This window comes from Odocoileus virginianus, chromosome 4, assembly GCF_023699985.2.
Source record: "Odocoileus virginianus isolate 20LAN1187 ecotype Illinois chromosome 4, Ovbor_1.2, whole genome shotgun sequence".
Lineage (NCBI taxonomy): Eukaryota > Metazoa > Chordata > Mammalia > Artiodactyla > Cervidae > Odocoileus > Odocoileus virginianus.
In genome coordinates, this window is record NC_069677.1 from 56,494,503 (window position 1) to 56,616,398 (window position 121,896).

The 121,896-nt window shown below is 39.8% G+C and overlaps 3 protein-coding genes and 1 non-coding gene across 4 annotated transcripts; 1 reads left to right on the forward strand and 3 right to left on the reverse strand.

The window, feature by feature from the left end:
• Nucleotides 1-6,510: 6,510 nt before the first annotated feature.
• Nucleotides 6,511-33,814, reverse strand: SELENOT (selenoprotein T). Its single transcript, XM_020910345.2, has 6 exons — nt 33,544-33,814; nt 16,432-16,542; nt 14,642-14,768; nt 11,896-11,983; nt 9,656-9,809; nt 6,511-9,098 (listed from the first exon to the last, which is right to left on the reverse strand). The coding sequence occupies exons 1-5, from the start codon at nt 33,678-33,680 to the stop codon at nt 9,685-9,687; spliced, it is 588 nt and encodes a 195-aa protein (XP_020766004.1). The 5' UTR covers nt 33,681-33,814; the 3' UTR covers nt 6,511-9,098; nt 9,656-9,684.
• A 15,246-nt stretch (nt 33,815-49,060) lies between these two features.
• EIF2A (eukaryotic translation initiation factor 2A) lies at nt 49,061-92,936 on the reverse strand. Its single transcript, XM_020910341.2, has 14 exons — nt 92,715-92,936; nt 76,272-76,341; nt 73,331-73,405; nt 70,667-70,785; nt 69,692-69,791; nt 69,358-69,440; nt 66,345-66,418; nt 66,058-66,202; nt 65,738-65,854; nt 62,311-62,882; nt 58,061-58,174; nt 53,744-53,872; nt 52,992-53,057; nt 49,061-49,857 (listed from the first exon to the last, which is right to left on the reverse strand). Exons 1-14 carry the CDS (start codon nt 92,740-92,742, stop codon nt 49,792-49,794), a joined length of 1,758 nt encoding a protein of 585 aa, XP_020766000.1. The 5' UTR covers nt 92,743-92,936; the 3' UTR covers nt 49,061-49,791.
• LOC139034928 (small nucleolar RNA SNORA42/SNORA80 family) lies at nt 79,501-79,631 on the reverse strand. Its single transcript, XR_011487497.1, has one exon. It is a non-coding gene; the product is annotated as a small nucleolar RNA SNORA42/SNORA80 family (small nucleolar RNA).
• Nucleotides 92,937-93,094: 158 nt separating the features above from the next.
• Nucleotides 93,095-97,592, forward strand: SERP1 (stress associated endoplasmic reticulum protein 1). The gene is made up of 3 exons (XM_020910343.2): nt 93,095-93,530; nt 93,808-93,883; nt 95,069-97,592. The coding sequence occupies exons 1-3, from the start codon at nt 93,447-93,449 to the stop codon at nt 95,107-95,109; spliced, it is 201 nt and encodes a 66-aa protein (XP_020766002.1). The 5' UTR covers nt 93,095-93,446; the 3' UTR covers nt 95,110-97,592.
• Nucleotides 97,593-121,896: the final 24,304 nt, after the last annotated feature.

A 121,896-nucleotide genomic window follows, 5' to 3' on the forward strand; every position in this document is an offset into this window, starting at 1 on the left:
ACTGGGGAACTAAGATCTAGCAAGCTGCATGGTGCAGCCAAAAAACCCCACAAGAATAATTACATTAAAACTCCAGACACTTTTAATTACAATAAATTTCATGCACTCTGGGCAAGACAGGCTCCTCAGCCAATGAGCAGAAAATAGATACAAAAAGAAACTTAAATGATACCAAAGGGTTAAAAGTTATGTTGTAAACATGAGACTTTCTATTTAAGGAGGGTAATTCTAAGGGAATGTAAATTTTAGCATGAATCTAAACCCCGAAGTAAAAGAAAACTCCAGAATATAAAGGGACTATGACCACAGAAACTGAGAGTTGTAACTGCATAAATCACTGTGTGTTTGTCTCCGAGGTCAAAGATACCTGAAGAGATGCTATGAGGGTACCAGAATATGTTTAGAGCCTCTGCCTCCCCTCTGCTTCAGCCCCCCATACCCTCGCTAGAGCCAGATCACCTCAAAACCCAGATCTGATCCTACTGCTCACCTGTACAAAGCCCCTCCTTGGCTATTATCCATAGAATGCAGCCCGATTCCTCAGCTCTCAATGCCCTCTACCATCTTCCCCCCAACCTCGTGTTCCAGCCCATTCCCCATCACGTCACTCACCCCTCTTCCTCCCACCCGCTCCCAGACACCTCCCCTCAATGGTCCTTCCCTGCAGGAATGATCAGAGACCCTGCGCCTCTGCACTGTCCCATCTCCAAAATCCTGTTCCTCTTGTCTGCCCAACATGCCTCCCTCATTTATCAAAAACTCTGTATTCAAGGGCTTAGAGCCAATGCCCCACCCTCACTTCTGTTGTCCCCTTTGTTAGGCCTCTTTTACTAGGACTTACTATTTTGTGCTGTGTTTGACTGGACTATAAACTCCCTGAATGCAGCAGCTGCATTATACATCTTCACAATTGTTAGCCTCCACATTTCCTGGCACAAAGAAACCTCAAAACATGCTTTAAGAAGCTAAACAAACATCATTCTCAAATTGGAATATTAAAAGAACACAGTTGCCTTTCAAGTGTGGATTCGCTTGTCCTTCCTACAGACTCCAAAGCTATTCCCCACCACCCTCTCAGCCTAAGAGGTGGAAGCCTGGAGGATTTAAACCCAGGTTATTTTGTTAGAAGACGTTTCTGGACTCTATTAGTCTGAAATATTAATCGTCTTTTACCACCCAACTCATAACTACAAATCTCTCCAGGGGAAAAAAATATTCCTACACAAATGCTAGGCTGTTTTTAAACTTACGTACCTCAAAGCTGCTTCTGGTCATGGTTCACTTGCCCACACAAGTGCTAAGGAAATCGGGACTTCCCCAGGAGACCACGTGAAGCCTCTTTCTGTACCCCGTTCTGTGCTCTGCAGAGGCCCACTACCAGCTTCAAGCCCTCAAAGTCCTTCTCTTCTGTCCTAATCAAAACCAGAAATTATTTACTAACAGCCATTTCTTTGTTGGCTTGACAAGTCTTTTCCCACAGAAATGTCTGTCACCTTCAATTTAGTTCCTTATTTTTGGAATAAGTCTTCCTCTGTCGAAGCAATTTTAAACTTCAACATGTTAAAACTACTCAGGGAAGCAAATGAGACCCTTGAAACTATACCAGGCCTCCTTGATAGGAAATCCTTTCAGTCTGGGCTAGAAGAGAACTTCCGCCTCCCCACTCCACCCCACCACCAACCCCGGGTCCCCGCTAAAGGCTGTGGCTCCCAGGATCCATTCCAGTATCCTCTCTAAGTAAGCACATGCTGGTCCACTGTCTCTGTCTCCCAATCTTCTCCTTCCCCAGCACCCTCCTCCCACATTCCTAACAGCTGCCCTACTAACATTTTGACCCAAGATTATTCTTTGTTGTGGGGATGGGTCATGGCCACTGTAGGATGTTTCATAGCATTTCTGGCTCTACCAGCTATACATCAGGAGTTAACACCACACCCTCCCAGGAGTGACAATCAAAAAAGTCTCATCCCCAGTGTCTCCTGGAGAAAACGCCCAGCTGAGAACCAGTGCCTTAACCAAACCCATTCCTCCATCCAGCCACTCATTCACAGGCAGCATTTATAAAACCAGCGTTTTAGCCTTCCTCAAGACTTTCAGAGGCTTAGGTTTCCAGCATGTTCATCATTACTTCACCCTGGCCAGTATTTAATTGGTTTCTTGGCACTTTACCTCTCTTTAACATTTTGAAACTCACAGCTACGCTTCTCACATTATCTTCCATATGCCTCTTCTGGATGCAGATTTCCTGGAACACATCCTCTTCAGTTACTGTAATAAACCTTAAGTATAATGCTGTAGTGCAGATTATGTATAAACTTCATGTACGTTTAAAGCAAGTGACTATAATGTGTACATGATGTATATTTTAAAGCAAACGACTCCATGTTTCCTAAGATAATGGGTACAAACAGGTGCACCCCCCCTCAAAGAAAAACAAGCCCCGGAATGCAAATTTTAAGATTTAGGGAGTTATTAAGAACAATAAAAAAGTTCTTTTCAAAAGTAACATGAACAATTTGGAGTGCATTTCTTGCACGGATTTTGAAATAGGTCTTTGGCAAAATTGTGTTTTGCAAAGTCACATCAAGCCAATCCCAGGCAGACCTGTGCTTCAGCACAAAGGTTGACAGGCCCTACTGTAATGGGTTGGAGCACCTTCTTTGAATTAGAAGTACAAGAACTCCAAACTCCAACTCAGAGACAGGTGCAGTATTTTCAACCCATCTGACAGACGAGCTTTGCCTTCCCTAGCACTGGTACCCTCCTCCTTTGGCAGTTCTCATTCATGTAAAGGAAGGAGGGAAAGTGGTCAGGAAAACTGTGATTCCTAAATTCCTTCTGGGGGAAGGGCCCTCCCAGGCCTGAGTCCACCTGCAGCCAGACTTCAGTTATGTGAGGACAAGAAAACTGCCATGGAAATCTGCCTTCTCTTCTGGCATATCCTGCCTTTTATTTTCGGTTTGGTTGAAGTAAAAAATTCCACATCATAGCTAAAGCAAATAAACAGTTGTGAAGTGAAACTGAGATTAAATTTCTAACTTGGCTTCGCTAGTGGTGTCTTCTCTTCCCACCGGTAGTTAATTTCTGGTGAAGCTCTCTTTACTTTTCTCCTCCTTCCTCAAGCCTCACCAACCGTATATGGGTTTATTTTCCTTTCGGCTTAGCATTCCCACAAGCTAAACCATCAGGGCAAGATACCTAACTCTTAGTCTTTTCTCTAGAATTCTGAAGCAAATCTCAAAATCTTTCATGTCACCAAATTTCCATATATATGTATATTATAAATTTTATTGGCAGAATCACACTGATAACCAGCCTATTAGTTCAGTTCAGTCACTCAGTCGTGTCCGACTCTTTACAACCCCATTAACTGCAGGCAAGCCAGGCCTCCCTGTCCATCACCAACTCCTGGAGTTTACCCAAACTCATGTCCATTGAGTTGGTGATGCCATCCAACCATCTCATCCCTCTATCGTCCCGTTCTCCTCCTGTCTTCAATCTTTCCCATCAGGGTCTTTTCCAATGAGTCAGCTCTTCGCATCAGGTGGCCAAAATATTGGAGTTTCAGCTTCAATATCAGTCCTTCCAACGAACACCCAGGACTGATTTCCTTTAGGATGGACTGGTTGGCTCTCCTTGCAGTCCAAGGCACTCTCAAGAGTCTTCTCCAACACCACAGTTCAAAAGCATCAATTCTTCGGCACTCAGCCTTCCTTACAGTCCAACTCTCACATCCATACATGGCTATTGGAAATACCATAGCCTTGACTAGACAGACCTTTGTTGACAAAGTAATGTCTCTGCTTTTTAATATGCTGTCTAGGTTGGTCATAAGTTTCCTGCCAAGGAGTAAGCATCTTAAAATTTCATGGCTGCAATCACCATCTGCAGTGATTTTGGTGCACAGTCTGACACTGTTTCCACTGTTCCCCCATCTATTTGCCATGAAGTGATGTGACCGGATGCCATGATCTTAGTTTTCTGAATGTTGAGTTTTAAGCCAACTTTTTCACTCTCCTCTTTCACTTTCATCAAGAGGCTCTTTAGGTCTTCTTCACTTTCTGCCATAAGGGTGGTGTCATCTGCATATCTGAGGTTACTGATATTTCTTCCAGCAATCTTGATTCCAGCTTGTGCTTCCTCCAGTCAAGCATTTCTCATGATGTACTCTGCATATAAGTTAAATAAGTGGGGTGACAATATACAGCCTTGACCTACTCCTTTTCCTATTTGGAACTGGTCTGCTATTCCATGTCCAGTTCTAACTGTTGCTTCCTGATCTGCATACAGGTTTCTCAAGAGGCAGGTCAGGTGGTCTGGTATTCCCATCTCTTTCAGAATTTTCCAGTTTATCGTGATCCACACAGTCAAAGGCTTTGGCAGTCAATAAAGCAGAAATAAATGTTTTTCTGGACCTCTCTTGCTTTTTCGATGATCCAGCAGATGTTGGCAATTTGATCTCTGGTTCCTCTGCCTTTTCTAAAACCAGCTTGAACATCTGGAAGTTCATGGTTCACATATTATTTAAATACACTATATGTTTTAATACCTTAAAAGCAGTGTCTCATCTCAAATTGTCTGGACTATTAAGAGATGAAATGCAGTAGCATTTTCTAATACATTTAAAAAGTATTTAGGGGGAAATGTCATCAGCATACTTTCCTGCAAACAGACCTGTTCTTAGCAACTCAAGAGTAGGGATAAACAAGAGCAGTAATTGTTTTTTTCTCTAGTAAGAGTTGCTAGTACACAGAGTAAATGAGCATAGCCAGTGGCCCCAGGGAATACTGGCAGCAACCTGCCAGCCAGGTTCTAACACTTCACTAGCCAAGCCAAGCGACCCAACACTGGCTCCATCCATTCCAGATAATTCCCAGGTACCTAAGATCTTGATCTCAGCAGCTTATAACCACAAAGCCATAAACTTGTCTTACACAGTTACGATCCTGAATAGGAAGGAGGTTGTGTGCAGGGAATAAAGTCAAAAATTAGAGAAAAGTAGACCTAACATGTCAGAATTATAGAGTGGGTATTGAGAAACAGAATCCAAAGAATATAACTCAAGTTTCAATGAAGTGATTTGAGACTTTATCAACATTTCTTATTCCTCTCCCATTCTCCCAGGCCCCCACAAAATCTTCTCCCCAGTTACAGTGGAGGCTCATAGAAAATGAGACCAACTTTACACTGGATTTTTCTATTACATGAAAGGTAATCTTTTTCTTTTGGGGGGCTTAAGTTTAGAGTGGGTTTCCTTAGTGATTTAAGAATTCTACTGTGGTTACTACAATAAAATGAAAAGTATACATTTTGTCTACTCAGAATGGTAAAAATTTAAATACTCTGCCTTGAGAAAATCTGGCATTTCAAATGAGTTATTTTATACTCAAAGATTTAACATTTCCTTTTAAAATACCCACCCCCCCCAAAAGTCTTAATATATTAACCCAAAGGATAACACACACTGAATTGATAAAACAGATTAATTGGGACAATTAAACCCTCAATTTATTTTCTTTAAAACAATCTCATCTCATTCTGTTTCTTCTTTGAGGTTCTCATTTTACTGACTGTCTTGTTCTTAGTAAGTCATTCTACACATGTGAAGCGACTGTGGAAAACCTTCTTCCGTTCCACAGCGGCATCTGTCCCGAGCTCTCTGCACACTGACCCCGGGCCCTCTGGCCCTGTGTTCCTCAGTGTGGACCTCGGGCTGACAGCGTCCGCATTATCTGGAAGCTGCGCTGCAGCCCAAATTACTGGAACCCTCTCAGAGCAAATCAGTCAGCATCTCTAGGGACAGGGTCCAGGAATTTGCCTTAATTATTCTCTCAAGGTTTAAAACCACTGCTGTTACATGCTTGCCTGGATATCATGTTTCCTTTTATTCTGTTCCTGCTTAACAAAGTCTACAAGCCTTGACAGAGGATGGGTGATTTAACACTCTCCCCACTGGGCCTGAGACCAATTTCTATTTTTCTTCAGTTCAGATCTGGGTCTGCTTCTATTGGTTTTTAAGCCTAGAGGAAAGGAGCCAGGGACTTTGAAGGAAATGGCTCAGCTGGATTTAAGGAAGATAACAACCTTGCTTTCTCTTTTGAGAGAAATGGTTAAATGGTTACATGGTGTGTTATCAGTCAAGAGAGAAACTCTCATTTTATTTCTCTCCAGATTTGGGGATGTTAGCATGACTTTCACCGGGGTTTTGGAGGTCAGGGGTGAAGGACAATAATCTAAACTGCTCCTTTTTGCTCCACCCCAGCAGAGAACATGCCACAGAGCTGATAAAAGGAACACTGAAGTACACACAGCTGGACCAACAGGTTCAGGAAGCAGGTTAAGGCCCAAGAGCAGTCAAGACTGGAGTGCCAAGCTGGGGCTGGGGGTATTGGGTGGGGAACGGGGCGTGTCAGCACTGGTGGGGTAAGGAAGCCATTAGAAAACATTGCTTGATAACAACTTTTACAATGCAAATTTCCTAAATACAGTTATCAAGTGTTCTAGCACAGATTCAGCTTCAGAAAGGAGGGATTCCTTTCACATCAGCTTAAAAGTTTATTCTCACAATGCTATAGAGGGAAGCCCCCGAACTTTACAATTCCTCATGTTTCTCTCAAAAGAGATTTTAAGTCTTAGTATTAAATATCAAATCATGCTTTAAGGTTCTGTAGGGTGTTTTTGAAAATCAAAATTAATTAAAATTATGACAATGATAAAATGCTAACCAACCAAAGTCTCAAACTAATAAAAGTCAAAATAAGAATCATCATTAGGATCCTGTTATATTTTGATAGTCATGTTTGATCAACTGCTATCATTAATCTCAGTGCCATGAGTTAATAATGCACATATATCCCGAAAGCCTATGTTTTTTGTACATTTTGGTGCTGAGGTATAAAGCCAGGTTTTACCAACATTTTTTTTTATTAATCTAATATATAATCTCTTCCACAACAGCAACTACGGAATAACATTAACCAAACTGATGTCACGTTCTATGGTCTTCTAATTAACACAGTACATAAACATTTATAAACTATACAGCCACAGCAATTTATAAGCAACTATGTAATAAATTTTGAAATGTTAGGAATATAATAAAGCCACAGTTTAAATAGCTTTCTCTTTTTTGTGTTTTTTTATATTCACACATTCCACTAATTTTTTCACTCGACTCTATTAAATTTTAAATTTAAATATGGCCAAACATAAATATTGAAATGGGTGCCAACAAAATAGTTGAGTTTTATCAGTGACCAAGTCACTTAAAGGTACTCTCCAAAAGACGAGTCATTCACCCAAGGCAAAGGTGGAAAAAGTTAGAATTAAATCTTAAATTCTTCATGGCTGGCCTGTCAGACACATGGGACTAGATAGATTCAAGTTTGGAAGTTCTAAATGTCAAAAGGCTAACCACCACTAGTGGAATGTCTGATGCTGAAGAAAGACCCTACACACACTCAACAGTGTGTTCAACTTGTAAGAGGGAAGAGGTCTGGGCTGGTACAAATCAAGTTAACAGGCCTTTAAACCCTAGTCAAAGACAGCGAAATGTTATTACACCTGAGTAATAACCTCCAAGTAACCTCCGGCTTAAACTGTATTGACTGTTGCCACAGTGTGATCTTAGGTTAACAGTTCTGCAGCCTTAATTAAAAGGATAAGGCATTTAATCAATTTTCTGTCATGAAGTATCAGGCTAACTTCCGTTCAGCTAGGGACTACAGTGCATTCTACCTTGAGGATGTCACAGTCATGATGATAACCAGACATGCATTTCAACAAATATTCACTGACAAATGAAGTATAATGTGCAAAGTGTTCGGTGGACTCAATATTGAAACATCTCATAACTTTTCCATAAATCCCTTTTCTTCCACTAACAAAATCAGACCTATCACTTCTATTCCTCACGGAAGCTGAAGTATGTTATGACTGTTGATATTTGACTACTTTTCTACTTTATGGTCCTACTTCTGCAAAATTATCATCTTTATCAATTTAATTAAAAAAAAAAAAAACTACCTTTTTAGAACTCTGGAAAGACATTAAATTCACCAAATAAAAAACTTCAATTTTGTTCCTCAAGTATAATAAAATTCTGATATATGATGTCACACAAGTTAAATTATTAGACAAGTGATCTCCATGTACCTCACATTAATGTTGTGAAGAGGTTTAACTAAACTTTCTTAAAAGTGAAGCAAGTTTCAATTCTCCTTAAAATGGTGAGTGACCTATTACCTATGTGTGAATCTAAAGAGTGTCCCCTAGGAAAGTGTCAGTGAGTCTAAGAACACAAACTTAGGTAGACAACTGTCACATACAATGTTAGTAGGTGCGCTGGGCAATAAACTCGAACTTTTTATTTAACTTACATCTGTTTAGTTTTTTATTGAGTTAAGTATAAAGGCCCAGTTAATCAACTCATTAAATTGGTCAAGGCAGGACACTTGAACTACATAACAGGATTTAAAAAGAGGTTGGTCTTTCAGTAGTTCTCTGGTAATCACACACGCGCACACACACATACACATACACAACTGGTAGAGTACTCTGGATATAGGATTTCCCCCCCTTAATCTTATATAATATGCTGTTCACAATCTGCAGTATTTTGAAAACTATATAAATTGGACACAACCAAATTAGAGATGTCTGATAAACTCTTATAAAGTATTTGGGAACTTCAGCTCTAGTCTCCAAAAGATGAATTTTAAACTATAAAAAAGGAAAATTCATATAAAATCACAACAGATTTGACAGACATCTTTGAAAAAAAATAAAATTGTAACTCAATTTTCTACTTTTGAAAATATGACCAAGAAAAAAAAAAGTACAAGGAGCATGTCTGCTTTTTTTAAAACTATTAACTGACTGGATCTGGGGAAGAAAAAAAGCTATACAGTATTATTGCACTCCACGAATGTGCAGAATTCCAAAATGTGCCAGCACTGAAAAACTCCCTTGCATTGAGGTTTTCCAAGAGGTACAACGAGCCTGCCAAGAAAGCATCTGGCCTGCACTAACAGCTTGCTGTCTTCAGTACAGGCCTTCATAATGTCAGTCACGCTGCTCTTGCAAAAATCCCTTAATGTCTGAAAGAGACAAAGAAAAAAAAAAGCATTTTATTTTAAAAATTCACTCATAAAATTAACCTGATCAGCAAATAACTGACAACACCTCTGCTAAACATAATTAACTTTCACCCCTACATGTTCATGCACATTTGCTTATAAATTTCATCATGAGCATGTGAAAAGAAATTGCATAGTTTTAAGAACTAGTTATTTGAAGGTAAAAAGAGGGTTTATATGTACAATACAGGTATAGTATATGAATTCTAGTCATCAGGAGTTCGCAGTCAAAAAAATGCTACTGCAGGCCCAATTATTAAGCCTTACAGGCCCAATTAAGCCTTAAGCATAAAACTAATAGCACAACCTTACTTTATGGTCCAAACTCTCTTGGACACTTATAAATTTTAATGAAAAAGACATTCATTTGTTAAATCTTAAGTTGGAAACTCAACTGACAATAAATGCAACACCTGTTACTATATATGTATACCTAGCATACTAATATATATGTAACATCTTACTGATTCATGAGAATTAACTGATACCTATAGTTACTGCATTTTTAAACTACTTACAAAAGAGTTTTCAGTGCTGATAGTTGGGGCTATGATCGATGGTGTGGGATTGAATCCATATGCACATTGAGCTTCATTTCATTGTCAAGAATTTGAACAAGCTGTTGCATGGATGGAAGGTGACCAGATTCCAACTTAGACCACACAGGTACATCTACAAAAATAAATGGTACCGTCCTCTCCAAATTAAAGATGATTCTATAATAGACATTCATTCTACAAATATGTACTGTACTGTATGCACACAGCTGGACACAGAATTAAGCTTTCTGCTTTTATGGAGTTTACATTCTAGTAGAGGAAGCAGAAAAAGAACTATACAACAGCTACAAAATCACCTTTGTACACTAAAAATTAAAATGAGAAGATGCTACGAGAGGGCATATGAGGCTGGGGAGGAGCCTTTGTACTTACTATTATTAAAACAGATATTATTAAAATTGAGAGATATTATTGTTAAACATAAAAGCTAAATTACAGAAGAATGGTACAAAGTAGGCTGAAGAGGTAAACAGGGATCAGATCAGGGATCAAAAAACTATAAAGAGTCAGAGAAAAAGCATGTTTAGTTCAAGAAGATATACAGTCTGTCCCAGCTACTTAAGATCCATTATAGTCCAAAAGCAGTAACAGGCAACAGATAAATGAATGGGCATGGCTGTGTTCTAATAAAACTTTATTTACAAAGCAGGAAGCAGAAGATATGGTACACAGGGCCATGGTTTGTCCATGCCTACACTACATCATGCAGGGCCTTCTGTCCAGGTTAAATGTTCTGGTCTTTATCTTGAGAACAAAATAAAGCCATTTAATAAATTTGAGGCAGTGAAGCAATAAGATGAAAGGTGCATTTAAAAAAATCTTTTAAATAACTGTTTGGAGCAGGTGTCAGCAAATTTTTTCTGTATAAAGCCAGACAGTAAATATTTTAGACTTTACAAACCAAGAGGCAAAATCAAGGATATTATATAGGTACTTACACAAATTTTCCATTGATGAAACACAAAACTCTAGGTATGAGTACTAAAATTTGAATTTCATATAATGTCCATGTCACAAAATATTCTTTTGATTGTTTATCCATTAAAAAATGTAAAAAGGAATTCTCTAGTGGTACAGTGGTTAGGACTTAGCATTTTCACTGCAAGGGCCTGGGTTCAATCCTGGGTTGGGGAACTAAGACCCTGCAAATCACACTGTGCAGCCAAAAAAAAAAACCCAACAAAACCTAAGTGCCACCTAGCAACAGTGGATGGACCCAGAGATTATCACATTCAGCGAAGCAGGCCAGACAGAGAAAGACAAGTACCATATGGCATCACTGATACGTTTGATCTTAAAGAAAAAGACACAAAGGAGCTTATTCACAAAACAGAAAGACTCACAGACACGGAAAACAAACTTATGGCCACCAAAGAGGTAAGGGGTTAGGCAGAAGGATAAACTAGGAGGCTGGGATTAACATATATATATTGCTTCCCATAAAATAAAAAAATAAGGATTTACTATATAGCACAGGAAAATGTACTCAATATTAATAACTCAGAAGGGAAAATAATCCAAAAAAGTATATATATAGGAATCACTGTGCTGTATATTTGAAAAACTACGTGACATTATAAATCAATGTCAATAAAAAAATTTTCAATAAAAATAAATAAGTAAATAAATTTTAAAACTGTCAAAGCCACTGTTAGCTCATAGGCCATACTATACTTGCCAACCTCTGGTTCAGACAATATGTTAAAGGGCAACAAGATAATTGTGGCTTGGATTAGGGTGGTTAGCAACGAAGATAAACAGAAGCTGATCTTTGAAAATTGTAAAAAGTAGAATCGAGAAAAATTGGTAATCCATTAGATATGGAGAGTAAGTGATGTTATCCTAGGTTTCTGACGTGAGCAACTGGGTAGAATGATAATGGTGCCATTAAATAAGTGAGAAATGCCAGGAAAGAAGCAGATGGAGTGTAACAGAACTGCAGGAAGCAGAGGTAACCAACCGTTTGGGGGCAGGCAATGTTCAGGGTTCCTGGCTACACACAGAACATAGGAGAGAGGTCTAGAACTCTCCAGACTACACATTCAAGGGTACACATTCACAGACGCTATTCTAAAGCCATGGGAGTGGCTGAGACCATACAAGGGTATAATTTAGCATATTATGAAAGACAGAAAAGCCTGATGCTCAGCATAAATCATTTAAAATTTACTACAAAATGCAAACTATTCAGAACCTACCATTCAAAGTTATCTCAAATGCACCTGTTGACATACACTGGTTCTCAATCATGTTGCTCAAGAAGAATACCATCATACATGCATAGACCTAAAGGAAAATACAATAAAATACAACAGGTTAAGTCAGTCTCAAATCAAAACAACATGACAAGTAATCTTTTAAATACAGTCTCATTTTTATTTGGTAACTGTTCTTTTTAAATCTACCTGAAGATTATATACAATTACTCGCTTTCCATATATTCATATATGCAGTACACGGAAAACTGCAACACTAATTCGCAGCTCTATACATTCTGAAGAATTTATATGTTATTCATAATGTAAAGATAAAATTTTGAGGGACTTCCTTGGTGGTCCAGTGGTTAAGACTCCACACTCCCACTTCAGGGGGCATAGGTTTGATCCCTGGCTGGGGAACTAAGATTCCACATGTGGCCAAAAAATTGGAAAAAAAAAAAAAAAAGATAAAATTTCTAAAAATCTCATAAAGCCTTAGTAAGTTAAACAAGATAGTACAGCCACTATGTAGAACAGTGTGGAAATTCCTTAAAAAACTGGAAATAGAACTGCCAAATGACCCAGAAATCCCACTTCTGGGCATACACACTGAGGAAACCAGATCTGAAAGAGACACGTGCACCCCAATGTTCATCGCAGCACTGTTTATAATAGCCAGGACATGGAAGCAACCCAGATGCCCATCAGCAGACGAATGGATAAGGAAGCTGTGGTACATATACACTATGGAATATCACTCAGCCATTAAAAAGAATTCATTTGAATCAGTTCTAATGAGATGGATGAAACTGGAGCCCATTATACAGAGTGAAGTAAGCCAGAAAGATAAAGACCAATACAGTATACTAACGCATATATATGGAATTTATAAAGATGGTAACGATAACCCTACATGCAAAACAGAAAAAGAGACACAGATGTATAGAACAGACTTTTGGACTCTGTGGGAGAAGGCGAGAGTGGGATGATCTGAGAGAATAGCACTGAAACATGTATATTATCAAGTGTGAAACAGATTGCCAGCCCAGGTTGGGTGCATGAGACAAGTGCTCGGGGCTGGTGCACTGGGAAGACCCAGAGGGATGGGATGAAGAGGGAGGTGGGAGGGGGGATCAGGATGGGGAACACATGTAAATCCATGGCTGATTCATGTCAGTGTATGGCAAAAACCACTATAATATTGTAAAGTAATTAGCCTCCAACTAATAAAAATAAATGAAAAAAAAAAAAGAATACCAGCTTAAGATGGATTCATTTTAGCTTTGATCTAATGTATGAATTCCCAAGGGACTAGTGATGCAATCATCAGCAATCCCATGTATTCAATACAACCTATCCATGTTCCAAACAAGTCATGTAAAGTCAAACTGGAAAAAAGTAGGTTAGAAAGCACTGGCATATTAAGTTACATTCATTCACTTTCTGAAGGCAAATCCATACCCTCCCAAGAAATTAAAAGCTCCTGCTGGACAGAGAGGTTTTAATTTTAACAAAATCACCCAATTGAAAGCAGGATGTAGTAAGGATGAAGTCAAGGATGCTTCAGAAAAATAAATTAAAATGCCTACAGCAGATGAGAAGATGCTTTCCCCTAGTCCCACTTGAGCTAGGTGGGCTCTGATTTCAGAGAAGTTATCCCAGCATTTAGGGACAAAGTCTGCTTTCAGGAGAACAATACCCAAGGAAGTGTCATGAAAGCTACAGCTTTCAGGTATCCTCTTCCACAGTAGATCAATGATGTTTTAAGTCTATACAAGTAAACTGCACTAAAGATAATGTGGAATCAACAGAATTAACAAATATAGCACAAAACATTGTCATAAGTACTCTTAATCCAATGTAAATCAACATTTTGTTAATAAGAGTAGATACACATCTCAATTAGAAGTAGCACCTGAGGATGTTTATGTTAAGAAGTCTTGCCTGCTACTGGAAATTAACTGATTCTGTAAGAAAAAGAACAGCTTTGTTATGAGCTGGCTAAAGGCTGTCTCAGCATAGAACTAACAGATAAGACAGAGGACTCCAAAAGACAGTAATGCTTAGAAGGAAATCTAAGCAATATCATTCAAGAGAGAAAGAAAAATTAGTCTTATTTCTCACAGAAGAAAGGTAGACCCTGCAGAAAAAATGATTTTAAGTAAAACAGATGAGAGCTCCAGAAAACAGTATGCTCCACCAAGACCCTACAAAGAAAAAAAATAGCACAAGATCCTTACGTATATTTATACTGATTTTTTCCAGTTAATTTGCTTTAGATACCTCATGGACAGAAATGTCAAAGAACAAATAATAAAAACAGAGAGTTGGATAAGAGTAAATTGGTGGAAATCTCATTTTTAATGTGTATAAACCTATGAATACTCAATACTTCGTATAAAAGGCTTACATTATGTATCCATTGTTCTGCTGTATGACTTGGCCCAAGTTACACAATCAAAATCAAGTATGAAATTATTCTGTGCCCAGGTTCTACTCAAGTAACCCTTCTCTATCTTTCAAACAATAAAACATAAGACCTAATCATTCTTAATATATAAATATGTAGACTAAGGCCAAAGGAAGTTAAGTGCTTTGCCAAGAGGGAAAAAAAGAAAAAAAAAACTGCTTTACGTTGAAATAGCACATGTAAATGGCAAAAAGTACTTAAAAAAAGAAAAACCCACTAGACTACTTCACTGACAACCAAAAAACCTACAGGTATCAAACCCATTATATTACATACCTTATTTTCTTGGCCCCACTGCCAGATGCTAGGAGCTTGCATGCCAAAGAAAGCAAAAGGATCCTTGCCAACAATTATTAAGCCTATTAATATGAGCTTGAAGACTGACAGGAAAGATGCTATGTGTCTATCAAAAGAAAAGAAATAAATTAATCAGAAGCTGCCAATTTCTCATCAATTTCAAAATTTCATAACTCAAGTCTATGTGTATAGACATCTTTTAAACACTAGATCTAAAAATTGCTAACTATACCAGGAAAAAGCTAGTAACAAATTTTTTCTTCAGTAAGTCCTTGTTGTTTATCCATTTTAAATATAGCAGTGTGTACCTGTCCATCCGAAACGCCCATAACTAAATTTTATTGTGCAGCATAAAACAAAAAAGTTTAAGATCTTTGAATCAATCAAAAATTAATTTCTAAAATTATAGCACTGGTCTCTAAAGATACTATTATTTTAACAGTACACAATTTTGTACCATTGACTTGATTTATTGCCACAATATAAATTAAGAAAACACATCTTTAGAAGGATTGCCATCTCTGAAATTATTTTCCTCTTTTCCTTCTTACAAAAATTCTTTGGTATTTGGCTCAAATAAACTTGCTATTTACAAAACTGTTCTCTGTAAAGTATAACCAACTAAGAAATTACAATAACCAAGGAAAGTTAAAATTCAACCAATTCACAAAAGTTTATTGACAAATGAGAAAACAGTTCACTTAAGAATCCCTTAAGAAGCCCACACTTACTTACCTGTACATTGGCTGGGGGAGGTAGCTCTCCCCCTCTATGCGGATGTCAGGGAAGCCCACACTCACTCACCTGTACGCTGGCTGGGGGAGGTAGCCCTCCCCCTCTATGCGGATGTCAGGGAAGCCCACACTCACTCACCTGTACACTGGCTGGGGAGGTAGCCCTCCCCTTCTATGCGGATGTCAGGGAAGCCCACACTCACTCACCTGTACACTGGCTGGGGGAGGTAGCCCTCCTCCTCTATGCGGACGTCAGGGAAGCCCACACTCACTCACCTGTACACTGGCTGGGGGAGGTAGCTCTCCCCCTCTATGCGGATGTCAGGGAAGCCCACACTCACTCACCTGTACACTGGCTGGGGGAGGTAGCCCTCCTCCTCTATGCGGACGTCAGGGAAGCCCACACTCACTCACCTGTACACTGGCTGGGGGAGGTAGCCCTCCCCTTCTATGCGGACGTCAGGGAAGTCCACACTCACTCACCTGTACACTGGCTGGGGGAGGTAGCTCTCCCCCTCTATGCGGACGTCAGGGAAGCCCACACTCACTCACCTGTACACTGGCTGGGGGAGGTAGCTCTCCCCCTCTATGCAGATGTCAGGGAAGCCCACACTCACTCACCTGTACACTGGCTGGGGGAGGTAGCTCTCCCCCTCTATGCGGATGTCAGGGAAGCCCACACTCACTCACCTGTACACTGGCTGGGGGAGGTAGCCCTCCTCCTCTATGCTGATGTCAGGGAAGCCCACACTCACTCACCTGTACACTGGCTGGGGGAGGTAGCCCTCCCCCTCTATGCGGATGTCAGGGAAGCCCACACTCACTCACCTGTACACTGGCTGGGGGAGGTAGCCCTCCCCCTCTATGCGGACGTCAGGGAAGCCCACACTCACTCACCTGTACACTGGCTGGGGGAGGTAGCCCTCCCCCTCTATGCGGACGTCAGGGAAGCCCGCACTCACTCACCTGTACACTGGCTGGGGGAGGTAGCCCTCCCCCTCTATGCGGATGTCAGGGAAGCCCGCACTCACTCACCTGTACACTGGCTGGGGGAGGTAGCTCTCCCCTTCTATGCGGATGTCAGGGTACCGCTGGCTGATAACCCGCATGTACTCCTCAAACACCCGCCTGTAGCCTCAGGAGACACTGCGGAAAAATAGAAGGGTCTTCGTTAAGTGGTTAGAATATGGCTAGATTTATTTTGTAGTTATGGGACTTCCTTGGTGACTCAGTGGTAAAAATAAAAAATCTGCCTGCTAATGCAGGAGAGATTCGATCCCTGAGTCAGGAAGATCCCCTGGAGAAGGAAACGGCAACCCACTCCAGTATTCTTGCCTGGAAAACCCCATGGACAGAGGAGCCTGGCAGGCTATATAGTCCATGGGATCACAAAAGAGTCAGATGTGACTTACCAACTAAACAGCATTTTATAGTTATACAAAACCTAAAAATTATTACCAAGATTAAAAATCTTTCTCAAAACAGTCATATATTAGTAATGACTGATGGTGTATAAATGGACTTTTCTCACAAATGAGTTATCTTACCTTCAAGTAAGTCCTCCTATTAGAACACTAAACTTTATAGATGTGGGTTATTATTGGAAGAAGCAAATGCCTATTTACAGAAGTTACCATATTCTCAACTTGCAAATACCGTTTTTTTGTTTATCAACAACTGTATAAACAATGAAATGAAAAAACTCATTTATCTGAATTAGAGACATTCAAAATCTGGACACAGGGGACTTTCCCGGTGGTCCAGTGGTTAAGAATCCGCCTGCCAATGCCGGGGACGTGGGTCATCCTTAGTCCAGGAAGGTTCCACGGACCACAGAGCAAATAAGTCCCTGCGCCACAACCATGGAAGCCTCGCTCTAGGGCCCACGCCCTGCAACAAGAAGCTACCACAATGAGAAGAAAGGAAGATATGCCACCAGAATGTATATACAGGGGGAAAAAAGTACATTGAAAACTTACTAGTAAGACACTGATTAAAGAAACTGAAGACACGAATAAATGAAAACATTTCATGTCCATGGATCAGAAAAATTTATATTGTTAAAATGTCCATACTTTCTACAAAGCAGTTTATAGATTTAATGCAATGCCTAACAAAACGGCAATGACATTTTTCACAGAAAGAGAACAAACAATTCTAGTATTTGTATAAAACCAGAAAAGACCCCAAGTAGCCAAGAAATCTTTAGAAAGAATAAAGCTGAAGGCTGAAGGCACCATGCTTCCTTACTTCAAACTATGTTACAAAGCTACAGTATGTATAGCAGGTGTATCAAGGCATAGATCAATGAGACAGAATCCAGAAATAAAACCCACACATATATGCTCAAGTAATTTATAACAGAGGAGTCAAGAATATACAATGGGAAAAGGATAGTCTCTTTAATAAATGGTGTTGGGAAAAGTGGACATGCAAAGAATGAAATGAGACCACTGTCTTACATCATACACAGAAATCAGCTCAAAACGGGAGTTGAACAGAAGATCTGAAACCATTAAAACTCCTAGAAGAAAACACAGGGCTAAGCTCCTTGACATTGTTCGTCACAAATGAATTTTTTGAACTTGACATCAAAAGCAAAAATCAGTAAGTGGAGCTACAGCAAACTAAAAAGCTTTTGCACCATCAACAAACCACCAACAAACAAAATGAAAGGGCAATCTACAGAATGAGACAAAATACTTGCATATATACCTTCCAATAAGGGGTTAATATCCAAAATATATAAGAAATTCATACAATCCAATAGCCAAAAAAAAAAAAAAAAAAATCAATAGTCTACTTCAAAAATGGGCAACAAGGGAATTCTCTAGTACTTCAGTGGTTAGAACTCAGTGCTTTCACTGTGGGAGACTGGGTTCAATCCCTGGTCCAGGAACTAAGATCCTGCAAGCTGCGGTGTGGCCAAAACAAAGAAGAAAACATGGGCAAAGGAACCTGAATAGACATTTTTCCAAAAGAGACATAAATATGGCCCACAAACACTTGAAAAAATGCTTGACATCATTAATCAACAGGGAAATGCAAATCAAAACCACAATGAGTTATCACCTCATACATGTTAGGATGTCTATCATCAAATACACAACATAAAGCAATGAAGGTACCATGTGGTAGGAGGAAACAGGATCAGTCATTGATAGCAGGACGAAACCTGAGGTGCCAGCTTTGTCAATCATGCAATCATCCAGGAAAAGAAATATCAAGCACCACCATCACCAGCCCAAAGTAACAGCATCAAATTTACATCTGACAGGGAGAATAAGTCCCAATATTAGTAGATTACAATGTAAGAAAACTCATTTTAAAAAAAAGAAACTCACCACTCTTTCTTTACAAGTAATTTTTCTACACTGAGAATGAAAATCTCACAAAAGATAAGTATGAAATTTTTGCAAAAGGAGACAAGTCTCTATTAACTAAACAAAAGAACTTAAGAATCTCCAGGCACTCTTTACTAATAAGCATTTACTTTATCCAACATTTTATTATTACTATGGTTAGATTCATCAAGTATTGGTCTTTTTGCCACAACTGCTTTCTATATAAGAGAATTTTAATACTGCTTTTGTTTTCAAGATATTACAAAAATAATGTAAAGCACTTATGTACCTTTTTATACTGAGCATGTAGTTCAAACCAGTCAATGGGGGAATCAAACCAGACAATCCTAAAGGAAATCAACCCTGAGTATTCATTGGAAGGACTGATGCTGAAGCTGAAACTCCAATACTTTGGCCTCCTGATGCGAAGAGCCAACTCATTGGAAAAGACCCTGATGCTGGGAAAGATTGAAGGCAAAAGGCAAAGAGGGCAGCAGAAGATGAGATGGTTAGATAGCATCACCAACTCAAAGGACATGAATTCAAATTTCCTGAAGCAAACTCCAGGAAACAGTGAAGGACAGAGAAGCCTGATCACAAAGAATCAGACAGGACTGAGCGACTGAATAGCAACAACTTACACACCTAACTGCCTTGAAACCAAGAAATGCCGCGTGATTTCAATGCCTAAGTTTGCATCAGTATTTACAATGGAGTTGAAGATTTAAAATGATAACATCTAACTTTTAATGCAGTATTTGAGAGCTGGAGACTTATTTGAGTTGAAATTTCCTTTTTTACAGATGAAGAGGAAAAAACTGAATCCCAGAGAGATTAAGTGACTTCAGGTATGGTCCGCCTTAGTCAGGGCTGAGACTGGAACACAGACTTTGTGATTTCAGATCCTAGGCCCTTTCCATTAAACCTCAACAAAAACAGTTAGATGGTGTAAGAGCTAACTTTCCCTGTGTCCACAAATCTCTGCTACTTCAAGGCTACAATCAAGTACCCATAAAGTAGCAGAGATCTCTTGAGGTTCTTCTGATGAAGATACAGATTCTTCCTCTGGGAGAACTAAGCCTGTGGGCCCCAACAACCCTCATGTTTGCTCTAGGAGTTCCAACCCTTCTTCAAGGGAAGCCCCAAGAGGCCCAGATAGAGAGGAATGTCTAAGTACAGGCAACACACAGGTTAGACTCCTCCCAGTCACCCAGTTTTCCGGCTACTGTTAGCTTTCTGTACTAACCTAAGTCTATCCTTGGGTCTCCTGGTCCCAACTTCTCAGTTAAGTCTCAGATCTGTGTATCGAACTCCACACCATAATCTTGAATCAACCCATAGTCTTGACATCTAAAAAGGACTTTAAATCTATAACTTTCTTCAAATTTCCAGTTATAAAATGGATAAGTCATGGGGATGTATAATGTACAACATGGTGACTATAAACTAATAATACTGTATTTCATATATGAATGTAGCTGGGAGAGCAGCTCTTGAAATCAAGTTTTCAGCACAGAAAAAAAAAAAACAACAATGTAACTATGTCTATAATGACAGATGTTAACTGGACTTATTGTGTGATTATTTTGCAATATATGCAAATATCAAGTCAATACACTGTACAGCTGAAACTGTTATATCTCAAAACAAAACCCTGAACATTTATTTCTGAAAAATGAAGCAATTTATAAGATGGATGACATGTTCTTAGACAAGTTTACTCATCCATAAATAAACACTCCTCCCTATATTTGCCTTCAGATCTGTGCAGAAAACACAAGTAACTTTTTTCCTATATAATGACTTCCCCAAATGTTCAAATTGCTTTGAAATAGTAATCATTATTGCTGACAGATGTTTTCCAAAATAAAACATATCTAGTGTTTATCGAGGTGCGAGAGGTGTTAAATTAAAAGCACACATGGTAAGGAGTCAGTAATTACTTCACATCTACCACCACACCCAGCTCTTTCAACTTTTTCACTATTTCTGGGTCAGTGAGTAAAACTATGTAACTCATAGAATACCTTCAACAAAATAAGTATGTGAACATATTCAAAACATGTTGTAGCTGCTGCCTCTTCCTTCCGCCCCTGAACCAAAGTCGTTAAGAAGTACGTTAAACCACGGGAATAGAGACCGGGGTTCAGTCCCTGGGTCGGGAAGATCCCCTGGAGAGGGAAATGACAACCCACTCCAGTATTCTGGCCTGGGAAATCCCATGGAGAGGAGCCTGGCAGGCTACAGTCCATGGGGTCGAAAGAGTCGGACACGACTTAGCAACTAAACATATAATCGCTTTGCAAATCTCTTCCTTGTAATACAAAAATACCTTACAATAAGAAGCAACTTTTGCAGTGGCTAAATTTAAAATATTTCACATAGTACTTCTCAAAGATCAATTTTCTAAAAGACGGAACCTGCATACAAACTAGATGGTCCTTCTGTGATGAATAGAAAGGAAATTTAGGAATGGTCATGCTGTTTCAAATACATTCTGTGCTTGTTTCAGGCCATCATGTTTCAGTCTAACTCATGGTACCAACTTTTCCTTTCCTTTCCTTTCCTTCACGCACATCTGCCCATAACTGTAGTCAGTGCCTGCTTACATCAAGCCCACCCGTCCTATCTCCTTACCGAAGGAAAACAGGGCGAAATCTCAGCTGTTTTGTTACCAAATAAAACCTTGTGAGCTGTTTCTATTTCTGCATCTCTTGAACTTACCACCCCACCCCCTTTTATTTAGAATAATCTCCCCTCCAATCATCCAACACATAGGATTGGCTCCTGTTTATACAATAAAACCCAACTGCCAGTACCTGATGTTCTAGGAATGCAAACCTGCCACAGGAAGACCTGAGTGCCTTGTCTAAAAAGGAAGAACCAGGATTTTAAAAAGTAACTATCACGATTTCCCTAGTGGTTCAGTGGCTGAGAATCTGTGCTCCCAATGCAGGGGGCCCAGGTTTGACCCCTGCTCAGGGAACTAAAGGCCAATAACTAGGAGTCCACATGCTGCGATAAAGACTGAAGACCCAGCACGGCCAAATAAATAAATAAGTCTTTGTTTAAAAGGTAACTCTCTTCAGACAGGTGAACATTTAATCAGAGCTATTGTGGGTAGTGGAGAAGGCAATGGCACCCCACTCCAGTACTCTTGCCTGGGAAATCCCATGGACGGAGGAGCCTGGTAGGCTGCAGTCCATGGGGTCGCGAAGAGTCGGACACGACTGAGCGACTTCACTTTCACTTTTCACTTTCATGCATTGGAGAAGGAACTGGCAACCCACTCCAGTGTTCTTGCCTGGAGAATCCCAGGGACGGGGGAGCCTGGTGGGCTGCCGTCTCTTGGGTCGCACAGAGTCGGACACGACTGAAGTGACTTAGCAGCAGCAGCAGCATTGTGGGTAGAGAGGGGTAATCTTTTAAAAGGACTAGGGAGAGGAGATAAATCAACCTTCAAAGAGAAAACAATTAAATTTTTTACTGAGAAAAGTACGTCCTCTCAGACAGTTCAGTCTTATGTGTCAGCCCATCCTCAGGCACAGGTGCATTCCTGCCTTTGAATTCTGTACTATTCTTTTAGCAATTTTAAACGGATTTCCAAATATGTTGTTTAAACCAGTTTAAATTGGGTTTCTCTACTTGCATTCTAAGAATTCCAACTAATATTTACCCTCAGCTGAACCCAGAAAATCAGAAAGGTATTTGGTAAATAGCATGTCTTCTAACTATCAACAGCACTGACCAATCCAATAGTTCACTGATCATTGAAAACTGCATTTTTAGATGTAATCTTTACTTCTCCTTGTTCTGTTCAGGAGACAAACTAGTAATAGGTATTTGTCTAGTGCACGGAGCTCTTGCTACGCTAAGTACTTTAAGCATTGAAATCTGAACAAGGGCGTCTATAAACCATGTAAGAAACAAGATATTTGGGGTGAATAGACAAACCTGATAAATGCTTTTTAAGAAAAACTACAAACAAGAATGCTTACACAGTGTTCATAGCAGCACTATTTATAATAGCAAAGATATAAAAGCAAAATATAAAGATATAAAGATATAAAAGATATATAAAGATATATATATATAAAAAAGATATATAAAAGATATAAAAGCAAAAATATAAAAGCAACCTAAATGTCCACTGACAGATGAATGGATAAAGAAAATTTAGTATCTATATACAATGGAATATTACTCAACCAGGAAAAAGAATAAAACAATGCCATTTGTAGCAATATGAGTGGACCGGGTAATTATCATACTAAGTGAAGTCAAGTCAGACAAAGACAAATATATGATATCACTTATAGGTGGAATCTCAAAAAAGATGCAAATGAATTTATGCAAAAAACAAAAATAAGACTCACAGACATAGAAAACAAACCTATGATTACCAAACGCAAAATGTAGGAGAGAGATAAATTAGCAAATTGCAATTAACAGATAAACACTACTATATATAAAACAGATAAACAACAAGGACTTACTATATAGTACAGGGAACTATATTCATTATGTTGTAATACCTCTAATAGAAAAAAAAATCTAAAAAAATAATTGAACCACTATGCTGTACACCCAAAATACTGCAAATCAACTGCACTATATTTCAATTAAAAAAAAAAAAAAGAGTGCATACACACTCTGACTGAAGATCAAAACGGAGACCAGAATTCGCTCAGGATTTTTAAAAGCCGCAAAACTTTTAAACAGGTATGAGCTTACCAGATTTAAGAACGGTATTAAATATGAAATCAAATTATATCTCTTCCACTTCCTAACTCTCGGAACACTGCAGTGGCCACCATAATAAAAACACCTCGGATTACAAAATACACCTAACAAAGCTTCTAAGATTCCAGGTTTCTAGAGTTTATTCCAAAGATTTCACAAACCTAAAATTCAGTAAATGATGTTTTTATTCTCTTTATTTTTTGTGTCTTATTCTTGAGGTCACTAGTTTCTAGTTTCCCTATACCTTTGGCATAACATTTCAGGAAATCTTTTGCTGCAGACTAGTCCATAAAGATGGAGAAGATCCCCTGGAGAAGGAAAGGGCAATCCACTCCAGTACTCTTGCCTGGAGAATCCCACGGACAGAGGAGCCTGGCGGGGGACAGTCCAGTGGGTCACAGAGAGTCGGACATGACTAAGTGACTAACACAAAAAGAGTACCTATCTTATGGAATACTATGCCTGTTGATACAGAACAGTATTTACTGATATGAATGGGTAAGTGATGGAGGGGAAGGAAAATTTCATAAAACCATACAACTATGAACTATGAACTCATTAATATAAAATATAGCATGTGTCTGTGTGAAGAGTCAGCTTGAAGGAAGATTCTTCAAAATGTTATCAAAGATATTTAAAAAAAAAAATGTTATCAAAGAGCTACAAGGGTTTTTCATTTTCTTCTATATACTTCCTCTTTTTATTATTTTTACAACAAACAAGTTATTTTCAGAGTGAAACCGAGAAGGAACTTGTGGGGCTCCTGGGCACAGAAGCCTTTTTGTCCTCTGTCTCTCGTAGCCAAGCCTCTAACCTCCAGGACACTCCCTGAGTTCCAAAGAGCAGATGGAACAGTTGCTTACAAGGAAGGGAGCAGCCAAGAAACCAGCTGAGGTGAGATCTAAGAGACCAGAGAAGCTCCACAAGACCACCTGGGGCCCTGCTGCCACCGTAATCCTGTCAGCAAGCCCATCCTGAACTACTGTGTAAAACTCAGCAAATCCCCCTGGGTTGGGACACAAAGCTCCGTGTTCCTTTGCCTGGCAAACCGGTAAGACTATTCTTTTCCGCTGCTGCTGTGTTCAGTTGCCAAGCTGTGTCTGGCTCCTTTTCGGCCCCATGGACTCTAGCCCATCAGGCTCCTCTTCCATGGGATTTCCCAGGCCAAGAATACTGGAGAGGGTTGCCATTTCCTTCTCCGGGGGGTCTTCCTGACCCAGGGATCGAACCCACATCTCCTATTTGGTAGGCAGATCCTTTTCTACTTCACCCAAAGCTCTGTCTTTGAGATTCAATTCAGCACCAGTGTACAAAGAAGCTAAGCTTTCAGCATCTGCTGCTGCTGCTGCTGAGTCGCTTCAGTCGTGTCCGACTCTGTGCGACCCCACAGACGGCAGCCCACCAGGCTCCCCCGTCCCTGGGATTCTCCAGGCAAGAACACTGCAGTGGGGTGCCATTTCCTTCTTCAATGCATGAGAGTGAGAAGTGAAAGTGAAGCTGCTCAGTCGTGTCCGACTCTTCGCGACCCCATGGACTGAAGCCTACCAGGCTCCTCTGTCCATGGGATTTTCCAGGCAAGGGTACTGGAGTGGGTGCCATTGCCTTCTCCACCCTTTCAGCATCAAGTCAATAATCTATCTTAATTTTTTTTAAGCTGAAAGCCCATAAGTAAAGCTTTCAAAGGTTTATTTACTGAAGTTACCATTGTAACATTAAAGACAATACAAACAATAAATTACTAAGTGGCAGTAGCAGACACACTGTGCTGGGCGTTCCTAACAGATTATCTGAGTCCAGCTCTCCCTACTTCCGGGCTGTCTGCCTCTCTGCTGAGTCAGGCTTCATTTGCATGTGTCCTTCCGGTAGCTAGGAAAGCTCATCCTCTGTATCTCCTGGTGGAGCTCCCCATACCCTTTAAGATTTCATCTCCTTCTCTGCAAAGGCTTCCAGCCTTCTGAACAGGTCATCTTTCCTCCCTCTGGGTTTCTAAGACTTCTTTTAGAACACTCAGAACACAATGTTTCACTGTAACATTGTTTACATGTCTGTCTCTCCTACCACACAACTGGTTTTTAAACGTTACAGTTTCAAAAAAAAAAAAAGTCTTCCTAAAAACTGAACAGAAAGGGAAAACAAGTGGTATGAAAACGGGGGCATTAAAAACCAAGGGTTTGTTGAGGTTTGACAGAAAACAAAATTCTGTAAAGCAATTGTCCTTCAATCAAAAAGCAAAGGAAAAAAAAAAAAACTAAGGGCTTGATGATCAGTTCTTGCTAAAATCTATGTGGCCACGATTTCTCATCAATTTCAGGCTGCATCTCAATCAAAATAAAGTATTTGAAAACATGATTTTCCTTTTTGAAAATGAGAGTCATTTCCTAGGCAGGTTGATAAGAAGTCTAGAGGTCCCCAAGGAGAGAGGGGTCTGGAATTCTCAAGGAGGAAGAAAGGTCAAAATTTTTTTTTTCCTCTCTACATTCCTTAGGATTATATAACAATAATGAATCCTGCCTGAGGACAGTCTCTGGATTAAACCTTCTGGCTAATCCTGTTATCTTGTAAATTATGGGAGTAAGTCCAGTAAGGTCTTTACAACCTCCAGACATTCTTTGGATTCACTGGCGAGTATATACCTGCATTGCTAACACTAGCAAGTGGGTACTGGGTACTCTTTCTGGCCCTTCTGATGTCTATGTCAGAAGCTTTCTCTATCTCCTTTATATGCAGGGAATATCAATCAGATGAACTAGAGGACTCCAACTACCCTCTTCAGTGACAAAGATGTAAATGAGACATACATACATGCTTTCACCTTTCTCCTTTAAGTTTCTTAACAGTACTTAATAGAACATTAGAAGTAGCAGTTGTACAGATTCCTTAAAAAACTGGAAATAGACCTGCCATACAATCCAGCAACCCCACTGCTGGGCATATACACTGAGGAAACCAGAATTGAAAGAGACACGTGTACCCCAATGTTCATCGCAGCACTGTTTATAATAGCCAGGACATGGAAGCAACCTAGATGTCCACTGGCAGAGGAATGGATAAGGAAGTTGTGGTACATATACACTATGGAATATTACTCAGCTATTAAAAAGAATGCATTTGAGTCCATTCTAATGAGGTGGATAAAACTGTAGCCTATTATACAGAGTGAAGTAAGTCAAAGAAAAACACCAATGCAGTATATTAATGCACATATATGGAATTTAGAAAGATGGTAGCGATGACCCTATATGCGAGACAGCAAAAGAGACACAGATGTAAAGAACAGACTTTTGGACTCTGTGGGAGAAGGCGAGGGTGGGATGATTTAAAAGAATAGCACTGAAACATGTATATTACCATATGTGAAATAGATCGCCAGCCCAGGTTCGATGCACGAGACAGGTGCTCAGGGCCAGTGCACTGGGATGACCCAGAGGGATGGGATGGGGAGGGAGGTGAAGGGGGATTCAGGATGGGGACACGTGTACACCCATGGCTGATTGATGTCAATGTGTGGCGAAAACCACTACAATATTGTAAAGTAATTAGCCTCCAATTAAAATAAATTAATTTTTAAAAATAAAAATAAATAAATAAAAAAGAAGTGACTGGAATACAACCAACACCCTTATTGTGCAGAAGAGCAAGCTGAGAGCTAAAGAGATATGTAGTTTCCCCTAAGTCATTCAGAAGATGCAAAGGCAGACCTTTTTAGACCTCCAAACTGCTGGTCCAGTAAATGCTCAGCTCCCCAGTAACTATACCATTCAAAATTTACGAGGTTTCTAATGATATATCAAATTTGATTTTGGCTACCACTTACCTTAATGGCAAACTGTAAGGAAACAATGTTCCAATTTTCTGCAAGAGGAGATAAAACCTTAAAACCATTCATATTTTACTTACATCTAAATGCTTTGAACTGAAGTACTTCATTCATTATTAAGAAGAAACAACTATTATATGCACGGCACTCAGTTAGCTATTGCTATTTATTTTCAAAATGGTCAAAACTAAATGATGACTGAATTTTATGTAATTCAGTGCCAGGTGCGACAGCTCCCGTTTTATTTCTCTCTATAGCGCCCTACCACTACCCTACTATCTGGATCAACTTCCTACTACTCCTTTATTTCACTGTTCCCAAGTAGTACATTCTTCTCTTTGAACATCTTTCTAAAAACCAAAATTTATCTCATAACCATTTGTGTGTCACAGTTTTAAATGGCCATATTTTTTCCCTTCTGAGTGCTACATAAAATAATGGTGTATCTTACAATCTATTGTATCTTAGGTTTTGAGAAATATAATACCTGTTATCTTACAATCTATCATATTTTAGGTTTGGAGAAATATAATCCCTGCAATTTAAGTTTTCAGTTTCAGTTACTGTTGACTATTTGGGAGAGATGAAAATTTCTTTGTAGGATTTTGCCCTGGCTGCTCTGTTTTTAGTTTTAAAACTGAACAGACAAAAGAAACTTACGGTTACCAAAGGGGATGGGGAGGTGGTCAATTAAGAGTTTAGGATTAACACATGTGTGCTACTGAAAGTAAAACAGGTCAACAGGGGCCTTCCGTAGAGCACAGGAAACTACACTCAGCATCTGATAACAACCTATCACGGGGAAGAACCTGAAAAAGAAAATATATATAATATATATATCACTTTACTGTACATCTTAAACACAACATCATAACCTACACTTTAGTAAAAAAAAAAAAAATTCAGAATTCCTCCCCTTTCATTCCCCCCACCACACACACACAAATCTGTAAAAAACTATTCTCTCCTTTAACCACTTAGCATTAGACATCGCTCCAGAACCGAGAGGCCACCTCTGACACCTCTCATTCCAGGCCACCTCTCCGGGCCTCAGACATGTCATCACTGGGAACTACCGGAATCTCAGAAAGACCTCAGACCTGCGCCTGTACTTCTAGCAGCACCCTTCTGTTCCGAGCGCCACCGTCTCCTGCCTGGGCAACTTCAAGAGTCCCCGCAATGGTCTCCCCGTAGCTATCTTTTGTCCCCTGCAAGGGGCTTCCCTAGCTCAGACGGTGAAGCGTCCGCCTGCAGTGCAGGAGACCCAGGTTCGATCCCCGGGTCGGGAAGATCCCCTGAAGGAGGGGCATGGCAACCCACTCCAGTGCTCTCACCTGGAGAACCCCTGGACAGAGCAGCCTGGCGGGGTCGCAGAGTCGGACACGACCGAGCGACTAACACATACACAGTGTCTTTCCCACGCTGATACCTACTGATTTCGCCTTAACGTGGCCCTCTAGACCTTCCAGGGTCTGTGCCACCTTCTGTCTGGTCCTTGAGGTCAGGAGCCTTGGCCTCAAGAAATTATGTTCTCTCCTACTATAAGGCCACCGAACGTGTTATTTCCATTGCTCAAAAGTGCTCTCTAAATATACTGTAACCTTCAAATCTCTGTTCAAAGTTCATTTTCTCACGGAAACCTTCCCTGATCCTGTGACTAGGTATCTCTCATACTATATTACTTTCCTATTGCAATTAACACAACAGTAATTTTATGTGTTGTCATGGATTAATGACTGCCTTCTAGTCTTGCCTTTAATATCTATGAGAGCACTGAACTGAACTCCCAGCACCAAAAAAGCATAGACTTGGGGCTCAACTATTTGTTAAACATACAAATATTTGTCTAAAAAACTAAAACTCACAATTTCTCAGATTTCTTCCATTCAGCATTTTACTAATCTTGATCAATATTAACATCCAAATCAGTCTTTGGTCTTTATTTTCTTACCTCCATACCATGAAAGTAAAGGCTAAACTGGCATAACTTTAAATTAAAATGTCTTCTCGTAATTGTTTCATTTACCTCTTAAAACTCCATTGAGAAATTGGTTGTCCTAAAATTATAGCAGTGGGTTCGTTAACAAAAATTGGCAAATTCTGATGCATTCTGCTTATGTTTTGAAATCTTAACTTTAATCTACTATTCTGAGTAAATCAATTATCAAATGTTGACTAAGTATTAACTATGAAGAGCTGCAGATAGTAATCTCTTTAAACTGAAACAACTGATACTATGTTGTATGATTACATGTTAATTCACATATATGGGAGGAAAAAAGCATGCATACAAACACTCCAAACAGTATCTGTCAGAATACATTTACACAAAAATCACAGGAAAAAAAATGTGATAAAGGAATTTTAAGTTCTGATCAGAAAACTTCCTTTTTTATGCTTAATGGCTAAACGTCCAAGTAAACAGTATACATTTTCCTCCAAACATGCAACATCCTTAAAGGCATCTAATTCAATGGCTTGATCGACTGATGTAATAAACCAAACATTCAGTTATATTGTGCTTCTCAGGAGGCTTTGAGAGGAGCCACCTCTGCCCTGTTCACCAAGTTGTGTTTAGCCTTTGGCACAAGCGGGTCTTGAATGAGGATTTACTGAAGAAGTACATGAAAACAAAACAGGAAGTTTGTTGAAGCTACTCTGCGTGCTTGGTCTCTCTCTTTTCAATTCCATTATGCATTATTTTGTTCTGTTAGCAATTACAAAAGTGCCACAATTAACAGATGATATACTGAGTTAACGAAAGAGTACTCATAAGAAATATAAAATAATAAAAGGCAAAAGAAATGGAAAGGAAGGGAAAAATAGCTCATGTACACACTGCTGTGTTTAAAATGGATAACCAACAAGGACCTACTGTATAGCCATGGAACTCTGCTCAATGTTCTGTGCCAGCCTGGGGGGCTTGGGGGAGAATGGATACATGTATGTGTACGGCTGAGTCCCTTTGCCGTTCACCTGAAACTACCACGACATTGTTAATCAGCTACACACCAATACAACACAAAAGGGTTAAAGTTTGGAAAAACAAAAGTTTAAAGTCTGGGAAAAAAGAGTTCTCTGTTAACACTGGTAATTAATGAAAAGTTGCACTTTATAGCACTTCGATTTTAAATGGAATTAAAAGAATTTTCAAAGATTTATCCTCATCTTAGCTTCCTTCTTTTCCCAAACAAACCTGCAAATAAATGCCCAAGAGATTCTACCAAAATCAGAAACCAAATATTAACTTTATACAGATGAGTTTCAGGGGGAAAAAGCAACAAACAGGCTAAATTTACCTGTATTTGGTAGGGCATAGGGCATATTTTTTTTAATTTATTTATTTAATTGGCAGATAATCACTTTACAATATCGTGGTGGTTTTTGCCATACACCGACACGAATCAGCCAGGAGTGATCGTAACCCCCATCCTGAACAGCCCCTCCCCCTCCCCTCCTCCCCCTCCCCCTCCCCTTCCCACCCCGTCCCCCGGGGTTGTCCCCGCCTCAGGCACTGAACTTGCGCTGGTCCTCTAATTTACATATGGTAATATACACATTTCAGTGCTATTCTCTCAAATCATCCCGCCCTCCCCTTCTCCCAGAGTCCAAAAGTCTGCTCTTTACATCTGTGTCTTCTGCTGTCCTGCAAACAGGGTCGTCATTACTGTCTTTCTAGATTCCACATATATGCATTAATATACTATTGGTGCTTCTCTTTCTGGCTTACTTCACTCTGTATAACAGGCTCCAGTTTCATCCACCTCATTAGAACTGACTCAAACGCGTTCTTTTCTTTTATAGCTGAGTAATTCCATTGTGTATATGTACCACAACTTCCTTATCCCTTCGTCTGCCGATGGACATCTAGATGGCTTCCACGTCCTGGCTATTATAAACAGGGCTGCACTGTTTATATGAACATTGGGGTGCACGTGTCTCTTTCAATTCTGGTTTCCTCGGTGTGTATGCCCAGCAGTGGGATTGCTGGGTCACAAAAGGGCACAGGGCATATTAACAGGTTTGGTGGTTTTTTGCCCTATAAAAATCTTTTTTTTTTTTAGAGCAAAGAAAGCATTTTTGTATGTAACATGCTTAGGAGGACTGCAAAAGAAGTTATTAGGTCAAGTCTGTACTTCTCTACTTAAAGAATAAAAGGCAACAAAGACTAGGTAACAGAAGTTTAACTGAGGGCGTTCCTGGAGGCCTAGTGGGAAAGAATCCGCTTCCCCCATCAGGAGACACCGGTTCCATCCCCGACCCAGGAAGATCCCACAGGCCAGAGAAAACTAAGCCCCCCACAACCGCCGAGCCTGTGCCCCAGAGCCCGAGGCTGCAACGACTGAAGCGCCGGGCCCTCCTCCTCCGTGCTCTGCCACAAGGAAAGCCGCCGCGAGGAGACACCCGTACCCGCAACCAGACGGCGGCCGCTGCTCATCACAACGAAGGAAAAGCCCGTGCGGCCATTGAGACCCAGCACAGCCAAACATAACTAAACAATTTTTAAAAAATAAGTTCAACTGAAGTACTTATGACTTTTTTGAAGTTTAATTTTAAGAACCGAATGACTTTCCCTACATTTATTTAGACATTTTCAAAACTTTGCTGTGTACCTAAGAGGAAGGTACATTTGTTAAATTATTGTGACAAGTAAACCAATATAAGCAACTGTAAAAGAGTCTTTTTGAAAAGCACAAATGAAACCCAGCGATAAGAAATAGAAAAATTACATAACTTGGAAAATGCAGTCTTTTTTAACTACTTAAATCCAAAAGTATCACACTTAATCCTTAATAATATTTATAAGTTAGTAAGAAAACTGCCACTTTCAAATAAAAAAAAAAAAAGGACGGGGTGGGGGGAGTCAGAACGGTCAAGCCAAGATTCCCATTTACAGTATCACATATGAAAGATGATATACAATGATATATGCCAGGCACACAGTAAACACTACAGGAAGCTTTTTTCAATCAGAAGGAAGCAGCAAGGTTTTAGTTTTCACTTCAAAAATCTTATTTTCTGACTTTCTTTAAATGTCACTTAAACGGATTTAATTTTGAAGATTTGCTTAGTCTTTAAGATTGAGCAAAAACCTAATTGGATAAGCAGAAAATCTAAATTTTAGTACACTTATATTAATACATGAAGCTTGAAAAAACTGATCTTAAATGCATTAAGGCCAACACCAATATTCAAAAATAACAGGATTCTTCAGATTTACTAATCTGACTACCCTCTTCTGGGGGAGGGGGGGAATCTTTTGAGATACAGGATTCTAATTTCTACAATATTACAATTTTGGTTTTTGTTTTTCATCGGAGCCTTTCAAACGTTCCCCAACACCACTTACCTTATCGCATGCATTGCTATTCTGCTTCTAATACTTAACTAGGTAACAACAAACTTACAGAAAACTGTCAAAAACTGCCGGGTTTGGGGGGATGAGGGATTGCTTTTGCTATTTCTCTTAAAGCCCAAGAGATCTGAAAGGTGGAGCGAAATGCCAGGGCAAGGAACTCCCGGGAGGAAGGGGATTGGAGAAGAAGATGCAGTTGTCTGGGAGTGAACGTTTGTCAGAAGAGCAACGTGCTCCTTTTCAAAAACAGTTTGGAAATTGCAAACGGAGAATCAGCTTCCCCATCCAAGCCCACCAGCTATCAGAATCCCTACTCCCTCATCCAACAGTCACTTCGGCGGACCCGGGAGAAAAAGACGTCCGTCCCTCGCGGGATCGCTCCAATGACCCAAGTTAACCTTCGTCTAGCCGCGCAGCGAGGCCGCCAGGCGCAACCCGCGAAAGGCGAGAGGCGAAGTGAACCCAGTGGTAAACGCTGGAGCTCCTGCGCTGACACTGCGCCGACTCACACATAACCCACCTCCGCAAGGCAGCCGGATGGCCGTGGCGTGACGCCGCCGACCGGTTCTCCGTACGGACAAGTGTCCCCACGCCTTCGCCTCTCAGTATTTATCATTCCCCTGCCCCCACCCCCCATTCCATTCATTCGAGGAACCAAAAAAAGAAAAAAAAAAAAAAAAAAACCAAAGTGAGCGGCTGCGCTTGGAGGCAAGGAGGGCGGCCAGGCCTTCCCCGGGAAGAGACCCGGAGGAGGCAGGCGGCGGAAGGCTGCTGGCGCCGTTCTTCCGGGCCGGGGAAGGGTCAGCCCTCTAGGCCGCGGATCCGGGGCCTCGCGTAGTCGGAGGAGCGGAGCAGAGGCGCGGCCGGGAGCCGGCGAACCCACTCACCAAATCTGGAACTTGAGCAGCGGCCCCGTGGCGTACTGCATCTTCAGCCTCTTGCCAGGCACGCCGCCCAAGTTGGCCGAGGCATCGCTGCGGACCACCGCCGACGCCGCCACCAGCAGAAGCAGCAGAAGCCTCATCTTAAAGCAGCCAGCCAGCTCGGCCGCCCTCACGCTGAGACCTCGGCCAGCCCAGAGCCGAGCGGGTGCTGGGAACTGATCGCCACTGCGCAAACGCGATCCGCCAAGGTCGACCGGGGGAGCCGCAGTGCGCATGCGCACCCCGGCGCGGCGCAGGCCTTGCGAGGGAGCGAGCGCTGACCCGTCTCTCTGTCCGGACCCTCCGTGCTGGCGGACGCGGGCGGCTCCGGGCCGGTGAGAGGGGCGGGGAGGGACCTGCTGCCGGGGCGACGTCAGAGGAGCTGCTAACGAAAGCTCGCGACACAGCCGGAGTCTGCGTACAGTTTAATGCGGACATTTACCTCCCCGAGACGTGTAAGAACACGTGTTTAAGGTGTGGGAGCTAAAAGAGAAAGCCCCTGCCTTCCGAGCGGAGAAGGAAAAGGCAGCCCACTCCAGTACTCTTGCCTAGAATCCTGTGCACGTAGGAGCCTGGCGGGCTGCTGTCCATGGCGTCGCACAGAGTCGGACTCGACTGAAGCGACTTAGCATGCATGCATGCATTGGAGAAAGGGCAGCCCACGCCAGTGTTCTTGCCTGGAGAATCCCAGGGACGGGGGAGCCTGGTGGGCTGCCGTCTATGGGGTCGCACAGAGTCGGACACGACTGAAGCGACTTAGCAGAAGCAGCCGCTGCCTTCCGAACAGGAATGCTTCACTCTTTCTGGCCGCGTGCTATGGCCTTTTGTTTGAATTTCCTTGCAATACTGCTCTCTCCTAAAGGAATCTTAAAAAAAAAAAAAAACACACCTTTGGAAAACTTAAATCATGTGGCGGTTTTAATCGCTAAGTCGTGTCCCACTCTTGTGATCCCGTGGACTGGAGCCCGCCAGGCTCCTCTGTCCGTGGGATTTCCCAGGCAAGAGTACTGGAGTGGGTTGCCATTTACTTCAGGGGGTCTTCCCAACCCAGGGATTGAACCCTGGTCTCCTGAAGTACAGGCAGATTCTTTAGCAAGTGAGCTACCAGGGAATTCCCAAAATCATACAGAAGAACAGAATAATCACCTTACTCAGCAGCCGCTGACAATTATCGGCATTTTGACAAAATCTTAATTGTCTGCAGCACAGCTCTAACTGCTTTTCCCAAAGGGAAGGGAGGAGGAGACAAATAACTTCATCTATAGATTTTTAAGGGTGTATATCTAAAAAAATAACCAGTTGGGGGGAGAGGAGCGGGAACTGATCACAATAGCATCATCCCAACATAAAAAATGAATTATTGCTTAATACCAAAATATCCAGTGTTCAAATTTATCCTGTCTTAGTACTTATTTTTATTGTTAAGTTTTCAGATTGTTGCTGAACCAAATGGGTCTCCTCAATCCAAGCTACTGACATTGGGCAGTAGGGAAGGAAAACGCAGCATTTACTATAAATGCGCCAATACATGGGGGATGAGTGCTGTGTGCCTAAAATCCTGAAACCTTTGATAGTTGGGGGGATAGTTTTACAGGTAAAATTTGGGGTGAGGCCTCAGGGTGGGTGGCTTTCTTTTGATTGGTTGGTGGTGAGGTAACAGGGTGGTGTACCGGGAATCTTGAGCTCAGCCTTACGTTACCATCCTCCACCTGAGTAGGAGCCTTGTAGTCTCTGCCTGTTTCCCAAGACCACGCTGTTGTGGCTGCACAATTCTTTTCTTTTTTTCCCTTGGCTGCATCAGGTCTTAGTGCTGGCACTTGGGATCTTCACTGCGTCGTGTAGGACCTTTCAATGCAGCTCAAGGACTCTCTGGTTGTCACAGGACGGCTCAGCAGTCGTGGCGTTCCAGTATAGTTGCCCTAAGCCATGTGGGATCATAGTTCTCTGCGTTGCAGGGTGGAGTCTTAACCACTGGACCACCACCCTGCGCCCGTTTCTGGACTGCACTTTTCTGGTTTCTGCATCTCTAACTTCCCGGATAGCAACCTTTTGAATCTGCCCTTTGGAGCTTAGGGAATGTCAAAGAGGCTAAATGAAGCCAAGTTTTTGCAACCAAGAAATTGGGGACACAAAAAGGACTAAAATCAGAACCAAAGTAAAAAGGAATCCATTGCCATTGGTTGATATTTGTTTTAGGTCCCGTCAGAGAAAACCTTAAGGTTAAGATTACACCAGGAACTTTTAAAGTTCCGTTTGTTGTTCAGTGCAGCACACACCACAGGAAATCAAAGAGGGTCTCAGTAAGAGGGTTTTAGGAAAATTGTTATAGTATCTGGGCTTCAGAGGATTTGGGGAAGAGTATTGGGAATGCCAATGGAAAATTTGGCCATATTTTTGAAAAATAAAGCCTCAGAATTAATACATTTTAGTCATTTTGGATCATTTAGCCCAGATATCATAATTAATGAAATGCATCAGGTATGAGTTCTAGTTCTCAATAAATGTGCATGCCCATGAGTCAGATGTCCAAGCTGGATTTAGAAAAGGCAGAGGAACCAGAGATCAAATTGCCAACATCTATTGGATTGTAGAAAAAGCAAGGGAATTAAAAAAAAAAATCTACTTCTGCTTCATTAACTATGCTAAAGTCTTTGACTGTGTGGATCACAATAGACTACGGAAAATTCTTAAAGAGATGGGAATACCAGACCATCTTACATGTCTCCTGAGAAGCCAGTATGCATGAAAGGAAGCAACAGTTAGAACCAGACATGGAACAATGGACTGATTCAAAATCGGGAAAGGAGTATTTCAAGGCTATATATTGTCACCCTGCTTATTTGACTTCTATGCAGAGTGCATCATGCAAAATGCTGGGCTGGATGACTCACAGGCTGGAATCAAGATTGCCAATCAACAATCTCAGATATGCAAATTATACCACTTTAATGGCAGAAAGCAAAGAGGAACCTAAAGAACCTCTTCATAAGGGTGAGAGTGAAAAAGTGGGCTTAAAACTCAACATTCAAAGAACTAACATCATGGCATCTGGTCCCATCACTTCATGGCAAATAAATGGGGAAAAGCGGAAACAATGATTTCCTTTTCTTGGGCTCCAAAATCACCATGGATGGTGACTGCAGTCATGAAATTAAAAGACTCCTGCTGCTTGGAAAGAAAGCTATGAAAAACCTAGACAACGTATTAAAGAGCAGAGACATCACTTTGCCTAAAAAGGTCCATATAGTCCAAACTATGGTTTTCCCAGTAGTCATGTACGGATGTGAGAGTTGGACCATAAAGAAGGCTGAGTGCTGAAGAATTGAAGCTTTTGAACTGTAGTGTTGGAGAAGATTCTTGAGAGTCTCTTGGACTGCAAGGAGATCCAACCAGTCCATCCTGAAGGAGATAAGTCCTGAATGTTCATTGGAAGAACTGATGCTGAAGTTGAAGCTTCAATACTTTGGCCACCTGATGCGAAGAGCCAACTCATAGGAAGAGATCCTGATGCTAGGAAAGATTGAGGGCAAAAGGAGAAGGAGGTGACAGAGGATGAGATGGTTGGATGGCATCACTGATTCAATGAACACGAGTTTGAACAAACTCTGGGAGATAGTGAAGGACAAGGAGGCCTGGTGTGCCTCAGTTCAGGGGTTGCAGTTAGATACGACTTAGTGACTGAACAACAAAAACAGTTTCTCATATCCAACAGTTTGAATGAAACCCATGATCAAAAATTGTTTCCTAATTTAAGAATGTAGTGAAAGTCTGAAAACATTTCTGAATAGTTATTTCAGCTCACTCTGACTAAAACAAGTCATATATCTTTGTGAGACAGGAAGAGGGCAGGGCACAATTTTTCATCAAGAATTTTAAAATGTAATTAAAAAAAAAAACACACTTCCCTGGTGGCTCAGTGGTAAGGATCCACCTGCCAATGCAGGAGATGTGAATTCAATCTTGGGTCAAGAAGACCCCTTGGAGAAGGAAATAGCAACACACTCCAGCACTCTTCCCTGGGAAATCACATAGACAGGGGATGCTGGTGGGCTACCGTCCATGGGGGTCACAAAGCGTCCCAACTTAGCGACTAAACAGCAACAAAGTTTTTTAAAAAGGTCTTTTACAAATACTTCCTAGAACAATCTAAAATGAAATGTGTAAAACTTTTACAAAGAAAAAAAAGTTTCTATTTACTCTTCAAGGCCAATTCACTGTTCAGTGAAGTTTACCCTTAACCCTTCCTGCACTATACCCCGAGGCACTCAGCTCTGACCACCTAGCTAGTCATTATGCATCACTGTAATCAGTTATTACTACGTCAGACTCTTCTGTTTTTAGCCGAGATTGGCAGGGGCAAGCACAGTCATTAGTCCTTGTAGTCCAGGTAACTATGGACTTCTTGAAATAGTAACAGTGAGAATAAGATGAGAACAAATAATATCAACTACTATCTATTGAGTGCCTGGGGCTTTACCTTCATTATTTTTTATTTATTAATTCATTACTGACACAGCAAATAATGTTTAAATGTGTGCATGTCATAGATGGTAACAATTTTAAATAGTGAAGGAGAAAAGAGAATGTAAATAAAAGCCAGGAGAGGGGTGGTTGCATGACTCCCGTGCTGGAGCGGGTTTCATTAGGGGATGAAGGGGAAACCAGAATGGAAATGTAGGTGGCGCAGACTGTGCACGTTCTTGAATGCCAGGCTAAGCAGTTTAAATTTTCTTCCTATAAAAAAATGGGAGCTATTGAAGATTGGCAGCATTATCAAAGCACTAAGGAAGCCTGATGTAGTAACCGTGAGCATGACTGAAGAAAGAAGTGTCTAAAGGTAGGAGGTCACATACAACATGAAGATGCAGAAAATCCTTATAAACCACTTTGACACAGCACAGGAACAGGGCGCAAGGGGGACTTCCCTGGTGGTTCAGTGGTTGAGAATCCCCCTTGCAACATTGTTAAGTCATGTCCAACTCTTTGTGACCCCATGGACTGCAGCATGCCAGGCCTTCCTGTCCCTCACGGTCTCCCAGAGTCTGCCCAAGTTCATGTCCATGGAATCACTGATGCTATCCAACCATCTCATCTTCATCCTTGCAATGTAGGAGACACAGACTCGATTCCTGTTCAGAGAACGAAGATCCCATGTGCCACAGGGCAGCTAAGTCCAAGCGCTGCAACAGAAGATCGCACGTGCAGCAACTAAGACCCAATGCCACCAAATAGATAAAATAAATATTTTTAAAAAGAACAGGGCACAAGGAATAGCTAGACTTATGGGTTCTTAAGGAAAGACTTCTTAAAACAGGATCACTATAGGATAAGAAAATATTTCAAGTGGAAACAAGGAGATGTGCAAAAGTAGGCTAATGGAAAATCTCATTTTTCACTGCTGGGGCTCAGACATGTGGGGTGTGGTTGGCAAGTAAACACATGTGGATTGTAGGTGGGGGGCGGGGGGGGGGGCGGACATGGAGTGAATCCTTCCAGGAAATAACGCATTTCAAGAGAATGCACCAGGGCTTCCCTGGTGGCTCAGTGGAAGAACCTGCCTGCCAATGCAGAAGCACAGGTTTGATCCCTGATCCAGAAAGATCCCCACATGTGCCCATGTGCCACAACTACTGAGCCTCTGCTCTAGAGCTGGGGAGCGCTAGAGAGATGGTACAACAAGAGATGGTACTGCAATGAGAAGCCGAAGCACAACGAGATTAGCTCCCGCTCTCTGCAACTAGAGAAAAACTAATGCAGGAAGGAAGACCCAGCACAGCCAAAAATAAATAAATTAAAAATTAAAAAAAAGAAAAAGAGAACAAACCAAACAACATAGAGTCCAGGCAGCAACAAAGCACAGGTCTCTGGGGGAAAGATGATTCCAGCTCGAGCATAAGAACTGTCACTCAGATTGCATCCCCAAGCCAGCCCAACTCGATTCAAAATAAGTTAACAGGTCTAAAACTCTTAAGAATGCAGCACGACATTGGACCCCCAGAAGCACCGGTGGCTCAGAGTTTTTAACAACTCTCTCCCAAAAAGAATACAATGCAAAAAGGAGATATATTGTCTATCTCACCCAGGGTTACTATGTATGGTATGATGAAGCTCCAGCATCTCAGGATTGTGATATGCTAAATATGCACAAATGCTGAAAGCAACCTCAGGGCCTGGTGGAGCAGCCTCAGGTACCAGCAGGCGGTGGGGTCTTCAGCAAAGGTAGCACTCATCAGAAGACTTAAGGGGCAAGTGGAGGCAGTGGCAACACTTGACAAGAGTGGATTATTTGCTGACCTTACATCAGACATCCCCTGAAGCCTCCTAGACATACCTGGGAGTGGGGCGGGCGTGGCAGGCATAAGGAAAAGGAGAAACCTTAAATGCATTATTACTAAGTGCAAGAAGCCAATCTGAAAAGGTGGCCTACAGTGTGATTCCAACTATATGACATTCTGGGAAGGGCAAAACTATGGAGACAGTAAGATCAGTGGCTGCCAGGGACAGAGTGGGGAGATGAACAGGTGGAGAACAGAGGATTTTCCCATCAGAGAAACTATTCTGTATGATTCTATAATGGTGGATACATGCCATTGCCCCTGTGACCAAACCCATAGGATATTCACCACCAAGAGTGAAACAATGTAAATTATGGACTTTGAGCAATTATGTGCCAAGGCATTCACCAATTCTAACAAATGTACTACTGTGGTGGAGGATCACCTCAATTTTGCTGTGAACCCAAAACTCATCTAAAAAAAAAATCTTCCCTTCCTCTGCAGCAGTCTTGTTAGAGTCAGCGACCACCCCTTTCTCCTCCAGGGCACAGGGTGATGTCCAGAAACAAAATAGACACTTCTTTCAGGTCAGAGGGAATTCGGTTTCTCACAGCGTCTATGCAGGGTTGGCATCACGGCTGCACCACCTGGGCGGGTGTGCAGGGCCCAGGATGTGAAGACGCCGAGCACTTGGTTTGACGCTTTGCTATCACCTCTTCGACATTCTTATTTTTTGAACAAGAACTCCCTATTTTCATTTTGCACTCCCCACCCCCCACCCCCCACACACACCCACTTCTATGTCTAAGGCTGATCACTTCTCTGCTCCAGTCAATATTATCAGACACTAAATTCTCAAGTCTTTCATTGTCAGTGTTTAAATGCAGAAGCATGCTTGAGTTTTGCTGTCCAAAGGTATTCTTTTCAATCAATGAGTATGCCTGAATTGTCTCCATGATATGACTGCGGGCGTGGAAGAGGAGGGACAAGCCTGGGATTCTAAACTCCTTAAGAGGGCACCATTCACCCCTGCTGGGAAGATGAAAAGCGAAGCCGACTGTGCACAATAAAAGTGTCTCTCTGGTCATACCACAATTTTAGGATTTGACCTGTTTAGTTTCAACTGAACATAAACAAACAAAACTGCCCAGAAGTAATTTTGCCCGAAAATGTGAATGCAAACAGCTCTTGTTTTGCCATGTCTTTTAAGACTTCAAAAATGCAGCTGGATTTTCTTCTAAAGGGAACTTAATTCCTAAGAGAATTGGGGAGCATTCCCAAATCACATAGTGCCTAATTTGCAACTATTTCTGGATTACACACTTTTCCCACCTTTTTCATACTTTTTTTCCCCACACTTCTTCACACCTTTTCCAAGGGTGCCATCCCTCCCCAGATCAAAACAAAAACAAACAAACAAACAAACAAAAAACCCCGAGATGGCACCCTGGTTGTGACGGCTCCGATCCAATTCCAGGGTCTCTTTGCTTTACTTCCCCTTTTCTCTCTTTCTCTGTCCATCTCATGTATATTTTTTTCTCTGAAATGATCTTTTTCTCGTTCCCTCACGCATCCAGTTTTTGCTTAGGGATCTTAGGAAAAATCTTTCTTTCCTTCTCTTTGTTTCATTGATAAAAACTCAGTGACCCCAACTGTGGCAGAATTTGAGAATAGTGTTAATTTAATTGAGGAAGAGAAGTTTATGTGTATGGAGCACAGAACCAGTATCTAAAGTGCAGAAAAATAACCGAAAGCATTTAGAAATCTCCTTAAAATTATTTTCTTCTTTTTCCATCATTTAAGTCTGCTTAAAAAAAAAAGTTAGCATTCAAACTTTCAAAAAGAATTCTCACTCTGTTTTCTTATATTGGCATTAATTTTAAAAAATTAACTCGTAAATAGCATTTTTGTTTTAATGAATATATACCCAGTTCTTCCATGTCAGGTTTTCGTGGGATAATCTCAGCACCAATAACCACTTATTACCTCTGTGGGAAAACATGCAAAATTTCATTTGTAAACATTTGACCTACAAACAAACTCTTGAGACATGATTCATTCGCAGCCAACAGTTCCTGACAGAACTCAGGGGTAAGGTAGGAATAAGTCTGATGGCAAGGACCTAACAGGGGTTAATTCAAGGAGTCTGGCAGTACAAAAACAAAGAGCAGCAATACAGGCGATTATATTTGCAACTAGTTGCAGGGTGGAAGCTTATTATTTACCCTATGGCATGTGGTATCTCAGTCCCACAACAAGGAATCGAACCCGTGTCTCCTACACTGGAAGGTGGATTCTTAACCACTGGACCACCAGGGAAGTCCCAACATTTGCAACTTTTAAGTGAGTGAACATATTTTCCAGGCATGTTTCAAGGAATTTCTAATTCCTTGCTACTGCTAAGTTGCTTTAGTCATGTCTGACTCTGTGCCACCCACAGACGGCAGCCTACCAGGCTCCACTGTCCCTGGGATTCTCCAAGCAAGAATACTGAAGTGGGGTGCCATTGCCTTCTCCATCAAATTCCTTCATTTCCCAATATTCTGATCTTTGAAACACTCTAGTGGCCATAACAGGAATTGCGTCTTGGGGGGAACCTGCATCAATGTAAGTTCCTTGTTTTATGACTTTTCTTCCCTATGTGGCTAAAGTGAGAAATAGATTCAAGGGATTAGATCTGATAGGCAGAATGCCTGAAAAACTATGGACAGAAGTTTGTGACACTGTACAGAAGGCAGAGGTCAAGACCATCCCCAAGAAAAAGAAATGCAAAAAAGCAAAATGGTTGTCTGAGGAGGCCTTACAAACAGCTGTGAAAAGAAGAGAAACTAAAGGCAAAGGAGAAAAGGAAAGATATACCCATTTGAATGCAGAGTTCCAAAGAATAGAAAGGAGAGATAAGAAAGCCTTCCTCAGCGATCAGTGCAAAGAAATAGAGGAAAACAATAGAATGGGAAAGACTAGAAATCTCTTCAAGAAAATTAGAGATACCAAGGGACCATTCATGCAAAGATGGGTTCAATAAAGGACAGAAACGGTGTGGACCTAACAGAAGCAGAAGATATTAAGAAGAGGTGGCAAGAATACACAGAAAAACTATACAAAAAATATCTCTTTGATCCAGATAATCATGATGGTGTGATCACTCACCTAGAGCCAGACATCCTGATGTGAAGTCAAGTGGGCCTTAGGAAGCGTCACTACAAACAAAGCTAGTGGAGATGATGGAATTCCAGTTGAGCTATTTCAAATCCTAAAAGATGATGCTGTGAAAGTGCTGCACTCAATATGCCAGCAAATTTGGAAAACTCAGCAGTGGCCACAGGACTGGAAAAGGTCAGTTTTCATTCCAATCCCAAAGAAAGGCAATGCCAAAGAATGCTCAAACTACTGCACAATTGCATTCATCTCACACGCTAGTAAAGTAATGCTTAAAATTCTACAAGCCAAGCTTCAACAGTATGTGAACCATGAACTTCCAGATGTCCAGGCTGGATTTAGAAAAGGCAGAGGAACCAGAGATCAAATTGCCAACATCCATTGGATTATCAAAAAAGCTAGTGAGTTCCAGAAAAACATCTACTTCTGCCTTATCGACGATGTCAAATCCTTTCACTGTATGGATTATAATAAACTGTGGAAAATTCTAAAAGAGATGGGAATACCAGACCACCTTACCCACCTCATGAGAAATCTGTATGCAAGTCAGGAAGCAACAGTTAGAAGTGGACATGGAACAACAGACTGGTTCCAAATAGGGAAAGGAGTACGTCAAAGCTGTATATTGTCACCTTGCTTATTTAACTAATATGCAGAGTACATCATGGAAAACGCTGGACTGGATGAAGCACAAGCTGGAATCAAGATTGCCGGGAGAAATATCAGTAACCTCACTTATGCAGATGATACCGTCCCTATAGCAGAAAGCAAAGAACTAAAAAGGCTCTTAATGAATGTGAAAGAGGAGAGTGAAAAACTTGGCTTAAAACTCAACATTAAAAAAACAAAGATCATGGCATCCAGTCCCATCACTTCATGACAAATAGATGGGGAAATAATGGAAACAGTGACAGACTAATTTTGGGGGCTCCAAAATCACTGCAGATGATTACTGCAGCCATGAAATTAAAAGATGCTTATTCCTTGGAAGAAAAGTTATGACCAACCTCGACAGCATATTAAAAAGCAGAGACATTGCCAACAAATGTCCATCTAGTCAAAGCTATGGTTTTTCCAGTAGTCACGTATGCATGTGAGAGTTGGACTATAAAGAAAGCTGAGCTCCAAAGAATTGATGCTTTTGAACTGTGGTGTTGGAGAAGACTCTGAGAGTCCCTTGGACTGAAAGGAGATTCAACCAGTCCATCCTAAAAGAAATGAGTCCTGAATATTCACTGGAAGAACTAATGCTGAAGCTGAAAACTCTAATACTTTGGTCACCTTATGCGAAAAATTGCCTCATTTGAAAAGACCCTGATGCTGGCAAAGATTCAAGCAGGAGAAGGGGATGACAGAGGATGAGATGGTTGGACATGAGTTGGAGTAAACTTTGGGAGTTGGTGATGGACAGGGAGGCCTGGCGTGCTGCAGTCCTTGGTGGTCACAGAGTCAGACACAACTGAGCAACTGAACTGAACTCAACTGAACTGATATAGACTGAATGTTTGTGCCCCTTCAAAATTCACACACTGAACCTATTTCCCAGCATCATGGTGTTTGGAGGTGAGGACTCTGGGCAGAGCCCTCCTAAAGGGGTCTAGCACCCTTATAAAAGTAGCCCCTAGAGCTCCCTGGCACCTTCCACTGTGTGAGGACACAGTAAGAAGACAGAACCAGGAAGCAGACTCTCACCTGCTTCCAGATTTGTCAGAAAGAAATTTCTTTTATAAGCAACCCAGCCTATGGTATTTTGTTACAGTAGCCCTGATGGATTGACACCTGGCCAAATCTTTTGGTAGGAACCTTCAAGTATCTTTTACTTCAATTCAATGTCAATCTTAAAACTTCTAAATACACTGTATTTCCTTTGTAACTTGCATTCTACACTGTAAACAACTGATCTGTGTAGCTTAAAAAAAGAAAAGGCATGAAAGTTATTCCTTCTAAATCTGATTTGATTCTATTACCTTTGGAGACAAAGATGACCCAGAGAGGTGGGCACTTAGAGTTTGCTTATTCTATTATTCCTCCTGCCTTTCAGAAATTTTAAACAAAAAGCAAAAAAAAAAAAAAAAAAAAAACTTAACTTGACAAGATTGGAACAGCAAGGCAGTCACAGTAATTTGTCACTTTACTACTTATAAATTCATACTATTTCCCTGCTCTGGACATTAATGTATTAAAACTTACAGAAGTGGATAAACTCAAGAACTGCTTTGAAACCTCACTTTAATAAAAAATTTTAATATTCCTAGTTATCTTTTCTCGTATTTCACTAACTCAAAGAAATACACTGCAAAACTGATCACCAGTTAAACTGAGTATCCAAAGACCTAATTTAATTTTTTGAGACACTCAACTTGGGACTTCCCTGGTGGTCCAGTGGTTAAGAACTTGCCTTGCAATGAAGGGTACACTGGTTCGATTCCTGGTCTGAGAAGATCCCACATGCCAAGGGGCAACCAAGCCCATGTGCGGCGACCACTGAGCCAAGCTCTGGAATCCATGTGCCGCGACGACTGAAGCCCGCGTGCCTAGAGCCCACGCTCTGCAACCAGAGAAGCCACTGCCACAAGCCTGGGCGCTGCAACTGGAGTAGCCCCTGCTCAAAACTAGAGAAAGCCCGTGCACAGAGGTGAAGACCCAGGACAGCAAACCTATTTAAAGAAAGAAAGAAAAGACACCTGTTAATCCCAGAACAAGCATCTATACTTTGTTATTTTAAAGCATGTGTATATGTGTATTTAACTGGCATTTTATAACCTAAATGTACATTGGTGTGAGCTGGTTAAACTGTCTTACCTCCAAAGAATGTGGTCATTATAAAGGTATATGTATAAACTTTAAAAGGGCAATGTCCTGATATGAAATGACTTCTAAAATATGTTTAGGGAAAAAATACAGAACTTTGTGTATATATACATATATTTTAAAGGAAGTGTATGTTACACTTGAATATAAATATGCAATGTATCTTTAGAAAGATACCTAAGGAACTGGTAATCACTGCATCTAGAACAAAGGTATCTTTCATTGTATGGCCTTTGTTCTGCTTGAATTAAAAAAAAAATCCTGTGCATGCTCTTCCTACTTAAAATTTTTTAAGAGTATTTTACATGTTACTATATAGGATATGCTTATAAATCAGTAAGAGAAAGTTAAATACTGAAATAGGGAAATGGGCCAATGAAAAGGAAAAGCAATTCACTAAAAAAAATATAAATCACCATCAAATGTGGAAAAATACATAACCCATTGCTAGTAAAAAGAAGTAACAAAACCAAAAGTATCATTTCCCCTCTCTTGATTTGGTAAAAATTCAAGCACCTTATAGATCTGATAAGGATATGGGAAACTTCCATTGGTAGAAGTTAAACTTTTAAAGAAGGCAATTTGGCAGTATCCATAAAAACTGAAACGTGCACAGGTCAGCAGTCTTGCTTACGCAATCTACAGTTACACTCAATCAAGTGCATAAGGATATATTACCCCAGCATACAGAAGCAATATTATCACAGTGACCTACAGCACAAGAACTGTCATCACACTGCCTGGGTTTAAATCCCACATCCTAGCTTGGTGATATTGGCAAATTTCTTAATTCTACAGTCTTAGGGTCATATACGTTACAGAAAGATCATGTAGGTACCCATTAATAGTAAAAATAATTATATGTGAATCAGTATGTGAAGGAGTCAAACTCATTTTTTAAATATTAGATAACAGACCAGGGTAAAGATGGAATCCCAAACTTAATAGGCGTTTATAAGAGAATACAGATTTTCCATATTTACTTGCCAAAATTTCCTAGAAAAAAAAAATGAGAAGCATTTTTGCAAACATTTACCTTACTCTCATGCTCTCAGTTATTAGGTGACACATTCCAAAGAGCAAATGAATTGCACATAATACCCATAACACTGAGTCCTTACCTTAGATATTACTGGTGTACAGAAGTCATAAAATTGAACTGGAAGACAATTTCCTAGTTTGAAACCTAGCTTTGGTTACGATTTTAAAATTGTACAAAATTAATTTTTTATGTATGAAAAATTAAACATTACAGATAAATCTAAAGTTCCTTGTGACTGCCCTCCACTCCAGTAGTCAATGTCATCAGTTTAGTGCATACCCTTAACAAACCTTTTTCTGTAAGTTTACATACTTAAATGTAACCATCAAAAATGTATTGTTCTGAAAACCTTTGTTATTATTTTATTTGGCAACATATCTAAGTATGTCCTGACACTGTACCTCTATTTCTTTTCTAAGAGAACTTTTTTTTTGGCTATGAAGCTGAGTTTTGCTCCTCTTTCTCCTCCCTCTCTGGGAAGCCTGTGTAACTAATCGAAGAGCCTTTGTGCTACTGAAGAACCTCCCCTCAAGCTTATAATATTCTTCACAGATGCTTATGGTAAATGCTGAATACGTTTCTTTTTTTCCCCAGCCATGCTGTGTGGCATGTGGGATCTTAGTTACCCTACCAGGGAATGAACCCATGCCCCCTGCATTGGAAGTGCAGTTTCAACTACTAGATTGCCAGGAAAGTCCTCCAAATACATTTCTGAGAGGATTAATGAAAAGAGATGTTTATGAGAATCCAGGAATTACATTTTTTCCTTTACAATGAATACACCACAGCATATTTAAAATTTCAAGGACACTTTCATCACTTTACACACTTTTCAATAACCATATATTTAAAATAAAAATAAAATATGTAGTCCAAGAACATCTCAGTGATTTTTACATTGATATGTGCTCAGAAATAAATATGATGCTAGTGGTAAAAGAACCCGCCTGCCAACGCAGGAGACCTAAGAGATGTGGGTTTGATTCCTGGGTTGGGAAGATCCCCTGCAGGAGGGCAAAGCAACTACTCCAGTATATTGCCTGGAGAATTGCAGGGACAGAGGAGCCTAACGAGCTACTGTCCATAGGGTCGCAAAGAGTAGGACATGACTGAAGCAACTTAGCACACAGAAATAAAACATTTCTTTGGAAAAAATTAAATAGATTGACTACAGAAATAAAGACAATCTAAACACTGAGTCCAAGTAATCTAATTTTAATAGAAACAGTCACCTTGGAGCAATTAAAAAGCATCTGACTAAAACAAAAGGTTCAATGATGATACTTCTAAGATAAACATTTCATTTAAAAAAAATTTGGGGGGAGCCACATGGCATGCACGAAGAGATTGAATACGTGCCCCCTACAGCGCAAGTGCGGAGTCCTGACCACTGAATCACCAGGGAATTCCCACAGATTGACTGATAAGATTTATTGATTACTCATTTATTGACTGTCATGCCGCAGAGTGTGATGGATCTTGGTCTGCCAACCAGGGATTGAACTCAGGCCCTCAGCAGTGAGAACACCAAGTCCTAATCACTGGAACACCAGGGAATTCCCTTAAGATGGACATTTTTCAAATGATTAATATATTTGCTGTAAACTGTGTAAATTGATAATTAAAAAATTTTAAATTAAGAAAACTGTTAGGCTGCTTGGCCAAAAAACATTACACTGGCTTAAGGTGAATTACTTAACATTTTATTAGAAAAATACATTGTTTTTACAATATATTACTTTAAAAAAGCTTATATTTCTATTATCAAAAATGAATTAATGTTGAAAGAAATTATATGTACATGAGTGTGTATGTGTCCACATTCACTCTACCCACAAAACATTTAAAATACCACTCAAGGGACTCTGACAGCAGTCCAGTGGTTAAGACTCTGTGCTTTCACTGCAAAAAAAAAAACAAAAACAAAACCAAAACACTTCAACTTTAATTCCTTAGGTCTGTACCAAATCTTATTTGTAGCGTTGGGACATCAGGAAACTCAGTTACCTGTGTATCTCTCTCAAAGTATTCCTAGATTCTTTTCTTTTACTTAGCTTAAATATTAGCTCTGGATAATTAAAACCTGTATCAATGTAAATGTAATAAAAATAACTTAAAATGTAAATCAGACCAAAAAAAGTAGCTGTAACAGACTCCAAAACCAAATATAAATCAGTTTTGATAGCTGAATATCTTGGGTTACCAGTACATCTTTTATTCATCATATAAGTGAACAACCAAAACAATCAAGACAACTACAGCTAAATAATCATAGTTCACATTTAGAAAATATTACCTTGTCATTAAATGGTCAGGTTTATTATCTGAAATATCAAAATGTTTTATTATTTTCTACTTTTAAAGTTCAGACTTTAAAACTAGTCAGAAAAGCTTTACTTAAAATACTACCAATAATATAAACAATTTAATATATTTAGTACAACCTGATTTTAAGGCTTTTCTTCAATGTTCGACCATATAATCTTTTAGGATCAAGACAGTTATGTTATATATTCAAAGAAAAAATTTCCCAAACTTGTTTTTGTAAATTAATAAAGAACTTACTAATCGAAGAACTTATAACAGAGTCAACAATGATTAAAATTAAAATATTTTTATTAATTGATATGGTAAATACTGTCCCCTACTAAAAAACAATGACATTAGTCTTTCAATCTGTCAAGCTTAGCTAAACTGAAAATCATGTGTCTCTTTTCTATATCGTATGTTGACATGATACAGGATGCAGGATGTAAAAATCAATTTAACAGACATTAAGTAATTGTATAGACATGTAGAATCTTAGATAAATGGTCAAAATTATAAGTGAATGTGGGCACATGGATATTTCTATGTACACTGATATGTTTAACAGAAAATACGTTTGCAGTGATTTCTGGTAACCAGCTTGCTTTCTCTGAATCTTTAAATACCCAGCTCCAAATCTTCCAGCTCTTGGAGAAGGGCTTTCTCTTTCTGAATTTTCTCCAACTAGAAAAGTTTAAAATAATAAAGTTATTAAACAGGAAATGAAGTAATCATTAGCTCAATAGTCACATAGCAAAAGAGAAAAAATTTAGAGACAGAATATACCTGAGACTTTACCAGATTTTTTGGTAACCACAGATTTAAAAAATACAGATTAGAAACAAGGTCTAATTTGTTGTTTGATATGAATCAAGTACTTGGGTGCAGTCTCAAAAATGACAGAATGATCTCTGTTCATTTCCAAAGCAAACCATTCAATATCACCATAACCCAAGCCTATGCTCCAACCACTAATGCCAAGAAGCTGGAATGGTCTCTATGATGACCTATAAGACCTTCCAGAACTAACACCAAAAAAAGATGTCTCTTTCATCATAGGGGACTGGAATGCAAAAGTAGGAAGTCAAGAGATACCTGGAGTAACAGGCAACTTTGGCCTTGGAGTACAGAATGAAGCAGGGCAAAGGCTAACAGAGTTTTGCCAAGAGAACCCACTGGTCATAGCAAACACCCTCTTCAACAACACAAAAGGAGACTCTACACACGGACATCACCAGGTGGTCCACACCGAAATCAGACTGATTCTGTTCTTTGCAGCTGAAGATGGAGAAGCTCTCTACAGTCGGCAAAAACAAGACTGGGAGCTGACTGTGGCCCAGATCATGAACTCCCTATTGCCAAATTCAGACTTAAGTTGAAGAAAAGTAGGGAAAATCACTAGATCATTCGGGTATGACCTAAATCAAATCCCTTACAATTATACAGTGGAAGTGACAGAGTCAAGGGATTAGATCTGATAGAATGCCTGAAGAACTATGGACAGAGGTTTGTGACATTGTATAGGAGGCGGTGATCAAGGCCATCCCCAAGAAAAAGAAATGTAAACATGCATAATGGTTGTCTAAGGAGGCCTTACAAATAGCTGAGAAAAGAAGAGAAGCTAAAGGCAAAGGAGAAAAGGAAAGATACATCCATCTTAATGCAGAGTTCCAAAGAATAGCAAGGAGACATAAGGAAGTCCTCCTCAGTGATTAGTGCAAAGAAATAGAGGAAAACAACAGAATGGGAAAGACTAGAGATCTCTTCAAGAAAATTAGATACTGAGGGAACATTTCATGCAAAGATGGGTTCAATAAAGGACAGAAATGGTGTGGACCTAAAAGCAGAAGATATTAAGAAGAGGTGGCAAGAATACACAGAAGAACTATACAAAAAAGATCTTCATGACCCAGATAATCACGATGGTGTGATCACTCACCTAGAGCCAGACATTCTGGAATGCAAAGTCAAGTGGGTCTTAGGAAGCATCACTAAGAAAAAAGCTTGTGGAGGTGATGGAATTCCAGGTGAGCTGTTTCAAATCCTAAAAGGTGATGCTGTGCATGTACTACACTCGGTATGCCAGCAAATTTGGAAAAAGCAGTGGCCACAGGACTGGAAAAGGTCAGTCTTCACTCCAATCTCAAAGAAAGGCAATGCCAAAGAATGCTCAAACTATTGCACAATTTCATTCATCTCACATGCAAGTAAAATAATGCTCAAAGTTCTCCAAGCCAGGCTTCAACAGTTCATGAACTGTGAACTTCCAGATGTTCAGGCTGGATTTAGAAAAGGCAGAGGAACCAGAGATCAAACTTCCAGCATCAACTGGATCATAGAAAAAGCAGGAGAATTCCAGAAAAACATCTACTGCTGCTTCATTGACTATGCTAAAGCTTTTGACTGTATGGATCACAACAAACTGTGGAAAATTCTGAAAGAGATGGGAATACCAGACCACTTGACCTGCCTCCTGAAAAATCTGTATGCAGGTCAAGAAGCAACAGTTAGAACCCAACATGGAGCAATGGACTGGTTCCAAATTTGGAAAGGAATACATGAAGGCTGTATATTGTCACCCTGCTTATTTAACTTCTACACAGAGTACATCATGAGAAATGCCAGACTGGATGAAGCACAAAATGCAATCAGGAGTGCCAGGAGAAATAACAATAACCTCAGATAAGCAGATGACACCACCCTTATGGCAGAAAGTGAAGAGATACTAAACAGCCTCTTGATAAAAGTGAATGAGGAGAGTGAAAAAGCTGGCTTAAAGCTCAACATTCAAAAATTGAAGATCATGGCATCTGGTCCCATCACTTCATGGCAAAAAGATAAGGAAATAATGGAAACAGTGAGAGACTTTATTTTCTTGGGCTCCAGAATCACTGCAGATGGTGACTGCAGCCATGAAATTAAAAAATGCTTGCTCCTTGGAAGCAAAGCTATGACCAACTTAGCATATTAAAAAGCAGAGACATTGCCAACAAAGGTCCTAGTCAAAGCTATGATTTTTCCAGTAGTCTCATGTGGATGTGAGAGTTGGACTATCAAGAAACCTGAGCACCCAAGAATTGATACTTTCTAACTGTGGTGTTGGAGAAGACTCTGAGAGTCCCTGGGACTGCAAGGAGATCAAACCAGTCAATCCTAAATGAAATCAGTCCTGAATATTGACTGGAAGGACTGATGCTGAACTTGAAGCTCCAATACTTTGGCCACCTGATGTGAAGAACTGACTCATGTGAAAGACCCTGATGCTGGGAAAGACTGAAGGCAGGAGCAGGAGACAAGAGAGGATGAGATGGTTGGACAGCATCACTGACTCAATGGACATGAGTTTGAGCAAGCTCCAGGAGTTGGTGATGGACAGGGAAGCCTGGTGTGCTGCAGTCCATGGGGTCATAAAGAGTCGGACATGACTGAGCAACTGAATTGATGAATCAAGAAGACAAAAAACAGAGCTGTCTTACTGCATCCTCTACGTCTAATAAATCTTCCATTCTACACTTGAGCTTCAGAGTGTGGAGGACAGGAGGAAGGAAAAGGGGCCACAGGACAGTGTGACCTGAGATACAGAAAAAGAAGAGAATCTTCTATTTGTCTAACATAATAAGCCAGCAGCTACAGCGTTAGTGTCTTACAGGAAATAGGGACTCCCTCATTCACCATGATCCACGTTTTCCCCTATCCTTGCATATTTCAAAAGAAGTTTAAAAATCTATATACTCTTTAATCTGATTAAATAGTTGCTTGTAATAAAAAGGGGAAGGGTGGTAGTAACTATGAGCCCGAATGAAAAATGCAGAAAAGACCTGATTTTTTTCCAGCTGTTTTCCAGCTGCTGCTTGTTCTTTCAGCTGTTCAATTGCTTTCAGTTTCTGTAAACAACAAACAGGAGTCAAAAGGAAGAAAGAATAAGTAATTCCAGAATGCAAAAACTTTCAAAATTAAGCATAAAATTGTGTAATTAAGAACATGAAATTTGGTATTTTTCAAAATATTAATATAACTATATATGTACATCTATGTATATATATGTACATGTATATGTATGTAAATATATGTCTAATTTCACCATTTATTTCAGTACCTCATGGTACCTGGACCATGTTTTAGCTTTAAGAGAAACTCTGTAATGCAACCTGGGAAGCGCTCTAGAAACCTGATTTTACCTCCAAGGCCACCATCATACAGTGGTTACAATATGACAAGTTAATAAATTTCCTTTTGTACCTCGTTCTTCATTTTTAAAAATGGGATGAATATTTGTCCTACCTGTCTCACAAGGGTCTAATGAAGTAGTGAGTATCAAAATGTTCAAATGTACATTATTTCTTATTACTCTAAAAATCAGTAATAAAGGACTAATATCCCTTAGACATCTGTGAATAAAACTAAAATCAGTACCATTCCTAAGTGACAGTATATTTCATGGTGAGAAAGCAACAAGGATTGCTACAAACCTCTCAGATGCCTGTCTTTAGGCATCTAAACACTATTTCCTTTATATAATCCTCACATGTTCTTTCAATACACACATGTGCTTTGCACTGAAGTCTCCCACCTTCTTTAGGTTCTTGATTTTTTTGTCTGTCTCAGGGTCCCCGGAAGTTGCCTGAGAAACAGTATTTCGTGGAGTGCTTTGCGGGGCAGGAGCAGGTGCTGTATCTGGACTCTTGTCACTTCTTGCTTCCTGCAGGAAATATTTTCAAGAATTCAGTTTTCAAAAACGAAATTATCGAAGTATTTCAACAAATACAGGCTTTTAGAAAACAAAATATTATTTTATCTTTTACACATTTTATATAAAGAAAGCAACTGAATTGCTGGCCCCAAGTATGTTACACCGTCCCATAATAGCTATAATAAAGCTTAAAGAAACATTTCAGATATCCAAAAGGCTAGATGTGCAATGTAAAGGAACAGTGACGTAGTAACGAATAACCCGACAGCACTGGGGAACCCCCCGGCGGCCCAGTGGCTCAGGACTCTGCACTGCTGCTGCAGGGCACACAGCTTCAAGCCTGGTCCCATAACTGAAGATCCCTCAAGCCGCGTGATGCAGCCAAAGAAAAAAGGATTTTAGTAATATTAGCAAAATGTAATGAAAATATTATGTTAGTAATGTAAAATATAATTAATATTATAATGACAAATGGAAAGAAATGAAATGACCTTAGTAAACCAGGAGATTACTGTTTCAGCCAACAAGCATGCTAGATTTTTGGTTATTTTGGGATGTGCTGTTATATGGATGATTTGGAAATGCGAGAGGGCTTATCTAACTAAGGTGTGTGAAATTTCACTCTTGGGATATCCTCCAAAACTGTATGTAAACTCAAGTACACATAACAGATGATGCTACAGGGTAAATCCCACAGAGATTTATTTACAATCAGAGCAATTCGCCTCAGCAACACTGTGCCATGGAGCACTTTTCAAGTAGGGCTTCTACTTCTTCCTTACAGAGTTCCCAGTGGAATACACAGACTCTGCAAGACTCTAGAACCTCTTAGAGTTCTGAAATACTCCAAAGTATTGGAATACTTTTCCACACAAAGTTTGGAATACTCCAAACTCCCAAAGCATCCCAGGGGAACATGGGACTGGGTATCACTTCTAAATCTCCAAATCTAAAAATGTCTGCCGGAGAGTTTTTAGACAGTGCAGAATCGGACCATTTTTTTTCTTTTTTAGAGTCATGTTGGTTGTAATTTGTACACTACAATCCACAAATGCTAATTCCTAATCTTCTATGTGAAAACATTACTGAGCATTTAAGAGTGTTCAGAAAGAAATTATTTAGTTTCGACCCTTAAGGAGCCTGTAAGTTCTGATAATATGGTGAAGTTTGGTATTTTTCATACTAATAAAAAATTAAAGGAGAAATAAAAGAAGAGACATACTCTGCCTACCAAAATTCACTTTTGAAATCTGATAAAAAAACTTTTAAAAATTATTTATTTTTATTTATTTTGGGGCCGTACTGGGTCAAATAGTACTGGGTCCGCTCTTTACTGCAGAATCCTTTAGTTGTGGCATGTGGGATCTAGTCCCCTGACCAGAGATGGAACTCGGGTCCTTTGCAGTGAAAATGCAGAGTCTTAGCCACTGGATCACCAAGGAAGTCGCCTCAATTTTTTCAATTTAGTTGTTTGTGGGAATATCCTGGCAGTCCACTTTCACAGCTGAGGGCCTGGGTTCCATCCTTGGTGGGAGAACTAAGAGCCTGTAAGCTGGGTGGCATGTCCAAAAAAATAAAAATGTAGTTGTTTGTAATCAACTGAGAATACTAATTTTCTAGGAAGATTAACGTCATATAAAAAACTATTAAAGTTAAGTGAAATATGACACAATTTCTCCATATTTTAAATAACAAAGAGTAAGTCAAAATGTCTATGTTACTGTATTTAAATTCTGGTCATTCTCTGGAAAGGCTATGCATATGATAAGATTAAAATCTTTGTTTCAATTATTTTTTTATAATGACGGATAAGTTCATAGAATCACTATCAATTTATAAAAGTACTTGGTTAGATTATATACATCTGACTCCTTCTCTTTGGCTCCTTAATTCACAGTCAGGCAAAAGAAAGAAGGTCTGGTTAAGGTGAGGTCCAATCATAGATGGTTTACCTTCATTCTACCACACAATCATAACTTTTCCTATCTTCATCTAGTTGTCTCAAAAAAAATAATAATTCTTTGCATACTGATACAATTATCTTGAAAGTAGAAAACATTTTACTCTCACTGAGAAACCATGCAAAGAGCAACTCCACAATGATGGGTTAGTAGTATCATCTTTAGTAAATAACATGTGTCGGTGATTACATGGCTGTATGAAGTGGGGTGTGGGAGAGTGTTTCTGTAATTATTACGTTTTACAGTAAAAGCACTCATTGTTTTTTCAAAAGAGCCACAGGGCTGTCATTAAGAAAGTCTCTACTTTAATATCAGCCTTTCTAAATTAGAAAACTGAGTCTATGACCCTCTTCGTAAAATTTTATGTACTCAATATCAGAAAAACACACAAAATAAACAACTAATATTTTATTACAAAGGGATTTTACTTAGCTCAGTACCAGCAATGGTCTTAGTAAAAATATCTTCTGATAAAGAGGAAGAAATACCACTTATAAAAAATAGGATTCTATGTTGAAAGGATTTCTGAAGACCCTTAAATCTCAATTAGAAGGAATCTTACACAGTCATTATAAAAAACAGGATGGCAGTTCCTCAAGAAATTAAACACAGAGCTACCATATTATCCAGCAATCTCTCTTCCGGGAATATCTATCCAAAGGAAACAAAATCATTATTCCAAAGAGGTATCTGTACTCCCAGGTTTGTCGCAGTATTATTTATAATAGCCAGGGTATGGAAACAAGCTAAGTGTGTGTCAACAAAAGAATGAATATAGAAAATGTAATATATAAACATTAAACATATACAGAGTAGAACAGTATCCAGACATAAAAAAATAAAATAAAAAGGAAATCCTACCATTTGCAACAACATGTATGAACCTGGAGGGCATTATGCTAAGTGCAAAAAGCCAGAAAGAGAAAGATAAACAGATAAATACTGCATGGCATCACTTATAAATGGAATCTAAAAAAGAGAGAAGTCAAAATCACGTAAATGGAGAGTAGAAATGGTGGCTGTCGGGAGCTAAAGGGAATGGGGGATGGGAGAAATGGGAAGGGGCTGGTAAAAGGGTACAAACTTTCAGTTACAGCATGAATAAGGTTTGAGGATATCATGTATAATATGGTGACTATAGTTGATAATACTGCATTATACTGAACACAGTGATTGAAATTTGCTAAGAAAGCAGAACTGCTTCCTTAGAAATGCTCCATCCCTCAGAAGTAAATACGTAAGGTGATATATGTGTTAATTAACCTGATTGCAGGAATCCTATTACAATGTATACCTATATCATATCATCATGTTGGACACTTTAAGATTCTTATTTGTCAATTACACCTGTAATCATTAGCTGGAAAACCACCACCAACAAAAAAGGAATCTTAGCTACTAGTCCGTAACATTTGGGACGAGCAGAGGTCCCTACCCACTCTGATGAGAGGCTAAGTCCTGCTTTTACACAAGTCTAATACGTGGACTAGTTCATTTTACTTGGAATCACCAAAGCCTGGGCTATTTAAAGATATTTCTGGAGATAAAAATATATCAACTACAAAAGAATACACCAATATCTTAAGCCCAGATCTTAGCAGAATATGGTTGCACAATGAAATTCTACTGGAGAAGAAAATGGCAACCCACTCCAGTATTTTTGCCTGGAGAAGCCCAAGGACAGAGGAGCCTGGCGGGCTACAGTCCCTGGGGTCACAAAGAGTCAGACACGACTAAGTGACTGAAGATGAAAGAAATTCTGTACCTTAAAATAGTAACTGCCAACCAAAACACCCAAGTAACCTAGAACTGTCAAAATCTAAGCATGAATAGGCAAGACCAAAGTGTCTGAACCTCACAAATGTGATTAGCACGACTTTACTAGCCACGTTTCTAGTCCTGCTGGTCTCACTACCACCATAAGCCACAAGCCGTCACCATTTACTCGTCAATTGTTATGCTGGTGTGGTTTTCCAACTACGAAGTATATAAAAAATTATTTTAAAACAAATCCACCGTTTGGACACTTCTGGTATTTAGATTTCTAGCTGAACAATTTCCTGTAGTAATCTACTGAGCGACAAAGCGGCTTCATAACCTTGTAATTTCTGGCCCACAACTACGTTTTACAACCTGACAGTCAACTTTTAGGACTGCAGTTCTTTAAACTTTAAGGCGCAGGCTAATTTAACTGGCTTGTCTGTTTTGGTTTTGAAAAGATAAGTATCCCAAGTACCTGCTTTGCAGCTTTCTTAGCCTCATGCTTCCTTTGATTTTTAAGGGCTGTTTTTGATAATGGTTTCTCATTTCCTGGTTGTGGCTTCATATTCTGAGGTGGTTCTTCTTCATGCTATGGAAAATATAATACATGATTTTGAAATGGAGTACATGTTTTTAAAAACATATACAACAAATTATACAATTTTGCTAGTACACGACAAATTTATTTTATCAAATTTAGCTTAAGTTCACTGACAATATTTCAAAACTCTTGTGGCAGACATACTTGTATGGTCAGGATGGATTTAATAAGGATCTTCCTATTAGTTGATATACAATATCTTTTAATTATATAAGAGCCAGCAAAATTTACTTTATTTTTGTTTAAACAATGGCATTTTTCTTAGTACTACCATTGACACATGATTTTTATAAAATTAGATACTAACAATAGCTTCTTCTGTGGTCCTTTTGGATCTGACTACTGCCAAAAGAAATCCAGCTGCCTCAATTATTTTCTTTGCACAAATAGTCAATTGATAGATCTTTACTTGCAAAATCAGAGATTAGAAGATATATGGAAAAAAAAAAACTGACAGTAAGAAAACAAATCGAATAGGAAGGGGTAAATAAATTACATAATTATAAATCCAGCTAACATAATGAATAAGTCTTTAAAAAACTAAGCAACTTGTCAGACTATACAATGAAAACAAACAATCATTTTATCATCAGATATAATCATTAACTACATTCAATAAGAGGGTGAATTACATGTAGGATCAAGAAGGATTTAATGTAAAACATGATGATTATACTTGATAACACTATTGCATAACTATACAGCTCAAATTCCTTGAGAGTAGAATTCAAATGCTCTCAAAAAATAAATAAATAAGGTTGTAGATGTGTTAATCCCCAGGTGAGAGGAAACCTTTTCAATGTATATCAAATTACTATGATGTACCCTTTAAATATCTTACAATTTTATAGATAAATTATGTTCCAATGAAGCTGGGGGTGGGGGAGGGAGTAACACCAGAGTAGTTGCGGGCAACATGCAGTATAAATAACAGAACTCAACTTCTTATGAGATTCATCTACTTACTGATTTCTCTCAACTTTGCTATAATCTGAATGCTGTCTCTTAAACTATCCATACTCAGCACATCAAAAGGACCAGATCGCCAAGAAGTTTTTTGAGTACTAGACCTCAGAGCTGTGTTATACTTACAAGTGCCATAATCAGATCGGCAGGGATCAAACATTTAAGATACAGAGTAACAGCAAAAAACCGTAAGGTGATTTTTATCTTCGCAGCTTCACTAACTATAGAAAGCATCAAAGTTCTATGTGTGAACATACCCTACTTGAAGCAAGTGAATATATGAGAATCCATATTTGTACAAGAGAGAAATTTGCACAGCAAGCCTTTCACTTTTTTAATATCCACTGCTCATAATGATAGTTAAGATATACTAATATTTACTGAACATTTGTGTTATACATCAAAATTCTTTCAATTGTGAGCTCTTCTATATAGTATCTTGCTTTAGTTGAAAAGTTTCCACTCATGAGAACTTCAAAAAAAGACAAAGCAATTAAGAAAGATGCAAGAAAGGATGAAGTCTCTTCCACTCTATAAGCATCATGTAGCCATTGACAGACTTAAAAAACCCACACGGTTATTACGGATCACAAGCTTTTCTGGCTTTAGTATGTGTCTACTCATCTTTGTTATAATCTGAATGCTGTCTTTAAACTATTGATACTCAGAAACTTCATTCTTACTAATAAAATTTCTTTCTTCAGTAACATTAACTCTAACATTGTTTTGATGAACACATTATAAAAGTGAAGCTTCTCTGAAAGTCAAGAAATACTTCCTTAATTAATATAGAAATTTTTACTTATAAATAAAGTAATCTTTTTTCTTCAGGGGAAAGAATCCAAACACATTTTTCCCTCCTTCTTCTATGTAACCTTCTTTCTTTGTGAAATTATCAACCAGGCTATCTTTGTTTCTAGTAATTTCTTGACAATATTTTCTTTGTCATTTAGCTCTCTTCTGGAATTAAATACATACAAAAATTTCTCATTCATAGGCATGTAGCTCCTTCAACTAAAATGATGTGATAGGGTCACATAATCCCCAGGTTATATACAAAAGTAAAAATTTAGTGGAAATCTTAACTGTCAAAAGTTTGGTTTTAAGAAGCTCTTACAGAGTTTTTCCCCACTATTTTCAAAGTGTATTCTTTCTATTTTAATTTCTCCCTCCACTGACCAAATTAGTTTTATGAGTCAGAACAAAAATATATACTATTAATAATTCAGAATTTCTTTCTCTTGTGCTAACTTACACAGATTTAGAAAGCAGGATGGGTTGAGGTCACTTTTTTCATCTTGTGTAAGAAAAATTTCAATTGAGAGAGAACAAATTTTAAGACTGATATAGCCTCTGAAAAAATCTAAAGACAAAAATAGTAAATAGGGCTTAATTTGTTATATGTTTTTATATATTTTTACTAAATCACAATGCAACAGAAATGTTTAAACAGAATATTTCAATGAAGTCAAAGTGCTACATTTTGTGGAGGAGGAAGAGCTGTCCTTTTTGTTTTGAGAAGGTGGTAAGCGGCACAGATGAGCTTGGCGGACCTCAGTCCCCAGGGCCGCAGAGGCGGACGCGGCTGGGCGACTGAGCGCAGCGCAGCACGTAAGTGGCACATGGGAAGCACAGAAACACTCGCCCTTTGGGAGAGTACCCACTTCCCTGAGGGCGGAATCAGTTAGCAACTACGCATTTCCATTACTTGGAACAGTCCTAACATACACCTCATGTGTGGTCTTGTGTGTGAGCTCAGTCACTAAGTCGGGCCCAACTCTTTGTGACCCTATAGACTGCAGCCCGCCACGCTCCTCTCCACGGGATTTCCCAGCAAGAATACTGCTGTAGGTTGCCATTTCTTCCTCCAGGGGGTCTTCCCGACTCAGAGATCGAACCTGTCTCCTGAGTCTCCTGCACTGGCAGGCAGACTCCTTACCACTGAGCCACCTAGGAAGTATCTTTCTACGAATACCAGTAATTTTGCTCTCCATTCTTAGGGTAACTGTATTCCTCAGCATCACCACGGAAACTCGTGGCATTAATAATGCTCTCTTCTGAGCTCTGAACCATTCACAGCAGGTCAGCATGCGACCAACACTCGAACCACAGTCCGCCTCAGACACCACGGAAACGCGTGTCATTAATAATGCTCTCTTCTGAGCTCTGAAACATTCACAGCAGGTCAGCATGCGATCAGCACTGGAAGCACAGCTCCGCCTCAGACACCACGGAAACGCGTGGCATTAATAAGTGCTCTCTTCTGAGCTCTGAAACATTTCACAGCAGGTCAGCATGTGACCAACACTCGAACCACAGCTCCGCCTCAGAGGTGAGGATCTAACGGTCCAAGGGCAAAGTGTATCTGTTTGGTCAGCAGTGCCTTAAAAAACTGAGGCATTTCATACAAGCATCCAGACTTGCTTTGTCTTGAAAAATCAAAACATTTTGGCAAACTGGGCCTAAAAATGTCCTGTGGAAACAAACGGCTACTGTTGTGCAGTCGCTATGGCCTTTAAAGAGGGAATGTTCTCTCTCTTTCACCCTTCCCCACCACTCACCATTGCCTCACACTACCAGCCTAGCTTGCCAGGCATTTGAATTTGAGCCCACACTCTACTGCCAGTGAAGTCACACCCACTCATCTTTCCCCAGATTTTACATTAATTACTTTGCCAAGTTAACAACCTTTCACGGTCTTCAGCAGCAGGTCCTCCACAATCTCTACCCTAGAAATTTATATCTTCTAATCAGATACCAAGTAACAGAAGAACATGCATGAGAAAAAGATCTAGGGCATGAAGAATGGATGTATGGATACCAGGGGCGGGGGAGGAGGGGAGGGATGAATGGGGAGATTGGGTCTGACATACATACACTACTGATACTCTGTGTTAAACAGGTAACAGTGAGAACCTGATGTACCGCACACGGAGTCTCCCCAGTGCTCTGGGGGACCTAGATGGGAAGGAAGCCCCAAAAGACGGGATATACATATACCTGCAGCTGATTCACTTTCTGTACAGCGGAGACTAACGCAACATTGTAAAGTAATTACACTCAGATAAAAATTAATAAATACATTTAAAAAAAGAAAAGACCTAGGGAACTCTTCATTGAAAAACCTTTTCCTACCAAAGTAGTAAAACTCTACTTACCAGTTTGGAATTGGTGACTGGTTTATTTCTTAAAGCTGGGGGTCTATAAGCTGTTGCAGCTTTAGGTTCTTCACTAGGCACATCACTTGGAACTACTTGGTAAGTTATTGCTTTTTCTGGAAATATTCCATCTAAGAATGGCTGCCAAGAAACCTGCCATAATTCTGCATTTGATGGTACATCATACTTGTGCAAGACAGAGCCCGTGTAATGCCAAATCTTGTACCCGTTATTCACACGTAACCGTGGAGCACACGTGGCTGTTAAAATATGCTCACCATCTGGGCACCAGGCAAAATATGTAGAATCGGAGGCCACCGGCTTCGAGATGAGTTTGTACTTTTTAACATCCCACACTTCCATTTGTCCCCTCAGATTCCCGAATCCAGCCAGGACTAATATGTGTCCATGAGGGCTGTAGTAGGCCGCGTTACGAGGGCCAGTTCCAAAGTCAAACACCGGGTCACACTTTAGGTTGAAGACCGTTGCTTTGGCGGGCATGAAACCATACACGGCACAAAACTCAGTAGAACTAGAATTCCAAACCACATCATAAATGGGGCCGTTTTTCGCTAGAACAAGAAGATAAAATCTGTTAGTGATAAGGAATTATATATATGAATGTAATATTTAGCAGCACAAGTTATAATCATACAATGCTCATAAACAAGTCAAATAAGAAAAATCCAAAACTTTCACAGTATGACAAAATTAAGATTTTTACATGACATACTATGGAAATTAATATATAACTATAAATTTAATTAAGAACCCCTAATAAATCTCAATTTCTTTTAAACATTCTGGCAATGTGGACTCATAGAAGCATCAGCTATTATTATTATTATTATTATTATTAAACTATTGGTAGTTTTCCTTGCCAGAGGCAATATATGTATATAGCAATAAAAACACAAACTATATTTAAAAACATGCCACAAAAACAAGCCCCTCTGGTGGCTCAGTGGTAAAGAACTCACCTGCCAATTCAGGAGGTGTGGGTTCCATCCCTGGGTCAGGAAGAGCCCCAGGAGAAGGAAACGGCAACCCACTCCAGTGTACTTGCCTAGGAAATCCCACTGACAGAGAAGCCTGGCATGCTACAGTCCGTAGGGTCGCAAAGAGTCAGACACGCCTTAGAGACTAAGCAACAATGACAGACAACCAATCTTCTATCATATTTCCTGCATATTATTTCAGAATACTTTTGTTGAAATTAAGCGTCTCTCTCTTAAATACATAAATGCACACACACACACAAATGTTTTAAACCTTTCTTGTTTCATTTAATACTCCTATCTTGGAAATTTTTCCATAAAAGCACATTGAGCTTTGCCCCATTCAGTTGCACTGTGTTCCATTACAAACCCTGCTATTTACCTCCCATTTGTGTAAATGTACACACATAACACCTGTAGGAGAGAAACTGCCTGGCCAAAGGACACATAAATTTACTTGATAATGTACACTGAAATGCCCTTTAAAGAAGTTCCACCAATTTACACTACCAATAATTTTTGATAGCAAAGACTTTCCCCTCACTCTGTTTCATATTTTTATCTTTGCCAACCTATTAAGTGAAAAACTGTGCTTTGTTTTCCTTTATTATAAGCTAAGCACCTTTCAATACACTTGTGCATAATCTTATTTCTTTTTTTAGTGTCCTAAATAGTCCTGTGGACTATTTTTTACTGTACTATACCTATTTTTCTTTCCTATTATTGGTCTTTGTTATACTTAATATACTATCGAAATTCATCTTTTCTCATACTCATCCCTTTTCTAAAAATATTCTTCCCTAATTTATTGTTTGTTTTGCTTAATTTAGGGACTTTTTTCTTCCCCCAATGTAGAAATCCATAATTTCATATACTCAAACTTATCACTTTCCCCATATGATTTCTGTCATGTTTAGAAAATCTTAGTCTACTTTAAGATTAGAAGAAAATTCTCCCACATTTTCTTCTAGTTTTCTTCTAGTTCTCCCACATTTCTTCTAGTCAAATTTTAGACATAATTTTTTGGCCCAGCCAGAACTTATTTTGGTAAATGAGTAGTAGCAAAAACTTTTTGTTACAAATAGCCAACTGTCTCCAAACCATATATTAAAAGAGCAGTATTTTCCCCCATGATTCAAATGCTGACTTTATTATAAGTCAATGGCTACAGAAGTATGGATCTACTTCTGAATCCTGTTGTTTTCCACTGATTTATCTGCCTATCCATAACACAGAACCAAACTGTCTTCATTACAATTGCCTGACATCTAATAGTATCAGAATCCCTCTCTCCTTACTCTTTTTTTTTTTTTACAAAGTTTTCAAACCATTCTTGCATGTTTACTTTTTGATATTGACTTTGGAACGAGCTTATCTACTTGTAAAAAAAGAAAATCTACTGGCATTCTAATTTAATTTTTAGATCAGTTTGGAGAGAAATGACATCTTTGTAAAATTCTTATGAAAGGTTAGTTTGCCCTTCATTAGTTTTAGTTTTCTTCCCTTCAGTCCTATATATTTCTTGTTTTTTTTGTTGCCGTATATGGAATCTTTCCTTCCATTATGTTTTATAAGAGAATGCTGTTTATACTTTGACAGTCTGCATGAGCTGAGGTGATTTGCTTTTCACCTTTCAAAACTGTATCCTTATTCTTTTGATCAGGAACATTGACTAGGTCTTTCAGAATGTTAAATAATAGTAGAAAGTATGTGGGGGGGAGTCATCCTTGTTTTGTTCCTGACTTCAATGGGAATATATACTTCTTTAAAAGAAAGTTTACCTTACCCTTACATGTTCAATTAAAAATAAAAAAGATTACCAAGTTGCAGGAGTTTTAAAACTATTAAGTTACCTTATCTCCTTGAAACAAAGTACGAGGTGATTAACACTCTTCAGTTCTGAAGATGATGCTAAACCCACTAGATCAACTTCTTGTCATAGTTAGTTAAATAAGCTCCCAAAGAGCTAATACAGCGGAATTACCTCACTCAGCAAGTTCCCTACTCAACTTGCAGCAAAACTAAATCAACTAATTGGATTCTGTCAAAATACAGTATGTTTGGGGATGAGTTAAATCCCTTAATGAAAATAAATTTTATCTTAAAGGTTGTTAAAACATGTGAGTTCTATCACTTGATCAAGCACTTAGATGTGGACTTCCCTGGTGGTCCGGTGGTTAAGAATCTGCCTTGCAATGCAGGGAAAGTGGGTTCAATCCCTGGTCAAGGAACTAAGGTCACACAAGCTGGGGAGCACCTAAGCCCGCGTGCCCAACTACTGAGCCTGCGAGCCACCATCAGAGAGTCTGTGCCGCAGCTAGGACCTGACACAACTGGGGGAAGAAACGGACTTAGATGATAACATTTTTGTGGCGCAGTATTTTTGATCATCATCGACTCCGCCAAAGGCAGACTACTGGGACACTCACGTAATTGCACCACGGCACTCTCTCCGTTTGTTGCGATGTAGTGCAGCGTCTGCTCCCCGTAGTAGGAAGCGCCCGTCTTGTCAACATCTGTACTAGCTATTACCAACACAGCAGTAGCTAGAAGCATAAAAACTTTAATTAGGTTTAAAACATAAATTAGCCTAGTGTTAATAAGAAAAGCATTAGAAAATGTAACAGACCATATGTAAATTTTCAATAAATAAGCACTGGTAATTTTTCCTTTTTCTATACACACAGGAATGTAAGTCTACATTAATGCTTGATAAACAAAATGGGAGATAAAAAGATATTTATCATACCTTTTTTATTCCACAGCATTGTGACCTTATCAGCCTTAAAGAAACTTTTATTGGCTAAAGCTGCATGAGGTTCATCAAAGTTGGGATACTGATATAATCTAACAAATGAAGGTGCACCCTTACTTCCTGGAACATAGACAGCCACCTAAGATACACAGACATAAATAAACACTTAATTTTTTGAAGCATATAAACTAAGATGGACATGTCTTTAAAGTCACCAAAAACTAGGAAAAGGTTTAATCTCATACCATTCCACATGAACAAACAAAAACATTAGCAATTACCTTGTATGGTTGGGGTCCAGGTGATAACACAAAATCATTAATTTTTTTCAAATGTAATTTATTTGCAATTGTGTCTAAAAAAAAAAGTAAACTGTGTTAGGTTAATGAGCGAAAGCTAACGGATATGTATCAAATTCTGAATACATTATAAAAGGTTAACACAACTATACACAAGCTGCGGTCTCATGGAGGCAAGGCAGAGCTACACAGCAGAAACAGCATGGGTGAGAGCGAGACAGAGCGGCGCCTGCACCTGCTCAGGCGCTGCTAACTGTGCGACGTGTGCCAAGCAAGAGGGTTGCACACTCAATCCCGAGTGCACAGTACAGGCACAAGGTCGATATTCAAGAGGTATCAGCTCTCTCCCCTTAAACCTCTGACTAATGTCGTCTTAGAGCCCATCTGATGGGAAAGATGACTCTAGCTTGCTGCTGTAGAATGTGGATATGAAAATTCCATAACTAACATGATACACAGATCCAACAATGATAATCACAACAACAGTAACAATAACAATGGCTGGATATTTGTTGAATGATTACTCTGTGCCAGGCAGTAAGAAACCTCATCATTACTACTCTCACAGTCAATGGGATCAAGAGCTATTACTCTTCCTTTGTTCAAATATAGAGATCAACAGCTGTTCAAAAGCAGCATGTCCAGCTATTAAACTGGCAGCCCCCTCCTTTCAGCATGCTCATGAAGTGGCGAGTAAGGTAAGTAAGCAAGCTAACCCCAAACCAGCAGGTTAAGTCTCACAAGCAGGAAATTGAAAGGTACAGCTAAATGTGTGGACATTATCAAAATCAGCCTGCACACCATCTTTGGTAGATATGAACAGTTTCTAATTCCCATTCTACTTTCTGAACTTACAACATGGTTATGTCCTGATAAGCCCATTGTAAGTTGAAAGTATCATAAGCTGAAAATGCATTTAATACACCTATGTACTGAACATCATCGCTTAAGTTAGACTACCCTAATGTGCTCAGAACACTTAATGTTAGTCTATACTTGAGCAAAATCATTAAACACGATGCTGATTTTACAATAAAATGTTGGATATCTCATGTAACCCATTGAATACTGAACTAAAACTGAAAAACATAAAGGCTGTAGAGTCCAGAATAGCTGTAAGCTTATCAGTTGTCGACCCTTGTGATCACGAGGCTGACTAGGAGCTGTGGCTCACTGCTGCTACCCAACATCATGTATCAGACCACGTATTTCTAGCCCAGGGAAAGATCAACACTCAAAGTACAATTTCTACTGAATATATATCACTTCCATTTTATTATAAAGTCAAAGAAGATAAGTCAAACTATTTCAAGTCGGGGACTGTCTGTACTGAAAACTGTTCAGTCACCAACAGAATGCTCTAAGGACAAAAGGAGCTGCAAAATTTCTTCTTTAAAGTATTTTTCAGTCATCATGTTACTGGTGTTATATTGCTGGTACTGCTATTCTAAGAACATTATGTGGTCGAGTAGAACAAAGCAAATGAATAATATTGTGGGTGTGCTATTCTCAAACTATCACCCCTGGCAGCCCAGAGAACCAGATTCTCAGTGTTAGCAAAAAACAATACAGATGAAAGATAAGAAAAAAGAAAAAAAGGAGTAGAAATAATGATCAATCAACACAGTAGCAAAGAGAATCCTCTACACCCAGACTGCAGTCTCTAAATACCATTTTCCACCAAAAGAAAGCAGAGTGTACTAGAGAATTTGCTGATTATAGGTATACAGCAAGAAATAAACAAGATAACCCTAGAATGACTTGTCCCACCATACAGCAAAGAAGTCATTAAAGACCAATTACAGGACAATTTAAGCATTAATAAGAGTAATTTTTAAAATACATTAATCATATATGTTCATTAGGTTGGGGGGAGGCTAACTTGTCTAAGGGATCTAGTTGCTAGTGAAAGAATTCATTTTGTTAAAAGTGATAAAGGAAAAGAATATTTATCTTGCCTTTCCGATATAAAAAGTACCACTAGATAACCAAATAGTAGAAAGGGGAATTCTCTTTATAATGGTAGTATAAACTAATAAATGAGATGAGAAGGAGGGAAACTTTAATATCAGCAATTTCTAACCACTCATGAAATAATGGATCAAGGCACTGAATATTAATGCCAATTAACTATACAAAGTAAAAGACAATGAGACATTAGGCGCTTCTTAATAAAAAAAAAACACTGCCTTATGATGATGTAGTCTTGCCCTCATCTCTCCCGAAAAGAACTTGAAACTGACGAGCGCTAGATTCAAATAGTTATTTACAGGAAATAGATGAATATGGTAAATTACAGAATAGGATACAAGAGCAAAACTTAAACTATGGGAAGATATATAATACAAGTAACCTTGTTTCTAAAATAATAGACTGCAGGGAGAAAAAAAAGAATATAGAGGAAATCTATATTTAAAGAAATATATCAACTGTAATATGAAAGACCTTATCTAGATGTTGGGTTTCAAAAAACTTAAATTTGCAATTATTAGAAATTTGAAACTGACCAGATATTTTATAATCTGTGATAACAGTATTATGACTACCTTACTGAAATATTTACAGGTAAAATTATATGATGTTTATGATTTGCTTAAGCAGAGTAAAAGAGATGGTAGGTGAACAGATGCCTGGATGAAGAAGGACTGACAGCAGGCTGATGATTACTGGGACTAAGTGTCTACTTTTGTGTTTGAAATTCTACACAATATTTTTAAAATTTGTATCACAGAATTTTAATAGCAACTAAATTCAGTAAGAGCTATTCAAATATATTAATTTAGCAGTAACTAGATAGTAAAATTTTATTATAAAATAGTATCTTTGTTATAACATTTTACTAGCATTTAGACTTGAGTTACTCAAATGAATTCCTATAACAGCAACTGTTAATATAAAAACAATATTTAGGAGAACCGTATGATGCCATATAAGGCAATAAAAACTGTACATATTTATAGTAAATAATAAAATTATTTCATAAATCTTTCCATACTAAAGTTGTTGTTTTCAAAAAAGTGAACTTCGTTGTTAACATTTCGGGCACAGAGCGTTTCATCTTCTGACCAGGAAGGACACCTACAATGAAGAACGAGAATATAACTGTAACATGTTAACGTTTATGATACTGTTTACCATTTAAGGGAGAATACGCATAAACAAAGAAAGATAAAGATCTTACTCTATCACATTTTCACATGCAAAATCCTTAAAGGTCTAGACTTTGATCTGACAAGTTATATTCTAAATTATACCAGAGAAACAAACAATATACAACAAAGATATTAAAAATATTTAAAAATAACTAACATTTTAAAGCACTTATTTACCAGTTTTGCATTTTTTTCTGAATGAAGGACTTCAAACATGTTCCAGTTTTCAAATCATAAAGTTGCAGGTTGGGTATCCCAGCTGTATCATCTTTAGAAGCTGCCATAAAAATAAATTTTTTTTTGCAGTAACTGTCTCCTAACATCAGCAAAAAGATTTCCTTCTTAGAAAAAATTTCAACAAGATTAGGTAAGAGGTGCTTTAAATCAACTTTCCCCTCTAACTTAAATTATAGATTTAATCATTCATTCCTAAAGCCATGACGCTATGACAGCTGTTTGACAAGTTCAGTATTTCTGAAATGAGTCAATTACTACAGTTTTTAAAAATACTTAGATCTCTGTTGTTAAGTCTGATGTGGTTTGCTGCTAAACAGACTAAACTGTCTTATTACGAAAGCTGTGTCTATAAGTCACACACATGAAAAAAAGTTACATAAAACCACTCACAGTTCTCAACTGATTCTCCAATTCTCTTTTACTTACTTGGAAAACTAAGATTCATTACAGTGCATGCCTCTTGGAAGAACAAACTCAGAAGGTTTATAACCCAATAATGAACTACTAACATATATTTATTCAACAATATTCACATTATTACAAAATGCTTTTTAATTAGATGATATGTCTACTGTACTTCCTCTTTCATTTATGCTTATATAAAACATTTTTTTATTTTAAAACTATTATTCTTAATTTTTGAGATCTTCTTTATCCAATGATTATTTACTTTATACATTTTCCCTTGAGCTTTTTCTTTTCCTCTATCTCATGACAAATCTTCTAACTTGAAATCATTTAAAGTACAATGTATTTGGGGAATGCAAGATTCATTGTTGATTAAAAACATTCTTAAACACTGCTTAGTATTATAAAGATTAATCACTTTCCTATAAGGTTATAAACCTCCTCTTTGTTCCCCCACTGAATTGCATTGGTCCTATCAGAATCCTTTTCCAGTTGGAATATACTTACTAGTGTAAGGCTGCCATGTTGCCAGGACAGTGTTTTTTGGCGAGAACTCAAGGCAAACTGCCTTTGGAAGGTCGAAGGAGTGCAGCAGGCCCTTGGTAGTGACACTGATAACATTTATTCTGGTTTCAAAAGAAATTACTTCAGCAATGAAATACTGTTTCACAACAGTCAGCACTATCCAAAACAGTCATACTTCTTTTTAGATACAGATCACTCTGAAGTGTTCATTTTTCATAAAGATCAATTTTCAGCTAGTTCTACAAAATATCCAATAAATACTCTAACATAAAAAAGTGTATGTTTTACCAAAAGGCCCCTATTTAAGGCTGGTGCTCGGAATTAAAATAGAATTTTCAAGAAGACACAATAGATGATACTACCTTTAGCCAAAAAGGAAATAACAGGCCTTTGAGTGAACACAGTACAAACCCACAGACAAGCAAAGGAATATAAAATTCAAGAGAAAACAAAAAGTGTATTTTTTAATTTGAGTAAACAGAAACTGCAGCAGCTGGGGAAATCATCAAGGAGCGCTTTGATGTCTGTTAAAATCTTAGAAGCATTTTCCAAAAGACACTACTATAAGAATTATCATGATACAATAAAGACAAAAATGACAATAAGTGTATATAAAAAAAGCAGTTTCCATTTTTTGGAACATTTTCTACGTACTATGTTCTGTTTTAACCACGTTATGTACATTTTCTAATTTAATCCTCACAACACTCTCATAAAATAGATATTAACATCTCCATTTTACAAATGGTAAAACTGAAGGTTAGAAAAAAAAAGTGATATGATTTGATGATTTGCCCAAGACCATACTACTAATAACTGCCAGAGCAAGGCTTTGACACTTTTATGGCCTGACTTGCTCTTCTGTAGTCCGTGGGATTAAAAAAAAAAAAAGATATTCCTTCTCACTGCAGAAATTCCTTATTTTGTTCAACTCAAGTTTGAGAACACTGGGTTAAGATAAGCAAAAACTACTTAAACACACAGACACACATGCTTACAACTGTAGATTCTTTACAGTTTACTGTAAAGTACATATTTAGAATTACAGGAAGGTTTTTTTTGTTGTTAATAAGCATTGAAGTTATTCTTAGTTTAATGAAGGGTGTGTATTTTAAATATGCATGTATTTAAGGAAAAATCAGCTATAGCTTCTGACTTAATGAACCATGGCCTCAGCAAAGACTACAATCAATACACTACACCTGTTTCTCTTGCCCCAGGAACAATATGCATTGCTGTGGCTGCAGCACCTTAAGGAAATACTAGAGCAAGATATAAAAAAATCTATTTAAAAAGATGAATGGACACAACATGTGGGAACATAGTAAAAGGATTGAGTTGAATTCAATAGAAAGCAAAGTAGAGATAGGACATATAAAACAATTAATGATAATTGCCAAAGTGAAAATAAACTTACTCAATAAACTGTAAGTTATCAGAATAAAGGATACATCAAAAAGATAATAGGCAATGAAAAGACATATGGTATATCCTATCAGATAGTAAATTTCTATCAACTTATTACCCAAATAGTACAAACTAAAATATGGATTTAAAAACAATACAACCCAACAGGTTACACCTAAAGAAATAAGTTGAAAGTACATCCTTTCTTTTGAGACTAAGACTGTTAACATTGTGAATAAGACCCAATATAATTACATTCTTAATAATTTGAGAGTAGTAGTTTGTTGATTGTACTTAGTAACTTAAAAAAAATGCTAATGAACATTTTTAATTATAAAAGTGAATCCTGCCAGCTACTTATAATTGTAGAAGTGAATCAACTAACTCAACACAATCTTTCTAGCACTTTTAAAAATCATGTGTTTAATCCAACCTGACCTGATAGTCAAAAGACCTGAGACTATATTACCATGATGTAAGAAACACTTAAAATGCACTTTTGAAAGTCATGTAATCGTTTTTCCCTTTAAAAATCTAAGCTACTGTATCTGGCTAAGCACAACAACACTAAAATAACTTTAAATCAAGCAATATTCGCGCATTTTTCCTGGTTCTGTTAATTAAAACGCAGCTGACTATGGAAAATGGAACAGGATTAGTTTTCTGAGTGAAATTATGACACTGAAATCTAAATACTTATTTTTCTGTAAGACCAATTTTATAATCTGATTATTTTATGTAATATAGACTCTACCAAACATATTTCTGAATAACTTACTTAATGACATGCTGTTATCTACAACAAAATTAATAGCAATAAATACAGCTGTTAAGTAATCTAACAGCAAAAATATAAAGTATCTAAGATAAAGGAGCAAAGAGAATTATTCTCTAAGTATTAATGCAGAACTCAAGAAACCCTAACCAGTAACTTACAGCACTACTTAAAACAAACTCTTGGCATTAAAAAAAAAAAAAAACTCTTGGCATTAAATTAATAGCCCCTTTTCATATGTTCCTTTTTAATTCTAAGAAACTGGAGAACTCAAACAAGTGTAACACATAAATAGAAACTAACAACTTTGGAGATGTTCTGTGGATGTTATACTGGAGATAATACCTAATTGCACCAAGACTATAAAGATGGACTTTATAAATGACATCCAAATACATGTTATTCAAATTAAACAATTATGTTTTATATTCATGGAAAAAAAAGGTATATAAATAAACACTAACTTTTCTCCATTGCCCCAGGCAAACAAGGTCCCATCCTTACTAAAGGTATAGGCTTTGCAATTTTTCCCAGATTCTCTGAAAAATGACAAGAAAAAAAAAGCTTAAATTAATAAACATTAATACCTTAAAAAAACCTAATCAAAAATCCACAATCTTACTAATTTAGTGACTGAGAACTTACATAAGTTTTAGAAAATAATTCCAACATGCTTTAGTTTGTCCAAAATACTTTCCCTCTTAAACTGTAGTGGTGACTACCACTGTAAAGTAAGCTGGAAGTCGATTTTTATACAACAGACCAATTTTAAGTAAGAGAGAGCGCCCTTTGGGGTGAACCACTAGTTTGTCTGGAAACTCAAAGAGGTAAGTGCGTGTGGAAACTAGGAGTTGCTGGGTGGTTCAGTGGCAAAGAATCTGTCTGCAGTGCAGGAGACCTGGGTTTGACCCCTGGGTCGGGAAGACGCCCTGGAGAAGGAAATGGCAACCCACCCCAGTATCCTTGCCTGGAAAATCCCATGGACAGAGGACCTGGTGGGGCTATTCTCATGGAGTCATAAAAGAGTCGGACAGGACTTAGCAACTGAAACCAAACAACAAGGGGGAAGTTACCAGCTGTCAGTCCTCATCCTGAGACAGCTGAAGGATTTCGACACAGCTTTGTAAAGAAAGTCCTGAACCACCAGAGTAACAAAACTATGGTGGATGCAGTGCCCTCCGGCAGCCAACAAGTGCCCCTGGATTTGAGAGACAAAGATCTGCCACCAATTTCTCCTGTGCAGGCATGGAAAGTATTAGCCACCAGAAGAGGATATTCACATCAAATAAATACGGATGCAGCATTCTATACAAAAACTAACCTGTGGACCTTGGACTTCTTGGCAATCTTCTATCAACTGATCAAAACTTTAAACACTGTATCTCTCAAATGGAGATGGCCACTGTGAGTACAACTCCCAGAGATAATGAAGACCCATGAAGAAACGTGTGTGTGTGTGTTCAGTAATGTCCATACATATAGTCACAACATCAGATCAGAATTTTGTAGCTAATAAATATTTGAATTGTCAGATAACAACACACTGAGAACTCACCAGTACACTCCTTCTAAACAGGGCACTATCTTTGCATTAATTCATCTGAAGATGACATTTGTGTTTCTGCAATGCACAATAATGCCCAGATCTAAAAGCCTGATTAGAAGCAGGTTTTTAAAAATCTTCATAGAAGGTAAATACTACACTGTTCCTATTGCAACTCACCACGAGACACGTAATGTCTCCTTGTTCTACTCTTAGTGACACTGAGATTGTACTGGACTCATTATGCACCTCCTCAGATCCAGCGAATCCTTCCTGCTCCCAGGCGCCAGCCCTTCAGGAAGCAATGTGGCCACCTCATCTCCTTACCACCACTGGATGTCTCAGACTCTTAAGGAATGCGGGCCACATTTCAGCATGGCTCCCACTATACCTACTGCAGCAGCAGGCAGAGGGGCACTGGCACTCAGATTCAGCCCAAAGAGATCAAAAGAGACTCAGGCTGCCATGGATTCTGTGCCCACTCCCTGAATCACAGGCTGTTCTAAGGCACAGTGGTTCTACACAGCCTCACGGGAGAGATTCTGCATGACCAAGCAACCTGGCTGGATGTTGTGGACTGGAGCTCAGCTCAGTGCATCCTATTCTACGTTTCCTTTCACTTCCTTTTCTCATTTCCCTTTCTCCCTCAGTTCTGCTGCCTTGGGACTGCACACCCCAGTGAAGTGCAGCACAAAAGCTTTAATACAGACTCATTTTCTAAAGTGGTACTTTTCAAATATTAATGTGCATACAAATCATTGAGGACCTGGTTAAACTACAGACTTTGATTCAGTAAACTGAGTAGGGCCTGAGATGTTATATTTCTGCACTGACTCAAGATGTTGCTCATATAGTTGTCCTTGGTCCCATATTTTCTGTAACAATGTTCTAGAGAACTGGATCTAATAAAAAAGTCATCAATAGAGTCAGCCGATGGCAGTCTGATTATAAAGTTCCCTATCAACAGTTCATCTAGCAGTTTCAGCATCTTTCGAAGATCATTTGCCTAGATCAGTTGTTCTCAAAGTGTGGTCTCTACACTTGAAGCATCAGCATTAACTGGGAACTTAAAAATTCTTATTCTTTGAGTCCTGACCCAGATCTACTGAATCAGAAAACCTAAAGAGGAAACAGTATCCTCTGTGTGTGTGAGTTTTTAATAAACTCTTCAGATGATTCTGAGGCATGCGAAAGCTTGAGAACCACTGATACATGACTTCTTTAGGATAAAGAAACGGTGATTATCTAAGCCCAACTTTCCTTCTGGGTTTATTACTGCTCTATAGATAAGTTTTCATCATCAACAGTTTGGTTTCTCTGAAAAAGTTTGTACAGGAAAGGTAACATAAATGCTTGACTTTTTTTCTTTATCAGTTTTCAAAGTAATGGACAGGATCCCATCAATGTCTAATACTGACCAATAATATTTGGAAGGAGAAAGATTTTGGAAGGAATATTTATATACTTGACATGCCTTAATTTTTGGTCATTATTCTCCTTAATCCTCAAATTGTTCTCCCTAAGGTTGGCATGAACTCTTCCAAGTTGACGCCTATCACGGTTTAGCAAAGTCCCCTCAGGCTGAAATTTAATGAAGACGAGAGGCAGTGGTCTGGCTATCACATTCACAAGTTCTTCCTCATTCCTCTAAACCTCAGGCATGAACTAAGTTACACTGTTGTCTAGACCTTTTAAATGTACTCAAGCTATTGTTTTCAAATCTAAAGGTCATTTTTTTGGATAGAGAATATGCATTCTTCCCATCTTCTGTTAACATTATATGATATGTCCCAAGAAACTAGCTTGTCTGTTCTTTCTTTTTTTGTTCTCTATATAACATCACTCAACAATAAAAACCATACCTTGGGAACACTGTGCTTTCTGTAAAATGTGGTGGTCCATTTACCATGTACAGCCCTTCTGATCCTCGGACTACAGGAAGAAAAGGGAAAGAATTAGCATTACTTCGTTAATAAATACTCAGTCATCACAAATGTTTAAAAAAGTGAAAAGCTTCCAATTAAAATACTAATAAAATTACCAAACATCTCATAGAACTATTGAACATCAGCATTAAATGGGTACATTTTTCTTCCTCTTCTGCATAAAATCATGTAACTGCTGGGAAATAAATAGGTAATGCAAAGGCTTGAATGTCTGTTTCTCCACAAAAGGCTCATGTTGAAATCCTAACTCCAATGTGATGGTACTTGGAGGAGCATTTCAGAGGGTTATTAGATCACAAAAGTGGATTCCTCATGAATGGGATTAGTACCCTTATAAGAAAAACACAGAGGATGTGTGAGGCTACAATACACTGGCAGACAACAAACAAGAAGAGGGTTCTTACCAGAACCTGACCACGCTGGCACCCTGGGCTCAGACTTCCAGCCTCTATAACTCTATCTTCAGTTGTTTACAAGTTACCTAGTGTGCGGCACTTTGTTCTAACAGCCTACACTGACTGAGGAGCTTCCGAGTTGGCACTAGTGGTAGAGAACCCGCCTGCCAATGCAGAAGACATAAGACATGCGGGTTCAACCCTTGGATCAGGAAGATCCCCTGGAGGAGGGCATGGCAACCCCCTCTAGTATTCTTGCCTGGAGAATGCCATGGACAGAGGAGCCTGGCGGGCTGCAGTCCATAGTGTTGCACAAAGTTGGACACGAATGAAGCAACTTAGTGGGCACACCTGCAAACTGACTGAGACAGTCCATATTCTTCTTATTTTTTTCTGCAGAGCATACTCATTTAGTCTCTAAGGAGATAACTTCAATAAACCCACTTTTATCTATCTTACAAGAAATCTATGCATGTGCATTGAAATATAACATTCATACTTATATGCTTTCACTCAAATGGAAAAAAGTGATCTTAGTATAACGTTTTCACATTATTTTGTAATCTCATTTTCAAAATGTATGGCTGTTGGAAACAGAATTAGAAGCTGAGTCTAAGTTAAATCTTTGTATCAGCTTACTGTTTCAAGTAAGTTTTATAAATAAAAGCTCAAAATTGTAACTGTCACCAGTGAAAAGTAGTTGTACTGGAACAGAGGACATGAAGTCAAAGGCAGACCACAGTTCCCACCTGGCTGTGGAAACTTGGATATATTACTACCTCAAAGTCTGTGCCCTAATCAGCAAAATGAAAACTTTAGAACAATGTGTGCTTTATGTAAGATAATAACATGAAAATACAATATAAATTCATGCAAAGTTCTTTAAAAAAGAAAACAACAACAACAAGGCACTGTTAATATAGTCACAATTTCTTAAACTAAGAGAATAAGTAGTATGAGACCGACACCCCCAATGATACTAATGTCCTAAAAAATTAGGTGGGAACAAAGTTCAAGATTAAATAAGCAAAAACATCTATAGATTCTACTTTGTTTTAAATGGCTGAATTAGAAGCTTATAAAGCCGAACCAAATAAAATGATCCATTCATTCAACAAATGTTTACAGGGAGAAAAAAAAACTACCTCTCCTGTTAAATACTACAGATACAATAGGGAGGAAAATCACTCTTGTCCCTGACCTCACTGATCAATTAATTAGTCAAATAGATGGAAATCTATAGCTGCATTTGGTGCTACAAAGGAAAGACAGAAGAGGCTACTAGAGTGAATAATTCGGAGTTTCAATCTAAAAATCGAAGGACAGGAAAAGCATCCTTGATAAGTGATTCGTGTGATGTGAAAGATAAAATAGCAGTTAACAAGCACGGAGTGACAGTAACGAACAGAAACCCCACGGCAGGGAGACGACAGCATCGCGGGAGTGGAAGGAAGGCCTGTGTGGCTGGAGGGAGATCTAGAGAAGAAAACAGGGCTCAGACCAAACAGGATCCTGGGGCCTGAGTTAGGCAGTATTAGACTGGAGCCGAAGAACCACGGGAAAATTCAAAGAAGTTTTAGGCAGATTTTTAAAACCAGATTTGCAATTTGAAAAGGTCCACCTGACACAGTGTAGAGAGAGAACCAGAAGGCAGTGAGAGGGTGTGAAGAGACTGCTCAGATGGTCTGCAGGAGTCCCACAGGAGAGCTAACAGAAACCTGGGCAACTCCCTAGTGGTCCAGTGGTTAAGGACCCTTGTGTTTCTACTGCTAGGGGCCCGGGTTTGATCCTTGGTCAGGGAACTATGACCCTGCAAGCTGTGCAGCATGGCAAAAACCAGACAGAAACCTTGGACTAGGGGCCAGGCAGTGGAAACGGCAAGAGGAGGATCAGCGTTCAACATTCAAGAGAGAAAACTGACAGAACTTGGTGACGAGTTACTATTTTATCAGCTAAAATTCATGCTGGCAGCAACAGCACAGACCTGAAGAAAAGGTTTCACTGAAGTGCATCTGCTTCCTTTTCTACCAGCTATTTCCAAATCTCCACTCTTCAGCAGCAAAGCTGGTACCCAAGGCCCTTGGGAGCCCCACTCGGGGCTCCAACTCATCCCTGTCTCCTTTCCCTTGCCAAGGGACAGTCCTCATAACAGTGATTTTCTGCCTATAGATTAACGACCTCAGTTTTCAGATACTGAAAACTGCTACTTTTCAAAGTAAATATTTTAAAGTTAGAATGAAAGTAAAAGAACCAGTGACAAACAAGATAAAAATCTATGTACTCAATGGAGCTTTCATTCTAGTGGAAAGATGAGATATAAGTTGAGTAAACACATAACTGAATGATAAGTTTCTTGTCTACATTCACAAGTACACAACTGGATACCATGTTTCCTCATATACTAAACTGAATTGCCAAACTGTGGTGGGTAATTTGCCCTTGAACAGAATGGAGTCTAGCAAAGTATTCTACATATATCAACACCTAAACTCCTCACAGGACCGCCTACAAGGCTCTCTATCTGGTCCCTGCCCAGCTTCATGTGCTACGCATTAGGGATTTTTTTTTCCCACTGTGCAACCCACTTCAGTGCCTGCAGCCTACGGGCAGAGGCCGGGCAATGGTCCGGGGCCAGTTTAACCCGCTTCAGTGCCTGCAGCCCACGGGCAGAGGCTGGGCAATGGTCCGGGGCCAGTTTAACCCGCATCAGTGCCTGCAGCCTACGGGCAGAGGCCGGGCAATGGTCTGGAGCCAGTTTAACCCGCTTCAGTGCCTGCAGCCCACGGGCAGAGGCCGGGCAATGGTCCGGGGCCAGTTTTCTCTGCATGGGGCACCATGAGAGGCCCAGGGGCATGGGCCTGCCAGAAATCCAAACCCATGCACTGCACTAGGGACCTTAGAAATGAGTCCATCACCACACTCAGGAGAGCGGTTCCCAGCCCGCTCAGCCCACAGCTGCACCGTGAGTGAAGCACTGGTGAACACCTGTCATAAAAACCTCTAGTATTTAGTAAACACTTTCTGCCAAAAAAATGTGATCTTAGATGACTTGAAAACTATGAAGTTTAATGCTTAACATCAGAAATTCTCAACTGTTTCTTGGTTTTTTTCCTAAGATTTTTGGACATGGACCATTTTTAAAATCTTTACTGAACTTGTTACAATATTGCTTCTGTTTTATGTCTTGGTTTTTTGACCATGAGACATGTGGGTTCTTAGCTCCCTGACAAAGGATGGATAAAATCTGCACCCTGCTGCACTGGAAGGCAGAGTCTTAACCACTGGACAGCCAGAGAAGTCCTGTTCTTGGCCTTTGACTAAAATCAAGTATTCCGTCAAAATTCTCTTTACTACACAGGCAAAGCTGTGCTCTTTCCTGTCACCAAGTCAATCACCTGCTGTAATACAATGTATGATACACTGATTTAGAAGAAAAGACACCATTCTTAACACTACGATTATGGTTTTAATAAATATTTGAAGGATTAATAAAAAATTAATTTCCCAAACTAGGACATATACAGTTATCAGATTACAAGTTATCGCTAGGTTACATCATATTCCGTCAGCCTGATGAGGTCCCTCTCACAAACTGCGGTGACAGAAACTCACTAAGCACTCTTTCAGAATTCTCACACTCATATAGGAAAACAAAATGGTACATTGTCAGCACAGACCCAATGAAGCCACAAATACTTCTTAAAATGTGCCATATGATGAATGCAATCAAACCATGTTCTACCCAAAATGACCAGCAAAGAAGAAAAGAGCCATCCCCTGCTCGTCTCAACTTATGTTCTCATGGCATTTGTGCCTAGTGACCTCGGTCCTCTTTGTCTGTTGATTCTGCTGTTATTACCAACCCAGTGTTGACTTGATGAAAATTCAAAGGTTTTCTATGTTATACTAAAGTGGCAGCTGTACCTCAGAACCCAAGAAGCCTTCTGCCATAGCAGTGGGAACTTTCAGGGTACTCAGGGCAATCAGTACAGGTACAAGATTTTCCTCTTACAAAATTCCTATGTCATACTTATATTCCAAACTAAGGTAAGTAGAAGATCCCAAAAGAGTTGCTATCGACTGACTGTCTGTGTACCCCGACCCCAAATTCATAGGCTGAAACTTAATCCTTAATGGTATTTGGAGTGGCTTTGGGGAGGTAATTAGGTCAAGAAGGCAGAGCCTTTATGAACGGGATTAGTGCCCTCATGAAAGAAGCCCCACAGAGCTCCCCTGTCTCTTTTGCCATGTGAGGACATGGTGTAAAACGGCTGTCTATAAACCAGAAAGCTGGTGCTCACCAGACACCAAATCTGCTGGTGCCTTGATTTAGGACTTCCCAACCTCCAGAACCGTAAGAAATAAATTTCTGTTGGCTACCACCCAGTCTTGGAGTAGGAAATGTTAACCACTCCAGTATTCTTGCCTGGATAACTCCATGGACAGAAGAGCCTGGCAGCTGCAGTCCATGGGATCACAAGGACCTGGATACAACTGGGAACTGAGCATGCTTGTACAACCCAGACTATGATATTTGTGTTACAGGAGCCAGAATGGACTAAGACAGGGAGCAAAACTCCCACTTAACCCACACTCTTTCATGCAGATTATTAACCCAAAATCTCAGAAAGCAACTGATAGAAAAGTCAGTGTGAAAAGTGCCATGTCTTTCTTGATCAAGCAGCATTCACTCTCATGATTTTCAACTACTGGTTTTAATATGATTCTAGAGAAGCAAAATCTGAGTCAAATTAATCAACTCCTTTTCAATATGCATATGCTCTCATTCTAAATAAAGAACACTTTAAAATCAAAAATCCAAAGTGGTCTATGATCCCGTTTATACAACACTCTTGAAATGACAAAGTATCATGATAGAGGACAGATCAGTGGTTGCCAGGGGTTACAGGTGGATGCAGGCGCCAACTAGAAAAGGGTGACAGAGTAGTCCTTTGTGGTGATGGAGCAGTTCTATATTCTGACAGTGGTGGAGACATGAATCTGCACATGTGGTAAAATACATGCACGCACAAACGAGTAAAATCCAAATAGGACGGTAGTTTAGTAAATACTACCATACCAGTGTCAATTTCCTGGTTCTGATAATATACGATAGTTATATAAGGTATTGTCATTGAGGCAAGTTAGGTGAGGGGTACACGGGAACTCTCTTGACTCTTTTTACAACTTCCTGTAAGTCTTAATTTACTTCAAAATAAAAAGGCTTTTTAAAAGCCCATCATTTTTTGGTAATACTTTGTTCACAATATTCCAAGAAATGAAACCAATCAAAAGTCTGCCAACATTTCACAAGAATGGATTTGCTTGGGAATACTGAACAAAAGTGTTAAATTAAAAATCGCATCAACCAAGAATTTCTGTACTAAGATAAAAACATATTCTGCAAGATAAAAGTACATATTAAAATAAAGCTACTTTATGCACTGATGATACAGTTGGTTCCATTAGACAACTTCTTTATACATGATGCTTTACAGTAGATATGTCTATTATAGAGGAACCAAGTATCAATTATATTCATCATAAAAATCATGATGAGTCATTATAGCTTTGTTCATACATGTAAAACACTATTTGAAACAAATATTTTATTTTACACTTCTCTACACAGAAATACAACTATAAGAAAGTGCTGTAAGAAATTTTGGAACCATGAAGATATGCTACTGATAATATACTGTATTATCAGTTTGAGCAACTTCTTCCACAAATTTGAATACACAGATATACAAAGTTTATCAGATGAAACACAAAATCAGGTTCATAACAATATAAACTGCACTATAAATTAATAAAAGCAAAAATAAATATGGACTCAAACTCTTTTCAATAACTGAAACAACTTTTTTCTACATATGACTTTCTAATAAGGAATTCATTTTAATTGGAAGTGACTAAATGTAAAACAATAAGTGTGGAGATTGCTTAATGTAGTGTATTGACATGACATGATTCCTTATTTTTAATGATTTTCCCCTTTAATCAAAAAAGGATCAACATGTTCTATAAAAAAAGAAAAATCAAGAATACAAATGGTTCTTTTCATTTAAGCAACAAATAAATGACAAAGTTCCACAAAGAATTACTGTTTAAAAACAATAATTACATTAAATACTGTGCCTATATGGTATATTTTTAAAACTTACTAGCCTTTCTAGATAGATACCATTCATTGCTCTAGGCCTGAGTTAATATGAGAAAACTATGAGGCTTTAACAAACAATGGCCCTAGCTCTGGGATACAGTGATTATATCATACTATTTCCAATCCTTGCACCCACTGAAGTATATATCAATTTATGAAAATGACTCAATCTTGATTATCTCAATGGCCTCAAGTAGGCAAGCTGATTAAACAACATGAGCTTCACATAAGGGTTATTGTTCTTTTATGGCCAAGCATCCTGGACCCCCTTTACAGGAGACCTTAGTTTTCCTTCGGGAAATATCCAGGGGTGAGAATAATTTGGTTCTGGTGATCTGATTAAAAACTGACTAATATAGGACTTCCCTGGCGGCACAGTGAATAAGAATCCAGCTGCCAGCAGCAATGGGCAGAGAAGAGATGTGTTGCCACGGGCGCGGGCGGGGTGGGACCAACGGAGAGGGTAGCATGGAAACATACAGGCACCATATGTAAAACAGACAGCCGGTGGGACTTCCCGGTATGACTCAGGGAACTCAAACCAGGGCTCTGTGACAAACTAGACGGGTGGATGGGGTGGGCGATGGGAGGGAGGCCAGGAGGGAGGGGACATATGTCTGTCTATGGCTGATTCATGCTGATGTATGGCAGAAACCAACACAGTATTATAAAGCAATCATCCTTCAATTAAAAATTAGGTGATTAATTGGGAAAAAAAAATTTTTTTTTCTTTTTTTTTTTTCTTTTTCTTGTTTTTCTCTCCTATTTCCTTTTAGAGTCCTCTAATACTCCTCTATTATTCCTTAACTTTCATTTTCATTTCACTATAACCTTGCCAAAAAAAGAGAGAGAGAGAGAGAGAGAGAAACCCTATTTTTAAAGTGAACTTCATATATAGTTCTAAATTTTGTGTTTTTGTTTTTGTTTTTAAATATTGTATTTCAAAGAGTCTAACCTCTACACTAGATTTTCAATCTTTGTTTTTCAGTAGTATGTGATATAAATTTTGGTCATTTAAGAATCCAATATTCAGTTCCCATTTCTATTCAGGAGTGTGGTGATACTCTCCTACTTTTGACTCTCTGTTTTCTACCTCAGAACACCTCTATTTCCTCCATTCCCCTTCTCTTCCCAATCCAACTCTGTGAATCTTTGTGGGTGTCTGGGCTACGGAGAACACTTTGGGAACAGATAACTGCGTAGATCTGTCTCTCTCCTCTTGAGTCCCCTTTTTCTCCTCCTGCTCACCTCTATCTCCTTCCTCCCTCTCCTATTCTTCATGTAACTCTGTGAACCTCTCTGGCTGTCTCTCACGGTAGAGAATCTTTTCACCATTAATCTAGAAGTTTTATTATCAGTGCTGTATAGTTGGAGAAGCCTTGAGACTATTGGAAGAATAAAACTGAAATCCAGAGGCAGGAGACTTGAGCCCAAATCCTGAGAAAACCAGAAAACTCCTGACTACACAGAACATTAAGGAATAAGAGACCATCCAAAAGCCTCCATACCTACACCAAAACCAACCACCACCCAAGAGCCAATAAGCTCCAGTACAAGACATACCACGCAAATTCTTTAGCAATGCAGGAATATAGACCTGAGTGTCAACATACAGGCTCTCCAAAGTCACACCTAACACAGAGACCCATCGCAAAACTCATTACTGGACACTCCATTGCACTCCAGAGAGAAGAAATCCAATTCCACGCACCAGAACGCTGACACAAGCTTCCCTAACCAGGAAACCTTGACAAACCAATCATCCAACCCCACCCACTGGGTGAAACCTCCACAATAAAAAGGAACCTCAGACCACAAGAATACAGAAAGCCCACTCCAGACACAGCAATCTAAACATGATGAAAAGGCAGAGAAATACCCAACAGTTAAAGGAACATGAAAAAAGCCCACAAAGTCAAACAAAAGAGGAGGAAATAGGGAATCTACCTGAAAAAGAATTTAGAATAATGATAATAAAAATGATCCAAAATCTTGAAAACAAAATGGAGTTACAAATAAATAGCCTGGAGACAAAGATTGAGAAGATGCAAGAAATGTTTAACAAGGACCTAGAAGAAATTAAAAAAAATCAATTAAAAATTAATAATGAAATAAATGAGATAAAAAACACTCTGGAGGGAACCATGAGTAGAATAACAGAGACAGAAGATAGGATAAGTGAGGCAGAAGATAAAATGGTGGAAATAAATGAAGCAGAGAGGAAAAAAGAAAAAAGAATCAAAAAAAATGAGGACAACCTCAGGGACCTCTGGGACAATGTGAAGCGCCCCAACATTCGAATCATAGGAGTCCCAGAAGAAGAAGACAAAAAGAAAGGCCATGAGAAGATACTCGAGGAGATAATAGCTGAAAACTTCCCTAAAATGGGGAAGGAAATAGCCAACCAAGTCCAAGAAACCCAGAGAGTCCCAAACAGGATAAACCCAAGGCAAAACACCCCAAGACACATATTAATCAAATTAACAAAGATCAAACACAAAGAACAAATATTAAAAGCAGCAAGGGAGAAACAACAAATAACACACAAAGGGATTCCCATAAGGATAACAGCTGATCTATCAATAGAAACCCTTCAGGCCAGAAGGGAATGGCAGGACATACTTAAAGTAATGAAAGAGAATAACCTACAACCTAGATTACTCTACCCAGCAAGGATCTCATTCAGATATGAAGGAGAACTCAAAAGCTTTACAGACAAGCAAAAGCTGAGAGAATTCACCACCACCAAATCAGCTCTTCAACAAATACTAAAGGATCTTCTCTAGACAGGAAACACGGAAAGGTGGTATAAACGTGAACCCCAAACAACAAAATAAATGGCAACGGGACCATACCTATCAATAATTACCTTAAATGTAAATGGGTTGAATGCCCCAACCAAAAGACAAAGGCTGGCTGAATGGATACAAAAGCAAGACCCCTATATATGCTGTCTACAAGAGACCCACCTCAAAGCAAGGGACACATACAGACTAAAAGTGAAGGGCTGGAAAAAAATATTCCACGCAAACGGAGACCAAAAGAAAGCAGGAGTCGCAATACTCATATCAGATAAAATAGACTTTCAAATTAAGTCTGTGAAAAGAGACAAAGATGGACACTACATAATGATCAAAGGATCAATCCAAGAAGAAGATATAACAATTATAAATATATATGCACCCAACATAGGAGCACCGCAATATGTAAGGCAAACGCTAACGAGTATGAAAGAGGAAATGAATAGTAACACAATAACAGTAGGAGACTTTAGTACCCCACTCACAACTATGGATAGATCAACTAAACAGAAAATGAACAAGGAAACACAAACTTTAACGGACACAATGGACCAGCTAGACCTAATTGACATCTATAGGACGTTTCACCCCAAAACAATCAACTTCACCTTTTTCTCAAGTGCACACGGAACCTTCTCCAGAATAGATCACATCCTGGGCCATAAATCTAGTCTTGGTAAATTCAAAAAGACTGAAATCATTCCAGTCATCTTTTCTGACCACAGTGCAGTAAGATTAGATCTCAATTACAGGAAAAAAATTATTAAAAATTCAAACATATGGAGGCTAAACAACACGCTTCTGAATAACCAACAAATCATAGACGAAATCAAAAAAGAAATCAAAATATGCATAGAAATGAATGAAAATGAAAACACAACAACCCAAAACCTATGGGACACTGTAAAAGCAGTGCTAAGGGGAAGATTCATAGCATTACAGGCCTACCTCAAGAAACAAGAAAAAAGTCAAATAAATAACCTAACTCTACACCTAAAGCAACTAGAGGAAGAAGAAATGAAGAACCCCAGGGTTAGTAGAAGGAAAGAAATCTTAAAAATTAGGGCAGAAATAAATGCAAAAGAAACTAAAGAGATCATAGCAAAAATTAACAAAGCTAAAAGCTGGTTTTTTGAAAAAATAAACAAAATTGACAAACCATTAGCAAGACTCATTAAGAAACAAAGGGAGAAGAACCAAATTAACAAAATTAGAAATGAAAACGGAGAGATCACAACAGACAACACTGAAATACAAAGGATCATAAGAGACTACTACCAGCAGCTCTATGCCAATAAAATGGACAACTTGGAAGAAATGGACAAGTTCTTAGAGAAGTATAACTTTCCAAAACTGAACCAGGAAGAAATAGAAGATCTTAACAAAACGATCACAAGCAAGGAAATTGAAACTGTAATCAGAAATCTTCCAGCAAACAAAAGCCCAGGACCAGATGGCTTCACAGCTGAATTCTACCAAAAATTTAGAGAAGAGCTAACACCTATCTTACTCAAACTCTTCCAGAAAATTGCAGAAGAAGGTAAACTTCCAAACTCATTCTATGAGGCCACCATCACCCTAATTCCAAAACCAGACAAAGATGCCACAAAAAAAGAAAACTACAGGCCAATATCACTGATGAACATAGATGCAAAAATCCTTAACAAAATTCTAGCAAACAGAATCCAACAACATATTAAAAAAATCATTCATCATGACCAAGTGGGCTTTATCCCAGGAATGCAAGGATTCTTTAATATCCACAAGTCAATCAATGTAATACACCACATTAACAAATTGAAAGATAAAAACCATATGATTATCTCAATAGATGCAGAAAAAGCCTTTGACAAAATTCAACATCCATTTATGATTAAAACTCTCCAGAAAGCAGGAATAGAAGGAACATACCTCAACATAATAAAAGCTATATATGACAAACCCACAACAAGCATCACCCTCAATGGTGAAAAATTGAAAGCATTTCCCCTGAAATCAGGAACAAGACAAGGGTGCCCACTCTCACCACTACTATTCAACATAGTTTTGGAAGTGTTGGCCACAGCAATCAGGGCAGAAAAAGAAGTAAAAGGAATCCAGATAGGAAAAGAAGAAGTGAAACTCTCTCTGTTTGCAGATGACATGATCCTCTACATAGAAAACCCTAAAGACTCTACCAGAAAATTACTAGAGCTAATCAATGAATACAGTAAAGTTGCAGGATATAAAATTAACACACAGAAATCTCTTGCATTCCTATACACTAACAATGAGAAAACAGAAAGAGAAATTAAGGAAACAATACCATTCACCATCGCAACAAAAAGAATAAAATACTTAGGAGTATATCTACCTAAAGAAACAAAAGACCTATACATAGAAAACTATAAAACACTGATGAAAGAAATCAAAGAGGACACAAACAGATGGAGAAATATACCGTGTTCATGGATTGGAAGAATCAATATTGTCAAAATGGCTATACTACCCAAAGCAATCTATAGATTCAATGCAATCCCTATCAAACTACCAACGGTATTTTTCACAGAACTAGAACAAATAATTTCACAATTTGTATGGAAATACAAAAAACCTCGAATAGCCAAAGTAATCCTGAGAAAGAAGAATGGAACTGGAGGAATCAATCTGCCTGACTTCAGACTCTACTACAAAGCCACAGTCATCAAGACAGTATGGTACTGGCACAAAGACAGAAATATAGATCAATGGAACAGAATAGAAAGCCCAGAGATTAATCCACGAACCTATGGTCAACTTATCTTCGACAAAGGAGGCAAGGATATACAATGGAAAAAAGATAACCTCTTTAACAAGTGGTGCTGGGAAAACTGGTCAACCACCTGTAAAAGAATGAAACTAGAACACTTTCTAACACCATACACAAAAATAAACTCAAAATGGATTAAAGATCTAAATGTAAGACCAGAAACTATCAAACTCCTAGAGGAGAACATAGGCAAAACACTCTCCGACATAAATCACAGCAGGATCCTCTATGACCCACATCCCAGAATTTCAGAAATAAAAGCAAAAATAAACAAATGGGACCTAATGAAACTTAAAAGCTTTTGCACAACAAAGGAAACTATAAGCAAGGTGAAAAGACAGCCCTCAGATTGGGACAAAATAATAGCAAACGAAGCAACAGACAAAGGATTAATCTCAAAAATATACAAGCAACTCCTCCAGCTCAACTCCAGAAAAATAAATGACCCAATCAAAAAATGGGCCAAAGAACTCAACAGACATTTCTCCAAGGAAGACATACAGATGGCTAACAAACACATGAAAAGATGCTCAACATCACTCATTATCAGAGAAATGCAAATCAAAACCACAATGAGGTACCATTATACGCCAGTCAGGATGACTGCTATCCAAAAGTCTACAAGCAATAAATGCTGGAGAGGGTGTGGTGAAAAGGGAACCCTCTTACACTGTTGGTGGGAATGCAAATTAGTACAGCCACTATGGAAAACAGTGTGGAGATTTCTTAAAAAGCTGGAAATAGAACTGCCATATGACCCAGCAATCCCACTTCTGGGCATACACACCAAGGAAACCAGATCTGAAAGAGACACGTGCACCCCAATGTTCATCGCTGCACTGTTTATAATAGCCAGGACATGGAAGCAACCTAGATGCCCATCAGCAGACGAATGGATGAGGAAGCTGTGGTACATATACACCATGGAATATTACTCAGCCATTAAAAAGAATTCATTTGAATCAGTTCTAATGAGATGGATGAAACTGGAGCCCATTATACAGAGCGAAGTAAGCCAGAAAGATAAAGACCATTACAGTATACTAACACATATATATGGACTTTAGAAATATGGTAACGATAACCCTATATGCAAAACAGAAAAAGAGACACAGATGTATAGAACAGACTTGTGGACTCTGGGAGAAGGCGAGGGTGGGATGTTTCAAGAGAACAGCATTGAAACATGTATATTATCTAGGGTGAAACAGATAACCAGCCCAGGTTGGGTGCATGAGACAAGTGCTCGGGCCTGGTGCACTGGGAAGACCCAGAGGGATCGGGTGGAGAGGGAGGTGGGAGGGGGGACTGGGATGGGGAATACATGTAAATCCATGGCTAATTCATTTCAATGTATAACAAAAACTACTGTAATGATGTAAAGTAATTAGCCTCCAACTAATAAAAATAAATGGAAAAAAAAAAGATGGAAAAAAAATAAAAATAAAAAATAAAAATTAGTTAATTAAAAAACCAAACAGAAAAAAAAAAAGTAAATCCTGAGAGTTCTCATCACAGGAAAAAAATTTTCATTTCCTTAAACTGTATATGAGAAACTTAATGTGATAATCATTTTGTGATAGAAATCATATCATTATGCTATACACCTTAACCTTATACAGTGCTGTATGTAAATTATATCTCAATAAAACTGGGAGAACAACAAAAAGAATCCACCTACCAATGCATGGGACATGGGTTCGATCCCTGATTCAGGAAGATTCCACATGTCCTGGAGCAAGTAAGCCTATGTGCCACAACTACTGAAGCCCGGGCACCTAGAGACTTTCTGCAGCAAGAGAAGCCACCACAACTAGAGAAAACCTGTGAAAAGCCATGACCCAGCACATCCAAAAATAAATAAATACATGGGGAAAGAAAAAGACTCTTAAATAAACAAATAAATCTGACTAATTAAATACGAACAAGACCCAAGCCAACTCAAAGACAGCCAACCTTAACACTGGCACAGATGTGCACTTTCCTTAGGGGCTGCTGAGCTGGCTGAATGTAAACTGGAGATCCTAATTAGAACATTATCCTGAGAATAAATTTAAACTGAAAGAAAGCAAGAGCTTAGGGATGAAGAAAGACAGATTTTTGGAGTCATGAGAATACCTGAATGTAACAGTAAAAGCTTTAAGGTACATGAGATTTTTTTTTTTAATCCTTTCACTTGTTTTAACTTTCTGTCATCTTCAATGAAAAATAATAACTGATACAATTTACTAGGTAATCTTAAAATCATTAACAACTCCAAAACCCCATAAATTTAAAAAACACTTTAGAAGTAAAAGGATCCATTGTTGACTGAAATACCTATACTCAGAATGTTTAAAAGATTAATCAGTGTGTTCCAGTGAAAGAGTTCCAGTGAAAGAAAAATGAAATACGGGGTTGAATGATTGAATATAATCCTAACTTCACCAAATTGTGATGTGAATCTCACTACTTAATTTCTCTGAGCTGCTATAAATGTGAGAATATAATGAGAAGACTGACTGGATAACTCTTAAGCTCTTGATTTCAACCTAAGTCCTTGATTGTAAGCATTGTAAGAAAACTGTCATTCTTGGTTAGTCTGACTACAAATAAAGGGGTTATCTTTCATTAATTTATTCTTCCACTAAATATTTAGTATCTCTTGTATACCAGGCACTGTACTTGGTATTGAGAAGACAGGGATGAACAAGACTCTATCCCTGCCATTAAGAAGTTCATAGTCTACCAGGGGAGAAAAGCATCTAAACAAGTAGATAATTATTCTATGTGATAAGTGAGAAGAAAAAAAACTATATACGAGGTACAGAAACAGCCTGAGGAAACACTGACTATCTGGGAAGATTAAGGAAAGCCTTCATAAAGTAATGATGTCTAAAATAAAATTAAAAAGATAAAAAGAAGTCAGCCAAATCAAGAGAAAGAGGATATTGTTAGACTAAGGAAATACATAGCTCAAGGGTTTTAAAGAAGTTCAATATTGATGAAGAACAAAATAGGATGAGGTTGCAAGGCATAAAATCAATGACAAGAGCAATTCAAAAGATTATAAAGGGATTTTCAAGGTCAAAAGATAAAATGATTACATTCAAAAATGTATTAATTTTTAAAAATTTAAATCAATTTTTAAAAGCTCAGTATTCCTAAATTGTAAGTAACATACAAGCTACTTTTATGAAGTTAGAAAAATAAATTCATTTAGTTAGGTAATTACGCTTTTAGGCAGTACCTGCCTGGCAAGGTATCTAACAAATCAGTCAGTATTTGACAAATGTTTGATGAAAGAACTGTGGTAGCCACACTGAATATGAATGAGCCTGGTGCGCTTAACACTGACAACAAAGATCTCCAAATGCAGAATGGCAAAAGGTGCAAAAGTTTTTTAAGGTTCCTTTCAAGTCTCAGGGGGAAGTAGCCCCTTTCCTCGATGGTTTCTTTTTCCCTCTACATGTTATTAAGTTATTGGTAACTTAAGCCTTCTTTTCTCTCCCAACTCCCCTCCCCTTACCTGAAGCTCATATATGAGACTCCAGCCACTACTCTAATCCAGAGTCATCGCCAATATTATCTAAGAGTAAGTTTATTATCTTCTCCAACATTATAAACTCTGCCTCGGCTTCAAAACCTCTGGAATCCCATAATGTTCTAACGTTGCTACTTTATAACGCTCATTGTTACTACCCTAGACCACACTCTCATCTACTTAAAACTTACAGTAGCACTGCTCCACTCAGTCCCACAAACTGCATTAAAACAAAGAGAATAGGATTTGTCATCAGTTAAATTTCGGTGTATTTAATGTGCGAGGTTACTCTAGTATCAACAGACTTTCCTTTAGAGGTAAATGACTTCACACTGTCAACAGGGCCTATGACCTGGTAAGCGTTAGAGTACCACCGGTATTGCAAACCCAGGTTAACAAATTTCACTAGCACTCTGTTCTTACGCCCCTTTCGCTATTCCCGTAGAACTTAGAAGTGTTAGGAAAGAATGATGGATGGGCAAATGCCGGGGGCGGGATGCTGGAGCCCCGATGCTAGGGCCTAACTTTCGATTGCCACGCTACATCAAGAAATACAAAAGGCCCTCCGGCTCTACTGCAACCCACAAAAAAAGGCGGATCTGACTCCAAGGCTTCTCGTGTGATGCCCGAGGTCAAAGAAAAAACTCTGCTCTAAAGAAACAGTCGCTCGCTCGTTCAGAACTCACCTGTCAGAAGTGGCGTGGACGGCGCCATCTTGTCCCGGAAAGAGAAACTCAGACACTTGGGTCAGAGTTCACGAGGGCCGAACCCGGCCCCAACACGTCTCCTCCGGCGTGGAGACGGCGAACTTGTGTTTCCTGAGTCATGCGCCTCGGGGACAATTCACTTCCGGTCAGAGCGAGACGCTGAGAAGACCTCTAACGCGCGCACGCGCAGCTTTGGGGCCGCGCTTTACGGAGCGTGGGGGGGCGGGGCTAAGATCGGTGCGCCGGACTTCACCCTCCCTCTCAGTCTTCCTCAGCAGGCGGAGCCTGCACTTCCGCGGGGCGGGGCCGGTCCAGTGCTGACGTTGGCAGCCGATCGCGAAGCAGTTTGAGGCGACGGGCTGCACTGTCTCGTTGTTGCGTTGTGTTCGTTTCCTTCCTCTTACACTCCACGCTCCCGGCGGCGACCAGAGCGGCAGCGCGAGACTGTCCTGGCGGCCTGCTCTGCACCTCCCGCGCGCCCGCCTCGCTCGACCGGACAGTCCGGGGTCGTCAGTCGGCCCGCGCCCCGCTAGGGTTCAGACCCCGGAGCCCGCCTCGCCCAGGCCCAGCGGTCGGAGCTAGCGCCCCGCCTGAGAGCCTCCTCGCTCTGGCGGCGCGGCCACCGGGAGCGGAGCGTCGGTCTCAGCGGCCCGAGAAGCAGCGAACGAGCGAGACCGAGGGGTGGCCGGGACAGGTGGTGGCGCCGCGAAGATGGTCGCCAAGCAGCGGATCCGTATGGCCAACGAGAAGCACAGCAAGAACATCACGCAGCGCGGCAACGTCGCCAAGACCTCGGTAAGGGAAGAGCGGGCGCCTCTCCGCCCCGCAGCCGGCTCTGAGGCCCGGGCTCCAGGGCCGCGTCGAGCTCTCTTGCCCTGACTCGGGCCCGAGGCCGCGAGCTGGCCCTCAGCGGGTAGCTTCACAGAGGGGTGCGGGAGCTGGTCGACTCGGGAACGCGGGAGAGACCTGTGACGTGCGGGGACCCGGCCGCCTGGCCCGGGGTGCGGGCGGTGAGAGCCCGGGCTCAGGGCGGGTTTTTTACATTGCAAACCGCGGATTTTCCATTTTGCAGAGAAATGCTCCTGAAGAGAAGGCGTCTGTAGGACCCTGGTTATTGGCTCTCTTCATTTTTGTTGTTTGTGGTTCTGGTAAGTGTTTTGGGGTCGACCGTCGGGTTGGGTGTTGGATGACGGGTTTGGGGATGACGTGGTGACCCATGAGTGGTGAGTCCTACCCGCGCAGTTCTCAACCCACCTGCCGGGAGGTCCTATAATTTTCTTTCGTCCGAACCAAATTACTTGTCCCACATATGTACAGAGGGTGGTGCTCTAGAAACTTCTCCCCGTTTGATTTTGCGCTTACAGAACAGAAAAGGAGGTCAGGTCCTCACTAATTATCGAGTTGAAAAACATTAGACCAAAACAAAAAAAAAACACCGCCCAGAACGAGAATTTAGAATGTTTAGCAACTTTTGCGAAAGAGAAGCTTATGAATTTCACGTTCATGGAATTATTCGAACTTAATCTAACGTGTTTCAAAATCTAATGTCTTAAAGTCAAAAGTGGTTATGTTTTGTAAAGTAAAGCTAGTGCAAGGAATTAATCCATTGTAGAGGAATTTGTACCTGATTGGCAATTTAATGTGTGAGACAGAAGTTTTCAGTTTAATGAAAGAGATGTTTGACATATGGTAGGAAGAATTAGTTATCAAGGCAGACTACGGTTCCAGTGGTAGGTAGACTTTTGTCTCTGCGAATGAATTACAGAATGTCTTTCCTCTTTTCATTTATTATTTTAATATGCAAGCTGTTAATATGGAAATAACATGCTTCTGCTTGTCCTGACGTTTTAAAGTCACTGGAGGTTTCTTTTAACCATTTCCCTTTGTCTGTCTCCTGAATGTTGGAGAAGCTTTCCTGATAAATGGCCAAGAGCCAAGCAGTTTATGTAACCTAAAGATAATTGAATTTCAGCTTCTTGAGAATGAGGAAATACGCATATATTATAGGCCAAGTACACCTGATACTTAGGGTTAAACCAAAATACTTGTATGCTAGAAAACCCTGTTCACTTTGGTACTTTAATTTCTTTCTTAAAAATCACTATTTATTTGATAACTCTCTTAGCCATTTAGCCATAAAATTCAGGAAAGCCAAGGCATAGAAAAGTAATTGTATTATCACAGTAGGCCTGTCTTCTTACTACTTGAAGTTACATAGTATTTGCAAGTAATCGTCAGGGTGTTCTTGGATTCTTGAACTACTTTAATACTTGTCGGTTGCCAGGCCTGTTTTATTCAAAGCATGTTTTAATTTTTGCTCTTTCTTTTTACAGCAATTTTCCAGATTATTCAAAGTATCAGGATGGGCATGTGAAGTGACTGACCTTAAGATGCTTCCATTCTCCTGTGAATTTTAACTTGAACTCATTCCTGATGTTTGGTATCCTGGTTAAAAACAATTCAGTAAAGCATCCTGCCTCAGAATGACTGTTCATATCATCCTTCATGTGTCATTCCAAGGTTTCTTCACAAGTCATTCCAAGTTTTCTAGTCCATACCACAGTGCCTTGCAAAAGCACCACATGAATAAAGCAATAAAATTTGATTGTTAAGCTACAGTAGTGGACCCTACTTATTCAGTCAGTAAAGAGTAAGTTTTTGGTTTTTTTAAAAAATGTGATTATTAGTACAAGATAAAGAATAGAAAATTAGATTAAATCTATGTAGACAGGGTCTAGATTTTGTTACCCCAAATGTGTAAATGCAGTTAGCTTAATTTAAAATTTGGAATCCTGCAGTTTTTATATAGCTAGGCACTTTATTACTGTTTCTTGAATTGAAAGCACATTCCCACAAAGGGTCGTGTAACTGTCCTGTAATAAGGTACTTACAAATGGAACAACTACACGGCTAGCCTAGTTTTCCCACGATCTTTTAGCACCTAAAACTTTTTAAAAAGCTTCTAAATGCCCGATATAAAGGGAGATGCTTACATCCACAATGTCTATTTTAACATGGTTATTTCTATTACACTACCTTGGATTGTGCATGAGTGAATATACTAACCAAGGATGCCATAAGAAAACAACTTGGTTGAGCGTTTTATAGCTTAGTCACTTCAGTTTCACTAAAAGTAGCCATGGTGGAGTCAAGTCAGGGAAGGATTTTTAATATCACCATTGATTTCACCAGAATCACTGTAATATGTTGAAGGGGTCTATTATGGTGAACAACACTTTAGGGGGAATACTACTAAGAATGGATGCCTCACCAGGACATACCATTGAGTCCAGTGTGCCGTAAGACGTCCTAGCATGTTGATAGCACTTTTAATACCAAAAAGGCACATCAACTGAAAAGTTACACTTAGTTTGGAAATGCTTTTCTTGATACATGGTTAAAATTCTGTTAGGATACTAGATATATCAGACTAAAGTGTCAGGGGAATTAAATGGATTTACTGATAAGAATGAGTCCTTAGTCTTCCCTTTGTTGTATGATTTTACAGGTTATGATTGATCAGACTTTCTTTTTACTAATGGTAAGGGTGAGTGATAAGGCAGGTTTGAGGTTTACTGGTACTGTTGAAAATTTCAAGTATTGGCTATTTAAATACTTAGCCATAAGGTTGATGAGAAAAACCTGAGAGGTGTCTGCGTGTTAATGAATTGGAGAGAAAGCTGCTTGTTTGCTTTGTTGATTGCCTCAGGATCTCTCTTTAAAATAAGCTGTTTTAAGAGGAGCAGAAGGGAAATCTACTACCTAGTCTATACAGTATGAACCTCAAAGCTTCTGATAGCCCTGAGTATGGGGGAGAGTGAGTGAGAGGAGTGGTTAGGACGGTTCTTGACTACTCTGGCGTAGGAAAGGAATCTGTCGACCTTGGTCCAGCACATTTTTATCTGCATTGTTAACCTGCCTTTCTCACCCAAGACATCAGCCCCTGTGTTTGTTTCCCTCTTGGTTAACTAATTCTATTTTATTGTACCTTTAAAAATGAAATTTATTGTTCTAAATTCATAGCAGGTGCCTTAGTCTTTGCTTTTGAGTCAAACTATTCCATATCTCCATATCAGAATTTCCCTTGGTTTACTATAGGTAGTTGGCTTTAAAACATTGAATTTTTTTTTAACAATGTCTATTAATTTGATTGTTAAATTGCCATAGTGAGCAATCATTTTACATACATAAAGTTGCATTCCCTTTGTATTTCATATGTAATTACCAATTGGGTGCATTTTATATTAAGGATGGATTATGCATGTTTGGGTCAATGAAAGCTATGTCTTATTTGATTTACCCTTTAAAAATAAAGATCCCTGAATAGTTGATGTTTTCTAAAAGGAAATGATTTTGTAGAGTTCTTAATCTGAGTATGTGTTTTATAGTTAATAGAAGATGATTTTAAGGAACGCCTGATACGTTGTACTTGAGTTAGAAGAAATAGTACCCAGAGGCACAAATTTTAAGGTTTATAACTGGGAATAGGTATAAGAGCACAATGAGTTAAATACTTTATCACATGGAATTTACCCTCATCTCATTATTTGAGTCTGGCACAAGGAAAAAGCACAGTTTTTTTGATCTCCCTTTCCCAGTTGAATTTTATATGTCATCTAATGTTGAGTACAATGTAGAGAATAAATACTTTATTGGGGTGGTCTACATTATCCAATTACTCTTTTGTAATTTAGCTGTAACATTTCAAGGAGTTGTCAGTGACTTCATTATCTGTCGGATTGTATATAGTGTTGCTCAAAGTAATTAAGCGGGTTTCCAAAATAAGTGAAGATTTTCATTGTAACAGGTTGCATTGTAATAGACTTTGATTTACATTAAAGAAGTGTATATATTCAACTGCAAGGCCATGGGTCTTCTCACTGAGGTTCCTGGAGTTTTGGCACATGGGAGATTCCACAACAAAATTTTATTATGCTTTAACATCTCTGAAAATTAACTTGAAGGAAAAAATTCAACTGTCTGAACTTAAATAATTCAAAGTAAATTAATATATATCACAGAATCTTAAAAGATAGAAATGACATAGGAAATATAGCACAACTGCCTCAATTTACAGATAACAAAATTCATTTATTCAAAAGGTAACTTAGGTGCCAGCTCTGGAAATAGAGCTGTGAATACAGAGTCCTAGCACTCAGATGTCTTCCAGTCAAGTGTGTTAGTTACTCAGTTGTGACCCCATAAAACTGTAGCTGTCCATGGGATTTTCCAGGCAAAAATATTGGAGTGGGTTGCCATTTCCTTCTCTAGGGGATCTTCCTGACTCAGGAGTTGAACCTGGGTTGCTCGCATTGCAGGTAGATTATTTACTATCTCAGCCACCAGGGAAGCCAGTAGTAAGGGAAAAAAAACCGTGCAATGAAAACAACCATAATTGTGATAGGTATTTCAGAAGAAAAGTAAAACCAGATAAATGGAGTCTTTGCCCTCAGGGGGCCAGTTGAGGTAGAATAGAAACTAGAGCCAAGGTTTCCTGGCTCACTAAACCATCTAGAAACTGTAGGACTGACTGCAGTACATCCACACAGGAAACTTACATTTTCATGAACTCTTTGCTTCTGCTTTTAGAAAAGCTCAATTTTTTTTTTTTTTGTCTGTGCTGGGTCGTCATTGCCATGCATGCTTTTTTCTAGCTGTGGGAAGCAGAGGCTCCTCCGCAGGCGCTGTTCGGGCTTCTCGCTGCCGTGGCTTCTCTTGTGGAGCACAGGCTATAGGGCACCCAGGCTTCAGTAGTTGCAGCTCCTGGCCTCAGAGCGCAGGCCCAGTAGCTGTGCATGGCCTTAGTTGCTCCATGGCATGTAGGATCTTCCCAGATTAGGGATTGAACCTGTGTCTCCTGCACTGGGCAGGCAGATTCTTCACCACTGAGTCATCTGGGAAGCCCCAAAATTTTTTTTTTTCCTCTTGCCAATTGAAAGAAAAAGAGAATTTGTCCTTTTATGGATGCAACTTCTTTTGAAAATGAATTTGTGACAAATTTACTATTGGTGTTTCCTGTATAGCATGAAATTAACAAAGATCAAATCAGTAATGTTATTCACTATAATATATTCAAGGGTGCATTTTTTAAAAGTAGTTTTGCTAATAATTCATTTAAATTTTTTAATCTGTGATGTTGAAAAGTATTTTTTGTTAGCCCAGTAGTCGAAAAAGACAGATATGTGCTTTCCACAGATACAAGGTTCAGTGAATAATGCATGTGTGACTGACTTTCCTGTGTACAAATTTCCACTTGGGGATGAAGATAGAGCTAATCTGCACATTTTAATAATTAAAGCTATGATTTCAGTATCCTCAAATGGGTTAGTAACAGGTTTTTCTTTTTTTCTTACTTAGGGAGAAAGTCAAACAGGAGAATGAGAATAATTTATTTTGGAGCTAAAAGGAACTCTTCAAATGATCTTGATTATCCCCCTTTATTTACACTTGAGAGGAGATTATGGCCTAGAGAAGTTACCTCTCCCATCATCAAGGAACAAGTAGCAGAGCAAGGATTAGACCACACTGGCTCTTTGTTATGCTGAATGCCAAGGAATTATCATTCTTTAGGAATCTCTCCTTTTACCTTAGAAGATTGTATATTAATTTCATGAACCCCCTTGAGTGTTTGATAAAGGTAAGATCTGAAGATTAACTATATACTTCAATGGCTTCCCACTGCCATTGGAATGAACTAACTCTTCTAACTATGATTTTTAGGCCAGTTCGTAACAGGACCCAACCTTCCTTTTCAGCCTTGTGCTGCATATTTTCCTTTCAGAGACCTGTTCTTGCCTCAAGAATCTCCTTTCATTTTTCAGCTATCTTGTGCTCTTTTTTTTTAATGCTTCCTTCCTTTATTTGTATAATTCATTAAGATTCTTGTACCACAGTTTTTCAGATTCAGCATTCCAGACATGGCAATGAATTATTTTCCTTTGGGTGGAAAAAGAACAAACAGAATTGATGTTAAATACAACACAATGGCCGTTTGCCTGTACACTCTGACCTGAGGGAGGTTACAAAAGCAAAAACGAAAAGTATTCTTTAACTCCTGGTTTTTGGCTCAAAATTTTTACCATTTTGAGTACTGTCTTCTCCCTGGAGTCCTGTGAAGATTGTATGTACATGTAAGGCTCACTATATTATCCAGTTTCAATGTACATGAGTTCTGTTGTTTGACTTTTATTTCAACTGGGGGAACTGAATTAAAATCATTCTTTTCTTCTAGAAAGAAGGATGAACTCTGAGAGAAAACTAATCCCTGTATATAGACATACCTTAGAGATACTGTGGTACACTTCCTGACCACCATAATAAAGAATATTGCAATAAAGCAAGTCACAGGAACTTTTTGATTTCCCAGTGCATATAAAAGTTATGTTTATACTACACTATCACTGACTCAGTGGGCATGGGTTTGGGTAGACTCCAGGAGTTGGTGATGGACAGGGAGGCCTGGCGTGCTGCGATTCATGGGGTCGCAAAGAGTCGGACGCGACTGAGCGACTGAACTGATAGTCTATTGTGTAAAGTAGTATTATGTCTGAAAAACAATGAATATACCTTAATTTAAAAAATATTGCTGAAAAATGCTATTATCTGACAATGCAGGATTGTCACAAACCCTCAATTAGTTTTAAAAAAGCTCTATCTGCCTAGACATTTTTTTTAATATTTTGTCCTTCCTCCAGATACTGCATTTTTAAATAAAGGTTGAAGCAACCTGTGTTGACTATAAGCACCATTTTCCAACAGCATTTGCTCACTTTACGAAATAATTTTTCTTCCAGTCTTATTAAAGTATAATTGGCATACAGCATTGTGTTAGTTTGGTTTAAGAAATGGCACCCCACTCCAGTACTCTTGCCTGGAAAAACCCCATGGACAGAGGAGCCTTTGAGGCTACAGTCGATGGGGTCACGAAGAGTCGGACACGACTGAGTGACTTCACTCACTTTCATGGATCACAGCCTCGTTACGGTGAAGAGGCTTGCATAAACAGTGGAATGACCTTGCTTCATTTCCAAGACCAAACCATTCAACATCACAGTAATCCAAGTCTGTGCCTCAACCACTAATGCTGAAGAAGCTGAAGATGACTGGTTCTGTGAAGACATATAAGACCTTCTAGAACTAACACCAAATACATCCTTTTCATCAAGGAGGTTGGAATGTAAAAGTAGGAAGTCAAGAGAGACCTAAAGTAACAGGCAATTTTGACTTTGAAGTACAAAATGAAGCAGGGCAAAGGCTAACAGTTTTGTCAAGAGAACACACTGGTCATAGCAAACACCGTTTTCCAACAACACAGGAGATGACTACCTGTGGACATCACCAGATGATCAATACAGAGATCAGATTGATTTTATTTGCAGCCAAAATGGAGAAGCTCTATACTGTCAGCAAAAACAAGAACAGGAGCTCACTATGGTTCAGATCGTGAGCTTCTTATTGCAAAATTCAGGCTTAAATTGACATTTTAATTTCCTAGTGGGAAATTTGGAGAAGGCAATGGCACCCCACTCCAGTACTCTTGCCTGGAAAATCCTATGGACGGAGGAGCCTGGTAGGCTGCAGTCCATGGGGTCGCTAAGAGTCGGACACGACTGAACGACTTCACTTTGATTTTTCACTTTGATTCATTGGAGAAGGAAATGGCAACCCACTCCAGTGTTCTTGCCTGGAGAATCCCAGGAACGGGGGAGCCTGGTGGGCTGCCGTCTGTGGGGTTGCAGAGAGTCAGACACGACTGATATGACTTAGCAGTAGCAGCAGTGGGAAATTTACCTGGTGGGAAAACCACTAGTCCATTTAGGTATGACCTAAATCAAATCCCTCATGATTATACAGTGGAGGTGATGAATAGATGTGAGGGATTAGATCTGGTAGACAGAGTGCCTGAAGAACTATGGACGGAGGTTTGGAACTTTGTACAGAAGGGAGTAACCAAAACCATCCCAAAAAAAGAAGTGCAAGAAAGCAAAGTGGTTGCCTGAGGATGCTTCACGATTAGCTGAGAAAAAAAGAGAAGCGAGAGCAAGGGAGAAAGGGCAGCACACCAACTGAGCGCGGAGCTCCAGAGAGCAGCGAGGAGAGGCGGAGGCCTTCCTAAGTGAGCACACTAACTGAGCGCGGAGCTCCAGAGAGCAGCGAGGAGAGGCGGGAGGCCTTCCTAAGTGAGCACACCAACTGAGCGCGGAGCTCCAGAGAGCAGCGAGGAGACGCGGGAGGCCTTCCTAACTGAGCACACCAACTGAGCGCGGAGCTCCAGAGAGCAGCGAGGAGAGGCGGGAGGCCTTCCTAAGTGAGCACACCAACTGAGCGCGGAGCTCCAGAGAGCAGCGAGGAGAGGCGGAGGCCTTCCTAACTGAGCACACCAACTGAGCGCGGAGCTCCAGAGAGCAGCGAGGAGACGCGGGAGGCCTTCCTAAGTGAGCACACCCACTGAGCGCGGAGCTCCAGAGAGCAGCGAGGAGAGGCGGGAGGCCTTCCTAAGGGCATCACACCAACTGAGCGCGGAGCTCCAGAGAGCAGCGAGGAGAGGCGGGAGGCCTTCCTAAGGGCATCACACCAACTGAGCGCGGAGCTCCAGAGAGCAGCGAGGAGAGGCGGGAGGCCTTCCTAAGGGCATCACACCAACTGAGCGCGGAGCTCCAGAGAGCAGCGAGGAGAGGCGGGAGGCCTTCCCAAGTGAGCACACCAACTGAGCGCGGAGCTCCAGAGAGCAGCGAGGAGAGGCGGAGGCCTTCCTAACTGAGCACACCAACTGAGCGCGGAGCTCCAGAGAGCAGCGAGGAGAGGCAGGAAGCCTTCCTAAGTGAGCACACCCACTGAGCGCGGAGCTCCAGAGAGCAGCGAGGAGACGCGGGAGGCCTTCCTAAGTGAGCACACCCAACTGAGCGCGGAGCTCCAGAGAGCAGCGAGGAGAGGCGGAGCTCCAGAGAGCAGCGAGGAGAGGCGGAGGCCTTCCTAAGTGAGCACACCAACTGAGCGCGGAGCTCCAGAGAGCAGCGAGGAGAGGCGGGAGGCCTTCCTAAGTGAGCACACCAACTGAGCGCGGAGCTCCAGAGAGCAGCGAGGAGAGGCGGAGGCCTTCCTAACTGAGCACACCAACTGAGCGCGGAGCTCCAGAGAGCAGCGAGGAGACGCGGGAGGCCTTCCTAAGTGAGCACACCAACTGAGCGCGGAGCTCCAGAGAGCAGCGAGGAGAGGCGGGAGGCCTTCCTAAGTGAGCACACCAACTGAGCGCGGAGCTCCAGAGAGCAGCGAGGAGACGCGGGAGGCCTTCCTAAGTGAGCACACCAACTGAGCGCGGAGCTCCAGAGAGCAGCGAGGAGAGGCGGAGGCCTTCCTAACTGAGCACACCAACTGAGCGCGGAGCTCCAGAGAGCAGCGAGGAGACGCGGGAGGCCTTCCTAAGTGAGCACACCCACTGAGCGCGGAGCTCCAGAGAGCAGCGAGGAGAGGCGGGAGGCCTTCCTAAGGGCATCACACCAACTGAGCGCGGAGCTCCAGAGAGCAGCGAGGAGAGGCGGGAGGCCTTCCTAAGGGCATCACACCAACTGAGCGCGGAGCTCCAGAGAGCAGCGAGGAGAGGCGGGAGGCCTTCCCAAGTGAGCACACCAACTGAGCGCGGAGCTCCAGAGAGCAGCGAGGAGAGGCGGAGGCCTTCCTAACTGAGCACACCAACTGAGCGCGGAGCTCCAGAGAGCAGCGAGGAGAGGCAGGAAGCCTTCCTAAGTGAGCACACCCACTGAGCGCGGAGCTCCAGAGAGCAGCGAGGAGAGGCGGAGGCCTTCCTAAGTGAGCACACCAACTGAGCGCGGAGCTCCAGAGAGCAGCGAGGAGAGGCGGGAGGCCTTCCTAAGTGAGCACACCAACTGAGCGCGGAGCTCCAGAGAGCAGCGAGGAGAGGCGGGAGGCCTTCCTAAGTGAGCGCACCAACTGAGCACGGAGCTCCAGAGAGCAGCGAGGAGAGGCGGGAGCTCCAGAGAGCAGCGAGGAGAGGCGGGAGGCCTTCCTAACTGAGCACACCAACTGAGCGCGGAGCTCCAGAGAGCAGCGAGGAGAGGCGGAGGCCTTCCTAAGTGAGCGCACCAACTGAGCACGGAGCTCCAGAGAGCAGCGAGGAGAGGCGGGAGCTCCAGAGAGCAGCGAGGAGAGGCGGGAGGCCTTCCTAACTGAGCACACCAACTGAGCGCGGAGCTCCAGAGAGCAGCGAGGAGAGGCGGAGGCCTTCCTAAGTGAGCGCACCAACTGAGCGCGGAGCTCCAGAGAGCAGCGAGGAGAGGCGGAGGCCTTCCCAAGTGAGCGCACCAACTGAGCGCGGAGCTCCAGAGAGCAGCGAGGAGAGGCGGAGGCCTTCCCAAGTGAGCGCACCAACTGAGCGCGGAGCTCCAGAGAGCAGCGAGGAGAGGCGGGAGGCCTTCCTAAGTGAGCACACCAACTGAGCGCGGAGCTCCAGAGAGCAGCGAGGAGACGCGGGAGGCCTTCCTAAGTGAGCACCCCAACTGAGCGCGGAGCTCCAGAGAGCAGCGAGGAGACGCGGGAGGCCTTCCTAACTGAGCACACCCAACTGAGCGCGGAGCTCCAGAGAGCAGCGAGGAGAGGCGGGAGGCCTTCCTAGGTGAGCAATACAGAAAGAAGAGGGAAACAATAGAACGAGAAACACTAGAGATAGCTCAAGGAAAACTGGCGATATCGAGAGAACAATTCATGCAAGGATGGGCACAGAAAGGACAGAAATGATAAGGACCTAACAGAATAGGTTAGAAAGAGGTGGCAAAAACACATGGAAGAACTACTCACAAAAAAGCTCTTACTGACCCACATTACGGTGATGGTGTGATCAGTTACCTAGAGCCAGACCTCTTGGAGTGTGATGTCAAGCAGGCCTTAGGAAACATTACTGCACACAAAGCTAGTGTAGGTGATGGGATTCCAGGTGAGCTATTTAAAATCCTAAAGGTGATGCTGTTAAAGTGCTGCATTCAATATGCCAGCAAATTTGGAAAACTCAGCAGTGACCACAGGACCGGAAAAGGTCAGTTTTCATTCCAGTCCCTAAGAAAGGCAATGCCAAAGAATGGTCAGACTACCATAAAATTGCACTCATTTCACATGCTGGGAAGGTAATGCTCAAAATTCCTCAGGCTAGGCTTCAGCAGTACATGAACTCAGAACTTCCAGAAGTACAAGCTGGATTTAGAAAAGACAGAGGAACCAGAGATCAAATGGCCAACATTCATTGGATCATAGAGAAAGCAAGAGAATTCCAGAGAAACATCTATTTCTGCTTCATTGACTATGCTAAAGCCTTAGACTGTGTGTATCACAAAAAAATCTTGGAAAATTCTTAAAGAGATGGGAATATCAGACCACCTTACCTGTAATCCTGAGATACCTGCATGCAGGCAAAGAAGCAACAGTTAGAACCAGACATGGAACAATGAACTGGTTCCAAATTGGGAAAGGAGTATGTCAAGGCTGTATATTGTCACCTTGCTTATTTAACTTATATGCAAAGTATATCATGTGAAATCCTGGCCTGGATGAATCGTAAGCTAGAATCAAGATTGCTAAGAGAAATATCGGCAACCTTAGATATGCAGATGATACCACTGTAATGGCAGAAAGGGAAGAGGAACAAAAGAGCTTGCTTGATGAGAGTGAGAAAGAGGAAAGAGAAAAGGCTGACTTAAAACTCAACACTCAACATTCAAAAAAGTAAGAACATGGTGTCTAGTCCCATCACTTCATGGCAAATAGAAGGGAAGAAGTGGAAACAGTGACAGATTTTTTTTTTTGGGCTCCAGAATCACTGCTGATGGTGACTGCAGCCATGAAATTAAAAGATGCTTGCTCCTTGGAAGGAAAGCTATGACTAACCTAGATAGCGTATTAGGCAGAGACATCACTTTGCCAACAAAGGTCCATATAGTCAAAGCTATGGTTTTCCAGTAGTCATTTATGGATGTGAGAATTGAACCATAAAGAAGGCTGAGCACCAAAGAATCGATGCATTTGAACTTTGGTGCTTGAAGAAGACTCTCGAACAGGACGGAGATCAAACCAGTCAATCCTTAAGGAAATCAATCCTGAATATTCATTGGAAGGGAGGATGCCGAAGCTCCAATACTTTGGCCAACTGATGCGAAGACCTGACTCATTGGAAAAGACCCTGATGCTGGGAGAGATTGAGGACAGAGGAGAAGGGGGTGACAGAGGATGAGACGGTTGCATGACATCACAGACTCAATGGACAAGGGTTTGAGCAAACTCTAAGACAGTGAAGGACAGAGAAGTCCGGTGGGCTGCAGTCCATGAGATTGCAAAGAGGAGGACACGACTGAGAACTGAACAAGTTTCAGATCTAGAGCCTGGGTAGTTCCCTGGCAGCCTAGTGACTGGGGCTCTGTGCTTTCACTGCTGACGGCCCAGATTCGATCCCTGGTTGGAGAACTAAAATCCTATAAGCTGCATGGCACAGCCAAAAAAGATGTAGAGCATAGTGATTTGACCTACATACATCATGAAATGATTACCACAATAAGTTTATTGACCATCCATCATCTCATACAGTACAAAATTAAACAAAAAAATTTTTTTCCTTGGGATGAGGACTCAGGATTTACTCTAACAGCTTTCATATATAATATGCAGTAGTGTTATTATATTTATCATGTTGCACATGTCTTCCCTCATATTTATCTTATAACTGGAAGTTGTACCTTTTGATTGCCTTCATCCAGCTCCCCCTTCCCCCAACCCCGCCACTGCCTCAAATCTGATCTCTTTTTTTCCTATGAGTTAGTTGATTTGTTTTTGAAACGTATTTGACCACCATCACTGTGTTAGTTCCTGGTACGCAGTATGGTGATTCAATATGTCTATACATTTCAAAATGATCATCCTGGTAAGTCTAGTTATGATCTGTCACTATACAAAGACATTACCTAACTATAGACTGTATTCCTACAGTATACATCTTGTCTTTGTGACTCATTTATTTTGCAAGTTTAATTTTGTACCTCCTGATCTTCTTCGCCTATTTCTCTCCTCTCCCCCTGCCACTCCTCTCCTCTGGGAACCACCTGTTGGTTCTCTAGATAACTTGTACTATTTTTCCTCATTTTCCTACATTTTCATACTACATAGCCTTCAAAAATCTAGCTTAAATTTCACCTTCTCTGAGAAGTTTCCCCTTCCCATTGGAATCAGAAGTACTCTCTTTGGAACTGATGACCTGGACCAATCAGCATTTATTATGTTACCATGCTTCATAGTTTTGTTTCTTAGTTTCTCAGCTAGTGTATGAAAATATTTAAGAACAAATGCCATATCTTTCTTTTTTGTTATTTATTTCTCATATCTTTAGTTTTCAATCTTTTTTCATTTACCACCACAAAGGCTGGTGTGAAACTTTGCACTCACAGGGGGAGCTTGACATTTCAGTTGCATGACAAAGTGAAAGAGCAGTGAGAGCTCTATTATATCAGAATCACATTTAAAGTAAGAACGTGTCTTGTAAGATCATCTACCCCGGGAATAACACATGTCCCAACTACTTCCAATCCTGGCCACCTCTGCTTAATGGCTGGACTCAGTGTTAGAATTCAGACTACCTTAGTTAGACACAGCTTCTCTCAAGATAGGCTTGATATTTGAAAATATTTCGGCAGCTGTATTTGCCCTTCAGTCACATTTGAGAACTGTTCATAATAATTGTAATTGAGAAGACCAAAATCTGCTTCACAAAGAAAGCTGACACCTTGCTACACCAGTCTGTCCAGTTATAAGGGAAGAGCCAAACCAGCACACTTGCTGTTTAGAACAGGTGCCTGTGGCCTGTCAGCTGCCCTCTCAGCCCCAACCTAGGGCGCAGGAAGGGGTAAGGATGCCACACTGGGGCATCCTTCTGCACCCCAGATTGGGAACCCGGAATGGCTCTGTTTCTGCCCACCCCAACCCCCCAAACCAGGTCCAGTCCCTGGGAGAATAGCTGCTTCTCTTCACAGAGGAATTCCCTACAGCAAGGCCACAGCACATTGTTTAGCATTTATGAATAGGATGTGGTGTGGTTACCAAACCAGATCTCATGCCTGAGGCAGAGGCGGCTGCCAGAGCCCTTCTGTGTAATGCCACTCATGCTGCAGGGCTCCTGTCACCCAGAGGTGCTGGGGCGCCAGGTGAGCCACAAAGGCGCTGCGAGTTTATTAGATGCACTGCTGATAACTGCAGACTGTAAGGTGCACATGCAACCAGCATTGCTACAGACTAATTTTTGACAAAGCCCAAATCATAAACACTGGAAGTACCCAAGCATATTTCCTCCTGACTCCAGTCTTGGCTATCCATGCACGGCCCATCTGTGAATTGCACATACAAAGAAGGAAGGCAGCCACAGAGAATGAAAACACAAAATCATATCTGCTTGCTTAAGAACAACGTCAGGATTTTTTCAAGGTGACAGCCCCCTATTTGGCTGTTAGCATTTGCAGTGCCAAGTACACACGGAGAAAGCAGACCAGTGAAGTTTAACACCTAGCCCGAGTCAAAGGCTTAACCTCCCACCACTCAGAGTGTGGCCTGGGGACCAACAATGACCAGGAAGCCTGTTAGCAATGCAGCATCTCAGGCCTCACCCAAGGCCCACTGAATCACAGTTTGCATTCTCGCTGGATCCCCAGGTGATTTGTACACAAATTAAATTTTGAGACTTTCTGAAGGGGGCTCTGAGTTCTAGAAGTAGATGTTCTAAAGGAAATCAATCCTGAATATTCATTGGAAGGACAGATTCTGAAGCTGAAACTCCAATACTTTGGCCACCTAATGCAAAGAACTGGCTCATTGGAGAAGACCCTGATGCTGGGAAAGATTGAAGGCAGGGGGAGAAGGAGACGACAGAGGATGAGATGGTTGGATGGTATCACTGACTCGATGGACATGAGTTTGAGCAAGCTCCGTGAGTTGGCGATGGACAGGGAGGCCTGGAGTGCTGCAGTCCATGGGGTGGCAGAGAGTCGGACACGACTGAGCAATTGAACTGAACTGAGTTCTAGATCTTTGACCTTAAATCCCTTAAGCTTCTTAGCCTAAGGAAAAGGAAACACTCTCCTGTCACAGGCAACTGTTATGAAACCTAACGATGGTAAAAGCACTTCAAAAAGTTAAAAATACTCTATGCAAATAACATTCCCCTACTTCATGAACCACAAAAACGAAAAGATCTCTGATAGGGTGAGGGGCCTTCCTCAATGAAAACAAAAAAGGAAAGCAGGCTCCATATTTAACTTGGCAGGAAGTCACCAGCTTTCTTTGTCTCAAAGCTTGTGGGGCTGTAAAAAATGTGGATATTTATACATTGCTTTCTTGTACAGATATAATATTGTAGAATTTCCCTAGTCTAGAAGTGGAACTTCGGAGTGTGAGGTATGTGCCTCTTCAAATGTATTGAGAGTGGTGAAATCATTACCCAAAAAAGGCTCTGAAGATTAAAGGATGTGTAAGAGTTGTTATGTCCTCAAGTGCTCACCGAAATGTCATTTTATTCAATGTTAACTTTTGCAGTTCTAATAAGAAAATAAAGTGTCTCAATGTTATTTTATCAATAAAATGCATTTCTCTGATTCTTAACAAGGTTGACCAAGTTTTCAAATGCTGGCCGTGAAGCCTGGGTTTGTATCACTTTGTTTCTGTGTAACCTTGGGCAATCTATTTAAGTCTCAGTTTTGTCCATTATAACATGAAATTAAATGAACTGATGCATGTCGTACGTTCCGGCCACTCAAGGTGGCTGTCTCTTGCCCTCTCTACATCCCCGGCCCAGCTAGTGCCTGCTTCATGCACACCCTGCTCACGAGACTGATCTTCCTAAGTGCTTGCCCAGGCCCCAGATAGTGATAGCTTATCAGAGTTTTAACCACTGAACCACCAGGGAATTCTGAGCTGTCGCTTATCAAAGATGTGGTAAGTGATAGCTCATCAAAGAGCGGCGTGGCTCTCTACTGGTTTCCCGGGTGAGCCCACCGGAGGTCAGTTCCCCTGTAACTGGTATTGGCCCACTGCTGCGCCCCAGGAGGGGAGACTGCCCGCAGCCCTGCCCACTGCACGCGGTGGGGGGTCACTCCAGGACCTCGCTTCAGACGCATCAGCTGCCGCTATCCATTAAACCAGTGACGTTTCTGCGGCTGACTGGGGACTTTTTGTTCAGCCTTGAAGCTGGGTAAGCACAGGCCTTTTGTCAGGTGCAGCCCAACACGTGTGAAGCAGACAGAAAAGAGACTGGCATAACGAGTTACCCCAGAGGCACCTGAGATTTCTGCCACCCAAATATGCATGCGGCCATTTTCTCAAAGAGCCCCTGGTGCTTTGTATGAAGATACGGTATTTAGAAATCACAACCTGAAGTCTATGGGTGTTCATTGCCCCCCATGTTCTCGTTGCTGCTAAGACTTTTGGTGAACAAAGATAGACAATATGTACTTTAAAGATAAATGAATTTACATGATTTTATATTGACAATTCCAGTTCAAATGTAAGAGTATAGGCTTTCGCATATTTCTTGAATTTTGTGTTTAAATCCTTTTTTCTTAAATTGAAAACCTTGACTCCCAAGAACATTAATGTAATTATTTAGTTATTTTTATCCTACTAAATGTACAGTAGCTTCAAAATACAGTAATGATTTTATTAACATTTATGACTACTGAAAACAGTATTTTAAATGTTTTCTTTGCAAAAAAAAAATTAAGAAGAAAAAAAAATATTTAAAAGAAACACAAATTGCTTTGCTGTTCTTTTTGTCCTTGGCAATATTTCATGAGGGAGATAGAGTCAATATGTTTTATATCCTCATATATTTAGTCAGTGGAGTTTTCAACAAGGATGCCAAGACAATTCAGTAGGAAAAAAAAAATAGTCTTTTCAACAAATGATGCTGGGACAACAATATCCACAAGCAAAAGAATAAAATTGGACCCTTGCTTTATATCATATATAAAAATAAATTCAAAATTGATAAAGACCTAAATGTAAGAGCCAATGAAAAGAAAAGTCAAGAAGAAAATATGAGCATAAGTCTTTATGACCTTGGATTTGGCAATGAATTCTTAGTATGACACTAAAAGCACAAACAACAAAAAGAGTAGATTAATTGGACTTCCATCAAAATTTAAAACTTTTTTGATTCAAAAGACATTTTCAAGAAAGTTGAAAAGACAACCTGTAAACTGGAAGAAAACACTTGCAAATCATATATCCGATAAAGAATTTCTGTTTAGAATTATATCAAGATCTCTTACAAATCAATAATAAGAAATAAATAACTTTTTTATTGGGCAAAAGAGATCTCATATAAGCGTTCCTTCTTTGACTGATGGTTACCAGAGTCAGGGGCTGGGGGTAGGTAGGTGAAAAGGAGTCAAGAGGTACAAACTTCCACTTAAATAAATTAGTCATGGTATGTAATGTACAGCATGATGACTGTAATTACTAATACTATACTGCGTATTTGAAAGTTGCTAAGAATACACTGTTTTGCTTTTTTTTTTTAATGATTTTTTTTTTATGTGGACCATTTTTAAAGTCTTTATTGAGTTTATTACAATATTGCTTCTGTTTCATATTTTGGTTTTTTTGGCCACAATGGTCCATGTCAAAATGTGGGATCTTAACTCCCAGAGCAGGAATCAAACCTGCACCCCTCTGCATTAGGTGGAGTCTTAACCACTGGACTGTTAGGGCAGTCTCAATTATTGTGGTGGTCATCTTGCAACATATTGATGTGTACAAAGATTGAATCATTGTGTTACACACCTGAAACTAATATAATGTTTTACATCAGTTATACCTCAATTTTAAAATGTTCTTACTAAAATCAAACATAAATAAGCACAGGGTCTGCAGAAGTATCTCACTAGAGAAGATACACACCCAGCCAATAAGCATATGAAACTCATTTGCCATCAGGGAAATGCAAATTAAAACCACACAAGATACCACTTCACTCCCACTAGGATGGCTGGAATCAAAAAGACAATAATAACAAACACTGACAAGGATGTGGAGAAACGGGAACCCTCGAACACTGGTGGGGGTGAGAAGTGGTGCAGCCGCTCCAGAGAACAATCTGGCATTCCGCAAAAGAGTTAAGGACTTAAGTAACTCTACTGCTAGAGAAATGGAAACATGTTCACACAAAAACTTGTACACAAATGTTTATAGCTGCATCATTCACAATAGTCAAAAGTAAAAACAACCCAAATCTCCATCCATTCATGAGTGGATTCACAAAATATGGTATATCTATTTAATAGAATATTATTCAGCCATAAAAAGGAATGAAGTGTCTATACAGGTTACAGCATGGATGAAGCCAGTCACAACATACCACATATCAAATGATTCCATTTATATGAAATATCCATAATAGGCAAATACATAGAAAGAGAATATAACTTAGTGATTGCTCTAGGCTATGAAGTGTGGGCGAATAATTGAGTGGTAATTGCTAAAGGGTACTAGGTTTCTGTTTTAGGTGCTAGAAATGTGACTGTGATGATGGGTTGTACGACTCTGAATGTCCTAAAATCCACTTAATTTTTCACTTTAATAAAATCAGTGATTTATATGGTATGTGCAGTATATATTAGTAAAACTGTTAGTAAAAAAGAAAGAAAGAAAAGCCTGAAAATAAAAATCAAATGGAACAAATGAATCTAACAGTGTAACAAATTAGTGCCATATTCCCAGAGAGGAGTTTCAGGAATTTATTTATTTCTTTGGCTGTACCACAGGCTTGTGTGGTCTTGGTTTCCTGACCAGGGATTGAAACTGTGCCCCCTGCATTGGAAGGTGGAGTCTTAGCCACCGGACTGCTGGGAATTCCTGCTTTTCAATTTAATTTTATTTATATGTGGCGTATTTACATGTTTCCAAAGTCAAATCTATTAAACAATGTAAATATATTCAGAGAAATCCAGTTTCTTTTCCTATCTTTTCTATTCTGTTTCTTCTTCCTATTGATAAGGTTAAAGCATTTAAAATATTTAAATATAATTAATATACCATAACACTCACCCTTTAAAATGTATAATTTATCATTTTTAGTATATTTACAAAGTTGACAACTATCATCACTATCTAATTTTGAGAAGAATATTTTATCTTCTCAAAAAAAAATACCACTCCCTATTCTCCATTCACCTTCCCCCTAACCCTGGCAAATACTAATTTACTTTCTTTCTCTCTGGGTTTGCCTACTTGGGACTTTTCTTATTGATGGCATAATTTAATCTATGACCTTTTGTGACTGTCTTCTTTGACTTAGCACAATGTATTCAAGATTCATTTATTTTGTTGTATGAATCAATATGTTATTCTTTTTTATGACTGAATAATATTCTGTTGTTTGGATATAACAATTTGCTTACTCATTCATCAGTTGATGAATGAATTTTGGGTTGTTTCAATTTTTTGACTGTTATGAATAGTGCTGCTGTGAATATTCATGTTGAAGTTTCTGTATGAACATATGTGTTTTCTTTTCTTTGGGGTATGTCTAAGAGGAATTGCTGGGTTACATAATAGTCAACCTTTTTAAAAAAGTTTTTGTTTTGTTCTTCCAAGACAGAGTAGAGATATGAATATTAATATTATGCAGATATCATAATTTTCTTAGCCAAATGGTAACACTGCACATTTATTTTTTCTTCTTTTTGACTTTTTCCCTTAAAATGTACCCTGCAAAACAAAATAAAAATTTTGTATGCTGGGCATCAGCCCATATCAGTATGCAGATATTCCTCACTTCTTTTTATAGTTGCATAATCAGGATGTGCCATGTTTATTCAGTTCAGTTCAGTCACTCAGTTGTATTCGACTTTTTGCAACCCCGTGGACTGCAGCACGCCAGGCTGTCCTGTCCATCACCAGCTCCCAGAGCTTGCTCAAACTTATGTCCATTAAATTGGTGATGCCATCCAACTATCTAGTCCTCTGTCATCCCCTTCTCCTGCCTTCAATCCTTCCCAGCATCAGGGTCTTTTCCAATGAGTCAGTTCTTCACATCAGGTGGGCAAAGTAATGGAGCTTCAGCTTTATCATCAGCCCTTCCAATGAATATTCAGGACCAATTTCCTTTAGGATTGACTGGTTTGATCTCCTTGCAATCCAAGGGACTCTTAAGAGTCTTCACCAACACCACAGTTCAAAAGCATCAATTCTTCTGTGCTCAGTTTTCTTTTTAGTCCAACTCTCACATCCATACATGACTACTGGAAAAACCAGTAGTTTTTGACTAAACAGTAGCTTTGACTAAACAGACCTTTGTCTACAAAGTAATGTCTCTGCTTTTTAATAGGCTGACTAGGATGGTCATAGTTTTTCTTCCAAGAAGCAAGCGTCTTTTAATTTCATGGCTGCAATCACCATCTGTAGTGATTTTGGAGCCCAAGAAAATAAAAGACTCTCACGGTTTCCATTGTTTCCCCATCTATTTGCCATAAAGTCATGGGGCCAGATGCCATGATATTAGTTTTCTGAATGTTGAGTTTTAAGCCAGCTTTTTCACTCTCTTCTTTCACTTTCATCAAGAGGCTCTTTAGTTCCTCTTCACTTTCTGCCATAAGGGTGGTGTCATCTGCATATCCGAAGTTATTGATATTTCTCCTGGAAATCTCGATTCCAGCTTGTACTTCATCCAGTCTGGCATTTTGCATGATGTACTCTGCATATAAGTTAAATAAGCAAGGTTACAATATACAGCCTTGATGTACTCCTTTACAATTTGGAACCAGTCTGTTGTTCCATGTCGGGTTCTAACCGTTCCTTCTTGAGTTGCATACAGATTTCTCAGGAGGGAGGTAAGGTAGTCTGGTATTCTCTTCTCTTGAAGAATTTTCCACAATTTGTTGTGATCCACACAGTCAAGAGCTTTAGCCTAGTCATTGAAGCAGAAATAGATGTTTTTCTGGAACTCTCTTACTGCTTCTATGATCCAATGGATGCTGGCAGTTTGATCTCTGTCTCCTCTGCCTTTTCTAAGTCCAGCTTGAACATCTGGAAGTTCTTAGTTCATGTACTGTTGAAGTCTGGCTTGGAGAATTTTGAGCATTACTTTGCTAGCGTGTGAGATGAGTGCAATTGTGCAGTAGTTTGAGCATTCTTTGGCATTGCCTTTCTTTGGGATTAGAATGAAAACTGACCATGTGCACTCCTGTGGCCACTGCTGAGTTTTCCAAATTTGCTGGCATGTTAAGTGCAGCACTTTCACAGCATCACCTTTTAGGATTTGAAATAGATCAATTGGAATTTCATCACCTCCACTAGCTTTGTTTATAGTGATGCTTACTAAGACCCCCTTGACTTCGCATTCCAGGATGTCTGGCTCTAGATGAGTGACCACACCATCGTGGTTATCTGGGTCAGGAAGATCTTTTTGTATAGTTATTCTGTGTATCCTTGACACCTGTTCTTAATATGTTCTGCTTCTGTTAGGTCCATACTGTTTCTGTTCTTAATTGTGCCCATCTTTGCATGAAATGTTCCCTTGGTATCTCTAGTTTTCTTGAAGAGATCTCTAGTCATTCCCATTCTATTGTTTTCCTCTATTTCTTTACATTGATCACTGAGGAAGGCTTTCTTATCTCTCCTTGCTATTCTTTGGAACTCTGCATTCAGATGGATATAGCTTTCCTTTTCTTTGCCTTTAGCTTCTCTTCTTTTCTCAGCTATTTGTAAGGCCTCCTCAGAAAATCACTTTTCCTTTTTGCATTTCTTCTTGGTGATGGTTTTGATCACTGCCTTCTGTACAAAAGTTCGAAACCTCCGACCATGGTTCTTCAGGCTCTCTGCTTATCAGATCTAATCCCTTGATTTGTCACTTCCACCGTATATTCATAAGGGATTTGATTTAGGTCATACCTGAGTTGTCTAGTGGTTTTCCCTACTTTCTTCAATTTAAGTCTGAATTTTGCAATAAGGAGTTCATGATCTGAGCCACATGTTTATTCAACCAGTAATCTATTCATGGATGTGTGGGTTGTTTTTCAGTCTCTCACTGTTACAAATCGAACTGGAATAAATTGCCTTGTGTATATATCTTTTCACATTTAGAAAAACTTTTTTCACTGCACCATGGGGCTTGCAGGATCTTACTTCCCCCTGCCAGGGAATTCCTTATCTTTTCATACTTTCACACATGTGTTTTTGCGATTAAACTCTCGGAACTGAGATTTCTGGGTCAAAGGATAAATGCAGTCTTCTCAAATTCCTTTCCCTTGAGCTATCTCTACTTTATATTCCCAGCCAGTATCCCTATGTGATTATTTTTACATAATGTGTATTATCTAGTTTGTGGTGCCAGTTCTGCATTCCTAACCTTGATCAGATTGTTAATTATATTGTTTAAATCTAGATTCTTATTAATTTGTAAACTTCTCAATAGAAATTTATGGGTTTGTAAGTTTCTCCTAATATTTCTCCATATTTTTGCTTTAAATATTTTGAGACTATGTTCAGTTCAGTTCAGTTCAGTTGCTCAGTCGTGTCCGACTCTGCAACCCCATGAACCGCAGCACCCCAGGCCTCCCTGTCCATCACCAACTCCAAGAGTCCACCCAAACCCATGTCCATCGAGTTGGTGATGCCATCCAACCATCTCATCCTCTGTCGTCCCTTCCTCCTCCCGCCCCCAGTCCTTCCCAGCATCAGGGTCTTTTCCAGTGAGTCAACTCTTCACATGAGGTGGCCAAAGTATTGGAGTTTCAGTTTCAACATCAGGCCTTCCAAGGAACACCCAGGACTGATCTTTAGGATGGACTGGTTGGATCTCCTTGCTGTCCAAGGGACTCTCAAGAGTCTTCTCCAATACCACAGTTCAAAAGCATCAATTCTTCAGCACTCAGCTTTCTTCACAGTCCAACTCTGACATCCATACATGACTACTGGAAAAACCATAGCCTTGACTAGATGGACTTCTGTTGACAAAGTAATGTCTCTTCTCTTTAATATGATATCTAGGTTGGTCATAACTTTCCTTCCAAGGAGTAAGTGTCTTTTAATTTCATGGCTGCAATCACCATCTGCAGTGATTTTGGAGCACCCCAAAATAAGTCTGACACCGTTTCCTCTCTTTCCCCATCTATTTGCCATGAAGTGATGGGACCAGATGCCATGATCTTAGTTTTCTGAATGTTGAGCTTTAAGCCAACTTTTTCACTCTCCTCCTTCACTTTCATCAAGAGGCTTTTTAGTTCCTCTTCACTTTCTGCCATAAGGGTGGTGTCATCTGCATATCTGAGGTTATTGATGTTTCTCCCAGCAATCTTGATTCCAGCTTGTGCTTCATCCAGCACAGCGTTTCTCATGATGTATTCTGCATATAAGTTAAATAAGCAGGGTGACAATATACAGCCTTGACGTACTCCTTTTCCTATTGGGAACCAGTCTGTTTTTCCATGTCCAGTTCTAACTGTTGGTTCCTGACCTGCATACAGGTTTCTCAAGAAACAAGTCGGATGGTCTGGTATTCCCATCTCTTTCAGAATTTTCCAGTTTGTTTTGATCCACACAGGCTTTGGCATAGTCAATAAAGCAGAAATAGATGTTTTTCTGGAACTCTCTTGCTTTTTCGATGATCCAGCAGATGTTGCCAACTTGATCTCTGGTTCCTCTGCCTTTTCTAAAACCAGCTTGAACATCTGGAAGTTCATGGTTCACGTATTGCTGCAGCCTGGCTTGAAGAGTATGTTAGGTGTATTCAAATTATACTTTTTTTTTTGTAAAAAAATGCTGCATGGCATGTGGGATTTTACTTCCCCAACCAGGGATCAAACCCGCTGCTCCTGCTGTGGAGAGCCAGTCTTAATGGCTGGACCACCGGGATGTGCCCAGATTACACCTTTTCGATAACAATTTTTTCACTATATAATATCTTTCCTAATCTCTAATCATGCTTCCTGACTCAATTTACTATATTTCATGTGGAATATATATATGTGTGTTATTTATATACATGCATATATGTACATATATATATGTATTTAATGGTTCTTCCCAGGTGGCACTCATGCTAAAGAACACATCTGCTAATGCAGGTAGGCGTGAGAGACACTGGTTCGATTGCTGGGTAGGGAAGGTGCCCTGGAGGAAGGGCAGAGTACCCCACTCCAGTACTCTTGCCTGGGGAATCCGTGGACAGAGGAGCCTGGCAGGCTGCAGCCCGAAGTGTCGCCGAGAGTCAGACACGAGGGTAGTGACTTGGTATGCATGCACGCACATACATATTTAATACATATATTCATATATATATTCACTTTCCTTTTAGGTGCTGTTTATGAGGGGTCTATTTCTCTTTTTCAGTCTTTCTATGTTATTCTGTTTTAGTATCTATTTTAAATAGCATGTACCTGAAATTTGAATATGTTTTTATGTAATTCTTTAAAAAACCTGTTTTGTTCATTTACACTTATTATTATTAGTGGTGACATTTTATGATTTATTTCTACTATCATATTTATTGTTTTCTCTTTACCATGTATTTTAACTTTAGTCACTTAAAAATTACTTTATTTTGCTTATATTTAACTTCTATTCCTGCCTTTTAATGGATTGTTGGGATTTGGAATTTCTGGGCTTTTTTATGAATAAAATTAATCTCAGCAGCATGACATTTTCTTTGCTATAATTTTTACCTATGTCATTTTTTTCTTCAGAAATTGGAGACCATCTTTCCATTATGTTTAGTTTCTTCATTTCCTCCTAGCTTAGGGATATACTTGAGAAGGAGTTATTTTGTAGAAGTTAATATAAAATTAGTTTTATTTCTAAACCATAAGTTAAGTACACATAAAGCACACAAAACCTACAATGTGTGAAGCTTTTGGGAAAAATTTTTATCTCAATCTTTTGTACTATAAAAATTTTTCTAAATACCGTCAAAAGAGAAACTCTTTAGAATATCCCTATTATCAGGAAATACACACTAAAATATTCAAGGGTAAAGACTCCTTATGTATGTAACTTTTCTGCAAATAGTTTAGGAATATAATTATAGTTAGATAGAAAAAATTATTAGGGCTCCCCAGGAGGCTTAGCGGTAAAGAATCCTCTTGCAATGCACAGACATGGGTTCAGCCCCTGGGCTGGGAAGAACAGACATGGGTTCAGCCCCTGGGCTGGGAAGATCCCCTGGAGAAGGAAATGACAACTTACTCCAGCATTCGTGCCTGGAGAATCCCAGGGACAGAGGAGCCTGGTGGGCTACAGCCATGGTATCGCAAGACTTAGTGACTAACAATAGGAACAGCAACAAGAAAGAATTATTAGAGTGAGAGAGAGAGAATGATGCAAGTGAATGATGTAAAATGTTCACACCAGGGAAATCTGTAAAGATGATATGACTGTTTCAGTACTATTTTTATATTTGCAAAATTTTATAACTTTGAAATTATTTCCAAAGGAAAAAATGATGAAACTTTATGTTCAGCAAAATATTGAACAGAAAATTTGTGTGTGAAAATTTCCACCCATTAAATTTAAAAAAAGGCGACTATAGTTATGTTTTTGATGATGATTGGGTGCCATCCAGTGTTCCATCTCTGCAACTGCTGATCTTACAGATTTAAACCCAACTGTTCGTAACTGTATTTGGAAACGGCTCTTTGTTGATTTCTTTATGCAGCTACCATAAGACTATAAAAATAATGTACCTGATCAAAATTAGTGAAACAAATCTATTAAACATGAAAAAAATAGTCATGCATTGTGAGATAAAATGCAGGTTTCTGCCTCTCTGGAATTTTATAAAAATCTTGAGAGGGAATCAAAGTAGCTGAGGCATACAAAAAGCTAACGCTCAGTGCACAGACTAATCAAAACTGGGGATTTACACGTAATCTGTGATAATCACAGGGCATGAAATTTATTTTAAGGTACTTCTATTTCTAAATGTCCACTTACTCATGGCTGTGCTGGGTCTTTGTTGCTGTGCGTGGGCTTCCTCTAGCTGCAGGGTGAGGGCTTCTCCTGGCAGTGGCTTCTCTTGCTGGGGAGCACCGGGCTCTAGGACGCAAGGGCTCCAGTCGTGGCAGCTCGAGGGGCCGTCGTTTCGGACTCTCAGACAGGCTGAGAAGTCGTGGCGCGCAGGCTCAGCTGCCCCGCGGCCTGTGGGATCTTAGTTCCCTGACTAGGGGTCAAATCCATGTCCCCTGCATTGGAAGACAGATTCTTAACCACTGGACTACCAGGGAAGTCCCTAGTTTATCTTTTTAATTACAGCCAGTTCTGGTACTCGTATTCACAGAATCACTTATGGTGGAATGTTTCCTTATGCTTTAACAAAGTTTTTAGATTTAACTCATCTTTAGTGGGGGCTTCCCTGATAGCTTGAAAGTGAAAGTCACTCAGTCCTGTCTGACTCTTGTGACCCCATGGACTCCATGGAATTCTCCAGGCCAGAATACTGGAGTGGGTAGCTATTTCCTTCTCCAGGGGATCTTCCCAACCCAGGGATCGAACCCAGGTCTCCTAAATTACAGGCAGATTCTTTACCAGCTGAATCAGACAGCTTAGCTGGTGAAGAATCTGCCTGCAATGCAGGAGACTCCAGTTCAATTTCTGGGTCAGGAAGATCCCCTGGAGAAGGGATAGCCTACCCACTCCAGTATTCTTGGGCTTCCCTTGTGGCTCAGCTGGTAAAGAATCCACCTGCAATTTGGGAGACCTGGGTTCGATCCCTGGTTTGGGCAGATCCCCTGGAGAAGGAAAGAGCTACCCACTCCAGTGTTCTGGCCTGGAGAATTCCATGGAGGCCATGGAGTCACAAAGAGTCGGACACGACTGAGTGACTTTCCCTTTCACATCTTTAGTGGAAGGTGTGTTTTCTGTGAAAATAGTGGCCTGTGGTATAAAAACATTATTCCAGAGAAGAGCATTGGATGTTTCACAGAGCTGGGAGATATCATTAATCTCAGTATTTTATATTAATTTTTCAGTTGGGGTGGCATTGGGCATTGAGTTCTTGAATCATTAAATTCTTACATCAAAACTGAATGAGGTATTAAGCCCAGGATTTTAAAATTCTACACAAACAAACAAACAAAAATAAATAATTAAAAATCCAAACTTAAAAAAAAAAAAAAACTTTTCTCTCTTTTTGATTGTGCTGCATGTTATGCAGGCTCTTAGTTCCCTGACCAGGGATCAAACCCACACACCTTGCAGTGTAACCTCTGCGTCTTAAGCACTGGGCCACCAGAGAGTTTCCCGCATGTGTTTTTAACCAGAGTCTAGAGCAGGGACAGACAAGCCTTCTTGACATCTTGCTGACTTGGTGGACACATTTCATTCTGATCCACTGTGTCACTGAGGGCATAGACCTTCAAAGGGCTCCATTCATTGACGACATTCATCCCTTAATCCTCAAGAAACAAAGGTTTGTCTCTAGTCCCTCTGTCACTTCTAGAATAGCCACAGAATTATTTCCTGTGTTTACTACCTTTGTTTTCCATTTCTTCTTTATATTGGCGCTTAGGAATTCTCCGTTATAATCTGCAAGTTTAGCCACTTGCTTAGGGAGAATATTGTTATATTTTATTTAGCAGTTCTTTGATGGAAGGCTAGATTTTCCTAGTACTCTTATTGGAATTGGGAAGTTTGACATTGTTAAAGTACAATTTTCAAAAAAGTCTAAAATCATAACTCTTATTTAGATAGAATATAAATTTAAGATTTACTTAATCTGTTATTAATGAAGAGGCATGTAAGATGCTAACCAATTCAAATAGGAAGTCAAGAAACACAAACTTAAATGGAATAAAGGAATATTGAAATGAATTTACATGAATAGGGGAACTGACTTTTTCTGTGGGGAGGAGAAAAGTCAGTTAAACATCCATCAGACAGAATATATTTATGTCTCTAGACAAGGCTTTCCTTGCATTCTATCATTTACCTATAATTTACAGAGTTGTAAAATGGGTAAAAAAGCAATGAATGACTAGAATCAGGTAACCTGAAAAGGTAGGCTCTAAATATGCCAGGTTTTCATTGGAGACTCCCAATAATATTCTTTATTTTATTTCTGGCTGCACTGGGTCTTCATTGGTGCACACGGGCTTTCTCCAGTTGCAGCAAGTGGGGACTACTCTCAAGTTGC

What these genes read in the sequence shown, in the direction of transcription:
- EIF2A (XM_020910341.2), bottom strand. Translation starts at nt 92,742, where the DNA reads ATGGCGCCGTCCACGCCACTTCTGACAG. An exon ending in GAAAGCACAGTGTTCCCAAG is followed by an intron (nt 73,406 to 76,271) that starts GTATGGTTTTTA and finishes GTCATTTTTCAG; the next exon opens with AGAATCTGGGAAAAATTGCA. An exon ending in TTTTGAAAACAACAACTTTA is followed by an intron (nt 66,419 to 69,357) that starts GTATGGAAAGAT and finishes TTTTTTTTTTAG; the next exon opens with ACACAATTGCAAATAAATTA.
- SERP1 (XM_020910343.2), top strand. Translation starts at nt 93,447, where the DNA reads ATGGTCGCCAAGCAGCGGATCCGTATGGCCAACGAGAAGCACAGCAAG. An exon ending in GCAACGTCGCCAAGACCTCG is followed by an intron (nt 93,531 to 93,807) that starts GTAAGGGAAGAG and finishes TCCATTTTGCAG; the next exon opens with AGAAATGCTCCTGAAGAGAA. An exon ending in TTTTGTTGTTTGTGGTTCTG is followed by an intron (nt 93,884 to 95,068) that starts GTAAGTGTTTTG and finishes TTCTTTTTACAG; the next exon opens with CAATTTTCCAGATTATTCAA.